Source organism: Geotrypetes seraphini, chromosome 5 (assembly GCF_902459505.1).
Source record: "Geotrypetes seraphini chromosome 5, aGeoSer1.1, whole genome shotgun sequence".
Classification (NCBI taxonomy): Eukaryota; Metazoa; Chordata; class Amphibia; order Gymnophiona; family Dermophiidae; genus Geotrypetes; species Geotrypetes seraphini.
In genome coordinates, this window is record NC_047088.1 from 257,150,657 (window position 1) to 257,294,835 (window position 144,179).

Below are 144,179 nucleotides of genomic sequence, written 5' to 3' on the forward strand. Positions count from 1 at the left end.
AGTAGTAGTAGTGTGTTCGGTCTTTGGGAAGCAGAGCTGAGCTTGTGATGTCATAATGCCTCATTCCACCAATAAGAGCCAACCTCCTCAGTGATGTCACAATGGTTTGATTGTCCTGTACTCCGCCTTTGCCTTCAGCCAGCAGATTAACCGTTTCCCTTAACTGTATCCATGACATCTTGTTTGTTTGTCTTGCCTGTTTAGATTGTAAGCTCTTTGGAGCAGGGACTGTTTTCTTACTCTTTGTGACTCGATGCATCTGGTAGCGCTAAATAAATAATTAATACTAGTAGTTTAACCATCCCGAAATGGCTCCTGTCCAGTTAAATCTCCTGTTTGGGGCTAACTGGTCATTTTCAGCATTTTTATTTGGGATTTATTAAACCGCCTTTATGAAGAGATTCGCCCAAGGCGGTATACAGCGGGTGCAATTCAACATAAAACATACAATTTTGTTAACAGCATAACATTAGTAAAAAGACCAAATATAAACATAATTACAATGAATGGAGACAAAGTCAAAATCAGTAAATTTAAACTTACACCCCCCCCCCCCCGTCATTTATAAAACCGTAGAGCGGTTTTTAGCGCCGGCTGCGGTAGTAACAGCTCTGATGCTCATAGAACTCCTATGAGTATTGAAGCTGTTACCGCCGCGGCTGGTACTATAAACCGCACTACCGTTTTGTAAAAGGGGGAGGTTAATAGGATTACCAGGAAACAGTTTTCAGAAATATACTTATTATGGACACTGAAATTCAAATACATAATATAATATATAATATATATATAATACTAGGTTTATAGCCCGTTACATTAACGGGTGCTAGAATATGTCTGTCTGTCTGTCTTTCTTTCTTTCTGTGTCTCTCCCTGCCCCGTCTCTTTCTTCCTTTCTTGTCTCTCTCCCTCCCACTGTCTGTCTTTCTTTCTGTCTGTCACTCTCGCTGGCCCCCTTTGTCTGTCTGTCTTTCTTTCTTTCTGTCTCTCTCCCTGCCTGCTGTCTTTCTGTGTGTCTGTCTTTCATTCTCGTGCGCTGCATGCCTATTTTTCTGTCTCTCTCCATGGCCCCCTTTTGTCTCCCCCCCCAAAGCAAACCAAAATTGCTCCCTGGCCTCCTTTCCCTTTCCCCCCTCCCCCACTTCTCTGTGCAGCAACAGCAGCATCCCCCCTTTCCCTGTGTAGCAGCAACAGCATTCCCCCTTCCCTGTGCAGCAACATTCCCCCCTTCCCTGTGCAGCAGCAGCAGCAGCATTTCCCCACACTTCCCTGTACAGCAGCAGCATTCCCTCCTTCTCTGTGTAGCAGCAACAGCATTCCCTCCTTCCCTGTGCAGCAGCATTCCCCCCTTCCCTGTGCAGCAGCAGCATTCCCTCCTTCTCTGTGTAACAGCAACAGCATTCCCCCCTTTCCCTGTGTAGCAGCAATAGCATTCCCCCTTCCCTGTACAGCAACATTCCCCCCTTCCCTGTGCAGCACAGCATTCCCCCACACTTCCTTGTACAGCAGCAGCATTCCCCCCCTTCCCTGTGCAGCAGCATTCCCCCCCTTCCCTGTGCAGCAGCAGCATTCCCCCCACTTCCCTGTGCAGCAGCAGCATTCCCCCCCTTCCCTGTGCACCCACCCCTTGCCTGCTCCCCCTGTTCCCTTCCTTTTCCCTACCCCCATCCAGCAGCACCCCTTTCCTGCTTCTCCTGTGCATACGCCCCACAGAAATCTACTTGCCTGAAAGAAAAACGCTGCACCGCGCTGTTGCTGGCTTTGGTGTCTTCTCTCCACTGCGGCCAACCCTAGCAGAAACAGGAAGTTGTGAGAGGGCGGGCCGCAGTGGAGAGAAGATGGTGAGGCCAGTGGCAGCACAGCGCAGCGCTTTTCAGTTAAACGCTGCGAGCGGGTGAGCAGGCGAGAGGGAGGAGGGGGAGAAATAGATGCCAGCAGGGGGGTTTGGAGGTTGGGGCATATGCAGCAAGCCGCCGCTCGCGCCTGAAGATTTTAAAAGCCAGGGTGCGTGCGGCAAGCCACTGCTCGGAGTTGGGACATCAGGGCGCGTGCGGCAAGCCAACTCTCGCGCCAGAAGACTTAGGAAGCCACACTGTGTGGCTGTAGAATACTGCCACGGATCAGAAATCACGGCGGCAGGGATCACTCCGTTTTAAAAGCGCATGCGCGGATAAGGTTTTATTATATAGGATAATACTAGTCTTATAGCCTGTTACATTAATGGGTGCTAGAATATATGTGTGTGTGTCTGTCTTTCTTTCTTTCTCTCTCTCTCTCTCCGTAGCCGCTTTCTGTATTTCTGTCTTTCTTTCTGTCTTTCTTTTTCCTCGGCTGTCCACCCATTCTCCCTTCCTTTTACCTTCCCTGATCCACCATCACCCCTTCACTGCTCCCCTTATCCAGCAGCAGCCCTTCTCCCTTTTTTTAATCTCCCCCCTATCCAGCAGCACTTCTTTCCTGTCCCCCTGTCCAGCAGTAGGCCTCCCTTCCTTTTTCTCCCCCCTCCCTGTCTCTTCCCCTGTTCATCAGCACCTCTTTCCTGCTCCCCCGTCCAGCAGTAGGCCTCCCTTCCTTTTTCTTCCCCCCTAGCACTTCTTTCCTGCTCCCCCGTCCAGCAGTAGGCCTCCCTTCCTTTTTCTCCCCCCCCTGTCTCTTCCCCTGTTCATCAGCACCTCTTTCCTGCTCCCCCATCCAGCAGTAGGCCTCCCTTCCTTTTTCTTCCCCCCTAGCACCTCTTTCCTGCTCCCCTGTCCAGCAGTAGGCCTGCAGCCGCCGACAGACGCCGCGGTAGACAGCCTCCCCGCCACTTGAAGCCAACATCTGCCTTGGAAGAGAGAGATGCATGGAAGCGTGCAAGCGCACTCCTACCTGCAGGGACCTACAGCGCACGGAAAACGGGAGCACGCAGGTCAGAGTGCGCGGCTTAGGCTTTTATTTTATTAGATAACATAATATAATATAATACATACTAAAAGAGAGGCATAATAATATGAAGCATCTAATAAGCACAAATTAGAGCATTCAAATAAGGGCTTGGGATTTTACAGCCACACTCAGGTCCCGCGAGAACTGACGGCAAAGGCCACGCAGGAAGCAGCGCAGGGCCGGGCTGGAGATCGAAAAGATCTATCCTGCCCTGCACCGCTGGCCCCAATTTGAGGAGCAGCGATTCCAGTTCGTCCAACAAGGGAGGTAAGGTGGGGGGGGGGGATGATTTTTAAAAATTGTATAGGCCGCCCCAGTTTTGCAAGCCGCACTCACTGTGCCGACTTGCAAAACCCATATATAAGCTGCGGCCTATATATGGGGAAATACTGTAAGTGACTTGCCCACAGCCTCAGGGTGCACAGGCTGTAACTCTAACCACTGCACCACACTCTCCTCCAATGCAATAGCAGAAGTGAGCCAAGTATACAACAATAAAGCCACTGTGACATCACTGGTGAGGTTGGCTCTTATTGGTGGAATGAGGTATTATGACATCAGGGAAAGGGATTGGGACTTGTAGACCATCTTTTTGGAGTTTTACAACCAGACTTAAAGCGGTTTACAAACAGGTACTTCAAAGATATGGCGCTAATGCTTTTCTATAATACAGCTTATCCTATAGCTGAGGGGTAGTACAGAGTGAGCTGGGCTAAATTCTAGGCAAATCGTATATACAGTTAAACAAGATATAAGGATCTGGATTTAGTTGGTGTGTGTGTGGGAAGCTAGCCCTGGTGTAGACTGAGGCCCGGATTCTCTCTACAGCACCGATATCAGCCGCTTAAAAAGTGGCCGCCGATCGTTTCTCAGTCATGTGATGGGGCCAAATAGTGAATTGCGCTTCCGGAAAAGATAGGTGCCAGAAATGGAGGCACTTTAGGCCACCTAATGCCATTTCTGGCATTAGTCGTGCCCACAGTGGTGTTAGGCGGCCTAAAGGTCCTTTGGAGGCGCAACTCCAGAGCTGATTTTTTTTTTTTTTTTAGGCGCCTTGAAACGCAGGGCTCCTTTTACTAAGCTGCGTTAGGGCTTTAACGCGCGGAATGGCAATGCCGCGCACGCTAGATGCTAACGCTAGTGTTGAGCTGGCGTTAGTTCTATCCACGTAGCGTGGGGTTAGCGCACGCTAATCTGCGTGCGCTAACCCCACGCTACGCACCTTAGTAAAATGAGTCCTCAGTTAAAAATGTGGTGCAATGGTTAAAGCTACAGCCTCAGCAACCTGAGGTTAGGGGTTCAACCCCATCTGCTCCTTGTGACCCTGGCCAAGTCACTTAATTCCTCCATGGCCTTAGGTACATTACATAGATTGTGAGCCCACCAGGACAGGTAGGAAAAAATGCTTGAGAACCTGAAAAAATTCATGTAAACCGTTCTGAGCTCCCCTGGGAGAACAGTATAGAAAATTGAATAAATAAACAGTGTGAAAAGCTTCTGCCTCTGATAACCAGAGCTGGTACTGTGACATCATAATGCCTCATTCCACCAATAAGAGCCAACCTCATCAGTGATGTCACAATGGCTTCATTGTCCTATACTTGGCTCACTTTTAACTGCATTTTGATTTCAAGAGTGGTGCAGTGGTTAAAGCTACAGCCTCAGCACCATGAGGTGGTGGGTTCAAACCCCCGCTGCTCCTTGTGACCCTGTGCAAATCACAAATCCCCCCCTGTTGCCCCAGGTTCATTAGATAGATTGTGAGCCCACTGGGACAGACAGGAAAGAATGCTGGAGTATCTGAATAAATTCATGTAAACTATTCTGAGCTCCCCTGGAAGAATGGTATAGAAAATTGAATAAATAAATACATTTCTATATAAACCACTTTGGTTGTACCACAGAAAAATGATATAATAAGAATCTCATAAATAACAAATGTACTGAAGGTTTTCAACAGAAGGTAGGAGGAGAAAGGACAAAAACTGTTAACTGTTTCAGGACTGGTGGGTGATATAGACAGAAGAGTTTAGGGAACATAATGAAAAAACGAGGGGGCAGAGGAAAGTATTGACTTGAAATGCTATGAAACATGGGGAAATGTAGGGTGTGAATATTGTGGAGGAGGGGGTTAAAGCTGAATCCTCTATATCTGCCAGATCAGGGGTAGGCAATTCCGGTCCTCGAGAGCCAGAGCCAGGACAGGTTTTCAGGATATCCACAATAAATAGGCCTGAGATAGATTTGCATCTCAAGGAGGCAGTGCATGCAAATCCATCTCATACATATTCATGGTGGAGATCCTGAAAACCTGACCTGGCTCCGGCTCTCGAGGACTGGAATTGCCTACCCCTGTGCCAGATAGAGGTTATTCTATCTTGAATAAAACCACCTGCACCATTAGATGCAGATTGTATTCTCTCCCGCAGCAAGGTCCTCTACCTGTAAATGAGGAAAGAGAGGTAGTGGTGAACAGGATCCAATGCGCTCATGTGATGGATCCTCCGAATCTCCTCCAGATCTGGTGGATCTCTTTGTGGAAGATGAAAACTGAAAAGCTGCAGGATGAGAGCATGGATTGCTATTAACGTGATAGAAACATAGTAACATGATGGCAGATAAAGGGCAAATGGCCCATCCGCAGCATCCACTATCTTCTCCTCTCCCTATTGGCTAAAGCTCTTAACATTTGCATCTCCTCTTTCTATAGGCTAAGGCTCTTTACACCTGCATTGTGAGGTCATAGAACTTTATGGTTATAGAAACATGATGGCAGATAAAGGCCAAATGGCCCATCCGTAGCATCCACTATCTCCTCCTCTCCCTATTGGCTAAGGCTCTTAACATTTGCATCTCCTCTTCCTATAGGCTAAGGCTCTTTACACCTGCATCGTGAGGTCATAGAGCTTTATGGTTATAGAAACATGATGGCAGATAAAGGCCAAATGGCCCATCCACAGCATCCACTATCTCCTCCTCTCCCTATAGGCTAAGGCTCTTAACATTTGCATCTCCTCTTCCTATAGGCTAAGGCTCTTTACACCTGCATTGTGAGGTCACAGAACTTTATGGTTATAGAAACATGATGGCAGATAAAGGCCAAATGGCCCATTTACTATCTCCTCCTCTCCCTATTGGCTAAGGCTCTTAACATTTGCCTTTCCTCTTCCTATAGGCTAAAGCTCTTTATACCTGCATTGTGAGGTCATAGAGCTTTATGGTTATAGAAACAGAGAAACATGATGGCAAATAAAGAGCAAATGGCCCATCCGCAGCATCCACTATCTCCTCCTCTCCCTATTGGCTAAGGATCTTAACATTTGCATCTCCTCTTTCTATAGGTTAAGGCTCTTTACACCTGCACTGTGAGGTCATAGAACTTTAGCATTCATTAGTGGTCATGCCGCCATGGAATCTTGAGCAGGACGCTTATCCAATATGAAGCTGTTCATTGCTGAGAATATAGTTCTGGGAACATCTTCCTTTTGAAAAAGCTGAAGGGGAAACACGTATCGTGTCAAGCAATTACCAGAGAACACCTACTGGGTCGAGAAAGTTTTTGAAGTATGATAAGATGAATTGTATGAAATGTTGGATTGTGACTGTGGATTAATTTTTGCATTTTTGTTTTTTGATTTGATTTTTATTTTTATTCATGGTTTTTTTGATGTGAATGGGCAGCACTAAGCACTTTTTGGACTTGAATCATTGTGAGCCCAGGACGTAATTCTACTTTACGGAGAGGATGGTGGATGCCTGGAATGCGCTCCCGAGAGAGGTAGTGGAGAGTAAAACTGTGACTGAGTTCAAAGAAGCGTGGGATGAACACAGAAAATTTAGAATCAGAAAATAATATTAAATATTGAACTAAGGCCAGTACTGGGCAGACTTGCACGGTCTGTGTCTATATATGGCCATTTGGTGGAGGATGGGCTGGGGAGGGCTTCAATGGCTGGGAGGGTTTAGATGGGCTGGAGGAGGTTTTAACGGAGATTTCGGCAGTAGGAACCCAAGCACAGTACGGGTAGAGCTTTGGATTCTTGCCCAGAAATAGCTAAGAAGGAAAAATTTAAAAAAAAAAATTAAATTGAATCAAATTGGGCAGACTGGATGGACCATTCGGGTCTTTATCTGCCGTCATCTACTATGTTACTATGTAAACTATTTATTGATAATATAACATTAGAAATTCTCTTTATGAAAAAGTTTTATAGAAACATAGTAACATGATGGCAATTAATGGCGAAATGGCCCATCCAGTCTGCCCATCCGCAGTAACCATTATCTCTTCCTTTCTCTACGAGATCCCACATGACAGGCTTTCTTGAATTCAGACAGTCTCTGTCTCCACCACCTCTACCGGGAGACTGTTCCACGCATCTACCACCCTTTCTGTAAAAGAGTATTTTGTTAGATTACTCCGGAGCCTATCACCTCTTAACTTCATCCTTTGCCCTACGCAATTTTAATGGACCACATAAAAAGGACAACAATTGAAAACTGACCTTTTACAACAGCTAGGGGGAGGCAAAAGCTTACCCAGCATTGTGCAAACCAGCGTCTGGCTTCTCATCAGTCCACCAACTGCTGGGCAGTTTATAAGAACACATAACCATGCTGTTAGTGTTATTGACAGCTGACAAAGCTCTTGACTGCCACAAGGTAATGAATGGCTTGCATTCATTGATGTGACCTTAGCCTGTTTGTCTAGGATCTATTCCATCTATAATAAAAAATGCAATTCACTGACATTATAGAATAAATATACCAATATCTTGTGCTAAACTTTTATTCTGTCCTCCTCCAGGTGTGTGGACTGAGCGCGTACATTTGGATCAAGATAAATAGTATGATTATTCACTGATTTTTGTTTTTTTAGGTATATTTTTCTTATATCGTGCTGTACATTTTTGCTGCGCAGGTGTTTAAGGGCTGAAATATGACTTTCTAGGCAGGGAGTCAAAATTAACCTGAACATGAACCAAAAAACGGAGCAGGATTTTTATCTGTTCTTTAAGCAGAATTAAAACATGAGTCATTATTTGGCATCTCTGTTGAAACTGAACCAGAAAGACCTGCCCAAAAATGGTCAGAATAATAGACAGAAACAAAGTGATGGGATATATTCACTGGCTCCAAACCAGAATGAACCGCTCCAAACCGCCCCCCCCCCCCCCATTCGAATCAGCACCCCCCGCGAGAACTGGAACCCACCGCCCGGCCATCTTTAACTCACCCCCCCTTTGGCACCGGCACGCAGCCCACAAGTGCCGGTGCCACTTGAAGATCTTCTTCTTCCCAGTCTCTGCCGGCGAGAGGGAGAATTAGAAGGGCTTGAGCATGCGCAGATGCATGCTCAAAGCCGGCAGAGACTGGGAAGAAGAAGATCTTCAAGCGGCACCGGCACTTGTGGGCTGTTTGCCGGTGCCAAAGGGGGGGTGAGTTAAAGTTGGTTGGGCGGGGGGTTCCTGTTCTCGCGGGGGGGTGGTGCCGATTCGAGCGGGAGGGGGCCCATTGTGAACGGGGGGGAGCGATGCCGGTTATCGGGGGGAGCGATGCCGGTTATCGGGGGGTGCTCGCAAATCGAGTCAACACTCGGTTTGCGAGACACGTTTTGCGAGCATGTTTTGCTCGTCTTGCAAAACACTCGCAAACCGGGTTACTCGCAAACCGAGGTTTGACTGTACAAGGAAATATTACTGCTTTACAGTCTATGAAATAAAAGGAGATCCAAGATCAAAATAATTCAGTATCCCTCCGAAACCGTGAGTTCCCGTTGTAGTCTCGAGACCACAACGGGAACTCGCGGCAGCCATTTTGATGACGGCTCTGCATGGGGCAGGAGCGTAGGACGATCAATCCTGCTCCGAGTCGCCGCTAGACCGCCAGGTAAGGTCTGGGGAAGGTCCGGGATGTGGGGGTGGATCAGAGCTGGCCCTGAAAGTTATCCGTGATATTTGAATATTCGCAGGCAAGCTCTGCCCCTCCTAACCTCTGTGAATATTGAGGGGCTGCTGTATAATAAATCCCTGAAGGAAGGGATAATACGAGGGAGAACATAAGAACATAAGAACTGCCGCTGCTGGGTCAAACCGATGGTCCATCGTGCCCAGCAGTCCGCTCATGCGGCAGCCCCCTGGTCAAAGACCAGTGCCCCAACTGAGACCAGCCCTACCTGCGTACGTTCTCATTCAGCCCAACCAAGAAGAGAATGATGTGGATATGGTTCAATCTGTGATCTGAAACAATGTCAATTTTGTAATGGGCTGGCCACCCAGACACGGCAACAGAGCAGTGAGGCACCTTACAGGGCACTGCTGTGAACTTTACATAAAAGGTGCCATATAAACATCTCACCAGAATTCCCTTATAGGTTATGGTGAGCCCCCCAAACCCACTATACCCACTTGTCTACAATCCCAATAGCCCTTTTGGCTACAGGTGGCACCTATTTGGCAGTACAGTAGGGCTTTGGGGATTTTTGGTAGGCACACATGTTCTACCATAAATGGTAGTGGTTAGCGAGGCATATGGGCCTGGGACCTCCTCTCTATGGTTCACTAGCCCAACCCCTAGGCTATATAAGAGACCTGTGTGCAGCTCTACTAGGCTTTCCTATAGCAGGTGCTGATGTTCTGGAGACAGGCACGTACTTTTTTATTCTGATCTTTGTGGGGTTGTGAGAAAGTCAGTGAACATTGGGGGGAGTGAGTGAGGGGGGGTTAAGACCCCCCACACACACTCCCACAATGTTCACTGACTTGTCTCTGCAGTGGTTATCTAGTCACTTTGGATACCTTCTTGGCACTTAGACCCAGTGACATAGGAAAGGGTGTGCGGAGGGAGCGGTCCACCCCAGGCGCAGTCCTCCTCGGGGCACTAGCACCCCTCCTGCTCTCCGCCTTCCCCTTCCCACTCCTCCCCCTGCTGTGCCCAATACTGGTTGGTTAGAACAGCTGTATCACCACACCCTGGTTAACCTGGGAGCTCTTACGACCTAGTAAATAGGTGTTGGTAGGGGTTCCTGCGCTAAGGGCCATGTTCTAATTGGGAAATTATCATGTGGCCATTAATGGATAATATAGGAAATGCAGCTGCACTAACAGTGGCCTCAGCATGTACCGTGAGCCACTTTTTTGCGCAACTAAGTTAAAGGGGCCCCTTGGTTTTTCAACGTTACGTAATTGATCGCAGTGTTCTAGCAGCCAGACAGATTTCTATAGCGCTGAAAGGCGTACGCAGCGCCGTACATTTTAACATACAATAGACAGTCCCTGCTCAGAAGAGCTTACAATCATATTAGATCCCAGAAATGCTGGTTTATTTGGTAGATGGCCACAGGGGGGAAAAAAATTTAGTTTAATTTTGGATTTTGGGCCTTTTTACTTATTTTATAATTGATTTTCCAAAGAATTTGTGGTTCATTTTACACATTTAAGCTGCTATTTTTTTTTTTTTTGCTAATATATTAGAGCTTTTGAATGTGTTCAAATCAAATTCGTGCTGTGTAGTTCATACATTAACACACATTAACCCCCTCTTTTACTAAGGTGCGGTAACCGATTAGCGCGTGCTAAATCAATTGGCGTGCGCTAATCGGTTACTGCACCTTTGCAAAAGAGGGCCTAAATCAATTTTGCATGCACTACCCCCATGTTAGGCTTTTTTATCGCTGGCTGCAGCGGTATTACCGTATTTTCACGCAGATAACGCGCACCCGTGTATAACGCGCACACGGGTATAGCGCGCAGAAACCACGATTTTATGTATAAAAACTTTTGTATACCGCGCTCACGGGTATAACGCGCACGCTGCCCGACTGTCCTTTCGCCCGCCCCGACTCTCCTCTGGCCATCCCGACTCTCCTTTCGCCCTCCCCGACTCTCCGTGCGCTGTCCCGACTCTCCGTTTACCCGCCCTGCCCTGCCCTGCCCCCCCCCCCGGCAGGACCGCTCGCACCCCCACCCCGAACGACCGCTCGCACGCGTTCCCACCCGCACCCGCATCCACAATCGGAGCAAGAGGGAGCCCAAGCCCTCTTGCCCGGCCGACTCCCCGACAATATCGGGCCAGGAGGGAGCCCAAACCCTCCTGGCCACGGCGACCCCCTACCCCCACCCTGCACTACATTACGGGCAGGAGGGATCCCAGGCCCTCCTGCCCTCGACGCAAACCCCCCTCCCTCCAACGACCGCCCCCCCCAAGAACCTCCGACCGCCCCCCCAGCCGACCCGCGACCCCCCTGGCCGACCCCCACGACACCCCCACCCCCTTCCCCGTACCTTTGTGTAGTTGGGACAGACGGGAGCCAAAACCGCCTGTCAGGCAGCCAACGACGGAATGAGGCCGGATTGGCCCATCCGTCCCAAAGCTCCGCCTACTGGTGGGGCCTAAGGCGCGTGGGCCAATCAGAATAGGCCCTGGAGCCTTAGGTCCCACCTGGGGGCGCGGCCTGAGGCACATGGTCGGTTTTGGCTCCCGTCTGTCCCAACTACACAAAGGTACGGGGAAGGGGGGTGGGGGTGTCGTGGGGGTCGGCCAGGGGGGTCGCAGGTCGGCTGGGGGGGCGGTCGGAGGTTCTTGGGGGGGGCGGTCGTTGGAGGGAGGGGGGTTTGCGTCGAGGGCAGGAGGGCCTGGGATCCCTCCTGCCCGTAATGTAGTGCAGGGTGGGGGTAGGGGGTCGCCGTGGCCAGGAGGGTTTGGGCTCCCTCCTGGCCCGATATTGTCGGGGAGTCGGCCGGGCAAGAGGGCTTGGGCTCCCTCTTGCTCCGATCGTGGATGCGGGTGCGGGTGGGAACGCGTGCGAGCGGTCGTTCGGGGTGGGGGTGCGAGCGGTCCTGCTGGGGGGGTGAATCGGGCATCGGGCGGGGTGGGAACTATGTAGAAAAACTTTTGTATACCGCGCTCACGCGTATAACGCGCGAGGGGTATGCGCGGTAGGTAAAAACGCGTATAACGCGCGCGTTATATGCGTGAAAATACGGTAGCTCCGATGCTCATAGGAATTCTGTGCGCATCGGAGCTAATGCCACCGTGGCCGGCAATAATTTTAAAAAAGCCTCGCGCGGCTTCGTAAACGGGAGGGGGGAGGGGTAAGTACTGAAGCAGCAGAAAAATAATCTCGGGGTGGTGTTTTGCACGAACCTTTGAGACAATGGGCTCCTTTTATCAAGGCGCGCTACGGGGCTTAGCGCCTCGGACATTTCATCACACGCTAACTCCCGCGGAAAGCCTAAAAACTAACGCCTCGTCAATGGAGGCATTAGCGACTGGCGCGGGGGGCGGTATTCCGCGCGTTAACCGCCTGCCGCACCTTGATAAAAGGAGCCCTACGAGTCTCCTTTCCTAGAGATCTGAAGAAAATGTCTTTGAAAAGGTAAGAACAGCGAGAGAGCGAATATCAGAAAACAGAGGAGAAACTCCCAACACAGACAAAGGATACGAGGGAAATATCAGAGGACCGAACAGCTTTATGATTAAATAGTGCCAGAACAGGAAGCAGGTGCCATAAAATTTCCAATACTGTTTCCACGGCTATAATTTTACCTTATTGCCACCGAGACGCTGCCCTCCCTTGTAATTTCATCTGGGGGTTCATTGCCTCGGCTGTCCGACCTGACTAACGAGATAAACATTTCGGACGGTCCTGTAGGACTGGATGAGGATGATTTGTGAGTCAGGCCAGGCGTATGATGCTGGCCCTAGAGTCAGAGGCAAAGTGAGAGACAAAAATTAGGTTTTGTGTTAATAAAGACATTCGAAGGCTCTGGAATGCTGAAAGTCGCTTCTGAATTTCCGCTGATGCTTGCTGGAAGTGTCCAAAGAATGAATCTATCACATAGGAACTGCGTAAACTGCACCAAGATTCCATCTGATCGTATTTTATTTTAATTTTCTATTATTGAAGGCTTTCTTGTTCTATCTGCCTGATAGTGTGAATTAACAAATTGTTTAGTATCATCCCTTAATTTCATAATACCATTCATTATAATATAAATAAAAATTTGGAGAGAAGTAATCAAAAAGACTTACCCAGTGACTTTGGAAGTTCCTAAGATTAAGGGGCCCTATTTATCATGTCTATAGTACTGAAAAGTGTAGGCAGTGCAGTACAATCAACACACAATAGATGATCCCTGCTCTGAAGAGCTTACAGTCTAATTGAACAGATAGACAGGACATATAGGAGCTTCTTGCAGAGATAGGATGGACATAGGTAATTTTACTAAAGGGTATTAAGTCCTAATGTGTGTTTAGTGTGTGGTAGAGAATGACATGGGGACAAATTTTTCCCTGTTCCTGTGGGAACTCATTTTCCCGTCCCCGCGAGTTCTTTTCCTGTCCCTGCCTCATTCCTGCAAGCTCTGCCTTCATCTGCACAAGCCTCAAACACTTTAAAATCATAAGTGTTTGAGGCTTGTGCGGTTAAGGCAGAGCTTACAGGAATGGGGCAGGCACAAAAAAAATCAAGGGGACGGGTTGGGGAAATTGAGTTCCTGTGGGGACGGGAACAAATTTGTCCCCATGTCATTCTCTAGTGTGTGGGAAATGGCTTACCACAAAACATGCTAAAGCATCTTTCTGTAATACTGATCATGAGTTATTTATTTTCTAAAAATATTTTGGGAAGCAGTGTGTCATGACTTGACCCCCGATAAAGAACCTTCCTTCAGCCCACACAAGACATAGGAAAAAGACTAAAGAGGTTAGGGCTTTTCAGCTTGAAGAGCCAGCAGATGGAGGGGGAAGGGGGGAAGAGGTATGATTGATGTCTACAAACTCCTGAGTGGTATAGAACAAGTAAAAGTGAATCAATTTTTCACTCTTTCAAAATGTGCAAAGGCTAGGGTACGTTCAATGCAGTTACATGGTAATACTTTCAAAACCAATAGTTAAATTCTAAAACTCGTTGCCAGAGGATGTGGTTACAGTGGTTAGCATATCTGGGTTTAAAAAAAGGTTTGGTTAAGGTCCTAGAGGAAAAGTCCATACACATAAGAACATAAGAATAGCCTTCCTGGGTCAGACCGATGGTCCACGAAGCCCAGTACCCCGTCTTCACGGAGGCCAATCCAAGTCACAAGTACCTTCTGCTGTGATATAAATAGGGGAAGCCACCGCTGTCCCCGGGATTGGTAGCATGAAATATTGTTACGTTTTAGGATTCTGCCGGATCTTGTTGACCTGGATTGGCCATTGCTGGAATTTTACTGCTGGAGCAAGGGAATGGCCCAGTTTAAGTCCCACTGTCACTCCTTGTAATCTTGTCCAAACACAACGATTATATACATGTCATGGCAAGTGATTTCAATTTACCCCAAGATCCATTTATAGACAGAACACTTTACTGTAAGTTACATACATATTTTTGACGTTCAGTCGTGAGCGCTTACATGGCTGTCTCCTGGACAGCTGGGAGATTTCCATAGCAACTTTAGGGTAGATGAGACCAAGAGGGAAATCTGGGCAAGGCCAATTTGTCCTACCTTCCATCATCTGCTGCAGTGGTCTCAAACTCGCGGTCCACCAGGTACTATTTTGAGGCCCTCAGTATGTTTATCATAATCACAAAAGTAAAATAAAACAGTTTCTCGATCATATGTCTCTAGTTATAAATTTTATTATTATTAAGACTTAGGGCTCCCTTTACAAAGGTGCGCTAGGGCCTTAACGCGCGCAATAGCACGCCTTAAATTCCCGAGCGCTCTAGCCACTACCGCCTCCTTTTTAGGAGGTGGTAGATTAGGTAATTTTGTGCATGCGCTAAAAACCCTAGCGCACCTTCGTAAAAGGAGCCCTTAGTCAAAAGGAAAGATTTGTAAAGTACTGTAGAGTGTTACCTCATGCAAAATTGTCATTTCTTTACTAAGACATTAACTATTGTTTCTGAAGACCTCCAAGTACCTACAAATCCAAAATGTGGTCCTGCAAAGGCTTTGAGTTGGAGACCACTGGCCTATTGGAAGAGGAGATGCAAATGTTAAGAGCCTTAACCAATAGGGAGAAGACAGTGGATGCTCTGGATGAGCCATTTGGCTTTTATCTGCCATCATGTTACTATGTTTTTATAATCATAAAGTTCTATGACATCACAATGCAGGTGTAAAGAGCCTTAGCCTATAGGAAGAGGAGATGCAAATGTTAAGAGCCTTAGCCAATAAGGAGAGGAGGAGACAGTGGATGCTGTGGATGGGCCATTTGGCCTTTATCTGCCATCATGTTACTATGTTTCTATAATCATAAAGTTCTATGACATCACAATACAGGTGTAAAGAGCCTTAGCCTATAGCAGTGGTCTCATACATGCGGCCCACCAGGTACTATTTTGAGGCCCTCGGTATGTTTATCATAATCACAAAAGTAAAATAAAACAGTTTCTTCATCATACGTCTCTTTAGCTATAAATGACAATATTATTATTAAGACTTAGCCAAAAGGAAAGATTTATAAACTATAAAGAGTGCAAAATTGTCATTTCTTTAATAAGACATTAACTATTTTTTCTGAGGCCCTCCAAGTACCTAAAAATCCAAAATGTGGCCCTGCAAAGGCTTTGAGTTTGAGACCACTGATCTACTGTGTCTATGTACATGAAACTGCAGTAAATGAAATTGGAACAGGTCCCTTATATGAGGGGCCGCTGAAAAGTTCTCAGCACAACCAGAAGTGAATGATGTGAAGCCATGAAACGTACACGTTATTCCACACTTTTCCTGACACTGTGTTTCATTTCATATCATTCAAACAAAAAATATTAAGAAATATGTGAAATAATTTGTACATTTCATGGCTCTACATCATTCACGTCTTGGTTGTGCTGAAAACTTTCCAGCGGCCCCTCAAATAAGGGGCCTGAAACAATGTCAAAACAGAGAATTTTATTTCTGCAAATTGGCCCTTAATGAAATAAGATAGCACTCTTTTCAGGTACAGTGGCAAAATAATGCTAAGAACATAAGAATAGCCTTACTGGGTCAGACCAATGGTCCATGAAGCCCAGTAGCTCATTCTCATGGTGGCCAATCCAGGTCATAACCCAAAGAGTAGCAACGTTCCATGCTACCGATCAAGGGCTAGAAGTGGCTTCCCCCATGTCTTTCTCAATAACTTACTATGGACTTTTCCTCCAGGAACTTGTCCAAACCTTTCTTAAAACCAGCTACGCTATCCGCTCTTACCACATCCTCTGACAACATGTTCCGGAGCTTAACTATTCTCTGAGTGAAAAAAAATTTCCTCTAGTTGGTTTTAAAAGTATTTCCCTGTAACTTCATCGAGTGTCCCCTAGTCTTTGTCATTTTTGATGGAGTGAAAAATCGATCCAGTTGTACCCATTCTACTTCACTCAGAATTTTGTAGACTTCAATCATATCTCCCCTCACCCGTCTCTTTTCCAAGCTGAAGAGCCCTAATTGTTTTAGTCGTGGACACTTGGAATGCGCTACTGGAGGACGTGATTGGGCAGAGTACGGTACAAGGATTCAAACAGAGACTGGACGGATTCCTGAGGGATAAAGGGATCGTGGGATACTGAGAAAGCTAACCAGAAAATAAGTATAGAAACCCGACCAGGTCGTGCATGTGCAAGACCGGAGGGCTAGGACTTTGATGGGAAGATAGGACTCAATAGGAAACCAAGGTGGCATGGTGGCCCCTTCTGGTGATTTGGACAGGTCGTGACCTGTTTGGGCCGCCGCGGGAGCGGACTGCTGGGCAGGATGGACCTATGGTCTGACCCGGCGGAGGCACTGCTTATGTTCTTATGTTCTTTCCTCATACGAGAGGAGTTCCATCACCTTTACCATCTTGGTCGCTCGTCTTTGAACCTTTTATAGCACCACTATATCTTTCTTGAGATAAGGAGACCAGAATTGAACGCAATACTACAGATGTGGTCGCACCATAGAGCGATACAGAGGCATTATGACATTCTTAGTCTTGTTAACCATTCCTTTTTTAATAATTCCTACATCCTGTATGCTTTTTGGGCCGCTGCCACACATTGGGCAGAAGGTTTCATCATATTGTCTACGATGACACCCAGATCCTTTTCTTGAGTGCTAATCCCCAAGGTGGACCCTAGCATCCAGTAACTGTAATTCAAGTTATTCTTCCCAATGTGCATCACTTTGCATTTGTCCACATTAAATTTCATCTGCCACTTGGACACCCAGGGCCTGATTCTCTAAAGTGCGTCCCGATTTTAGGCAGCTGTAGGCGTCCTACAGCTGTCTAATCAGCCAATCGGGATGCACGTTTTTTAAACAAATGCTCCCCAGGCATGCCGCCTATATTGAAGGCGAGGCCCGCAAGACACCTAAGCTCGCCTAAGGGCCTTAGGCGAACCTAGGTGGCCCTACGCTTCTCCCTAATAGAGGAAGAGACGCTTACAATGTAGGCCAACAAAATGCTGGTCTACATTGTAAGTAGACGCGGCCACTATACTTATTGTGGCAAGGGATCTCTCTGCTGCTATAAGTATAGCGGGCCGCGGCCGCCTGTCCAATTGCTGGCAGGAGGGTGCCCAAACCCTCCTGGCAGAAGATGCCCCCCCCCCCGACACTACCGACCGCCCCCCCCAGACACTACCGATCGCTGGCAGGAGGGTGCCCAATCCCTCCTGCCGGTAGACGCACCCCCCCCCCCCGTGCTAACAGCCCTCAAACCTCCCCCCAACCAAACTAACCTTTCCTTGTTGGCCAGACGGGACTTGACCATCCAGTCGGCAGCCCAGTCTCGTCGAAATGAGGCGGGCCCGCCCCTTCCCGGCCCATCCTTCCGAAGCCTAAGGCCTGATTGGCCCAGGCTATAGGCGCCTGGGCCAATCAGGCCTTAGACTTAGTGGGGATGGGCGGACCCGCTATGCCTAAGGCCTGACTGGTTCAGGCTTCTAGAGCCTGGGCCAATCAGGCCTTAGGCTTCGGAAGGATGGGCCGGAAAGGGGCGGGCCCGCCTCATTTAGACGAGACTGGCCTGCCGGCTGGACGGGCAAGTCCTGTCTGGCCAACAAGGAAATGTTAGTTTGGTTGGGGGGAGGTTTGAGGGCTGTTAGCGTGGGGGGGTGTGGGGGTGCGGAGGGGGTGCATCTTCCGGCAGGAGGGATTGGGCACCCTCCTGCCAGCGATCGGTAGTGTCGGGGGGGCGATCAGTAGTTTCGGGGGGGGCATCTTCTGGCAGGAGGGATTGGGCACCCTCCTGCCAGCGATCGGTAGTGTCGGGGGGGGGGGGCGGTCGGTAGTGTCGGGGGGGCGGTCGGGCCTCGCCTTCAATATAGGCGGCCTGCCTGGGGAGCATTTTTTTTAAAAACGTGCATCCCGATTGGCTGATTAGACAGCTGTAGGATGCCTACAGCTGCCTAAAATTGGGACGCACTTTGGAGAATCAGGGCCCCAGTCTTCCAATTTCCTAAGGTCCGCCTGCAATTTTTCACAATCTGCATGCGTTTTAACAACTTTGAACAGTTTAGTGTCATCTGCAAATTTAATCACCTCACTTGTCATTCCAATTTCCAGTTCATTTATAAATAAGTAACACTAGTCCTAGTACAGACCCCTGCGGCACTCCACTGGTTACTCTCCTGCTCAGAATTTAGGTAGTTTGGTTGGGCTGAGAAGTTTTCAGCACCCCCTCCTACAATTTTTTAAACATTTTTTAAGGTATTTATATAGCGCCTATCAAGGTTATCTAAGTGGCTTACAATCAGGTACTCAAGCATTTTCCCCTCTCTGTCCAAGTGGGCTCATAATCTATCTAATGTACCTCGGGCAATGGAGGATTGAGCGACTTGCCCAGGGTCACAAGGAGCAGTGCTGGGTTTGAACTCACAACCTCAGGGTGCTGATGCTGTAAGCTCTAACCACTACTAGGCCACTCCTTCCTACAGTTCTGGCAGTCTTTCTGAAATTATTCTTTACTAGTCTTTAAGCCCGTTACATTAACGGGTGCTAGAATATATATGTCTGTCTGTCTTTCTTTCTGTCTTTCTGCCTGCCCCTGTCTTTCTTTCTGTCCTTTGTCTATCTGTCTCTCTCCCTGCCCCTATCCCACTTCCCTGTGCAGCAGCATTTCCCTCCCCCCCCCCAACTTTCCTGTGCCGCAACAGCAGCGGTATTTTGCTTTCCCTCCATATCCCTGTGCAACAGCAGCATCATTTCCCCCTACCCCTCTTTCCCTTCCCGCGGTCTGGCCAGCTCCTTGCCGCCGCCCCCCCCCCCCTTCCCTTGCCGCGATATAGCATGCAGGATTAGTTTTAGTTTCTGGCCTCCTTGCTCTCCACCTCGATCGTAGGAAAAACAGCCCTACCGGCCGAAGTTTATTTTTAAGTTTAAATGTGCCATGGCGACCCCTCTCACGATCGCCGCCTGCGTCGGTTGCAGCTCATGAGAGGAGCCGCCGCAGTGGCTTTTAACTTAAAAGTAAACTTCGGCCGGTAGGGCCATTTTGGTGATGGAAGGCTGTGAAAACCACCAGGGCCACCGTTGCTGCTGCTGCCGCCAAGATAAGGGGAATTGGGGGAGCGATACCGCTTACAAAGGCCGAGAAGAGTCCATTGGAGGAAGGCGGGCCTCAGTAGAAAGAAGACGGCGAGGCCAGTGGCAGCACTGCGCAGCGCTTTGCGGGCGGGTGAGCAGGCAAGAGGGAGGAGGGTGAGAAGAAGATGCTGGCAGGTGCGCCTGTTTCCCCCCCCCCCCCCCCCCGTCCGAATCAGCGGCAGCAGTGAGGCGGCACTCTGGCGGTGAGTGACGGCGAGGGGGGAGTTGCTCCGTGTTCTGGCCTGCCTCCATGTTCAAAAATTGAATTTGGCACGGAGGCACACCTCACGGAGCCAGGAATCACAAAACTCTAAGTGCGCATGCGCACGTGAGTTTTATTATATAGGATTCCAGGTTGTTTTATTTTATTGTACTTCACTTTATAATCTGTGATTATAAAAAAAAAAGTGAATGTAAAGCCTGAAATTAATTTAGATGTGAGCAGGCTCCTGCTGAATTCTGGTTTTCATGCACAAACGTCCTGTCCAAAGATATCCGTTCAGATAATTTTGCTGTTATCTGTTTACGCTTTTTTTTTTCCGTGCAGAAAAGGGAGCAGCAGGAAAAGGGAAATTTCCATGTCTGGCCGGCGAAAGAGATCAAATCCCCACAAGGGCAGGGATGAACCTTGAAAACAGTTCACTTTCTGCCCCTCCTCTTCTCCTGCGATCCAGACCAGAGAATGACAAGTGTTTCCCCCCCCCCAACCCACCCCCTTTCCAGAGAGTGAGAAGCAGACAAGGAGTGCCTTTAACAAGAGCAACATTCTTCAGGGTCCTTCCCCCTCCCCAGCTCCAGGTTTCTTACTCCCCCCCCCTCCCAGCCCAGCTGTTCCGCTCAATCTACCGTTCAATTCCACGCACCAGGCAGAGGGGGGATCCGATCCCTAAAGCGTTCAGTTATGACTGCTGAAAACTCCAGCGCTGTGACAACTTCTCCATGTGAGTGCCACTTTCTTTAACAGTGACGCCTGGGGAGGGGAGGGGGGGGGATTAAAACCACTTTCCAGAGGGGCTTCCACTAAAGGTTTACCCCCAAAGGCAGAAAGTATTTTTGATCAGCTTGTGCTCATTTATTTCGCTTTGTACGGAGGGACAACAGAGATCCCAGTGGGGTAGGCTGGGTCTAACTTCTGCTTAAGTGACAGTACAGGCAACAAACAGTATAGCAGAAATGATACTTTTGCGACTTCTGATGTGTTTTCTGAGGCAGCAGCACAGTCAGTGAAAGGTTTTCCGCCATCCTTAAGAAATGGAAATTGATAGCATATAGTCAAGAAAGTGTAGTTACTTACCTGTAACGTAGGTTCTCCGTGGACAGCAGGATGAGTCAGCCACATAACAAGAAGACTCAACTATAGTCTTGCATGGAAGATTAAGGAACCGCTCTTCCTACAAGTTGTCTGGTTAGATCCGTGCAGGGAACTTAGGAGCCATTGGTGTGGTGTAACTTGATACTAAGTCCAGAAAAGCGGCCAGGCAGCCTGTGTTCATGTGTGTTTATTATGAAGTATAGAAAGTAGAAGGCCAAGTTTAGCGCTGTTGAGAATTGGGTTAGTGCAGGGGTAGGCAATTCCAGTCCTCGATAGCCGAAGCCATGTCAGGTTTTCAGGATATCCGCAATAAATATGCATGAGATAGATTTGCATCTCAAGGAGGCAGTGCATGCAAATCCATCTCGTACATATTCATTGTGAATATCTTGAAAACCTGGCCTGGTTCCGGCTCTTGAGGATCGGAATTGCCTAACCCTAGGTTAGTGCAAAGCGATAAGAAAGCACTTAGGTCACAGGGATCTCAAAGTCCCTCCTCGAGGGCCGCAATCCAGTCGGGTTTTCAGGATTTCCCCAATGAATATGCATTGAAAGCAGTGCATGCACATAGATCTCCTGCATATTCATTGGGAAAATCCTGAAAACCCGACTGGATTGCGGCCCTCGAGGAGGGACTTTGAGACCCCTGGCTTAGGATGTTGCTGCAAAAAGCAGAAAGTTTTCAAAGGGCAGGCAGCATTTTTAAAGATAGCCCAATGCTAGCTCAGTTCTGTTGTTCAGTGATAAATTCACAGAATGTCGAAAGCTGAAATACAAAATGCATAAGCAAATGGTGGATCTGTTGAGTTCTTTGTTAATGCAGTATGCAAATTGAATGCCAGAGGGACCACTAGGCATTTTTCTGGCAAGCACAAAATGAGACAAGCCTCTCTGGGCCCTTGAGAGGGACATTTCCAAATGACAGGTCCATGGGCCACGCACTTTGCACTGAATTTCACATTGCAGATTGCTGCAGGTGCAGAGTTTCCCCAGATGTTTTGCACCTGCTTTTAGCATGGACAGAATTTTGATGGAAAATAAAGCCAACGGGTTTAGAAACTTCAGCCTGCAGGTGTTATTTTTGGAACCAACCCAAAACATACCCCCAAGACTGCCATCCCCGGGTGCAGCTAAAGGGGGGCATGTTGTAAAAGCTAACAGCATGTTTTTCACAAGGGAAATAGCTTTAGGAATGGTCCCTCCAAGTGTCAAGGGCAGACAATTTTGTTTAGAACCAAAATTCCAATGTAAGAACATAAGAATAGCCTTACTGGGTCAGACCAATGGTCCATCAAACACAGTAGCCCGTTCTCACGGTGGCCAATCCAGGTCACTAGTACCTGGTCAAAACCCAAGGTGTAGCAACATTTTATACAGAATCTCAAAGAATAGCAAGATTCCGGAATCCCAGAGAGTAACAAGATTCTAGAACCCCAAAGAGTAGCAACATTCCATACAGAATCTCAAAGAATAGCAAGATTCCGGAATCCCAGAGAGTAACAAGATTCTAGAACCCCAAAGAGTAGCAACATTCCATACAGAATCTCAAAGAATAGCAAGATTCCGGAATCCCAGAGAGTAACAAGATTCTAAAATCCCAAAGAGTAGCAACATTTCATACAGAATCTCAAAGAATAGCAAGATTCCGGAATCCCAGAGAGTAACAAGATTCTAGAACCCCAAAGAGTAGCAACATTCCATACAGAATCTCAAAGAATAGGAAGATTCCGGAATCCCAGAGAGTAACAAGATTCTAGAACCCCAAAGAGTAGCAACATTCCATACAGAATCTCAAAGAATAGCAAGATTCCGGAATCCCAGAGAGTAACAAGATTCTAGAACCCCAAAGAGTAGCAACATTCCATACAGAATCTCAAAGAATAGCAAGATTCCGGAATCCCAGAGAGTAACAAGATTCTAGAACCCCAAAGAGTAACAACATTCCATACAGAATCTCAAAGAATAGCAAGATTCCGGAATCCCAGAGAGTAACAAGATTCTAGAACCCCAAAGAGTAGCAACATTCCATACAGAATCTCAAAGAATAGCAAGATTCCGGAATCCCAGAGAGTAACAAGATTCTAGAACCCCAAAGAGTAGCAACATTCCATGCTACCGATCCAGGGCAAGCAGTGGCTTCCCCATGTCTTTCTCAATAACAGACTATGGACTTTTCCTCCAGGAACTTGTCCAAACCTTTCTTAAAACCAGCTACGCTATCTGCTGTTACCACATCCTCTGGCAATGCGTTCCAGAGCTTAACTATTCTCTGAGTGAAAAAAATGTCCTCCTATTGGTTTTAAGAGTATTTCCCTGTAACTTCATCGAGTGTCCCCTAGTCTTTGTCATTTTTGACGGAGTGAAAAATCGACCCACTTGTACCCATTCTACTCTGCTCAGGATTTTGTAGATTTCAATCATATCTCCCCTCAGCCATCTCTTTTCCAAGCTGAAGAGCCCTAATTGTTTTAGTCTTTCCTCATACGAGAGGAGTTCCATCCCTTTACCATCTTGGTTGCTCATCTTTGAACCTTTTCTAGCACCACTATATCTTTTTTTAGATAAGGAGATCAGAATTGAACGCAATACTCCAAATGAGTTCGCACCGTGGAGCGATAAAGGGGCATTATGACATTCTTAGTCTTGTTAATCATCCCTTTTTTAATAATTCCCAGCATCCTGTTTGCTTTTTTGGCTGTCGCCATACATTGGGCAGAAGGTTTCATCGTATTGTCTACAATGACACCCAGATCCTTTTCTTGGGCACTAATCCAGTAACTTTGATTCAGGTTATCCTTCCCAACGTACATTGTTTTGCATTTGTCTACATTAAATTTCATCGGCCACTTGGACGCCAAGTCTTCCAATTTCCTAAGGTCCGCCTGCAATTTTTCACAATCCGCATGCGTTTAACAACTTTGAACAATTTAGTGTCATCTGTTCTGTTCAGTATTCCCTGGATTCCATTTGGGCATTCTCACAATTTGCACACACAAGCCGATCAACATCGGTAACTGGGCATTAACAACCAATTATTTACACTAATTGGTAAGAATTAGAATTTGCACGTGCAACTTTGTAAGTGTATTCTATAAAGGTGCGCGCAAATTCTACTGCGTGGCTCTGAAAAGGGGGCGTGGCCACTGGAGAGTCATGGGCGGGCCATGGGCGTTCCAACAATTTGGACGCACTGTTTCAAGGCACGGGGAATTACAGCAGGCTACGCCTACGGCGGCTTCTGTAAATCCAGCCCATCGTGGTTATAGAACTGTGCTTGATTTTGTTGGTGCTGAATTTTTCAGCGCCTTATATAGAATTTACTGTGAGTGACAATTGCGCAGTCTTTGAATTTATTCTGACCCCTAAATTTAGAACCATTTAAGGGCTTTTTACTAAAATACATTAGCCACATAGGGCTAGATTCACTAAGCAAACCAATTCTGTACCGATAGGTTTGCGACCCCATAGTGACCCCCGGCCCGATTCACTTAACTGTCTTCCGACCATCCTCCGATCCGCACATGCAAATTAGGGCAACGGCATGCAAATGTAGGCAGGGACGTGATTCACTAAACAAAACCCTGCAACACCGACTGGGCTGGCCGACAAAAAAAAATCGATTGCTGAGGACCAGTCGCTGAACCCTTTGCCCTTTGCCCTGCCTTCTGCAGCCCTGCTCTCTGCCCTGTCAGCCCCGATCTCCTGCTACCCCGAATGCCTCTTGCAGCCCCGAACATGCCTGCCTTCCAGCCCCGAACCCGAACACCCTGCCTGCCTGCCCCAACTCTCCCACCGTTCTCCGCACTGCAAGCCCGTGGTTTTAGCCCACAGGCTTAAGCGGGCTAAAACCACGGGCTCCCAAAAGTTCTTCATGGCGTGTCAGTTCAAGGGATCAAGAGGAGTAAAGCTAACCTTCTCATGGGGGGGGAGGGGGGAGAGGGAACAGGGACTTCAGCTGGGTAATTTAAGGCAAGGAAGCATTCAGCTGAAGCAGGTAAGGAAGTGGCTGGCTGTCTTTTTCGAGGGCTTCGGTGAGGTTCCCTGGCTGCGCTAATAGAAGAAAAAACCCAAAAACAAAACAACTCTGTCGGCCCGGGGGTCCCGCGCATGCTCAGACCATCTACAGATGGATTAAATTTTAGTTAGGCACCTAAATCGGTAGATGCCTACCCATTTTGAATAGGTGCCATGCCCAGGGTGGCTACCAGAAAGTGGACATGCTTCAGGGCAGATCACGGGCAGTTCCAGGGGCGTAGCAAGGGTGAGAGGTGCCAGGGTGGTGGCACCCCTCCCCCACCCTCTTCTCTGCTCCCGCCCCTGCATGCTCCTTCCCCACCCCCCACCACAGCCACGCGCCCCTTCCCTTCCCCCATACCTCTGAAATGTTCATGGCGTGAGCAGCAACCCCCCCAAACTGCTGTCGCGCCTGCATTGTCTCTCCCTCTGATGTCACTTCCTAGGCGCGGGTCCAGGAAGTGATGTCAGAAGAAGAGCCGAGGCAGGTTGTGGGTTGCCGCTCGTGGCAGGAATGTTACAGAGGTATGGGGGAAGGGAAGGGGTGTGCACACGTGGCAGAAAGGGGGGGTCGGGGAGGGAGCAGGGGAGTGGAGAGCAGGATGGGCGACGTGCCCACCCCCTTACTACGCCACTGGGCGGTTCTTAGATGTGTTTTCCACGTAGGTGCCTACGATGGACTTAGGGGCTGGTATTTAGGCCGTGAAAGCCCTGGCTTAAATAGGGGGCGCCTACTGGGACCTACTGGGTCCTAAGCCAATTTTAGGCGTTGCTAGGTGTGATTCTATAAGCGGTGCCTAACTGAAGATTGAAAGCCTCTTTGCACCGCGTTCCTCAGTGCCTAATTTATAGGCGCTATTTAAAGAATTGAGGCCTTAGGGCCAGATTCAGGACATGATGTCCAAGGTTAGGCCCCCAAAAAATCTGCTCTGAACTGGTATTCTGCAAAGGGCGCACACCTTTTGTGGAACGCTAGCTTAGCTCGAATCTCACAGCCAATGTTGGATTTAGCCTGATGAAACCTGACGTAAAGCGGAAACATAACATCGAGCTTAACCTCTGACAATGTCCCTTGATTCGCCCACCCGCCTCCCATTGCAACATTAGGTTTGAGTTGCAAATTCTAGACGAAGAAAGTTTACGTGATCCACATCAACACGGATTTACCAGGGGAAGGTCCTGCCAATCTAATCTGATTGACTTCTTTGATTGGGTGACCAGACATCTGGATGCCGGTGAGTCCCTTGACGTGATATATTTGGACTTCAGCAAAGCTTTTGATAGCGTCCCACACCGCAGGCTGTTGAACAAACTAAAATCAATGGGATTAGGGGATACATTCACTACATGGGTAAAGGATTGGCTAGATGGTAGGCTTCAAAGGGTGATGGTAAACGGTACCCCCTCCAAAACGTCAGCAGTGATGAGTGGAGTACCTCAGGGCTCCGTCTTGGGGCCGATTCTATTTAATTTATTCATAGGAGATTTAACCCAAGGACTTAGAGGAAAAGTATCACTGTTTGCCGACGATGCCAAACTATGCAACATAGTTGGCAAAAGCAGTGTGCCTGACTTTATGACGCAGGACCTAAGACAGCTCGAGCAGTGGTCATCAACTTGGCAGCTAGGCTTCAATGCTAAAAAATGTAAAATAATGCATCTAGGCAAAAAAAATCCACACAGAACTTACACACTAAATGGTGAAACCTTGTCCAGGACCACGATGGAACGTGATTTAGGAGTGATCATTAGCGACGATATGAAGGCTGCCAATCAAGTAGAGAAGGCTTCATCCAAGGCAAGACAAATGATGGGCTGTATCCGTAGGGGTTTTGTCAGCAGAAAACCTGAAGTAATAATGCCACTGTACAGATCCATGGTGAGACCTCATCTCGAGTATTGTGTTCAATTTTGGAGACCACACTACCGAAAAGATGTGTTGAGAATTGAGTCGGTTCAGCGAATGGCTACCAGGATGGTTTTGGGGCTCAGGGATCTCACGTATGAAGAAAGGTTAAAAAAACTGCGGATGTACTCATTGGAGGAGCGAAGACAGAGAGGAGACATGATTGAAACCTTCAAGTATATTACTGGGCGTATAGTGGTGGAAGATGATATCTTCAGTCTTACGGGGCCCTCGGTAACCAGAGGACACTCGCTGAAAATCAGAGGAGGGAAATTTCAGGGTGATGCTAGGAAGTACTTCTTCACCGAGAGGGTGGTCGATCATTGGAACGAGCTGCCTCAGCGGGTGATTGAGGCCAGCAGCGTGTTAGATTTCAAGAGGAAATGGGATATTCATGTGGGATCTCTAGGAGAGTAAGAATCAGGGAGTGGGTCACTGGTATGGGCAGACTCGATGGGCTATGGCCCTTTTCTGCCGTCAATTTCTATGTTTCTATGTTTCTATGTTTCTAATGTAGAATTTAGGCGCGGATAGTGTAGAATAGTGGCTTGGGCAGATGCGCACGCTGATTTAATCTCGTAATCTCGGGGTCATCTTTCACTCCTCTCTCTCCTTCACCACCCAGCTACAACATATCGCTAAAACCTGCCACTTCTTCCTCTATAACACTACTAAAATCCGACCCCTATCCACACCCTCATCACCTCGCGATTAGACTACTGCAACTCGCTACTCTCAGGCCCTCCGCTTAGCCATCTCGCTTCCCTCCAATCCATCCAGAATTCGGCTGCACGACTCATATTCCGGGAGAGCCGCTATACGCACGTTACCCCTCTCCTAAAGTCACTTCATTGGCTTCCCATCCGTTTCCGAATACAATTCAAACTCCTCTTACCGACCTACAAATGCACTCACTCAGCTGCCCCTCACTCTCTCTCTTCACTTATCTCCCCATATGATCCCCCCTCCCCCATGAGCTCCGCTCAGCTGGTAAGTTCCTATTTTCTGTGCCCTTCTCTTCAGCTGCCAACTCCAGACTCTGTTCCTTCTGCCTTGCTGCGCCGTATGCTTGGAACAAGCTGCTCAAATCCCTACAGCAGGCTCCGTCTCTGGCAGTGTTCAATATCCAGTTAAAAGCCCACCTCTTTGAAAGTGCTTTTGACTTATAACTCCTCTCATCTTGGGTTCTGCATCCCCAATCGTGTATATCATGTCTGTCTGTCCAAGTTAGATTGTAAGCTCTTCAGAGCAGGGACTGTCTATAAATGTCAACCCACCTCTTTGAGAGTGCTTTCGACTCCAAACTCCTTTCACCTTGGTTCTGCATCCCCAATCCTATATATCATGTCTGTCTGTCCAAGTTAGACTGTAAGCTCTTCAGAGAAGGGACCATCTATAAACATCAGCCTACCTCTTTGAGAGAACATTCGACTTCTAACTCCTCTCACCTTGGGTTCTGCATCCCCCAACCCTCTATGTCATGCTTGTTTGTCCAAGTTAGATTGTAAGCTCTTCAGAGCAGGGACCATCTATAAATGTCAGCCCACCTCTGTCTAGGCTAAGGGCTTCTTTTACTAAGCTGCACTAGTGGTTTTAGCTACAATGCCGCGTGCGCTAGAAGCTAACGCCTCCATAGAGCTGGCGTTAGTTTTTACGCATAGCGCGGGGCTTAGCGCACGCTAATCTTCAGTGCGCGCTAAAAACGCTACCGCAGCAGAGCAAAAAGAGCCCTAAGTTTTAAAACCATATTTCTGTTTTGTTTTGAACTCCTCAGTGCTTCCACTTGCTGTACATTTCAGAGGAGGCGGCCCTGTTGCTTCTGAGCGTTAGCTGAAATCATTTACTTCATAAATGCTAATTCCTGTGAAGCAATCGTTTTGTTTGTTTATACAATTGTTGGAACATTTGGCGCCTTCTATTATCATCTAGCTTTGAGAATTCTGCCAATAGACTGTATTTTGCAGTCTAAGAAATTGGGAAAAATAATTTTCACAGCCCATAACTCAACAACAGTCCTGGACTGGGGACGTTGCTAATATTGCTGTCACTCTCTCTCCCCTCCTCCCTCCCCCAATACAGGGACGACATGAGATAAAAATGAATGCTTTTCATCCACCAGAGAATCATGCTAATTTCCACCTTTCTCTAGACATTTTTAGGGAATAAAGAGAAATAAAACAAAACCAGTAAAGGAAAAGATGATTTTTTAAAAATATTTTTATGGACCAACGATGTTTATTCTGCATTAGCACATGGTTAGAGCAGCATGTTAATACTTGAAGGGTATTAACGTAGAACAAAATCTTTTCCAGAGAAAGGAAAATGGTATAACCAGAGGACATAATTTGAGGTTGAGGGGTGGTAGATTCAAAGGCAATGTTAGGAAATTCTACTTTACAGAGAGGGTGGTGGATGCCTGGAATGTGCTCCCAAGAGGTGGTGGAGAGGAAAATGGTGACGGAGTTCAAAGAAGCATGGGATGAACACAGAGGATCTAGAATCAGAAAATAAGATTAAATATTGAACTAAGGCCAGTACAGGGCAGACTTGCACGGTCTGTGTCTGTGTATGGCCGTTTGGTAGAGGATGGGCTGGGGAGGGCTTCAATGGCTGGGAGGGTGTAGATGGGCTGGAGTAGGTTTTGATGGAGATTTCGGCAGTTGGAACCCAAGCACAGTACTGGGTAAAGCTTTGGAGTATTGCCCAGAAATAGCTAAGAAGAAAAATTTTAAAAAATTTAAATTGAATCTGGTTGGGCAGACTGGATGGTCCATTCGAGTCTTTATCTGCCGTCATCTACTATATGTTACTATGAGAGAGAAAAAGAAAAAGAGAGAGAAAGACAAAAAAAGAGAGAGAGAGAAAGACAAAGAAAGAGAGAGTGAGAGAAAGACAAAGAAAGAGAGAGAGAAAGAGAAAGAAAAAGAGAGAGAGAGAAAGACAAAGAAAGAGAGAGAGAAAGGGAAAGAAAAAGAGAGAGAAAGAGAGAAAAAGAGAGAGAAAGACAAAGAAAGAAAGAGAGAAAAAGAAAGACAAAGACAAAGAGAAAAAGAAAGAGAGAGAAAGACAAAGAAAGAAAGAGAGAGAGAGGTGGTGGAGAGGAAAACTGTGACTGAGTTCAAAGAAGCGAGGGATGAACACAGAGGATCTAGAATCAGAAAATAATATTAAATATTGAACTAGGCCAGTACTGGGCAGACTTGCACGGTCTGTGTCTGTGTATGGCCGTTTGGTGGAGGATGGGCAGGGGAGGGCTTCAATGGCTGGGAGGGTGTAGATGGGCTGGAGTAAGTCTTAACAGAGATTTCGGCAGTTGGAACCCAAGCACAGTACCGGGTAAAGCTTTGGATTCTTGCCCAGAAATAGCTAAGAAGAAAAATTTAAAAAAATTTTAATTGAATCAGGTTGGGCAGACTGGATGGACCATTCGGGTCGTTATCTGCCGTCATCTACTATGTTTCTATGTTAACTGCCAAACGCCGTCAATGCCTATTTTCCATGTATGCCATGCCTCCCAATACAAAAAGCACGTCACATGCGGTTAACCATTAGTTTAGTAAAAGGGTCCCTAAATGAGAGTCGGAGGACCTTCTTCAAGGATATAATGATTAATAGGGGTTTCCTCTTCCATGTTTTGTTCACCATTTTTTGTGTTATTGCAGAAAGAGTATCAGGAAAGGTTTATTTTTTATCTTTTTCAGTTTCTACTCAGCAGTATCCTCTTGGACTTGTTCCCATAATGCTTTGGGGTGAGGGGGGGGTTGAGATCATAGATGATTGTTAAAATGTTTATTTTATTTTTATTTTTCCTCTAACTCTACTTTTCACTTCTCTATTACCCTCCAGGTACTTTAGTTAGATTGTGAGCCTTCGGGACAGTAAGGGAATTTTTCAAGTACCTTTCTTATTTCTAATCTTAATGTATATTTTCTGTAAACCGCTTAGAACCTAACGGATGTAGCGGTATATAAGAAATAAATTACATTACATTACATTACATTTTATAATACTATGAATGCCTCCAGCTCCTTTCTTTCTCTTGAAGGGGCCCGATTCATAGAAACATGATGGCAAATAAAGGCCAAATGGCCCATCCGCAGCATCCACTATCTCCTCCTCTCCCTATTGGCTAAGGCTCTTAACATTTGCATCTCCTCTTCCTATTGGCTAAGGCTCTTTACACCTGCATTATGATGTCATAGAATTTATGGTTATAGAAACATGATGGCAGATAAGGGCCAAATGGCCCATCCAGTCTTCCCATCTGCAGCATCGACTATCTCCTCTCCCTATTGGCTAAAGCTCTTAATATTTGCATCTCCTCTCCCTATTGGCTAAGGCTCTCTACACCTGCATTGTGATGTCATAGAACTTTATGATTATAGAAACATTGTAACACGATGATAGATAAAAGCCAAATGGCCCATCCAGTCTGCCCACCCAGTAGGATACTAATGATAACATTGACTGTGCCATAAGGACAGAGGAAGCTGTGTCCATTTCAGCAGGAGTCATTAAGCAGTTGCCTGAATTACTTAGTGGGAAATCCAGGCCTAACTTCTAGGGTCCCACTGTTAAAAATATCATGTTTGGGGACATAAGAGGAAATTAAAAAAAAAAAAAAACCAATAACAAAAAAAAACCCCTTTAAATCGAGATGGCTTAAAAGCAATGTCCCTGATACTCAACCCACAGCAATCAGCATTTTGAAAGCGCTAACTGCAGCAAGTTGATTTAAGGCCCAATATTCAATGCCAGCCCTCATCCGGATAGCGGGACTTAATATCTGGGTCTTTTGTGGCTGCAGACGTTGCGGGGAGTGTGTGGCACAGGGGTTAGAGCCACAGCCTCAGCACTCTGAGGCTGTGGGTTCAAATCCCTCGCTGCTCCTTGTGACCCTGGGCAAGCCACTTAATCCGCTCATTGCTTCAGGTACACTAGATAAAGTTTGAGCCCACCTGGACAGATAGGGAAATATGATAAAGTAACTGAATGTAAACCATTTAAGATATACGAGTGGTATAAAAAAATAAAAATGTGAGTTCAACCAGCAGTCAGTTCTGGTTTCCAGATAACTGTCTGAGCAAGTGAAGACTGCTACTTATACTGTACAATAAAAGCCCGCTCAAATTGCTGGCCCATTTCCTGCCTGTGTGCTGAGACTGCTAGCTGTGATTTACCCAGCGCAAACAGGACACGTCCATCAGTGTGAGTCAGCTAAAACCAGACTGAAATCAGCCTCGTCCCAAACAAAATGCAGGCATCCGATGCAGGGCCGGATTTAGATGAAAAGAGGCCCTAGGCTATTCCACTTATGAGGCCCTTTCACCTCCCATTTTTAAGTTTGTAAATTACATGAGAGATAATAAAATACAAGATATATTCACCCGAAGTGGTTCAAAACACAATCTACAAAAATGATACCAAATACCACTTCCAGAGAGTAAGTATCTAAAATTAATTCTACAATGATTGTAACTACTCAGGAAAAGGCCTCAGAATGGGAGCTTACGCAAAGCCCTATCATGGACTGAAACTTCAGCGTAATTGTTCCTGCTCCAATCACTGGCCCCAAAAACCTGAGGATGTATTCAATACAGTTTACTTCAAGTTTGAATAAATATAATTTTTAAATTTTTTTAACTTTTTATAAGACCTTTATGTAAACTTTAACTTTTTAATAAACTATAGATACATCTCTCTATTAGTTTGCAATAGAATTTGACAAATGGCCATTTTTGGCAACTTACAGGCAACTTCTGAACTAACAATGACAACGATTAAGATAAGTACTTAGTTGTCAAATTCCATTGCAAACTAATAGAGAGATGTATCTATAGTTTATTAAAAAGTTACAGTTTACATAAAGGTCTTATAAAAAGTTAAAAAAATTTAAAAATTATATTTATTCAAACTTGAAGTAAACTGTATTGAATACATCCTCAGGTTTTTGGGGCCAGTGATTGGAGCAGGAACAATTACGCTGAAGTTTCAGTCCATGATAGGACTTTGCGTAAGCTCCCATTCTGAGGCCTTTTCCTGAGTAGTTACAATCATTGTAGAATTAATTTTAGATACTTACTCTCTGGAAGTGGTATTTGGTATCATTTTTGTAGATAATAAAATACATCATTACTGTGATATATATCAATATGTTAAATGAAACTTGTTATTGGTACTAACCTTTATAAAAAATGTGACACGGATAATAAATAAATAAAAAGTCGAGAACACTTATTTGGACTTTTATTCTCAGCACCATATATAGTACTTGTAACGATAACTAATCAAACATAACACACAACATTGCCCCTTCCTATGTCCATAGTGCCCCCAGTGCGTCCTTCCTCACCTCACCCCCCCCTCCGATGCCCGCCTGCCTCCCATTCCCCTTCCATTAAATACCCCCCCATGCCATCCTGCCTGCCTGCTTTCCATTAAACCCCCCCACCCCCCCTCCGATGCCAGCCTGCCTGCCTCCCATCCCCCTTCCACTGAAACCCCCCACCCCCGATGCCAGTCTGGGCCGCCCTGTCCTGACGGATCCATGTTTTGCCTCTCTCCCCGTGGGGCTGGGCTTTGCCCAGCTGTTTCTGGACGTCTTTCCCTCCCCGATCCTCCTCCCAGGGCGAGAAAAAGAAAGGGAGAAGCTGAGCGGGCGCACCGTTGCGGCCGGAGCCGGTTCCGATCCAGAAGTGTATAATTTCTCCTTATTTTCGGTTCAGTTTTTTAGTGTTCACTGTTTTTAGAATAGTGTAATTTTAATTTTGCTAACAATTTGAATGTAGGCCCCTCTTGATCTTGAGGCCCTAGGCTGAAGCCTAGTTAGTCTATAGGAAAATCCGGCCTTGATCCGATGGCCCTGCAGGGTTCTCAAAAGTGAAATTATTTTGGAAAGCTCTGAAACGGTCAGATCTGTAAGGAGGCATCAGCTCCGTTAATGTCGATAAGCTTTGCAGCCTGGAGCCAAATGCCTCACTCGTAAATCTCCCAGCTATTCCAAACAGGAGATTCCTGTTTCCTGTTTGATTCTCAGCTCTAATGAATTTCATCAGCAAAAGTCCAAGCCAAGCCAAATAAGCGTAAGTTCAAAACACTAGGCCGTGTGACTAGGCCGTGTGCTGCAAGGGATGTGCTCTAGAAACATACTTCTAGTAAATGAGAGCAGCGAAAAACCAGCAGGACCCATCTAGTCTAGGTTAGTGTGTGGCACAGTAGAGTGACAGCCTCAGCGCCCTGAGGTTGTGTGTTCAAATCTCTCAATACTCGTTTTGACCCTGGGCAAGTCACTTAATCCCCCCATTGCTCCAGGTACATAGTTTGAGCCCACCGGGACAGACAGAGAAATTTGATGAAGTACACTTCCCCCTCCATATTCGCGGTTTCCTTATCTACGGATTCAAATATTCCCGGTTTTGTAACAAAAAATGCTTTTTCATTTTTGGGGCTATTTTAAGCCCTGTAAGCCCCCACTTAAGCCTTACCTGGTGGTCTAGCGGGTTTTCAGGGCAGGAGCGATCTTCCCACGCTCCTGCCCCGTTTAGATTGCTCATAGGAAATGGCTCGAGAGACTACGGGAGCTCAAGGCAGCCATTTCCTGTGAGCGATCTGCACGGGGCAGGAGCGTGGGAAGATCGTTCCTGCATGAAAACCCGCTAGCCACCAGGTAAGGCTTAAGGGGGGGGGGGCTTTCATGGCTTAAAATAGCCAGGGGAAGCAGTGGTTAGGGGCAGAACTGGCCCGAATATTATTTGTGTTTTTTTAATATTCGTGGGCTGGTTCTGCCCCTAACCACTGGGAATACGGAGGGAGAAGTGTACCTGAATGTAAAACCACTTAGGATATAAGGGGTATAGAAATAACTTAATTAAATAATAGTCTGCCAGTACAGTGGTTAGAGTTGTAATTGCTTCGGGTTACCATATTTTCATCCGGGAAACCCCTGACACAAGACAGTTTACGTTATAGTTTATTTAAAATTTGATTTAATAAATGCTTATAAAACCTTCTAAGCACTGTACAAAGTAAATAGGGGGTATAGAACATACACAGAATTGTACATTAATGCAAATACAGTAAAACCTTGGATTGCAAGACAAGCAAAACATTTGATTAAATTTTAACTTGATATACAAACAATGTGTTGCAATAGGAGTACATTCCATATACACACGTCACATCATCACAACTGAGCCGATGGTTCTTCTCTCTCTGACGCTGCGGGAGTGTAGTGACTGTTCTAAATGCGTGAGGTCTTGCAATACGAGTACTTATAATATTTTGTATGAAAGTTTTGGGTTGTGGAACGAATCGTCTGAGTTTCCATTATTTTCCTATAGGGAAATTCGCTTTGATATACGAGTGCTTTGGATTACAAGCATGCTTCTGGAACGAATTATGCTCGCAAACCAAGGTTTGACTGTATAATTTTTAATGGGTGCAACAATGCTTACATAACATTCAATGGACAACGACTAAAAGGAATGTGAGGAAAAAAAAAAAAAAGGGGACAAACTAAAATACTGTAAGGAAAGTTCAGATTAAAGGGAAGGACGAGGAGAAGGGGACATGCCTGGATAAGAATAAAATTGTAAGTGAATTGTGAAAAATAGGACGAGGTACCTAATTGGTAAGATTCATCTACTGAGGAAAGTAAATTTAGATTTCAAATGCGTCCTTAAAAAGGAAAGTTTTAAGAGACAGCTTGAATTTACCCAGTGTGGGTTCCTCTTTAAGGTAATTTGGGAGCGAATTCCAAAGCTGGGGCGCGGCGGCTGAAAAAAAATCTCGTTACGCCTGGTATGAATGATTTTTAAAGAGGGAACTGCAAGGAGATTATGAGCATCTGAACGTAGTATTCTAGTGGTAGAGTGAGGAATTAACAGTCTATCAAGAAAGATAAGAGAGTGAGGAAGACGGATCTTAAATGCTAACAGGGCAATTTTGTATGAAATTCGATGAAGAATTGATAACCAGTGGGCATTTCTTAAGAGAGATGTAACAGGGTCATATTTCTAGGAGGTTGTTATGATTTTTATTGCAGTGTTTTGTATAAGTTATAAAAGCCTTATTTGTTTCTGAGTAATACTTTTGAAAAGAGAGTTGCAATAGTCTAGCCTTGAAATGATAAGAGAATGAATAAGAAAATTGAGCGCAGAAGAATCAAGTACCTTTGCCAAAGATCATGCGTAGTTTAAAAAAAACAGTTATTGACTACTTGGCTGATGTGATCCTGATATGATAGTTTCTGATCCCAAATAACTGCTAGGATTTTAATGCTTGTGACTTCTTGGAGGGGCGTACTATTTATTTTTAGGGGGGATTTTAAAGATAGGCCTTCTTTCCAAGGAAAACAGAATAGTTTGAGATTTCATAGTGTTCCATCTCCCGCTCCATCCCGTTCTGCATCAGCCCCACCTAGTTCTGCCTCCACCCCTGCCCAGTTCCGCCTCCAGTCCCGCCCTCTTCTTATGGATGAGCTCCAGCCGTGCCTGGAGGGCCTGGAGCATGCGCGGATATGTGTGCTCAGAGGCCCTCCAGATGCGGCCAGAGCTCATCGAGGCTTTCCAAAACCGGACAAATGCCAGGTTTTGGAAAGTCCATCTGGGAGCCCGGACAGTCCTCTTAAAAAGAGGACATGTCTGGGTTTTTCCAGATGTCTGGTAACCCTATAATTGCTGCTCTAGTCAGGTTACCCCATTCCTTTGTTTGCAGGGTTACCCCCCTCTGTCTCTTTTACTAAAATGAGTCATTTAGGTCCAGGTGAATTATCACTCTTTAACTTGTCGATTTGGCTCAGTATATCTCCCATGTTCGGTCACCCTTGAAAGCCATTTCCGGTTCAGGTAGATAAGAACATAAGAATTGCCGCTGCTGGGTCAGACCAGTGGTCCATCGTGCTCACGCGGCGGCCCTTTGGTCAAAGACCAGTGCTCTAAATGAGTCCAGCCTCACCTGCATACGTTTCGGTTTAGCAGGAACTTGTTCAACTTTGTCTTGAATCCCTGGAGGGTGTTTTCCCCTATAACAGACTCCGGAAGAGAGTTCCAGTTTTTTACCTCTCTCTGGGTGGAGAAGAACTTCCTTACGTTTGTACGGAATCTATCCCCTTTTAACTTTAGCAAGTGCCCTCTCGTTCTCTCTACCTTGGAGAGGGTGAACAACCTGTCTTTATCTACTTTGTCTTGAATCCCTAGAGGATGTTTTCCCCTATAACAGCCTCCTGAAGAACGTTCCAGCTTTCTACCACTCTTTGGGTGAAGAAGAACTTCCTTACATTTGTACGGAATCTATCCCCTTTTAATTTTAGCAAGTGCCCTCTCGTTCTCTCTACCTTGGAGAGGGTGAACAACCTGTCTTTATCTACTTTGTCTTGAATCCCTAGAGGATGCTTTCCCCTATAGCAGCCTCCGGAAGAGCGTTCCAGTTTTCTACCACTCTCTAGGTGAAGAAGAACTTCCTTACGTTTGTACGGAATCTGTCCCCTTTTAACTTTAGAGAGTGCCCTCTCGTTCTCTCTACCTTGGAGAGGGTGAACAACCTGTCTTTCTCTACTAAGTCTATTCCCTTCATTATCTTGAATGTTTCGATCATGTCCCCTCTCAGTCTCCTCTTTTCAAGGAAGAAGAGGCCCAGTTTCTCCAATCTCTCATTGCACGGCAACTCCTCCAGCCCCTTAACCATTTTAGTCGCTCTCCTCTGGACCCTTTCGAGTAGTACTGTGTCCTTCTTCATGTAAGGCGACCAGTGCAGGACGCAGTACTCCAGGTGAGGGCGCAACATGGCCCCGGTAAAGCGGCATGATAACCTTCTCCTCTATACGGGGAGCACGACTCAAACAAATGGTACTGGAGCTACCAGGGGCCAGGCGATTCTGGACCTGATACTCACCAATGGAGATAGCCTCACAGAGGTTTCGGTAGGTGAGGCATTGGCCTCCAGCGACCACAACATGGTGTGGTTTCACCTCAGGAAGGGATCCACGAGGTCGAACACGTCAACAAAGGTCCTTAACTTTAAGGGCACTGACTTCAAGAGCATGGGAGATTTTGTCTATGAGACGCTGCAAAACCAAGACACAACAGATAATGTGGAGGTAAATTGGTCAGCTCTGAAATCTACCCTACAGGAAGCAACCAACCTCTTTATAAAAGCCATGAGTAAACGGCGGAGAAATAACAAACCCCAATGGTTCTCTGCGGAGATCTCGGAACTCATAAAACAGAAGAAAAGAGCATTTGTATCCTATAAACAATCACAACAAACAGAAGCCAAAGAAGCCTATCTAGAGAAATCTAGAACTGTTAAAACAGCGGTCAGAAATGCCAAACTCCGGATGGAAGAAAATTTAGCTAGGAATATTAAAAAAGATGATAAATCCTTATTTTAGTGATAGAAAGAGGAATACAGACAGGATAGTGCGCCTGAGGAAACCCGATGGCAACTTTGCAGAGTCGGACTCTGATAAAGCTGAACTACTGAACAAATACTTCTGCTCAGTCTTTACCTGTGAGGTACCGGGATCCGGTCCACAGCTACAAACAAGGGAGAGCTCAGAAGACCCGTTCAGGAATTTTGAATTTTCCACCAGCAGCATCTACCAAGAATTGTCAAGGCTCAAAGTGAATAAAGCCATGGGACTGGATAAATTGCACCCCAGAGTGCTTTGGGAACTGAGAGATGTCCTGGCAGAGCCGTTAGCCGCGCTCTTCAATCTTTCTCTGAGCAGGGGAAAAGTTCCATTAGACTGGAAAACAGCTAACGTCATTCCGCTCCACAAAAAGGGATGCAGGTTAGAGACTGCAAATTACAGATCGGTATGTCTCACGTCAATAGTGTGTAAACTTATGGAAACATCGATTAAACACAAATTAGATACGGTTCTGGACAATGAGAGACTGAGGGATCCCCACCAGCATGGATTTACAAGAGAGAGATCCTGCCAATCCAACCTAATCTGCTTCTTTGACTGGATAACAAAAAAACTAGATAAGGGAGAGTCCCTAGATGTAGTGTATCTGGACTTCAGTAAGGCTTTTGATAGCGTCCCACACCGTACACTTTTGAACAAGATGAGTTCGTTGGGACTACAGGGGTTTCAAAGTACCTTCTTGAGGGCCGCAATCCAGTCGGGTTTTCAGGATTTCCCCAATGAATTTGCATGAGATCTATGTGCATGCACTGCTTTCAATGCATAGTCATTGGGGAAATCCTGAAAACCCGACTGGATTGCAGCCCATAAGGAGGGACTTTGAGATCCCTGGACTAGGAGAAACATTAACTGCATGGGTTAAAGACTGGCTCAGTGGCAGACATCAAAGGGTGGTGGTAAACGGTACTCCCTCTGAAAAGTCGGAAGTGCACAGTGGAGTACCGCAGGGCTCGGTCCTGGGTCCAATCCTATTTAATATCTTCATATGAGATCTGCCTCAGGGACTTTGGAGTAAAATTGCATTATTTTCCGATGACGCTAAATTATGCAATATAATGGGCGGAGGTACCGAGCCTGACACTATGATACAGGACATACTTTTACTGGAGCAATGGTCTACTATTTGGCAGCTGAATTTTAATGCCAAGAAGTGTAAAGTTATGCACCTTGGTAGCAGAAACCCATGCAGAACCTACACTCTGAATGGTGAGACCTTAACTAGAACTGTTGCAGAACGGGACCTGGGAGTAATCATTAGTGAAGATATGAAGGCAGCCAATCAAGTGGAGAAAGCCTCATCCAAGGCTAGACAAATGCTGGGTTGCATCCGGAGAAGTTTTGTCAGCCGAAAGCCCGAAGTGGTAATGCCGCTATACAGGTCCATGGTGAGACCACATCTGGAATACTGTGTACAATTTTGGAGGCCACATTATGAGAAGGATGTGCTGAGAATAGAATCGGTTCAACGGTTGGCCACCAGGATGGTCTCAGGACTCAAGGATATCCCATATGAAGAATGTCAAGGTAAGTTGCAGCTATACTCTCTCGAGGAACACAGAGAGAGGGGTGACATGATAGAGACGTTCAAATACGTTACTGGCCATATTGAGGAGGAAGAAGACATCTTTTTCCTTACAGGACCTACGGCGACAAGAGGGCATCCACTTAAAATCAGGGGCGGGAGATTTCATGGTGACCCTAGGAAGTACTTTTTCACCGAAAGGGTGGTTGACCGTTGCAATGATGTTCCACTTCAGGTAGTTGAGGCCAATAATGTGACTGACTTTAAGAACAAATGGGATCAACACGTGGGTTCAGTTCAAAGAAGAACCTAGGGGGGAGGGTTATTTGAGTGGGCAGACTTGTTGAGCCGAAGGCCCTTTTCTGCCGTCATATTCTATGTTTCTATGGTTCTATGTTACGTCTTCTTCTGTAAAGACTGAAACAAAGAATTAATTCAGTCCTTGTCCTTCCTGAGTGCCCTTTTTGCTCCTTGATGATTCAGGGGTCCCAGAGATTCGCTCACAAGTTTTCTGCTTCCAGTGTACTTCAGTGAAAGGAATTGAAGGAGTCAAGAATTTCAGTCAATCCTTGGTTTTCAAATTTTCTCAACTATGGAACTATTTTAAGGGGTCCTGATCCTTTTCAACTTTTTCGTAAATCTTTTAAAAACTATTTTATTTGCCAAACACTTCGGAATCCAGTCATATTAATATTTTCAGATTGTTACTTTTTTCAGTATTTTTTAGTTACTGTTAACCGAGTCGAGCTCCTTTCTGGCTGAAGACCCAGGATACAAAGCTAAGGGCTCTTTTTACGAAGGCGTGTTAGCGGTTTACGCGCGCTAAACCGCTGGCCGCACTAGCCGCTACTGCCTCCTCTTGAGCAGGCGGTAATTTTCCGGCTGGCACGGGGGTTAGCGTGCGATTAAAAGCCGCCAACGCGGCTTTTGGAGCGAAAGGAGCCCTAAGGCACGCTAGGGCTTTAACGCGTGGAATAGCGCACGCGACATTGCCACGCGCGCCAGACCTTAACACCAGCATTGAGCTGGCGTTAGTTCTAGAAGCATAGTGTGCGGTAATTTCCTGCGGGCGCTAAACACGCTAGCGCACCTTAGTAAAAGGAGCCCTGAGTTTTAGTTTAGTACTTGAAAAAGTTGTTGTTATTACATGACATTACATTAGGGATTTCTATTCCGCCATTACCTTGCAGTTCAAGGCGGATTACGAAAGAATTATCCAAGATGTATTACAACAAGAACGTAAAAAAAAAAAAAAAAAAAAATTGGTCATTTTCAAAAAGAGTGAGAAATGGGTAAGGTTATTTGTTTGGGGTAGTTGGCTTTAGTGAGAGGTAGAGTTTGAGACTTGCGGTATTATTTCTTTTTTTCAGAGTTTTCTTGAAGAGTAGGGTCTTTATTTCTTTTCTAAAAGTCTTGTAGTCGAGGGATGCCGTCAGTAGATTGGCGATTTGGTTGTCTAGTTTGGCTGCTTGAGTGGCCAGGAGGCCATCAGATAGTTTTTTCCGTCTGACCTCCTTAATTGGGGGGTATGAGAATGGGGTGTGAGTTTTCCTATGTCTGGTTGCGGTGTTGTGGATGAGGCGGTTATTCAGGTCGTTTGGACTGTCTCCGTATAAAGTCTTAAATAGTAGGCAGTAGGATTTAAATTGTATTCTCGCTGGGATTGGAAGCCAGTGCGATTGGAGATAGGCTTTTGTAATGTGGTCATGTTTCTTTAATGAGTAGATGAGTCTTAGTGCTGTGTTTTGGATAGTTTGTAGTTGTTTTGTTATGGTTGTAGGGCATGAGTTTTTTTGCCTCTTTGGCAAGTTTCTCTTCATATTCTCTTTATCAATGTTTTGCATCCAACTTGGCAGTGCTTATGTTACTTCTTGTTTGCTTCATCTGGATCCTTTTTCCAGTCTTTAAAGGATGTTCTTTTGCCTCTTTCACTTCACCTTTTAACCTTGCTGGCCGTTGTTTGCTCTTCTTTCTACCTTTGTTAATACGTGGAAGATATAAACAGGATGGGGTTGATCCAGAGGAAGGCAACCAAAATAATTGAGGATATATGTCATAAGACGTAACCCTATCACTGCTGCTCCAGTCCGGTGACCCCATTCCCAGTGGGCTCACAATATATCTAATCTAGTCTTCAATTTATATACCGGGTCATCTCCCAACGGAACTCAACTCGGTTCAAATGTAATTAAGATGAGAGTACATAAGACAGAGAGCATAAAAGAAAAACAAACAAACCTGGATTATCATCAATTATTTGATACTATAGTTAAGCCATTTAAATGTTGTGTAAACAGCAGCGTTTTCAGGGCAATGGGAGGATTAAGTGACTTGCCCAGGGTCACAAGGAGCAGCAGGGGTTTGAACCCACAACCTCAGGTTGCTGAGGCTATAGCTTTTACCACTGCACCACTCTAGAAATCAAAATGTAGTAAAAGTGAGCCAAGTAGAGGACAATGAAGCCCTTGTGACATCACTGATGAGGTTGGCTCTTATTGGTGGAATAAGGCATTATGATGTCACAATACAAGCTCTGGTTATCAGAGGCTGAAGCTTTTCACACTTTTTTTTAAAAAAAATATTTATTTATATTCTTTTACAAATTGTTAAACAACAATTTAGTGGAAATAAACAATTGAAGTAAGAAACAAAAAAACAAATTATAAAATAATTCCACATTAATAACTAACTTCATAGTCCACAAACTGAGGAGAGAGAATCCATCACCTCCAAGGGAAGTTGGTTTTCAGGAATAGTTCAATTTTCTATACCGTTCTCCCAGGGAAGCTCAGAATGATTTACATGAATTTATTCAGGTACTCAAGCATTTTTCCCTGTCTGTCCTGGTGGGCTCACAATCTATCTAATGTACCTGGGGCATTGGGGGGATTAAGTGACTTGCCCAGGGTCAGAAGGAGCAGCATGGATTAGAACCCGCAACCTCAGGGTGCTGAGGCTGCAGTTATAAGCACTGTGCATTCTCAGACATAGCATGGTAAAAGATAATATGATAAAACATGGTATGGTGAGTAGAGTTTGGCAAAACACAGCACGGCAAACACGGTATTGCAAAGCAGGGTTAATATAGTAAGACAGGACTTTGGGATTCCATAGTAACTCTGAACACTAAACTAAATTAAACTAAACTAAACTAAATCTTGGGTTTACATACCGCACCATCTCCACATTTGTGGAGCTCGGCATGGTTTACAAGAATTGTAATGAGAAAGGAACTCCAAGGGAGGGATGGGTGAAGATCAGAGGGGAAGAATGTTAGCGGGCTGGGATGTCAGAAGAGGAGGGAGTGTTAGGTTTTTGAGAAAAGCCAGGTTTTCAGATGTTTACGGAGGGGTTCGAGGGCACTCAGGTTCCGAAGAGGGGAGGCAAGGCTATTCCAGAGCTCGATGAATCTGAAGAGGAGGGAGGTCCCCAGTTTTCCTGGGTGGGAGATGTCTTTTAGTGAGGGTAAGGATAATTTTAGTTTTTGGGTGGGTCTGATGGTATTGAGATTTGAGGAATTCCAGGAGAGTGGAATTAATGGAGGAAGAATGCCGTGGAGGATCTTGAAAGTTAGGCAGATGCATTTGAAGTGAACTCTGGAAATTATCGGGAGCCAATGAAGCTTGGAAAGAAGCGGTGAGATGTGTTCGAATTTACTTTTTGCAAAGATAAGCTTGGCCGCGGCATTTTGAATCCGTTGGAGTTTGTGAAGGTTTTTCTTAGTTAGGCTTATGAAAATAGAATTGCAGTAGTCCAATCTGGAGAGGATGATGGATTGGACAAGAACAGCGAAATGTTTTTGATGGAAACAGGATTTTACTTTCCTCAGCATGTGTAGGCTGAAGTAGCATTTTTTTACCAGGGAGTTGAGGTGGTCATTGAAAGACAATGTAGAGTCAATGATGACGCCCAGGACCTTGCTGGAGAATTCAAGCTGCAGAGTGGAGCCAGAGGACAGTGGGATTGAAGTGGGTAGGTGAGCTAATTTTGGGCCGAGCCAAAGGAGTTTTGTCTTGGTTTCATTCAATTTCATTTGGACGGTGTGGGCCCAAGATTGGAGGTTCGAGATACAAGAAGATATGCTCTCTGAGAGATTGGTGAGGTTCGAGTCGGCCTCGAGAAGGACAAGGATGTCATCAGCGTAGGTGTAAATTGTTTCAAGGGGGGATAGATGGAGGAGTTTTAGAGAGGTCATATAAATGTTGAAAAGGATAGGAGATAAAGGTGAGCCTTGCGGGACTCCGCAGGTTGGTGTCCAGGGGGGGGGATGAGGTGCCGTTCCTATTGACAATGTAGGAACGGGAACGGAGGAATTTTGAGAACCAATCAAGGACTGTAGAGGTGATGCCGATCTCGGAGAGTTGGTAGATCAGAATATCGTGGTGGACAACGTCGAAGGTGGCGGAAAGATCGAATTGTAGGAGGACAGCGAACTTGTTACGGGAGTGGAGTTGTTGAACCTTGGAGATTAGGGAAGTCAATAGGGATTCGGTGCTGAAATTGGGGCGAAAGCCATATTGGTAAGGTAGGAGAATGGAAAATTTCTCTAGATAGGATGAGAGTTGGGTCGATATGATGGTCTCGAGCATCTTGGTTAAAAGAGGAATATTTGCTATTGGGCGATAGCTGGATGGTGAGGAAGGGTCAAGGTCGGGTTTTTTCAATAGAGGGGTTAAGGCGATATGGCCCTTTTCTGGGGAGAAAAGGCCCGAATGTAGAGCGGAGTTTAGGAGTATGGTAATGGAGGAGATGGCTTGAGTGGGTATTTCCTCATAGAGATAGGAGGGGAAAGGGTCTAAAGAGCAATTGCATGATTTCAGTTTGAGACAGAGTTTGAGGATGAGGGATTTGGAAATGTGTTCGAAGGTTGCCCAGAATCTGTCGGCTGGGATATTATTAGAGGCCGTTGGAGTAGAGTTGGAGTCAGTGCGAACTAGGGAGTTGTAGGAGATCGCAAGTGGGAAGGAGCAGCAAAGGGTGGTGACCTTTTCATTGAAGAATTTTGCACGGACTTAGGACTCCTTTTTCTAAGCTGCGTTAGCGTTTTTAACACGAGCTAAACCCGCGCTACACGGCTAGAACTAACGCCAGCTCAATGCTGGCGTTAAGGTCTAGCGCGTGCAGCAATAGAGTGCGTGCTATTCCACGCATGAAAGCCCTAACGCGGCTTAGTAAAAGGAGCCCTTAAAGTCGCACTTTCTACACAGCTTCTGAATCTTAACAGAATACACAGGACAAGCAAAAACGATTTTTAATTGCGTTCGCCATGGCGTCAGGCTAAATTCATCCGTACTCACGCTGCATCTTCTTTGGTTGCAGTTATCAAAGCCTAGGTCTGTTTTCAGTTGTAAAAGATCAGGGCGAAGGTATGGAGGAGGATTTATTTTGTTAATTTCTTGGGATTTATTAACTGCCTTTGTCATGACGGGAGGTATTTGTTTTCATTTGATTATTTTTGGTTTTATTCCCCAGCCTGCTAACAGGAAATAGCACATCTACCTAAGAATAAATCTAATCTAATCTGAGTCACGCTATGCCTAAACAGGTTCAAGGCGACTTACAATATAAGGAATTACAGAATGTACAGTATATGCTACATTATAGCAGTTTGAGGAGAACAGAGTTATTTATTTATTCTGTTTTCTTTACCATTCTCCCAGGGGAGCTCAGAACGGTTCACATCAATTTATTCAGGTACTCATAAGAACATAAGAATAGCCTTACTGGGTCAGACCAATGGCCCATCAAGCCCGGTAGCCTGTTCTCACGGTGGCCAATCCAGGTCACTAGTACCTGGCCAAAACCCAAGAAGTAGCAACATTCCATACAGATTCTCAAAGAATAGCAAGATTCCGGAATCCCAGAGAGTAACAAGATTCTAGAATACCAAGAGTAGCAACATTCCATACAGAATCTCAAAGAATAGCAAGATTCCGGAATCCCAGAGAGTAACAAGATTCTAGAATCCCAAGAGTAGCAACATTCCATACAGAATCTCAAAGAATAGCAAGATTCCGGAATCCCAGAGACTAACAAAATTCTAGAATCCCAAAGAGTAGCAACATTCCATACAGATTCTCAAAGAATAGCAAGATTCCGGAATCCCAGAGAGTAACAAGATTCTAGAACACCAAAGAGTAGCAACATTCCATACAGATTCTCAAAGAATAGCAAGATTCCGGAATCCCAGAGAGTAACAAGATTCTAGAACACCAAAGAGTAGCAACATTCCATACAGAATCTCAAAGAATAGCAAGATTCCGGAATCCCAGAGAGTAGCAACATTCCATACAGAATCTCAAAGAATAGCAAGATTCCGGAATCCCAGAGACTAACAAAATTCTAGAATCCCAAAGAGTAGCAACATTCCATACAGAATCTCAAAGAATAGCAAGATTCCAGAATCCCAGAGAGTAACAAGATTCTAGAACCCCAAAGAGTAGCAACATTCCCCCATGTCTTTCTCAATAACAGACTATGGACTTTTCCTCCAGGAACGTATCCAACCCCTTCTTAAAACCAGCTACGCTATCCGCTCTTACCACATCCTCTGGCAACGCGTTCCAGAGCGTAACTATTCTCTGAGTGAAAAAAATATTTCCTCCTATTTGGTTTTAAAAGTATTTCCCTGTAACTTCATCCAGTGTCCCCTAGTCTGTCATTATTGATGGAGCATCTTTCCGTTATAATGGGGAAGGGAAGATTGAGGTTCAATGACTGTACCAATATAACACTTGAGCTGAGATGCACTAAACAAGATCCGTAATGCCACGTGGGTCCATTGCGATCCGATTTTTGGCCAATTCCAAAAGAGCGATTGATGCACAAACAAGTTAGCATGCAAATGATTTGTGCAGAGGTTCGTCATAAGCCCCATCTCTCCCGTCCAAGGCATCACTGTGAGAGCGACTCTCGCATGTGTGCTGAGCTGGCAGGGGAAGCCCCAAAGCCAGTGGTTCTTAACCTGGGTTCGACCAAACCCCAGGGGTTCGGTGAGTCAGTCTCGCTGGTTCGGCGGAGGTCAAAACACACCTCCGACTCATATAGCGCTTCGGTCACGTTCAATCATCTATCAGTTATTCAGTGATTTTGATCAAGACTGATCGTGTACTCGGTTTCTTGATCTATCAATCAACAGCAGAAGTCACACTGATTTGCAGTAAATGTCATTATTATGTTATTATTATTCGAAATATAGGAGAACTTTTTTGTTTTCAAAATTTATATTATTTTTTCCCTCACTGTATGTTTTGAATTTGGAAAAATCATATTTTATTTTTCCAATAAAGAAGGGTTCGGTGAACACCCATATGAAACTGGTGGGGTTCAGTACCTCCAACAAGGTTAAGAACCACTGCCCAAAGCAACCTCCAGCCACTCAGCTGTTCAGGGAAGGAAGCCTTTTTTTCTCTTTTTTTGTTTTGTTTAAATTGTTTATTGATTTTATAGAAACATCTTAAAGTAAGTGTAACAGATTATTCATCAATAGCATTCTTGAAAAGCACTTATGTATTATACAGGAATACAAAATGAATAATCCCCTCCCCTCCCCCCTCTCTGGATTTGTGTATATAGAATATGAAATCGTTAACATGGTAGGATCACAGTACCATTAAAGTTGTTTAACAAAAGAATCTAATGGACCCCAGATTCCTGTAAATCTTTGTGATTCATTTATTTTTTCTGTAAGCATTTTTTCATATGGGTAATACAGACATAGGGTCTCCCACCAAAATGGCATATTTAACCTATCCCATGGTTTCTAGTTCCTTGCAATCATTTGCAAAGCCACACCTGTCATAATGAGAAGAAGCTTATCTTTGGAACTATTTTTCATAATTGAAGTACCAAACATTATAATTCCATATGATAACGGAATTGGGACTTCAAGAATATAAATAATTCTGCTCCAAATGGACTTCCAGAATCCGAATATCAAAGGACAGTGACATGCAAGATAATCTAAGATTTCTTTTTTCATGAACACAGATGTTGTGCGTGTTACCCATGCACAATATCTGTCCCCATTTATTAAAAAATGTCGTGCCAGCCCCCCAACCCACCCGACCACAGTCATTGCAAACTCCCCAACGACAACTGTGGATCCCCAATCCCCTCCCCGATGATGATGGCCGTCCCCGCGAGAGACAGGAAGGATGCCCACTCCCTCATGCCAAAGGAGCCCCTCCCCACCAGCCCCCCCCCCCCCGGTGAACCATCCCCTACCCTCCACCTGCCCTCCCTCAGAAAGGCAGTCACTGGTGCTCCCACAACCCCCCCCCCCCCGTACCTTTGTCCAAAGTTGAAAGCAGGAGGGAGACTCAGTCCCTCCAGGTCCAAGGACTGTCAGTCCAAATTGGCGGGCCTTCCCCTCCCCGGTGCACGTTATAACTATATTAATTTGTATCGGTAAACACTTTTTTTTGTTGTTCATTGGGAAGCCATGTTAAAAACATCAATCGCTCTGCTAGTTTGCATGGTATTTCAATATTAATTACCTTATTTGCATAGCCAGATCGGTGAATGAGCAATTGGGCATAAAACCATGCGATGAGCTGTTTTGTGTATCGGGTCGGTAAATCTGATCATCGCTAGTCCAGTCAAAACTGGTTTAGCGACGACTGCTGACTGTAGTGCATCTATCTCTTAGTGATCCTAGGTATTTTGAGCTCATTGCTTATAGGGTGTGATTTCAAAGAGAGTTTTTCATGTTTTTGCAGAATCTGTGGTAGAATGTTTCCATCCTGATGTCACTTGGGAGGTTGTTCCAGGTCTTGATATCAAGATAAGGGAAGAGCGAGTCGAATGTAAGGGAAGAGCGAGTCGAATGTGTGTTGGAACGATTCCAGTTTTCTGGAACAGCTTGCACTAACAGGAAACATGTCATGCGCTGTTGTTTATTTTTTTTAAATTTCTTTTCCATCCCGCCCTCCCCAAACAGCTCAGAATGGGTTACAGGTTAATTAGTGAACGGTGTTCAGGGGGTAATTCTAGGACACTGTGCCTCTGTATAAGTGCTTGGAACAATGGATCTCCCCGCAGTCCTTAAATGAAGGTGGCTTCCTTTCAGAACCAGGCTACGCCCTAGTTCTTTTTGTGTTTGTTTTCTTTCTTTCTGGTCATCTCCACCTTTTTTTCATTTTGTGCAGTTGTGGAATTTGGTTCTTCCCTTTTTTTTTGCAGGCATCTGCCCAGTCCGGCAAGCAGCACGATCTTCAGGCACCGGCACCTCCTGTGGGTTGCTGCTGCGTGCCGGTGCCAGAAGGGGGTAAGGCTTCAGTTTGGGTGGGCGTTCGTGAAGGGGGGCAATGCCGGTTAGCGAGGGGGTGGCGTTCACAGGCGGGGGGGGGGGTCTATGCTGGTTTGCTTACTACAAATCTCTTTTTTCTTCTTTTAGAATGGGGGAAGGACCTCAGTAGGCTACATCCAAGCTAACATCTTTCATTCAAGCTAGGATTATCAGTAGCAAGCTTCCTCATCGGTCCTAACCTCCACACGCCACCGTTATGAAATAAATTTCTAATTTGGGGGATTTTTTTCTTTAATAAATATTTTAAATTCACTTATCTAAACAAAACAAATCAAAACTCCTGTAAGTCAGGCAACTGCCAAAAGGGGGCTGAGAAACCGTCTTTTCAAGTTAGGCCTGTACCATAGGCGCATATTTCATCTGACAAAAGAGATGTCTTTTCAACAATTTTTGTAACTGACATGAGGCTTTCTGCTGCCAAAGAAACACTGGCAGGTTATTCTACTCCGTTGGTCCTGTACAGGATTGGACTCGACACGGAACGTGTTTCGGTGGGCGAGCCTGCATCAGGAGTCCAAGATGTTAGTGAATACTTCTGGAGTTAGTCAGTGTTCATGGATACAATATCATAAATTAGGCCAGAGAAGTGTAGCAAATATCACATGAAAAGTGAAAGTGCCCCCAAAAAACAAAAAAAATACGCTAACGCTGAGAGAAAGCCAGTATAAATGAACACCAGTGTGAAAGGCTTGAAAATTTTAAATTTAATGCTGTATGCAACTTGCAACCAGTGAAGCCCTTGGAGAAGTGGGGGAGGGGGGTGGACGATACTCATATTTAGATGTAAAAAAATATACAGTCAAATCTCGGTTTGCAAGTGTTTTGCAAGATGAGCAAAACATTCTCACAAATCTTGTCTCGCAAACCGAGCGTTGACTCGATTTGTGAGCACCCCCCCCCCCCAAGAATCAGCATTGCTCCCCCCCCTGCTTACGAATGCCCCCCACACGAACCGGCACCCCCCGCCTGAACAGCATACAGTCTTACCCCCATCTGGCACCAGCAAACAGCCCATAGGACATGCCGGTGCCAGTGAAAGAAGTTCCTGCCTCTTGCCTGGGCCTTGAGCATCTGCGCATGCTCAAGGCCTCCTGGTTCTCGCTCTGTCCGAGAATGGTAAAGAATCTCAGAGAGAGCGAGAACCAGAAGGCCTTGAGCATGCGCAGATGCTCAAAGCCCAGGCAAGAGGCAGGAACTTCTTTCACCGACACCGGCACGTCCTGTGGGCTGTGTGCCAGTGCCAGATGAGGAGTAAAACTGTATGCTGTTGGGGCGGGGGGTTTCACGGGGGGGGGGCACTCGTGAGGGGGGGAGCGATGCTGGTTCTCGGGGGGGGGGTGGAGCACTCGCGCTGCTGGCCTCAAGGGGTGGGGGTAGGTGGGAACGTATCAAGCGAGTTTCCATTCCTATGGGGAAACTCGCTTTGATATACGAGTAATTCAGTTTACGAGCATGCTTCTGGAACTTATTATGCTCATAAACCAAGGTTCCAGTGTATATATGTGCTTCTGGGTTATGTGAAGTCTAGATTCAAACAGTTTTTATTGATGCAAATACCATCAAATACAATAAATACAGCATTAAAAGACATCAATTATTAATAAACATAATAAAAGACAAATTCCAATATCAATAAACCCCCAGTTAGCTATATTAGTTTGAACCTTTACCATCCCTCTCCATACCCACCCCTACCCACCCAATAGTACTCTCTACCCAATGATATTCTCATAAATAAAGAAATCTAATTTAAAATCTCATTATAGCCCTTAAGGTACAAAACTTGCAAATGAATACAGCATCAAAAGACATCAATAATGCATCAATTATTATACATTTAAAAAAAACCCCACTTATCTATATGAATTTGAACCTTAACCCTCCCTCTCCACACCCACCCCTTCTCATCCAATAGTACTCTCTACCCAATGTTACTCTCTTCATTTAACTTAATAAAAGCCCAATTAAGAAATCTAACTTAAAATCGCATTACGACCCTTAGAATGCAAATCTTGCAAATATGAGTCCCAAATTTGTATAAATAACATCTTTCATTTTCTTACCTTTCCTGCATCTCTATCTTCCCAAATGGCCAACTGATGTAATTGGTTCCGCCAATGCCAAAACCTCGGAGGATCAGGGATCGTCCAATATTGTAATATATATTTTCCAGCCAAGAGACTCATTTTTCTACACAACGCCCTATTTCCTTTTGGTAAATGGGCAAGAGCTTCTGGCAAATCCAAAATCTAAAGATGTCTAACCCACGAGACAGGAAGACCTGCATAGATCGTATTACAGTAATCAAGTTATCAAATAAAGAATCTGTTCCAACTCAGATGATCCTTTCTTTATAGATTGTCCGTACTTAAAGACACTTTCAATATCGCAACCAACTTCCTTCCTCCAAGTAAAACAAACTTTGCAACCAGCTTTCCCCCTCTTTTACTAAGGGCTCCTTTTGCAAAGGTGCGCTAGCGTTTTTAGCTCACGCAGAAGATTAGCGCACGGTATAGCGCGCCCTGGCCAAAAAATTACCGCCTGCTTAAAAGGAGGTTGGAAGCGGCTAGCGTGCGTGGCATTTTAGCGCGCGCTAAAACCGCTAGCGTGCCTTTGTAAAAGGAGCCCTAAGGCGTGCTAGATGTTTTAGCACACGCTAATTGCTAACGCATCCATAGAATATAAAGGACGCGTTAGTGTTTAGCAGGCGCTGAAATGGCGAGCGCGCCTTAGTAAAAGGACCATGTTCTTCCGGGTCTCAGCGACACCGCTCCACTTGATTTCATAGCAGCGAGCTTTATGCGACAGATCGTCACTGGCCCCTACCTCACTTTTTTAATTATCTTAATTTATCTTAAATTTTATGCTATCGATATCACTTAAAAATTTTGTTACTATCTAATCTAATCTAAGGCTTGGCTTTATATACCAAGTCATCATTCAGGGAAAGCTCGACTCGGTTTACAATACAAAGAAAAATAAGACTGAATTTGAAAAGGTTAATTTTCAAAGTGTGTGGCAAATAAAGTGGTTTTTAAAGATTTGCGGAAAAATTGAAGTGAGCCAGAACTCCTTATAAGAACTGGAAGCTCATTCCAGAGTTGGGATAGTTTAAAAATCAAAGATTGACTAAAAGATTTAACTCCTTTGATCCCTTTTTTAGAAGGAAGAGATAATTTAAATTGTTGATTACCTCTTGCAAAGGAAAATCTGTAAATGTTCCAAGATAGAGGAAGGAGAGGAGTAAAGATACCGTATAGGATTTTTTTTTTTAAATTTAATTCTTTATTCATTTTAAAAACTTACAAGTGTACAGGAATATATCATTAGTAACAACAATAATACTTGTAATTCCTTCTCATATAATCATAAAAACATAAAAATTATACCCTATCCCACCCACCCTCTTTCAAATATCGTAGTCAAACATATCATAAATATAATATAAATATATAATTTAATGAAATTTTCAGAAACTTCCTCCCCCCCCACCCCCCCCTATATGTACGTATATTCCTCTAAGGAAAATGATGTTTACTCATTACAAAATCTTTCCAATGGCCTCATATAGGATTTTGAAAACAACACAGGCACCTTTAAATTGAACTCTAAAACAAACCGGGAGCCAATGGAGACTCTGTAGCAACGTTGTCACGTGATCAAATTTACCTTTCCCAAAAATCAATTTTGCGGCAGTATTTTGAATTAATTGCAATCTATAGAGGCAACAGGCAAGTTTTTGCGATACTGAGGTAGATAACATTGCAATAATCGAGGCGAGATAATATAATTGACTGAACTAAGATGGAAAAGTGATGATGATGAAAGCGATCTCTAACCTTCCTCAGCATACGTAAATTTAAAAAAACATTTCTTGACCACAGAGTTAATTCGATCACAAATCACATATCTTGAATGCTTTGCTTCACTCTCATTTGATTTCAACCCGACATGTTTCGCAAAAGCTTTCTCAAGGGTCCCCCTGGAGCCGCCAATGTCATCCGACTTACTGAATTTTTAGAGCATGATATATATATATATATATGAAAAGTATGAATTGCTGATACAGTACCAAGATTTTAAAATGATATCAATAGCATAAAATATAAGATAAATTAAGATAAATGCAAAGTTAGATAGTGGCCAGTGACGATCTTATTGAGCGGTAAAGTGAGGTCGCTGAGACCCGGAAGAAAATAATAAAGCTGCTTGCAAAGCTTGCTTTACTTGGAGAAAGGAAGTTGGTTGGGAAATAAAGAAGGCAAAATCTAAAAAAAAATTGATAAGGCACGTAGAGAGCGAAATGCTGGAAAACCAGATTTAACCACGTTGGATATTTGCTGGGAAAATGGAAGGCTTTCATGAATGTACAGGTTAAAGATGGTTTAAATCAAGAATATTATCGGCGAGGAGAACCAGGGCTTAAGATACAATTGCAACCTCAGATAAAAAGCTTTTAGACTGGACTTGCCATGTGCTGAAAAGTGTGAGATGGAAAGCTGTGGATGAAGGAGAAGCTCACAGATAAAAGCAACTTCCTTGACGAATGGAGATGAAATGAGGGGTGGAAGAGAGATAAAACTGTATTTCAGAGCAAAAATCCTTCTAGGTGACTAAAAGCTTGAACTGTATATTGAAGTGTGCAGTGAGCTCATGTAGTGACTTTCTAAAACCATTCAGCTGGGCAGAAAGTCCAGAGGCTAGCTAGAGAAATGAGAACCGGATATTAGGCAATTTAAGGGACCCTTCACTGAGCTGCCTTATCTCACCCGTGTGCTAAAGCCATTTTTACTGCAGTAGTAAAAAGGCCAATTTTCTAGTCTTTTGTACTCGAAAGGCTCCAGAGAAGAGCGACTAAAATGGTTAGCGGGCTGGAGGAGCTGCCATACAGTGAGAGATTAGAGAAACTGGGCCTCTTCTCCCTTGAAAAGAGGAGACTGAGAGGGGACTTGATCGAAACATTCAAGATAATGAAGGGAATAGACTTAGTAGATAAGGACAGGTTGTTCACCCTCTCCAAGGTAGAGAGAACGAGAGGAAACATAAGGAAGTTCTTCTTCACCCAGAGAGTGGTGGAAAACTGGAACGCTCTTCCGGAGACTGTTATAGGGGAAAACACCCTCCAGGGATTCAAGACAAAGTAAATAAAGACAGGTTGTTCACCCTTTCCAAAGTAGAGAGAACGAGAGGGCACCCTCTAAAGTTAAAAGGGGATAGATTCCGTACAAATGTAAGGAAATTCTTCTTCACTCAGAGAGTGGTAGAAAACTGGAACGCTCTTCCAGAGGCTGTTATAGGGGAAAACACCCTCCAGGGATTCAAGACAAAGTAGATAAAGACAGGTTGTTCACCCTCTCCAAGGTAGAGAGAACGAGAGGAAACATAAGGAAGTTCTTCTTCACCCAGAGAGTGGTGGAAAACTGGAACGCTCTTCCGGAGACTGTTATAGGGGAAAACACCCTCCAGGGATTCAAGACAAAGTAGATAAAGACAGGTTGTTCACCCTCTCCAAGGTAGGGAGAACGAGAGGGCACTCTCTAAAGTTAAAAGGGGATAGATTCCGTACAAATGTAAGGAAATTCTTCTTCACTCAGAGAGTGGTAGAAAACTGGAACGCTCTTCCAGAGGCTGTTATAGGGGAAAACACCCTCCAGGGATTCAAGACAAAGTAGATAAAGACAGGTTGTTCACCCTCTCCAAGGTAGGGAGAACGAGAGGGCACTCTCTAAAATTGAAAAGGGATAGATTCCGTACAAACGTAAGGAAGTTCTTCTTCATACAGACAGTGGTAGAAAACTGGAACGCTCTTCCAGAGGCTGTTATAGGGGAAAACACCCTCCAGGGATTCAAGACAAAGAGTAAATACAATCAAGTACCCAATGCAAAACACACTCAAGATCCTGGGAATACAACTAGACAGAAACTGCACAATGCAGTCTCAAATCCACAAAATCATCCAAAGAGCATTCTTCACAATACGTAACCTAAGAAAAATAAGAAAATTCTTCAACAAAGATCAATACAAGATATTAGTACAATCCCTAGTACTGAGTATTGTAGATTACTGTAACAGCCTATACCTATCATGCCCAAATTACATGATAAAACAATTACAGACAGTTCAGAACACAGCCCTCAGAATCATCTACTCACTAGGCAAATATGACCACATCACCAAAGCATACTTAGACTCACACTGGCTACCAATAAAAGCAAGATCCCAGTTCAAATTCTACTGTCTACTGTACAAAGTAATACATGGAACAGCACCCAGCTACCTAAACAACAGACTACACCATAACCTCTCACACAGATTAAGGAGAACTCAGAGCCTATTCACTCACCCCCCTCTCAAAGGAACACGACGAAAGAAACTATACGACAGCCTTTTAGCGACACAGGCAGCAAAGATCGATACCACCATCTCCAATCTACTGACCAAATCAATAGACATTAAAGCATTCCGAAAAGAAATCAAAACTCATCTCTTCAAAAAACACTTCCCATCATCATAACCTCACAAAAGTATTAGAAAATGCTCTCATGACTACCCTAACACCACCACTAGCTACACCCGAATCCGGACAGTATTATCTCTATTCGTCTAAACAGCAGAATCCGGACAATATTATCTCTATTCGTCTAAACAACCTATCACTATCTACTATCTGCTATCAATTTCTCCTGGAAAAGTCCAGAATAACAATTGTAACTGGACGCATTCTTGATTACATGTACTGCAATGCTACTGGAAATGTCCAGTCTTCTAACTTGTAATCCGCTTAGAACCGCAAGGCACAAGCGGAATAGAAATCACTAATGTAATGTAATGTAAGATAAAGACAGGTTGTTCACCCTCTCCAAGGTAGGGAGAACGAGAGGACACTCTCTAAAGTTGAAAGGGGATAGATTCCGTACAAATGTAAGGAAGTTCTTCTTCACCCAGAGACTGGTGGAAAACTGGAACGCTCTTCCGGAGTCTGTTTTAGGGGAAAACAACCTCCAGGGATTCAAGACAAAGTTGGACAAGTTCCTGCTGATGTACACTGGTAGGGCTAGTCTCAGTTAGGGCGCTGGTCTTTGACCTAAGGGCCGCCGCGTGAGTGGACTGCTGGGCACGATGGACCACTGGACTGACCCAGCAGCGGCGATTCTTATGTTCCATGCGTTCATGTATAAATATAATTTCATTGAAACAAAATTTACATACTATATCTTCCACCCATAAATAACTATCTAAACTCTTCTATCTCTGTCTTATACTATAGGTGGAGAAATAGCCTCAGAGTAGTGACTGCATTATTATATATTTGCACAGCAGTTCACGCACATTTTCAATCATAGGCTACACCACCTCCCCCATCATTTAATGATATTTTAACTTTTTTAAAAAATATTTTTTAACTTTTTAACTTATCTACTTGTTTCTGCCCTCCTTCTTCTTTTTAAAATTCCTCAATAAATATATATATTTTTATAAAAACTTGTTGATCCATTTTTTGGAGGGCTGATTTCATTAGTCCTTGTAGCTGACTTATAGAGTTCATGTCCAGATACTTTACAAATAGACTCGTGAATCTTCTACATCCTTCTCAATTTTTTATAAGGAAAACTGAAGATATAAATGTAGCCATTAAAAAATATTAGTGTTCCTCCTTACTATTGTGTAGGTGGCAATACCGGCAGAGTGCAGTGCTAAAAATAGCGGCGTTTTTGGCTTAAAATAAGGGCTAAAAATGATGGTGTCCGTATTAAAGGAGGCATAGCCCCTGATGAAACTAGGAGTGAAACGGTTGGGCAGCCGTCGGGAATAAAGATAAGTGCCTTTCCTTTACAGCACTTTATATCACTCTATAATTTACTAGTATTTTAGCCTGTTACATTAACGGGTGCTAGAATATATGTCTGTCTGTCTTTATTTCTGTCTCTCTCTCCTTCCCGCTGTCTTTCTTTCTGTCTGTCTCTGTCCCTGGCCCCCTTTGTCTGTCTGTCTTTCTGTGTATCTCCCTGCCCCTGTGTCTTTCTTCTTTTCTTTCTGTCTCCCTTCCTCCCACTGTCTGTCTGTCTGTCTTTCTATCTATCTGTCTCTCTCCCTGCCTCCTATGCAGCAGCATTTCTCTCCTACCACTTCCTGTGCAGCAGCCAAAGCAGCATTCCCTCCCCCTCCATTTCCCTCCCCCCACACCACTTCCCTGTGCAGCAGCAGTAGCGTTTCCTCTACCCCCTCTTCCCGTCCCGCGGTCCCGACTACGAACCTGGCGATTCCAGCAGAAGTCTTCACACGCTGCTTCGGGTCCTTCTACTGCCCTGATTTACGGTGGCACGTCCCTGATGACATCATCAGAGACGCGGCAGAGCAAATCAGGGCAGTAGAAGGGCCCGAAGCAGCGTGTGAAGACTGCTGCACACGCTGCTGGAATCGCCAGGTTCGTAGTCGAGATCGCGGGAAGGGAAGGGAAGGGGGGCGGCAAAGAACTCGGGTCCCGGGTGGCGGGGTCAGCGTAAGAGCCGTGGCGGAAAGTTGCTGGGCTCCTCGGGTCTGTCGCGGAGGTCGGGCCAGCTCCGTTTCTCGGTTCGTCCCGGGGAGGGGGGGGGCAGGAGGCGCCCCAGCCCTTCGGAGGGTGCGTGTGAGTAGCCGGGAGGCCTAGGCGGTGACAGGGGCTGCGGCGGCCGTCTCCGAGTGACACCAACTCTCGCTTCTCCTTTTCTGTCACTCCCGGACCGCTGCCCCGCGCCCTTTGACGACTATGGTACACTTTTATTTTCCCCCTCTGTGGCTGCCTCTAAATGTCCCACCGCCGAACGGGCCTGTCGCGTCTCTAGTGCACTTTCGGATACGTAGTAAGCATGCATGCGCACTCTTGCCGGCACATCCCGACAGATCAGATCTCAGGGAACAAGCGGTGAGAGTGCGCATGCGCGCTTAGAGTTTTATTATTATAGAAGATGCAGAGCCGGAAGAGAAAATAAATTTATATATAAAAAAAATTTTGTTGCACATGCTACTTGCTAAGACCACCCCTGTAAGGGTACGAATAGAAATATAAAGTAGTACCTTTGGTGTTTGAGGTTTGGCGGAAAAATCCATTTAATATAGTTTTGTTCTCTGGCGAATCACACATAGGCACCATTTACAGAATCACGGCTACCAGCACCTAAGAAAAAACGTAGACTCCAGTAATGTAGGCCAGGGTTTAAAAGGCCTCCATTGCCTTTGACCTGCAATAGCAGTTTCTAGCACGGGGAGCTGCGCTGAATGGCCCGCGCTGCTCCCGACGCTCATAGGAGCTCAATGAGCGTGAGCAGCAGCACGGGCCATTCAGCGCGGCTCCCTGTGTTAGAAACCGCTGTCGTAGTTTCGGAAAAGGAGGCCTAAGTCTAATGGAGAATTGCGCATAGCAGTATCTGAGGTCATCTCCGTCCATAACCACATCTACATTGACCTTTGGTGCCTGCTTAGACGTGATTCTGATGCCTACTTTTTTATAACAAGCTATTACTGCGTTGTAGCCCTTTATTTGGCATGTGGCTTCTTTGGCTCTTATGGGAGATCTTTATCTCCAAATGTCTCTTTACTTGGCCCTGTTGCTCTCATCAAACATCAAGTTACATAAAGCAGCCATTTCACCATCTGCCAATTAAAGAGTTAATGGTGTGGTCAGTTGCCGTGCCAATTAAAACCAATGAAAGCAATTAAGTTAGGCAGTGGTAGGGCAGAATTCATCACTGTTCCCACTCCTGTGGAGAACCACGGGAAACCATTTTCATGTCATACTTAAAGAAGAGAGGGAAGAATCAGAGTGCGAATGGGCCCAGCCACTGACCCTCAAGCCTTACACTGAAGAATGCTAGTGTGAGGCTGAGAGCGACACTAAAGAATGACAGCCTCTGGTATCCAGAGCAGATATTGTGATGTCATAATGTCTCATTCCACCAATAAGAGCCAAGCTTATCAGTGATGTCATAATGGCTTCATTATCTAATACTTGGCTCACATAAGAATCAGAGTGCGAATGGGCCCAGCCCCTGACCCTCAAGCCTTACACTGAAGAATGCTAGTGTGAGGCTGAGAGCGACACTAAAGAATGACAGCCTCTGGTATCCAGAGCAGATATTGTGATGTCATAATGTCTCATTCCACCAATGCCTAAGAGCCAACCTCATCAGTGATGTCACAATGACTTCATTATCTTATACTTGGCTCACATAAGAATCAGAGTATGAATGGGCCCAGCCACTGACCCTCAAGCCTTACACTGAAGAATGCTAGTGTGAGGCTGAGAGCGACACTAAAGAATGACAGCCTCTGGTATCCAGAGCAGATATTGTGATGTCATAATGTCTCATTCCACCAATAAGAGCCAAGCTTATCAGTGAGGTCATAATTGCTTCATTATCTACTACTTGGCTCACATAAGAATCAGAGTGCGAATGGGCCCAGCCACTGACCCTCAAGCCTTACACTGAAGAATGCTAGTGTGAGGCTGAGAGAGACACTAAAGAAAGACAGCCTCTGGTATCCAGAGCAGATATTGTGATGTCATAATGTCTCATTCCACCAATGCCTATGAGCCAACCTCATCAGTGATGTCACAATGGCTTCATTATCCTATACTTGGCTCACATAAAAATCAGAGAATGAATGGGCCCAGCCACTGACCAGAGCAGATATTGTGATGCCATAATGTCTCATTCCACCAATAAGAGCCAAGCTTATCAGTGATGTCATAATGCTGGTGTAGAAGGACTCAGGTTGAGAAAGACACTAAAGAATGACACGGGATGGTTTCTCAGGGTACTGGGACAGGACCGAAAGTCCATCAAGCCCAGCATCCTGTTTCCAACAGTGGCCAATCCAGGTCACAAGTACCTGGCAAAAATCCAAAGAGTAGCAACATTCCAGAGCAGATATTATGATGTCATAATGTCTCATTCCACCAATAAGAGCCAAGCTTATCAATGATGTCATAATTGCTTCATTATCTACTACTTGGCTCACATAAGAATCAGAGTCCAAATGGGCCCAGCCACTGACCCTCAAGCCTTATACTGAAGAATGCTAGTGTGAGGCTGAGAGAGACACTAAAGAAAGACAGCCTCTGGTATCCAGAGCAGATATTGTGATGTCATAATGTCTCATTCCACCAATGCCTATGAGCCAACCTCATCAGTGATGTCACAATGGCTTCATTATCCTATACTTGGCTCACATAAAAATCAGAGAATGAATGGGCCCAGCCACTGACCAGAGCAGATATTGTGATGCCATAATGTCTCATTCCACCAATAAGAGCCAAGCTTATCAGTGATGTCATAATGCTGGTGTAGAAGGACTCAGGTTGAGAAAGACACTAAAGAATGACACGGGATGGTTTCTCAGGGTACTGGGACAGGACCGAAAGTCCATCAAGCCCAGCATCCTGTTTCCAACAGTGGCCAATCCAGGTCACAAGTACCTGGCAAAAATCCAAAGAGTAGCAACATTCCAGAGCAGATATTATGATGTCATAATGTCTCATTCCACCAATAAGAGCCAAGCTTATCAATGATGTCATAATTGCTTCATTATCTACTACTTGGCTCACATAAGAATCAGAGTCCAAATGGGCCCAGCCACTGACCCTCAAGCCTTACACTGAAGAATGCTAGTGTGAGGCTGAGAGAGACACTAAAGAAAGACAGCCTCTGGTATCCAGAGCAGATATTGTGATGTCATAATGTCTCATTCCACCAATGCCTATGAGCCAACCTCATCAGTGATGTCACAATGGCTTCATTATCCTATACTTGGCTCACATAAAAATCAGAGAATGAATGGGCCCAGCCACTGACCAGAGCAGATATTGTGATGCCATAATGTCTCATTCCACCAATAAGAGCCAAGCTTATCAGTGATGTCATAATGCTGGTGTAGAAGGACTCAGGTTGAGAAAGACACTAAAGAATGACACGGGATGGTTTCTCACGGTACTGGGACAGGACCGAAAGTCCATCAAGCCCAGCATCCTGTTTCCAACAGTGGCCAATCCAGGTCCCAAGTACCTGGCAGAAATCCAAAGAGTAGCAACATTCCAGAGCTGAGATTGTGATGTTATAATGCCTCATTCCACCAATGCCGAAGAGCCAATCTCATCAGTGATGTCACAATGGCTTCATTATCCTATACTTGGCTCACATAAGAATCAGAGTATGAATGGGCCCAGCCACTGACCCTCAGGCCTTGCATTGAAGAATGCTGGTGGAGAAGGATACGGGATGGTTTCCCACAGTTATCCACGAGGACGGGGACAAATTATGTCATCTTATCATTCTCTATGCACTACCTAACTTATGCTAGAATCTGGTTCTAAATGAATAGTGCAGAAACGGCCACTCCCTGTCCCAAACAGGACGCCTGAGAACATCCCTCAGTAAGCCTTTTTAAGCTGCGGTGAGCACATACTAGCGACCAGTGTAGGGTAGCATTTGAGAAAGGGGGTTGAACAAGAGCCAAATTTGTGACCTTCTAAGACCTGCTAGGGATGCGCGTTTGTTTGTAAACAGAATGAAACCAAGCAGCGAAAAAAAGGTCTTAGGTGGGGGGTATTAATTTTTTAATAAATATGAAAACGTTGATGTTAATTTTGGCAGCATTATGTTGAATAAATTAATCTTTTAAAATGATTGTGTTCAAGAAAAAAAAAAAAAAGAGGACATGTGGCCCCACCCTCACCCAGACCTCTTATCTTCTCCTTCCCCAAGCCAGGGCCGCAACTGGAGGGTCTCAAAGCATGTTCAGGGCCTTCCCAAACCCAATAAGAACCGCTGGGTTTTGAAAATCTGTCCAGGCACCCAGACAGTCCTGGAACCCTAACCCAGCGGTCTCAAACTCAAACCCTTTGCAGGGCCACATTTTGGATTTGTAGGTACTTGGAGGGCCGTAGAAAAATAGTTCATGTCTTATTAAAGAAATGACAACTTTACATGAGGTAAAACTCGTTATCTATATATATAAAATCGGAGGTATGTATGTGTGTATGTATGTGCCGCGATCACGCAAAAACGGCTTGACCGATTTGAACGAAACTTGGTATGCAGATCCCTCACTACCTGGGGTGATATGTTCTGGGGGTCTCGCGGCCTTCCTGCACACGTGGGCGGAGCTACAAACAGAAAATCAGATTTCATCCATTCATGTCAATGGAAAAAATGTAAAAAGCTGCCCTTCTCACAGTAATTCACAAACGGCTTGACCGATTTGAATGAAACTTGGTATGCAGATCCCTCACTACCTGGGGTGATATGTTCTGGGGGTCTCGCGGCCCTCCTGCACACGTGGGCGGAGCTACAAACAGAAAATCAGATTTCACCCATTCATGTCAATGGAAAAAATGTAAAAAGCTGCCATTCTCACAGTAATTCAAAAACGGCTTGACCGATTTGAATGAAACTTGGTATGCAGATCCCTCACTACCTGGGGTGATATGTTCTGGGGGTCTCGCGGCCCTCCTGCACACGTGGGCGGAGCTACAAACAGAAAATCAGATTTCATCCATTCATGTCAATGGAAAAAATGTAAAAAGCTGCCCTTCTCACAGTAATTCACAAACGGCTTGACCGATTTGAACGAAACTTGGTATGCAGATCCCTCACTACCTGGGGTGATATGTTCTGGGGGGTCTTACGGCCCACAACTCTATTTTGCTTGCTCAAGGGTGGGTTCACCCAAGAATTTATATGTTCTTGCTCCAGGAGGTGAAACTAAAATTGTTGTTTATAATCACGTTTTGCGTCAGTTGTATTGTATTCATTTTGTCAAATATTTCACTTTATAATTTGAATATTGTACTTTTTATTAAGCTGTAAAAAAATACTTTCATTCACCACTATAAAGTATCTTTATTTGAATCCATTTACAGTGTTATTGCTATAATTAAATACCCGTGCAACGCCGGGGCATCAGCTAGTAGTTTATAAATCTTTCCTTAATGGTTTCTGATCATTTCAGCTATACACAGCTGAAAGCATTGCAACATGCAGAAAGTGAAGTTTAGAGAGTTTTTCACTTTCTGTATGTTGCACTGCTTTCAGCTGTTTATAGCTGAAATGATCAGAAGCAATTAAGGAAAGATTTATAAACTATTAAGAGTTTTACCTCATGCAAAATTGTGATTTGGATTCTAAAGTATCGACTGCAAGAGACGATTTTGGTGTAGTCCTTTAGGCTTTTTTGTAGAGGGGAGAATCAATATCTGACTTGTGCCTGGAAAACTTGTGTCTTAAGTGTCCGGTGGTTGCGTCCGCAGCCGACTTCAGCTCTCACCTCCTCCAGCACCGGACACAACCGCCATCTTACATCAAGCAGTCACCGCCAGGAGAGGTGCCGAATTTCACGAGAGTTCACGAGATGACGTACACACGCACAAGCTGCAACGCCTCCAATGGTTACCGTACGTTCTGGAACGTTGCCCGCCTCGCTGCGGTGACCTCACGCGAGCGCTTTCCCGCGTCTCTACGCGATTGTCCTCTTCATTCCACCTCACAATCGCACACAGATGCAGGAAAACGCTTTCTGCGTGAGGTTACAGCAGTGAGGCGGGCAATGTTCCAGAACAATGGTAACATACCGAGGGCCTCAAAATAGTACCTGGCGGGCCGCATGTGGCCCCCGGGCCGTGAGTTTGAGACCACTGCCCTAAGCAGATGCCACCCAGGAGCTGAGGTATACCCGTGGGAATTTCTGGGCCACAGGTGGGAGAGGGGGTTAGCAAATGCTAGATCTCATGGGTGGAGGAGAGAGGGCAAGATGCAACATAGAGGTGGGCGGAAGTAGTTTTGTGAGACCCACCTAACGTAACTATGGGCCCCACCAAAAATAACAGGGCTGTCTGTCTTTCACACTTTTCCTTTATTGGCGTACTCTTCACTGCCTCGTGCTCTGACGCTTCAGAGTGAAATGGATCAGAATCTACTCAGTTATAATTTCAATAGAAAAATGTCAACACTATTTATAACTTGCAAAGAACCTATGCTTTGAAGACGGCAGCAGTCCTTTATTGACTTCTGATAAGCCACAAGGTGGAGCAAAGCACGTTATCAGTAAACTGCAGGGGCTTGAAGAGAGAGGCAGAGCATGTAAGTTACAATATACACACCCTCAAGCTGCTCCATATCATTCTTTAATGAAAGATAAACAGCTGAGTCGCAGAGCTTGAGAAGCTATGTCATAGGTCTCTTTTTACAAATACTCTACTTAACCAAAGCATTCAGTCTAACGAAATGCCTCTTGTACAAGTCGCTGGCCTCTGTCGAAGGGCTTCTTTACTTTTTTGAGTGATTTATTTCCAAGTCTGTACTCTTAGCCAGAACCACGGTCTACCTCTTTGCTTGGGTTTCCACACCCTCGTGGAAGCGCTGGGTAGAAAATGTACAGCCAACACAGATGGGAATCGTTATCCACCGAAAATAACACGCATTCAGCTGTTAAGATGCACAGATACGAATTGCATGAGCTGGAATAGACTCTGTTTCTTGTGGCACGTTCAAATATAATTTTGGAAAGTGTAAAATCATTAGTATTAGGGGTGGGCAATGATTAAACATTTTAATTGAGATTAATTGTGCAATTAGAAATTTTAATTACACAATTAATCCTGCTTAACCACAGCATATGAAGGTGAAATAGGAAGTTGCGTCGGGGAGGACAAAGCAGGGGGAAGGCCTTTGATCCAGGAGCAGACAGCGTATGGGAATTGCTGCCTCTGTTGGTGACCCTATGAAGAGTCAACTTTTTAAGAACATAAGAACATAAGATTGCCGCTGCTGGGTCAGACCAGTGGTCCATCTTGCCCAGCAGTCTGCTCCCGCAGCGGCCGTTAGGTCAAAGACCAGTGCCCTAACTGAGACTAGCCCTACCTGCGTACGTTCTGGTTCAGCAAGAACTTGTCCAACTTTGTCTTGAATCCCTGAAGGGTGTTTTCCCCTATGACAGACTCTGGAAGAGCGTTCCAGTTTTCTACCACTCTCTGGGTGAAGAAGAACTTTCTTACGTTTGTACGGAATCTATCCCCTTTCAACTTTAGAGAGCGCCCTCTCGTTCTCTCTACTTTGGAAAGGGTGAACAACCTGTCTTTATCTACTTTGTCTTGAATCCCTGGAGGGTGTTTTACCCTATAACAGCCTCCGGAAGAGCGTACCAGTTTTCCACCACTCTCTGGGTGAAGAAGAACTTCCTTACGTTTGTACGGAATCTATCCCCTTTCAACTTTAGAGAGTGCCCTCTCGTTCTCCCTACCTTGGAGAGGGTGAACAACCTGTCTTTATCTACTAAGTCAATTCCCTTCAATATCTTGAATGTTTCGATCATGTCCGTTCTTAGTCTCCTCTTTTCAAGAGAGAAGAGGCCCAATTTCTCTAGCCTCTCATTTTACGGCAACTTCTCAAGTCCCTTAACCATTTTTGTCGCTCTTCCCTGGACCCTTTCGAGTAGTACTATGTCCTTTTTCATATATAGCGACCAGTGTTGGATGCAGTATTGCAGGTGGGGGCACACCATGGCCTGGTACAGCGGCATGATAACCTTCTCTGATCTGTTTGTGATCCCCTTCTTAATCATTCCTAGCATTCTGTTCGCCTTTTCCACTGTCGTCGCACATTGCGCGGTTGGCTTCATTGACTTGTCTACAAGTACTCCCAAGTCTCTTTCCTGGGGGGTCTCTCCGAGTATTGCCCCGGACATCCTGTATTCTTGTATAAGATTTTTGCTATCAACATGCATCATCTTGCACTTATCCACATTGAACCTCATTTGCTATTTCGCGGCCCATTCCTTGAGCGTGTTTATGTCTCGTTGTAGGTCTTCGCAATCCTACTGTGTCCTCACTACTCTGAATAACTTTGTATAGTCTGCAAATTTAATCACCTCACTCGTTGTACCAATTTCCCGGTCGTTTATAAATATGTTCTGGAAATCAATCTGAAAAACAAACAAAGCAACTCTCTTTTGCTATAGGGGAAACTGGAGAACGCACCAAAGTCATCAAAAGTGGAGAAAAAGACCTTAAAACATCACAAGGCTGTATCAACGTAAACCCACTTTCATCGTAGGTCAAAACAACCTTCACTAGATAATATAAGCACACCAGAATTGAAATCTAGGTGCAACTGTTTTAAACAAATGAAGTTGAGAAACCTTTGAAGTACAAATTTATGTAATCTAAGTAAACCATGTTTAGCATCTAAATTTTTTGCACATACCGTATTTTCACGTAGATAATGCGCACCCGTGTAAAACGCGCACATGGGTATAGCGCACGGGAAACCGAAATATATTTAAAAAAAATTTTGTATACCGCGCACCCCTGTATACCGCGCATGCTGCCCCGACTCTCCCGTCGCCGCCCGACTCTCCATTCACCCGCCCCGACTCTCCTCTGGCCACCCTGACTCTCCTTTCGCCCGCCCCGACTCTCCTCTCCCCCTTGAAGTCCTGTCCCCACCCTGAAAGCCTGATGCCCCCCCCGACTTCCGATTCACCCCCCCGCAGGACCGCTCGCACCCCCACCCCGAAGGACCGCTTGCACGCACCCGCACCCCCACCCCGAAGGACCACTCGCACGAACTCCCACCCGCACCCGCACCCCCACCCTGAAGGACCGCTCGCACCCCCTGTCAGAGAAAGGGCGGGACCACCGGAAGAGGAAGCAGCGCAAGCGCAGGGCTCACAGAAGGGTCGGGACCGCCAAGAGGAAGCAGCAGGACACCGGTAGGAGCTTCTACATGATGGAGGGGGGGTCGGGAGGCTGTGGGGGTGCGAGCGGTCCTTCAGGGTGGGGGTGCGGGTGCGGGTGGGAGTGCGTGCGAGCGGTCCTTCGGGGTGGGGGTGCGGGTGCGTGCGAGCGGTCCTTCGGGGTGGGGGTGTGAGCGGTCCTGCGGGGTGAATCGGATGTCGGGGGGGGAACGATGTAAAAAATTTATACAACGCGCTCATGCGTATAACGCGCAAGGTTATGCACGGTTTGTAAAAATCGTGTATAACGCGCGCGTTATATGCGTGAAAATACGGTAATCTTTTTTTTTTAAGGAATTTCTAGGAATTAACTTTTTTTATTTTAAAAATCTTTATTCATTTTCAAATCAAACAATAAGTGCATAAAAATGTATCATAAAAATAATTTCAATATAGCACTGTAATTATCTAACATATGAACTATAATAATGTAAAATTCCCCCCCTCCCCCCCTTCATCCCATGCTCAATTAAGGTAGAATATGCAATATTATACAACAATATTATAACATCTCATATTTAATTACATCCCAAATCCCCCCTCCCCCCTTGAGTGTGCTAGATAAAACTAAGAAAGAAAAGAAAAGGAACGATATCTATTCATCACAATATTTTTCCAATGGCCCCCATATCTTTGTAAAGTTATTATATGTCCCTTTTTGTACTGCTATTGCTCTTTCCATCTTAAAAATATGGCACAATGAATTCCACCAGAATGTAAAATTTCCCATTCAAAAAAGAACGCTTGTTATAACATCCCAGTTCTGCAGAAGAGATCTTGTAAATAGCAGTAAAAAGAAGAATAAATTCAACCAGAGCAAATCGGTCTATCCTATGCAATTTTCTGAATCATACTCCCTCCCAAATAACCCCAGGAACAAGTCAAAAAACCCAATGCAGCAAGAAAGGTTTTTTTTTGGGGGGGGTGGGGCCTGTGTAATTTTAAACTGTTATCTGAAGGCGAGATTGTTTTATTGTACTGAATTTTCTCTCTTTTTGTTAACTGTTGTGGACCCTATATTTTGAGGATAAGTACAGTATGTAAAAACTCAGATTAGATTAGATAAGATAAGAACATAAGAATAGCCTTACTGGGTCAGACCAAAGGTGCATCAAGCCCAGTAGCCCATTCTCAAGGTGGCCAATCCAGGTCACCCAGGCCAAATCCCAAAGAGTAGCAACATTCCATACAGAATCTCAAAGAATAGCAAGATTCTGGAATCCCAGGGAGTAACAAGATTCTAGAATCCCAAAGAGTAGCAACATTCCATGCAGAATCTCAAAGAACCGCAAGATTCCGGAATCCCAGAGAGTAACAAGATTCTAGAACCCCAAAGAGTAGCAACATTCCATACAGAATCTCAAAGAATAGCAAGATTTCGGAATCCCAGAGACTGACAAGATTCTAGAACCCCAAAGAGTAGCAACATTCCATACAGAATCTCAAAGAACAGCAAGATTCCGGAATCCGAGAGTGACAAGATTCTAGAACCCCAAAGAGTAGCAACATTCCATACAGAATCTCAAAGAACAGCAAGATTCCGGAATCCCAGAGAGTGACAAAATTCTAGAACCCCAAAGAGTAGCAACATTCCATACAGAATCTCAAAGAACAGCAAGATTCTGGAATCCCAGAGAGTGACAAGATTCTAGAACCCCAAAGAGTAGCAACATTCCATACAGAATCTCAAAGAATAGCAAGATTCCAGAATCCCAGACAGCAACAAGATTCTAGAATCCCAAAGAGTAGCAACATTCCATACAGAATCTCAAAGAACAGCTAGATTCCGGAATCCCAGAGAGTGACAAGATTCTAGAACCCCAAAGAGTAGCAACATTCCATACAGAATCTCAAAGAACAGTAAGATTCCGGAATCCCAGAGAGTGACAAGATTCTAGAACCCCAAAGAGTAGCAACATTCCATGCTACCGATCCAGGGCAAGCAGTGGCTTCCCCCATGTCTTTCTCAATAACAGACTATGGGAAATATAAATGGAACTATAGGTGGTAGGCATCTGAAGGGCCAGTTTTTAGGTCCTGTTGGATTTTCTGCTGTTTTATAGATAGGGAAGAGGGGTTTATTCTACATAAATGCTTTTACAATCTCTCAGAGGACTCTGTATGGCACTGTTGACACATACCAAGGTATCAGTGTTCTTTCTTTTCCCTCTAAAAATCCTGTGTGTAAGCATAGAAAAGATGACTGGAAGCGCCCCTCCCCCCCCCAAGGAAGAAGCCAATCTTGGGGCTCCTTTTACTAAGCTGCGATAGCGGTTTCAGCGCGCGCTTAGCGCACACTAAATTGCCACGTGCGCTAGACACTAACGCTAGCATTGAGCTGGCATTAGTTCTAGCCATGTAGTGTGGGTGTAACGTGCATGGTAATTGTGTGCACGCTAAAAACGTTATCGCAGCTTAGTAAAAGGAGCCCTGGGGCTCCCACCAACAAGCCCTCTTTCTCTGTGCTGGCCCAACCAGCCCCCACAAAGTCTAAAGGCTACCGTAGTTGCTGGCCCACATGCAATATCTCCACCATCTGAACCCCTCCAAGCTCCCCATCTGAACCCCTCCAAGCCCCTACCATACTATAGCCCCCACCCCAAGTCCTAACACAGTGAATCTTTGTTTTCTAGTAGTGCAGACAGAAGCTCCAGCCCTCAACGGTGTTCCCTATGAGCTGAGTAGGAGTCCTCCGTCTACAGTCCTGCCAGTGGGAGGTGCTGTTTCACTATCATATTTTCAATAGTGAAGGACAGGCAAGCTCTGCAGAATTCTAGGGATCCTACATGTTCCTAGTGATTGAAAACACAATATCAAAGCACACACACACCCCCCCCAACTGGCAGCAATACCTGTTAGAGGGCTCCTGCTCAGTTGAACAGTGCCAGTGCTTTCTTCCAAAGTGGTTCTGGGAATCCCTAGTGGTAGTCTTGTAGTATTACTGCTAGGGGGGTCCTGTTTCCATATAAGGGCAGTGGATGCTACTCCTGAGAAAGCTTGATGCCAGGTTCGCATTATGTAATTTCTTTTGATGAAGGTATAGATGGAAGCTAATTGGGTTTATATAACTGGTTTATTTGTTCTAATCATGATTTTAGTCATCAAATTACTAGAAATATATATGTGTTTATTCTATTCTGTCCAGTAAGCCTATGATGAACAAACAGGTTATAAAACTGAAAACAGTGTACAAGAAAGCACAGTAAGTGACACCCCCCCCCCCCCCCCGAAGAATGAGAGTATTGGAGAACAGAATAGGGTTGATGAGGTCAACCCTGAATCTAGTCCAGTGCCAGAAGAGATGTGTTTGTGATGGGGAGAGGGATGAGACAAGGAGCTCATCAGCATAGAGAGATGAGCGTGCTGGCTAGGATAGCAGACCGGTACCTCTGAGGATGCAACGACTAGTGTCCAGACAAGGGAGACCAACTGATGGGAAGCAGTCCTACTGCCAATGACAGAGAAAAGAATTCCCAGAATCCCACGTGTTCGTTAAAACAGGATGATCACCATATAAGAATCATTTCAAAATCTTCATTTTCCATCTCCTTGTAAATATCGGGTCACAGCTGGGTTAAATTCTTAGAACAACAGATTATGATTGAACTCTGAAAAGATTTGGCAGGACATTCTACATCTGCAATTTATCAAAAACAAAAAACAGCCAAATCACAGCTGGATTGCTAGTAAGCCTTTCTAAGTACAGGATTCTCTGCTTAAATGGTAAAGTTGGATATGCACTCTTAATGCTCATGGTCCCAGTGGCTAAAACGATGATACTATTGAAACTATGGCTTCTCTCTGAAGTCATCAACATGGATTACATTACATTACATTGGAGATTTCTATTCCGCCATTACCTTGCGGTTCAAGGCGGATTACAAAACAGTTATAAATGGTGGGTTACAGTAGAAGATCATTGGTGAATTCAAGAGAAGTTGAGGAGAAGAACAGGTAGTATCTGTGGGGCGGGAAGAAGGTGGGAGGAGGGAAGGTATTTGTGATGTTAAGAGTGTTTCAGTGATTTCTTGAAGAGTATCGTTTTTATTTCTTTTCTGAATATCTTGTATTCGGGGGTGGTTATCAGTAGGTTCGAGATTTGGTTATCTAGTTTTGCTGCTTGCCGTCATACAGTTTTTTCCATTTGACTTCTTTGATTGGAGGGTTTGTGAAAGGGGGGTGTGTTTTTCTATGTCTGGTTGACGTAGTTTGGTTGAGGCGGTTGTTCAGGTAGATTGGGCTGTCTCCGTTTAACGATTTAAGTAGCATGCAGTAGAATTTAAATAGTATTCTTTCTTGAATTGGTAGCCAGTGTGAGTCGATGTATGCCTCTGTAATATGGCCGTGTTTCTTCAGTGAGTAGATGAGTCTCAGAGCTGTATTTTGGATTGTTTGTAGTTGTTTAGTCATTGTTGCAGTAATCCAGTAGACCTAGTATTAGGGATTGAACTATGAGCTGGAATTGTGGTCTTTCAAAGAATTTTCGTACTTGTCTTAAATTTCTCATAACTGTGAATGATTTCTGCATTGTTTTGTTTATTTGTGGCTGCATAGTGCAGCATCTGTTATTATCAAGGCTACCTGCGGCAAAAGCACAACAAAGTGGCACAAGGAGGAGGTGCACAACTTCATAACTCATTTAGATTAAAACCAATGCTCCTGCCTGTGGATTTTCACTCTGTTGTTCAAGCGTTATTGCTGTCTCGAATTGATTACTGCAATCTTTTGTATCTTGGATTGTCAAAGAAAACATGCAAACCTGCTAGGGCCAATGCTGTTCAATATGTTTATGAGTGGCATTACTGAAGGGTTAGAAGGAAAAGTTTGCCTTTTTGTGGATGATACCAAGATTCGTAACAGAGTAGACACCGAGGAGGGAGTGGAAAACATGAAAAAGGATCTACAAAAGTTAGAGTAATGGTCTAAAATCTGGCAACTAAAATTCAATGCAGAGTAATGCATTTGGGGATTAATAATCGGAAGGAGCCATATATGCTGGGAGGGGAGAGGCTGATATGCACGGATGGGGAGAGGGACCTTTTGGTGATAGTGTCCGAAGATCTAAAGGTGAAAGAACAGTGCGATAAGGCGATGGCTGCTGCCAGAAGGATGCTGGGCTATATAAAGAGAGGCGTAGCCAGTAGAAGGAAGAAGGTGTTGATGCCCCTGTACAGGTTGTTGTGAGGCCCCACTTGGAGTATTGTGTTCAGTTTTGCAGACTGTATCTGGCGAAGGACACAAAAAGGCTTGAAGTGGTCCAGAGGAAGGCAACGAAAATGATAGGAGGTATGCGCCATAAGACGTATGAGAAGAGACGAAGCCCTGAATATGTATACCTTAGAGGAAAGGAGGGACAGGGGAGATATGATTCAGACGTTCAAATACTTGAAAGGTATTAGCGTAGAACAAAATCTTTTCCAGAGAAAGGAAAATGGTAAAACCAGAGGACATAATTTGAGGTTGAGGGGTGGGAGATACAAGAGCAATGTAAGGAAATTCTTCTTTACGGAGAGGGAGGTGGATGCCTGGAATGCGCTCCCGAGAGAGGTGGTGGGGAGGAAAATGGTGACGGAGTTCAAAAAAGCATGAGATGAACACAGAGGATCTAGAATCAGAAAATAATAGTAAATATTGAAGAACTAAGGCCAGTACTGGGCAGACTTGCACAGTCTATGTCTGTATATGGCCGTTTGGGGGAGGATGGGCTGGAGAGGGCTTCAATGGCTGGGAGGGTGTAGATGGGCTGGAGTGAGCTTTGACAGAGACTTCAATAGTTGGAACCTAAGAACAGTACTGGGCAGAACTTTGGATTTAAATTGAATCAGGTTGGGCAGACTAGATGGACCATTCGGGTCTTTATCTGCCGTCATCTACTATGTTACTATGTTACTGTGCAACCTCTATTGAATTCAGCGGCTAGATTGATCATGGGCATTCCTAGGGTTGCCCATTTTACTCCGATCTTAAAAGCTCCCCACTGGTTACCTGTTCAACAGAGAATTTGCTATAAAGCTCTGTCAGTTGTTCATCAAATATTGTACCCCTCTTCTCCTACTTGCTTCCAAAGCTTGTGGGAAATCTATAAACCCGCAAGATGTTTGAGATCTGAGGGAGGGATGTTGCTCATCAGTTTAAAAGAAAATGGGATTCGTTATGTTAAATCTAAGAATATCGATTTTCTCACTTGCCAGTAAGAATCTCTGGAATTCAATTCCAGATATAATGAGATTACGCAAAGATCGTGTGTCTTTCAAGAAATTGTTAAAAACACAATTGTTTGTGGATGCCTTTCTCTATCTCTGTGGTTAATATTTGTTTTAGATTTTTAAAAACTCTGTATTACGGAAATTTTGTGAGGAAGATTCGTTTACTGTATTTTATACTGTTTGTTTATGTTTGAAATTGTAGATGTAAATCTTTTGTACATTGTTTAGATTTAAACAATTCATACATTTTTTAAATAAATAAATAGTGAATTAGAGAGAAGTACAAACAATTTGTATAGTTTGTTATAATACTTGTCATTTTTAAGCTAGATGTATGCAAAATTGTACAGTGGTGATAATTCTTCAGGTACAAGATGCATCCCTCTTTTACCGGGTCAGACCAATGGTCCATCTAGCCCAGAATCCCGTCTTCACGGAGGCCAAACCAAGTCACAAGTACCTGGCAAAACCCCAAATAGTAGCAGCATTCCATGTCACCGATCCAGGGCATGCAGTGGCTTCTCCCATGTCTGTCTCAACAGCAGTTTATGGACTTTTCCTCCAGGAACATGTCCAAACCTTTTTTAAACACCAGCTACATTAACCGCTCTTACCAAATCCTCTGGCAATGCGTTCCAGAGCTTAACTATTCTCTGAGTGAAAAAATATTTCCTCCTATTGGTTTAAAAGCATTATTCTGTAAACTTCATCGAGTGTCACTGAAAGAAGCTGGAAATGAACCCTGGCTTCCCTAGTTCACCCACAGCACACTGCTCTAACTAGTGGACCACAACAAACTCTTCAGCCAGATCTACAGGAACATTCCATCCTAGCTCCCTCCCCCTTTAAATCAGATCTGAGTGAATTCAAAAGAAATCTTAAAAATCCTATGGAAGCTGAAAACATTCCCCTTCAGATTTGTTGTGGTAAGAGCGGATAGCATAGCTAGTTTTAAAAAAAGGTTTGGACAAGTTCCTGGAGGAAAAGTCCATAGTCTGTTATTGAGAAAGACATGGGGGAAGCTACTGCTTGGCCTGAATTGGTAGCATGGAATGTTGCTACTCCTTGGGATTCTAGAATCTTGTTACTCTGGGATTCCAGAATCTTGCTATTCTTTGAGATTCTATATAGAATGTTGCTACTCTTTGGGGTTCTAGAATCTTGTTACTATCTGGGATTCCGGAATCTTGCTATTCTTTGAGATTCTGTATGGAATGTTGCTACTCTTTGGGGTTCTAGAATCTTGTTACTCTGGGATTCCAGAATCTTGCTATTCTTTGAGATTCTATATAGAATGTTGCTACTCTTTGGGGTTCTAGAATCTTGTTACTATCTGGGATTCCGGAATCTTGCTATTCTTTGAGATTCTGTATGGAATGTTGCTACTCTTTGGGGTTCTAGAATCTTGTTACTCTCTGGGATTCCGGAATCTTGCTATTCTTTAAGATTCTATATAGAATGTTGCTACTCCTTGGGTTTTGGCCAGATACTAGTGACCTGGATTGGCCACCGTGAGAACGGGCTACTGGGCTTGATGGACCATTGGTCTGACCCACTAAGGCTATTCTTATGTTCTTATGAGTGTTAGGAAAGGAATGGAAAATAAAAATGAGAATATTATATACCCCTTTTTACAAACCATGAAAGTGGGTTTTAGCACCAGTTGGCACGCTGAATGCTTTGCGCTGCTCCTGACACTCAGAGTTTACTGATGCTTTTTTATAGGGTCTAATTTGCCTTGAATGAGGATTAACTGTGAACTTAAATGTTGACGATTTGTCTCTTTATTGTATTGTTTGTAGGCGTTATGCATGTGGATATATTGCAAGCTGCCTAGGAACTAGATGGTATAGAAATGTGAAAAATAAAATAAATAGTTTTCTTGTTAAATTTGATTAAACATAGCACCTATGTACTGAAATGCCTTTGGAAATTGTACTCCCCATCTCAAAATCTATATCAACATTTCTATTCATTATATTCAGAACGTGCAAAGTTTATTGGTATATACAGTGTTCCCTCGCGAATTCGCGGTGCACAGTTCGCGATCCCAGTCATTCGTGGTATTTTCCAACCGCGAAGGGGAAGCAGGAGAGGGCAGCTGGAGCGCCGGCGTGCCAAAGCAGCTCCTGATTGGTGAGGCCCAACTTTACTACAGGAAGAGGCGGACGGAGCCTACAGCGAGTGATTTCCTTCACTCGCCGACACTCCAGCTGCCCTCTCCTGCCTCCCCAGATAAAAAACCGTATTCGCAGTTTTTCAATATTTGTGGGGGTTCCTGGAACAGAACCCCCGTGAATATCGGGGGAGAACTGTACAGTACGTCTTTTTGCAGTATAATACCATATATGAGGAATTTAGGCCTGTTTTTTAGGCCAGGTATTTAGGCCTGGTTTTCTGTATGTCCTAAACGGAGGCGCTTAATACGACTGCTGCTGTTTTATACATATTTGGGGGAGTGTGCTGCTATTTTGGGGAGTGTGTCATGCAGTGGTTAGAGCTACAGCCCCAGCACCCTGGGGTTGTGGGTTCAAATCCCACGCTGCTTCCTGTGACCCTAATCCTACTGCAATTAAATAGTTCCTAAAAGAAGATAAACTAATCTAGTCCAACAATACGAGTATACCTCTTCCAATTCACACTATTCCCTCAACAGGGGAAAAGCCTCAGAAACCCCGCACTCCGCCAGAATCTTGTGGCGGCCCTAGAAAGGGGCGTTACTTCGTAGGCTGAAAAACCCCAGTGTATTAATCTTAATACACTTAATACACTTAATACACTTAATACACTGTAGAAGCTACAGCCTCAGCACCCTGGGGTTGTAGGTTCAAACCCCACGCTGCTCCTTGTGACCCTGGGCAAGTCACTTAATTCTCCAGAGCTCCAGGTACGTTAGAGAGATTGTGAGCCTGCCGGGACAGATAGGGAAAATGCTTGAGTACCTGATTGTAAAACCGCTTAGAAAACCTTGATAGGCGGTATATAAAATCCTAATAAACTTAAACTTAATCTTAACCATTTTAATGCATTAAAGAAAACTTGACAGACAAATTGAAAAGAACCAAATCACCAGATAAGTGATACCAGACGTCTGGTAACCCTAAGCCTGCCCCTCTTCCACCCCTCCCTCCCAAAATAAATAAATAAATAAGCAACCTGATACTAAGGGCTCCTTTTACTAAGCTGCGGTAGCGTTTTTAGCGCACGCTGAAGATTAGCGCGCTCTAACCCCCCCCCCCCCCGCGCTATGCGGAAAAACGAACGCCAGCTCTGCGGAGGCGTTAGCGTCTAGCACGCAGTTAGCGTCTAGCAAGCGCAGCTTAGTAAAAGGAGCCCTAAATTGCTCCAACACTGTCACATTTGAGTCATGGTCAGTCGTGAACAAAATCTCTTTACTTTATTCATTTTTTTTAAACAGTCACCAGAATTTGACATTGCGATAAGCAGGAACGTGGCGCACTTTGCAATTGCACCGAGAATAACAGGGGAATTTGCCATCAAACACTCTCACAAATTAACGTTTCTTTGAGTATTAAGTCTGTGTAATTAGAAGACTGGTGTATGTGTACTCATCTCTCCTAATTGCATTGTTGATGCTCGGATGCACCCAGATATCAATAGACATCATAGCTCCCACCCTTCTTTGTTTTAAAACTGTTCAAGAAGAAGCATCTGTTGGAGAAATCTCTTTCCTCATGGGTTCATATAAACCAGTGGTTCCCAAACCTGTCCTGGGGGACCCCCAGCCAGTCAGGTTTTCAAGATATCCCTAATGAATATGCATGAGAGAGATTTACATATAATGGAAGTGACAGGTATGCAGATCTCTCTCATGCATTTTCATTAGGGATATCTTGAAAACCTGACTGGCTGGGGGGTCCCCCAGGACAGGTTTGGGAACCACTGATATAAACCATGCATAAGAAGATAAACGAATCATTCCATACAGCTAGAATGAGATATTCAGAGTGACTTGTGTAGTGAAAAATTAAAATAAAAAGGCCTCAAATGCAGACTGGCATGAGAACTAAATATATAGCTCTGCAATGATTAATATCATACTTTCATGAGCATCTATCCCAATCACATGTTATGTAGGGAGAGAAAACAAGAATGGGGTGTGGGCTTCAGTTCTCAAGGCCGCCAGCAGGTGGAGCTCTCAGGATCTCGCTAAAGAATAGGCATTAGAGAGGTGATAGGCATACAATGCAATGCATTTCCATTAGGGCTATCCTGAAGACTATTGATAGCTCTCCTGTCTTTTTTTTTTGGGGGGGAGGGGATAGTTCAGGGGGTGGCACCTGAAGAGTGGGCATCCCTCCTGCTGATTTTCACTGGCATGGTGCTCCCCACCGGGTCAGTCCCCGGTGTCAGTTCTTCAGGGAGATGTTGGGGAGAGCCACCATCTGCGGGGTGTGTGTTCATTTTTATTATTTTTTTGGGGGGGAGGGTTAATGGGGCAGATATTGTGCATGTCTAACACATGCACAGCATCTGTGCCCTTTATAAAAAGTGCTGGTAAGACAGGTAAGCGACTGGTCTTGACCAGTCACTTTTGTTTAGTGCATCAATCGCTTGGGTAGTTTGCATGGGCGATCGAGGCCTAGGGAACTAAGGAGTTCCATTCAGTGTCCATGGGAACAGAGCTTAGTGAATCAGATGCATGGAGAGAGAATGGCACTTTCTGTCCCTGAGAAATGACGGCCTGGAGACCGAGGCTTCTTGCACCTAGCATTTTCACACTTTTCCTCATGCTCTGGAGAAATGCCAATTGCGCATGTGAATCTTTTCACCCTTAATTAGTTTACGTGTTGACGGCATCAATCAATGGCTGTTATCGTGCAGACAGACATTTGCAAGGCTTGCATAATTAATCTCACCCATTTTCTCTCCTGTCGTGACTGGTGCGTACGTGTTTCCTGTGTAGCTTCCTACGCTTCCACAGTCACTCTATTGAGAACATTTGTCTCATTTGCAGTGAATGGCATCCCCATATCAAATCTGAGCGTGTTTTGTCAGAGCCTGCTTGGTAGGCAGCTGGAGAGAACTTCTCTCACATGCCTTTGCTGTGCGCCGTGTACTTCTGCTACTATGAGATGTTGGCTCTGAAGGAGAATTTGAGACCCACCAAAGCAGGAATCTCAAAGTCCCTCCTTGAGGGCCGCAATCCAGTCGGGTTTTCAGGATTTCCCCAATGAATATGCATTGAAAGCAGTGCATGCACCTAGATCTCATGCACATTCATTGGGGAAATCCTGAAAACTCGACTGGATTGCAGCCCTCAAGGAGGGACTTTGAGATCCCTGCACCAAAGCCAGTAGGTTGGAGCTTGGGTTCATCGGGGACTTTTTCTTTAAAATGGCAAGGATAGCATTTAGAGGATCAATGAAAGGAATGCTACACATTAGACCTTTGTCAAAAATCCAAGGAGCCCTCACGTTTTTGTCAGGATGAAGACAAGAAAGCTAATCATGGTTGAGAATAATATGGAATAGATCAGCGGTGTCAAAGTCCCTCCTTGAGAGCCATAATCCAGTCGGGTTTTCAGGATTTCCCCAATGAATATGCATGAGATCTATGTGCATGCACTGCTTTCAGTGCATATTCATTGGGGAAATCCTGAAAACCCATCTGGATTGCGGCCCTCGAGGAGGGACTTTGAGAGCCCTCTAATAGATCAAGCAATTTCTTTGAGATGGTGCATGAGTTAATGGGGAAATATTAAGAGAAAACTGTCTAAATATATGGCCTTGTCCTGCTAATTCTTCTGCTTTTCTCTCCAATGAGATTGTGTGTATCCTTTAGCAGAGCCGTCAAGTTTCCCAGATCCAGGCTGGAGAGTTTGGAGACAGCCCTGGAATTTGGACCACCCCATCGTGGTGCACTGTGGGACTTCCAGCACTGATTTCAATGGGCATGATCAGGCACTACAAATCCCACAGTGCTTTGGGATGCAAGTTCAAAACCAGAACTGGTCGAAAGTCTCCAGTCTGGAACAGGGTAATGTGGAAGTGCATTATCGATGTGTTTTTCCCATGGCCAACCCCCTCTTTGGAACTGCTAGTAAAATTTATGCGCGGATTCCGGTGCCTAAAAATACACATTTAAATATTAGTTGAGGCCAATTAATGCCAATAATTGATTATTAGCCCCTGATTGGCTTGTGGTTCAATTAAATTGCACATGGAAATTGGGTATGTGCCCAAATTTTGACACTTGGGGCCAGATTCTGTAATGGGCACCTATAAAAGATAGCCACCTAAAGTTAGGTGCCTTTAGCATGCCACTCACAATTAGATGCCCATTACAGAATTGTGTTTAGCGGCACCTATCTTAAAATTTAGGTGCCTGTGATATAGGCCAGGGTTTTAAAGGCCTACAGAGAATAGTTAAGCTCTGGAATGCGTTGCCAGAGGATGTGGTAGGAACGGATAGCGTAGCTGGTTTTAAGAAAGGTTTGGACAAGTTCCTGGAGGAAAAGTCCATAGTCTGTTATTAAGACAGACATGGAGGAAGCCACTGCTTGCCCTGGATCGGTAGCATGAAATGTTGCTACTCTTTGGGATTCTAGAATCTTGTTATTCTCTGGGATTCCGGAATCTTGCTATTCTTTGAGATTCTGTATGGAATGTTGCTACTCCTTGGGTTTTGGCCAGTTACTAGGGACCTGGATTTACCACTGTGAGAACATGGGATAGGCACGTGGGATATTTTAGAGAGAGGAAGAGATAATGGTTACTGCGGATGGGCAGACTGGATGGGCCATTTGGCCTTTATCATGATACTATGTTTCTATAACCATAAAGTTCTATGACATCACATTGCAGGTGTAAAGAGCCTTAGCCAATAGGGAGAGGAGGAGATAGTGGATGCTGCAGATGGGAAGATTGGATGGGCCTTTATCTGCTCTCATGTTTTTATGTTTCTATGAGGCGAGTCTCATTTGAAAGGAAGCTCTGGAATGAGAGGGCATAGGATGAAGTTAAGAAATACTTTATTACAGAAAGGGTAGTAGATGCATGGAACAATCTCCCGGTAGAGGTGATGGAGACAGAGACTGTGTCTGAATTTAATAAAGCTTGGGATAGTCACATGGGATCACTCAGAATGAGAAAGAGATAATGGTTGGATGGGCCATTTGGCCTTTACCTATCATCATGTTACTATGGTTCTATAACCATAAAATTATATGACATCGCAAAGCAGGTGTAAAAAGCCTTAGCCAATAGGGAGAGGAGGAGATAGTGGATGCTGCGGATGGGCCTTTATCTGCCATCATGTTACTATGTTTCTATAATCATAAAGTTCTATGACATCACGATGCAGGTGTAAAGAGCCTTAGCCTATAGGAAGAGGAGATGCAAATGTTAAGAGCCTTAGCCAATAGGGAGAGGAGGAGATAGTGGATGCTGTGGATGGGCCATTTGGCCTTTATCTGCCATCATGTTTCTGTGTTTCTATATGCACATAATGGGATCTACTCATACAATATACCTCTAATTTTCTAAAAAGAGCATAAAATTTCATGCACAGATTTGGACATTACCCAATTAGAGTGTGCAGTTTAATTAAATAATAAGCATCAAAAATTAGCGTTTTAACAAGCAATTATTGGTGCTAATTGGAATCAATTTCAAGTTATGAAGTAAATTCCGTGCCTAAATTGTACATTTGAGTCAAAAAAGGGGACGCAAAAAATGGGCAGGTCATGTGTGGATCAGGAACATTTAAATTACACATATAATTGTAGAACAAGGACATTCACACTTAACTTTAAACATGGTTTATTGAATGCTGCTTTTTTTCCTCATCACTTTGAAGATACGCCTAAAAGGATATTCTGCTTTGGGATGTTCATATAGCATAGCGTTGAATGCTGAATTCCACCCTCAAGCGTGAGGATTTTTTCCAGCTGAAACCTGGTGTAAACCCTGGAGCCCAAGTCGGGTATGGATCGTCACTATTTTTTAACACTGTTCACATCTTTTGTGAATGCCCCTGACCTGTCTAAACCCATCCTATGGCTACGCCCCTTTTGAGTTGTGCGGTCAGATTGGCACCCAGGCCACAATCAGTGGCAATTACCATATTTTTCACTCCATAAGACGCACTCTAGGTTTAGAGGAGGAAAATGAGAAAAATAACATTCTGAACCAAATTCTCCGTGCCAGGCTCTGCAGCACCCAACCCCACACTCCTTGCCAAGCTCTGCATCCTATCCCCCTCCCTGCCAGGTTCTGTACCCTGTCCCCCTTCTCTGCCAGGCTCTTTATCCTGTCCCCCTATGGTGGTCTAGTAGTAGGCCGGAACAGGGCAGGCAAGGACAGTGCAGGCAGGCCTAGTGACTGTCAGGCAGGTAGGAACAGGGCACACAGGCAGGCAGGCCTCCTTCCTCCCAGGCAGGCAGGCCTCCCCTCTCCCAGGCAGCCCCCTCCTCCCTGGCCGCCCCCCTCCTCCCAGGCCTCCCGGTAGGCAGGCCCAGCCTCTCCCTTCTCCCTCCCTATTTTTAATTTGGCATGGCATGCAGGCCCCTGCCCCTGCCTCTCACCCCGTACCTATTTTTAATTTGGAACGGAACGGCAGGGCAGGCCTCGGCCTCCCTCTCCTCCCCCCCACCCCGGCTACCTTTTTAATCATTCTGGCGCCCTCCCTCGCCGGACGTGGCTGCCTGGTCCCCATGAGCAGTGACTGTTATCACGGCTGCCGCTCAGTCCTCTTCTTTTTCCTTGTGGCAGAGTGGTGCACAAGGCTGCCTGCCCGGTCCTGCGCCACTTCCTGCGAGAACTGAGTTCTCGCGGGAAGCGGTGCATGACCAGGCAGGCAGCCTTATCCGCTGTTCTACCGCAAGCAAAAAGAATAGGACTCAGTGGCAGCCACTGCTGCTGCGGCAGCAGTCACTGCTCGCAGAGATCAGGCAGGCAGCCGCGTCCAGCAAGGGAGGGCGCCAGAATGAAAAAAAGGTAACAGGGGGTGGGGGGAGGTATTTGCTCCATAAGACGTACCCTTATTTCCTCCCCCTTTTTGGGGGTGGAAAAAGTGCGTCTAATGGAGCGAAAAATACGGTAAGTGCTTGTTAACTCTAATAATTAAATTATTGGTGCTCATTAATTAATTATTTTGGGTGCTGATCTGGAATCCATGCCCAATTTTGAGCAACATTTAGAGCAGTGTTTCGCAAACCTCTCCAAGCCATGGCACACTAAACTCAGGGCCGTGGCTGGAGGGTCTCCGCCTATGCGCGGATGTTGATGCAATGACATCACGCGCATATGTGATGTCATCAGTTTGACATCCCCGCATGCGTGGAGCCTTGTTAACCCTGAATTTACTACATCGGCAGGGAGGGGCGGAGAGTAGGAGCGGCGCCAGCGCCGGCTGACTCGCCTACATGATGTGCCTCTCGCAGCACAACCAGAATTTTGCCGCGACACACAGTTTGCAATACACTGCTTTCTAGAATCTGAGTCAAGGTCAAATGCTTAAACTGGCTCACATAGAAAATGGGCAGCTATTGATGCTGGAAGAGGTGGGGAAAATGTGGTCAGATTGTGAGGCATCCATTTGCTTTGAAAATGAGCACCATTGTAGCAATGTTAGGATTGCAGCACTAACGTTAATTGGGTTAAACGTTTTTCGATGATACATGGCTTCATCGTTCTTGCTCTGTTTCTTTTTTCACTTAAGGAAGTCTGATGTCCTTCTAAATACACGTTAAGTTTAGAAAGGATATCATTTAGAGTCTGGATTGCAATATTCCTGACAAATGTTTGGCAGAAGGGTCGTTGTCTCAGAAACACTTATATCATCAGGTGTTTGAAACCCACTAATAAAAGAAAACAAAGAGAAAACAGATTGATACATCCAAAGCAGTTAACTTTGGAGTTTGCTTCTTTCCTTTTTTTTTTTTATAAGTTTTGTTGTTCTTTTAAAAAGAAGTAGCCACCATGTCAAGTACTGTCAACAAAATTAATAATATTATAGAGCACTAGTTTTTTAGCCCGTTACATTAACGGGTGCTAGAATAGATGTGTAGACTTAGGCATTTCTTCCTTTCTTTTTCTTTCTTTCTTTCTGTCTCTCTCCCTGCCCCCTTTCTTTCTGTCTGTCTTTCTTTCTTTCTCTTTCCCTGGCCCTCTGTCTGTCTCTCTTTTTGTCGCTCTCCCTTCCCCCTGTCTGTTTGTCTTTCTTTCTGTCTCTCTTCCCCTGTCTGTCTTTCTTTCTGTCTCTCTCCCTGGCCCCCAGTCTGTCTGTCTTTCTTTCTGTCTTACTCCCTGCTGGTCTCAATGGGCCTTTGCTCTGTCCTAGTATTGGCAGATCTAATGTTCTTATGTGAGCTAAGCATAGGACAATTAAGCCATTGTGACATCACTGCTGAGGTTGGCTCTTAGGCATTGGTGGAATGAGGCATTATGATGTCACAATACCAGCTCTGGAATGTTACTAATTTTTGGATTTCTGTCAGGTACTTGGCTTAATGGACCTTCAATAAACTAAACTAAACCTTAAACTTATATGCCATATCTTCTCTATAAGAATAGAGCTCGACATGGTTTACAGTAAATTAAAAAATATATATATATAGGATAGGGATAATATAGAAGGAAACGAAGATCATAATTTTGAAAAAAGTGAAGTTTTCAGATGTTTACGGAATAATTGGAAAGAGCCCAGATCATGCAATTGGACAGGAAAATTATTCCAGAGCCCAATAATTTTGAAAAGAAGAGACTTCCCTAGTTTTCCGGTATAGATGACGCCTTTCAGCGTAGGAAAGGATAATTTAAGTTTTTGAGTAGATCTGGTAATCTCAGATCTTGTCCAATTCCAAACTAGAGGAAGGAAGGAAAGATGCCATGCCAGATCTTAAATGTAAAGCAATGGCAATTCTTATGTTCTTAACCTTAGGTCTGATCATAGAGGGTGCCTTGACACTCTGCATGATGGTCAAGCTCTGTTACCAAACAGCCAGGTGACAGCAGTCTGCCCCTTCTATCATAACTGACATTTGGGAAGTCTTCATTTGGAGTTGTTAAAACTACAGTGCAAAAGCCTATTAACATATCCACATCAAACCAAGAGCCAAATGCACCATGGGCACCATTGTTGCAGTTGTCTGAGCCTTACCGCATCTGGGTAGGTAGAACCAATGTTTCGGCCTTCATGCTGTGGCTTTCTTCAGGGGTGTGCTGAGAGGTCTGCGGTTTGTCTTTATATATAATGGGTCCTCAGACCTGATTGGCTGGGGCTTGAGGTGATTGAGACAAGAAAGTCCATTGGTCACAAATTTTAATTTTAATGATGTTCTCCCCTTAAAGCTGGGTTATGTGTTCTCTTAGGGTTCCACGGCTATCGCCATGACGCCAGTCGTGGAAGCCTAAGAGAACATATTCTATGGGGACAATTCTATAAGCTGGTGTCTCCTTTTAAGTATCCCAATGCCATGTGGTGGGAGCCAGGTCTATAACAGCCCAAAATCCATTACAGAATACTGGCCTAACCTGGTATTGGTACTCCTACCATTTAGGTACCAATAGTTTCAAAAGACATAGAGCTATTCCAGATACCTAAATGCATCAGGGGTGGGGGCAACTCAGTGCTCTGGAGGTTGTAACTATAAGTGGCAGGCAGCCCCCTTCCAATGTCTGTCCACATATATTCACGTATATTTGCTTGCACGTGTGCCCTTATAGAATAGCATTTCAGTGTTTTCCTACCACTTATACATGTAAGTAACAGTTTTTCATGTAAATGATGCATTATTTATTCATTAAGATTTATTTACCATCTGTTTGAAGGAATTCAGTTCACTCGAGGCATTAACTCCAAGCACCATGTTTCAGAATTACCCTTCACATATTTTTACTATAGACCCAACACAAGAAAAGTCCTTTATTGCACCTAGATCAAAAACAGAACATGTTGTGGGTATGAGAAAAAGGAAAAGCGCCCCACCGTCTAGGAGGGCTAGCGGCGACAAAAGGGCCGAGGACGTTGCCCAGGGAGGGAATAAGGAAGGAGTGGTTGGGGCATGTGGAGGGGGTGGAACGAAACAGGCAAATGGCCAATTAGGGATAGGGAGGTAGGCACAAGGGGCAGGGAGAGTGAGGGTAAGGCAACCAAGACAGGGACGGAGGCTGTAATTCGGTCTTTTACCAAAAACAGAACATGTTGTGGGTATGAGGAAAAAAAAGGACAGGACTGAGAAAATAACAAATTTCACAGCACATTCAGGCTGGAATTTTCATTATGCTTTATGGGAGAAAGATGCATTGTTAGTACCCTGAGAAGGAAAGTCATCGTTTGTCCTCAATCTTCTATGCATTAGGTAGATATATTGGTACTCTTTTGTATGCTTATGGCTGTGAATTACAGTAGTCTAAATACTGTATCATACAGTTATTTAATTGCTGTGACCCTATCCTTTCACATCTAACACTCTCTGGGTTATGATCTATTTATAGCTGACAATCGTTCTACAAGTGGAAGTGATGCTGCAGTCATTGGAGGTAAGGCAAACTTTTTCAGTGTTTTCTATAAGTCATATCACATTTCATTATATATTCTTATATGATCATTGCCACCCCTCTTCAACATCCCCACTCCCTTCATATTTCCCTAACACCTTTATCCAGAAAGCTCAGTTTTCTATAATATGTCTAGGTCAGCATAAAAAAAGAGGGAGATACCAAGTTACTAATAGCCCCAAAACTGATAAAGATTATCTAATATAATAAAACCCTAAGCCGCGCATGCGCACTCCCACCTGCGTGCTCCCGTTTTCTGTGCGGATGTAGGGCACCACAGGTAGGAGTGCGCATGCGTGCGAATTTCTCTCTCTGGCCGGCAGAGAATCTGTACGCAGGACTCCCTGGTCTTCAGCTCCTCCAGGCAGTGGCAGACCAAACAGGACCCGATCGCGGAACCCAAGGTAATATACTGACCGAAGTTAGTTTTAAGTTCTAAGCCGCCGCCGCAGCTCCTCTCACGAGCCGCACCTGCGTCGGAGAAGGCTTCCGACGCAGGCAGGGATTTTGAGAGAAGCCGTTTCCGCGGCTTACAACTTAAAACTAACTTCGGTCAGAACTAAGGGAGTCAAGGCCCCAATTGTAAAGGTCGTCGGCGTCATCTTCACCCCTCTCCCCGGCACACCCGAACACCCGTTCAGCCTCCCATCCGACCCTCCCTTCGGCTCCCTTAATCCCTTGCCGCCGCTCCTCTTCTCTTCCTGCGGTCCCGACAAACGTTCTGATTCCAGCAGCGACCGCAGCACTCTAAACACGCTGCTTCGCGGCCTGCTACTGCCCTGATTTGCTCTGCCCGACACGGATTCAGGACATTTGTCAGGACCGCGGGAAGGGGGCGGCAAGGGACTAAGGGAGCCGGCCACACCGCGGGAAGGGAGAGAAAGGGGGCTGATTTGGGGGAGGGTTGTGCTGGGAGACAGACAGCTTTGCTTGGGGGGGAAGACAGAAGGGGGCCACCGAGAGACAGTCAGGGAGGAACTGGAGGGGGAGAGGGAAAGGGGGCTTCTTTGGGGGAGGGGTGTGCTGGGAGGCAGACAGCTTTGCTTGGGGAGAGACAGAAGGGGGGCCACGGAGAGACAGTCAGGGAGGAACTGGAGGGGGAGAGGGAAAAGCGGCTGCTTTCTAGCATCCGTTAATGTAACGGGCTTAAACACTAGTAAAAACATATTAAAATAAGATAGAGCACAGCAGCTCAATAGGAGTACAGTGGTCCAGTTTAAATAGTAGGTCCTGCAGATTTCAAGGTATCTCATTTGATTGATTTTGTTATTCTATTGTATTTCTATTTTATCATTTTATTAATTTTTATTTTATTTATCCCTAAAACCTTCACCTAGAAAACTCCGTTTTCTATAGGTCAGCAAAGGTAGCACAAAATAAAAGAGACTTAAGAATCAGCCACAAGGCTGTGTGTCAGTTACCAACAGGTGTTGCATCCAGAATTGTGGCTCCCAAGGGCCCCTAGGCACCGGAAATGTAGGCCAGGGTATTACAGGCCTGCGTTTCCGGCGCCCAGGGTCCTTCCTGAATTGCGTCTAGTGGGATCTCTCAGAGAAAGAAAGAGATAATAGTTCCTGCAGATGGACAGACTAGATGGCCCATTTGGCCTTCATCTGCCATCATGTTTTTATGTTTCACCTAGTGATGCCAAAGCCCGGTGCAGCCCCTAAACACGTCCATTTCTTGACTTCGACGTCACTAGGTGACGCTAGGTACCAGTCCGGGAGGCTGCCTAGTGTCACCTAATTTTTTGTTTTGATTAGGTTTTAATTGTTTTCTTTAATGGTGCAACCAATTATCACGCCATTTAGAACCAATTAAAATCCTTAAGTTAGTCGCCGTTAGGCTGGGATAGGGAGTTACGTTCTTTATCTGGCAAGTCCTGTTCTTATATACATTACAGAAAGTTACTGAAACCAGTCTTGTTTGTAAAGTTTTTAGAGAATTGAATTGATTGATATCTACTTTGTAGTTCACCGGGAATGTCCAGTTTTCTATTTTTGTGAACTGCATCGATCCGTGAGGTTTTGCGGTCTAGAAATGTAATGTAATGATTAACCTTCAGCAGCGTTTTAAGAATCCGGGTCTCTGTTCCAGCCCTTTCTAAACTCCACCTTCGTCAAAACCTTTACATGGACTGCATAAACGGTGACCTTGTCGGCGTGCCTTCTTCTATGCACGGTTCTTAGTATTTTTATAACTGCCATTTTCCTTGTGTTAAATATACTATACTTACAGAAATTGCCTTATAAATTAGTCCCTTTGCTGTTAAAGTTAGCACAGGAAAATGTTATTGTTGCTTGCCAAAATTCAGTAGCTAGTTTGGCGGCCAAATAAAGCCACTCTAAAGGGTGGTCTATCTTTGGCCACTAAGACTTAGCCGGCTAACCACATAGCTGACTACAGTGGTGTACTAAGGGGGGTGGCATACTGCCCCAGGTGCCGTCTTGGTGGGGGTGCCGGCACCTCTCTGCCTCCCCACACCATGCTTGCACTCTCCCTTCCCCCCTCCCTCTTTATATTTTCGTCAGCACAAGCAACCACTCTGGCCTGCTGCTTGCGCCAGCCTGACTTCCTCTGAAGTCATTTCCAGGTCACGGGGCCAGGAAGTGATGTCAGAAGGAAAGCCAATGCTGGTGCAAGCAGCAGGCCAGAGAAGCTGCTCGTGCTGGCAAAGATTATAAGAAGTACAGGGGTGGGAAGGGAGGGCGTGAGTGTGATATGGGGAGTGCGGAAGGAGCAGGGGGGGTGGCACGGAAGGAGGAGGCGGTGCGCCACCTCACCGGGGGCCTCCTACCTTCGCAATGCCACTGGGTGACTATATCTCCGGTGGCCCAAAATAGAACAGAAACATTGAATTTCCGCCATCGCCAGTGGAGTCCCATGGTCTGAATATCAGGGGGGGGGGGCATGTGCACAAGTCAGCAAACAATTTGCATCATGCTAAAATCCAACTATCTGAATGTAATTTCTCATTGCAGGGGTGATAGCTGCTGTGGTGGTGGTTCTCATCTGCCTCCTAGTGGTGATGTTATGCTATTTGTACCGACACAAAGGTACCTACAACACCAATGAAGCCAAGGGAACCGAATTTGCCGAAAACGCCGATGCAGCCCTGAGAAATGATCCAGCGCTTCAGGAGGCCGTTGATGATAGCAAAAAGGAATATTTTATCTAATATATACTGTATTTATATATATATAAAGCAAAGAAGATGCTTTCTCTCTATTTACATATATTCATATTGTTTGTTGTTGCTACGGAGGCCAAATTCAAACGCTAAATCAAAGATGCTGGATGCGGCGTTAATAGGGTTGCCTACCAACTTGCTGGATCTCATAACGGGCAGGTTTGAGTTGGTCCTGGACTCATTCCATTGCAACTATGGATCCGTAGTTCTTGGAGTAAACCCGGGCTGGCTTTGCCTATTGTGTGTGAAATGGGGGGAGGGGGAGAGGGGAGTGGGGGGGGGGAGTCAGCATTTTGGAACAGAGGAGAAAGAATTCACTACTGTCCTGTTTCAAATCCCACCTTTTTCCGGAAAGACTTGATACAGACTCGCGCGAGAAGATGGGGACTGAACTGCGGGTGAGACTTTTACCGAAACCACATGAAACAGCAGTTGTCAATAAATGCCAGATGATGAGGGGGAGAAGCTTGCAGAGTTAAGAGAATATTTTTTGTTAAGCAAGATCTACTTGAAAACTAATAATTCAAATAAACGAATTTCTTATATTTTGCTGCTCCAGTTGCAACCGAATATTTTTTGACTATTGTTGGGGGAAGGGGCTTTGGTTCCTATTATTTACTGTTAAAACTTTTCAAGTAAATATACTTTGATACAGGGGTCTCCAAAGTCCCTCCTTGAGGGCCGCAATCCATTCGGGTTTTCAGGATTTTCCCCTATGAATATGCATGAGATCTATGTGCATGCACTGCTTTCAATGCATATTCATTGGGGAAATCCTGAAAACCCGACTGGATTGAGGCCCTCAAAGAGGGACTTTGGAGACCCCTGCTTTGATATAACGTGCCATATTCCAGTCGGGTTTTCAGGATTTCCCCAATTAATATTCATTTTTTTTTTTTTTTTTAACAATATCAGCCTCTTTTACAAAGCCACGCTAATGGCACCGAAGCTCATAGAGATTTTAAGGGCTTTAGGGCTGTTGCCGCGCAGCTTTGTAAAAGAGGCCATATATGTATGCTTTCATTTCCACAGGGGTAGGCAATTCCCGGTCCTCGAGAGCCGGAGCCAGGTCAGGTTTTCAGGATCTCCACCATGAATATGTATGAGATGGATTTGCATGCACCGCCTCCTTGAGATGCAAATCTATCTCATGCATATTTATTGCAGATATCCTGAAAACCTGACCTGGCTTCGCCTCTCGAGGACCGAAATTGCCTATCCCTGCACTAGCACATCAGTGAAAACGTATAACAGAGATTTTTTTTAAAAAAAACCCTGAGTTTTGTTTGCTCTTTTCTTTCTTGACCATTGATTGATGATGACCACCCCAGAAAGAGCCATCCTAAAACCCAATTCATTATTTTTTCAGGTGCTTCTGTGTAATAATTGTGACTTTAACCAGTAAGTTGAGCAGATATGACTGATAACGTTGACCTGCAGGTCTTGTTCTTATAAAGTGACTTTTCCTACTGGAGTCTTACTCAAAGCACTCCATAGGTGACATCCATTAGTCTAGAAATTATGATCCTGGCTGGCCATGGAAATGTTGTAGCCTGCCTGACAGTAAGTTTCAGTACTTGGAAAGGGGATTTGGGATTTAGCTCCCTTCTTTTCTCGGTAGTGGTTCAAGGTGAGTTACAATCAGGTGCAGAAGGCTTATAATCCAGGTCTGCATCTGAGGAAAGGTTAAGTGACTTGCCCAGGGTCAGAAGGAGAAGCAGCAGGATGTGAGCCCTATGTTCCTTGGTTCTGAAACTGCTGCTGTGTCTTATGTACCTGTGTTAGAGTAAAAAGCTTTAAAAGCACAATGAAGTCATATCTGTAGATGACAGATCACTTGGCAACTAATGTATACTGTAATTATTATCTTTATGTGGAAACACATCTCCTAAAAGCAATCCTGAGTTCTCCATCCTTTGTCTAAAAATAGCTCAACCAGACTGTACATACGGGTAAAAATATAAAGATTTTATTATTATTATACAAAAATAGAACTACATAACTATAACAAAAGCAAGTGACACATGAGAATTATTCAGAAATAGGGAGTCTTTGAAAAGAAAACTCACACTTAACCTGAAATTAGTTAGTACGAAAAATAAATTGATGTGACTTTTATAACTTGAAAAACTTAGATCAAAAGTGATAAACTACCAAAATACAATGGCTAATCACACCTGTTAAGCTATATATAAGGAGGAAAAGACCTCTAGGATATTGGGTTCTGAAATACTTCTTGCCCAATTCCCCACTTGGAGCAAAATATTGAAATCATCTTTCAGAATCAGTCATTCATATCTAATATGGCCTGTATAGCGGTTAATCTAATCTAAACTAGTCTTCAATTTATATACCGGGTCATCTCCCAACGGAGCTCGACTTGGTTCACATGTAATTAAGACCAGAGTACATAAGAAAGAGAGCAAAGAGGAAAAAAAAAGCTGGATTATCGTCGGTTCTTTGATACTATAGTTAAGCCATTTAGGTTTTGTGTAAACAGCAAAATTTTCAGGGCTTTACGAAATTGTGGTAGCTGGCCTATCAGTCTAATGGAGTCAGGAAGTCCATTCCACGTCTCTATCCTTTTTACTTAGCCGAAACAAGTTGTGCTGTAGGCAAACCCTGCTGTACATCGTCTTGCAGGCAAACCTCATCGTAGATAAAAGTTCCAGCAAAACCGGCAATAATGGGAAAAAATGCTCAAAATAAAGACGGGCACCAATGTGATATATGGAGCTTCTACGTTTCACAGAAAGTAGCTTTTTCAGAAGCCGAAGGGTCAGTGTGTCTGTTGCTTTAACCTGACGATAGTTCTACAAACACAGGAGCGAAAGATGAAGGCCCAGGAGCACTCTTAAGAACCAACAGAAATGGACACGGGGGAAGCCACTGCTTGCCCTGGATCGGTAACATGGAATGTTGTTACTCTCTGGGATTCCGGAATCTTGCTATTCTTTGAGATTCTGTATGAATTTTGCTACTCCTTGGGTTTTGGCCAGGTACTAGGGACCTGGATTGGCCACCATGAGAACGGGCTACTGGGCTTGATGAACCATTGATCTGACCCAGTAAGGCTATTCTTATGTTCTTATGAAAATAATATTGGTGTGCTATACAGACCTGCTTCATAGATGGATAAACAGAGATTTAATAGTAAAAGGTGAAGCATTTCTAATAGGAGATTTTAACATACCAGATGTTGATTGAGGTATCTCCATTGCAAGTTCTCCTAGAAGTAGGAAGATCTTGGATTGTCTGCAAGAACTGATCCAGCAATTCTAAAATTGGCGCCCACAGCCAGGTGCCCTGCTAGTGGCTGTTAATTGAAAAAAAATGCCGTTAAAAATGGCAAGGTTTTAGCGCCTACTGAAGCCTAAATAAAAGGCGCCAGAATTGTGACTAAGTAGCTCCTTTAGGCAGCAGAATACCAAAGTAGGCATGGCCAGCTTCAGAAGTCACACAAGACCACAAGCACTTCAATCACTAAGTCAGCAATTCATTACTTAGAGGTCCAGAGGGTTATCAGATTGCCCCCCAAGCAACATAGTTTAAGAGGGTTGCCTCCTCATATCACCCGAAGGCACCTCTGCAAATATTGTAGTTGCGTGTTTATGTTTATTTTTATAAAAACGCAACTACAATATTTGCAGAGGTGCCTTCGGGTGATATGAGGAGGCAACCCTCTTAAACTATGCTGCTTGGGGGGGGGCAATCTGATAACCCTCTGGACCTCTAAGTAATGAATTGCTGACTTAGTGATTGAAGTGCTGGTGGTCTTGTGTGACTTTACAAATAAAAAGTAGTAATTACAAGACAGCTTCAGAAGCGGCATTAGTTGAGCTAAAGCAGCCACCTTGTCGCGATTTACACCAAGGTAGGTGGCTTAAAAATTTGGCCTAGAAAACCCTGGCCTACATTTCAGCCACCTGTCTATGCCGCTGCGGGATCCTAAAGCCAGCTCGCAGCTGCCATAAGCTGATCATGACAGGGGAATTGATCTCCGATCAGCCAAGTTGTGGGCTGCTCTATAAGGCATGTTGTCTAACTCTACTAGCGCGTAATTCAAAAGGGGGTGTGGCCATAGATGTCCCAACATGTTGCGTGCGGAACTACAGAATACTGCCTAACTTGGGCATCAGCAGACGTAAATCTGGCGTCCAAAGATATGTGCGGGAATTGGCACTAAGCTTAATTCTATAAGGGGTGGTTGCCTTTTATACAAAGCGCTGATTTTTTCTAGTGCCACATTTTGAACGCCATTTATTGAATTCCCCCCCTCCCCCCACCATATATACACACACACACATATCGTAGACTAGAGTCTAATACACAGTGGTAGCTGGGCACCAAATAATATATTCTTAAATTAGGGCTCCTTTTTCTATACAATAGTAGTGAGGTTCTACCGCGGGCCGGTGCAGTAAATTCTATGAACACTTACCTCACTGGCCCACACTAAAGACCTTTAGCTCAGCTTGATAAAAGAGAGGGTAATTTAGGCACCTTATTCCAATATTAAAGATACCTTAAAACACTTTTCTGAATATATATTGTTATTTATTTATTTATTTAATTAATTCGATTTCTATCCCATCCTCCCGGGTGCTCAGAACGGGTTACAAGCCAACATTCACAGTATGTTACATTGGACAGTACGTTTGGCAATACAATACCATACAATACAGTAGCATATAGAGACCAGATTAATTTTGGGCACCTTAAATTAAAGAACCATGGGGGTGGAAGGAGACGTACATAAATGGATCAGAAACTGGTTGGCGGGTAGGAAACAGAGGGTAGGAGTGAAGGGCCACTACTCGGACTGGAGGAGGGTCACGAGTGGGGTCCCGCAGGGCTTGGTGCTCGGGCCACTGCTATTTAGTATATTCATAAATGATCTAGAAACAGGGACGAAGTGTGAGATAATAAAATTTGCGGATGACACCGAACTATTTAGTGGAGCTCGGACTAAGGAGGACTGCAAAGAATTGCAAAGGGACTTGAACAAACTAGGGGAATGGGCGACAAGATGGCAGATGAATTCAACGTTGAGAAATGTAAAGTGTTACATGTGGGAAGCAGAAACCCGAGGTACAACTATACGATGGGAGGGATGTTATTTGAGAGTACCCAAGAAAGGGACTTGGGGGTAATGGTGGACATGACAATGAAGCCGACGGCACAGTGCGCAGCGGCTGCTAAGGGAGCGAATAGAATGCTAGGTATAATCAAGAAGGGTATTACAACCAGGACGAAAGAAGTTATCCTGCCGCTGTATCGGGCGATGGTGCGCCCGCATCTGGAATACTGCGTCCAATATTGGTTGCCGTACCTTAAGAAGGACACGGCGTTACTCGAGAGGGTTCAGAGGAGAGCGACGCATCTGATAAAGGGGTTGGAAAACCTTTCATACGCTGAGAGATTGGAGAAACTGGGTCTCTTTTCCCTGGAGAAGAGGAGACTTAGAGGGGATATGATAGAGACTTACAAGATCATGAAGGGCATAGAGAGAGTAGAGAGGGACAGAAAGAGAGAGAGAAAGGGAGACAGAGAGAGAGAAAGGGAGAGAGACAGAAATAGAGATAGATAGATAGAGAAAGATTGGAGAAACTGGGACTCTTTTCCCTGGAGAAGAGAAGACTTAGAGGGGATATGATAGAGACTTACAAGATCATGAAGGGCATAGAGAGAGTAGAGAGGGACAGAAAGAGAGAGAGAAAGGGAGACAGAGAGAAATATATATAGAGAGAGATAGAAAGAAAGAGAGAGAGACAGAAATAGAGATAGATAGATAGAGAAAGATTGGAGAAACTGGGACTCTTTTCCCTGGAGAAGAGGAGACTTAGAGGGGATATGATAGAGACTTACAAGATCATGAAGGGCATAGAGAGAATAGAGAGGGACAGAAAGAGAGAAAGGGAGACAGAGAGAAACAGAGAGAGGGAGAGAGAGTAAGAGAGAGAGATAGATAGAGAAAGATTGGAGAAACTGGGACTCTTTTCCCTGGAGAAGAGGAGACTTAGAGGGGATATGATAGAGACTTACAAGATCATGAAGGGCATAGAGAAATTGGAGAGGGACAGATTCTTCAAACTTTCAAAGAATAAAAGAACAAGAGGGCACTCGGAAAAGTTGAAAGGGGACAGATTCAAAACGAATGCTAGGAAGTTCTTCTTTACCCAACGTGTGGTGGACACCTGGAATGCGCTTCCAGAGGACGTAATAGGGCAGAGTACGGTACTGGGGTTCAAGAAAGGATTGGACAATTTCCTGCTGGAAAAGGGGATAGAAGGGTATAAATAGAGGATTACTGCACAGGTTCTGGACATATTGGGCCGCCGCGTGAGCGGACTGCTGGGCCCGATGGACCTCAGGTCTGACCCAGCGGAGGCATTGCTTATGTTCTTCTTATGTTCTTATGAATCTCCTAATTTCTTTCCCCATCCTGGCTTCACCTTTGTCCTGCCTCCTTTTTAGATACCTACATTTATACGTCTTGTCATTTAGGGCACCTTGATTTTTGGCTGATTGCAGGGGATCATCAGTATTTGCAACTGTTGGGAAAAGTTGATTTCCACATTGATGTATTCTTATTTCCCCTGTCCTTCTCTGAACTGTGCCATGAGTTACATGTCCCCTAACGCCCCTTCCCCACCCGCTTGCATCATGGCCACCACAGGGAAGACAACGGATAGGGACCACTTTTGCGCTCCCTTCTCCTTCACACTCGCACTGCCCTTGAAACGGTCTTGATCTTTCTGCAACAAATTTAGTCAGAAAATTTTCAGAATGAAACAGCTATGTGAACATATTTTTTTAAATTGTCTGTTAAATCATTGGGTGGTGGTTGTTTTTTTTGTCAAGCACCAGCCATGGTTAGAACGAGATGCATTGACACTTCTACAAGAAGATTCATATGTTGGGTGAAAATGGAAAACTTAGCACAGGTCCATCAATGAGAAAGGGTGTATTTCACTATATCTATTGTGACTTCCCTGTTCAAACTGTCTCACAGCTCAATCAAAATACAGAGCGGGTAAATAAAGACAGCTTACAGAACAAGCAAGGTCAATAATAAATAACGGAGATAATAAAAAAACGGAATATTGAGAATGAATGTCTACGAAGACACAAATGGAAGGAAAAAACGCAAAGACTGTACATTAAGACAACAAATTTATGTCTGTTAGTGAAAGAAGAAAAGACAGGAATGAATTTATAAGACAGTGCAGTGTGGAGAGGATGGTACACTGTCAAAAGTGCGCTGGACACTGGCACGCCGACAATCCCGCAATGACATTTGTGTGCAGGACAAATGCATGCCACCGTTTCCTCTGCTTGCAGGCCTTCCCGTTTGCGCTGTGAGTGGGGGTATGGGTGGGGAAACCCCCCTCCAGTAAACTTATAAGTCTTCGCGCTCCCGTTGGAGGCGGGAGGGTTGGGGAGGAATCCCCCCAGTCCCCTGAAAACTTCTGTTTTTTCGCTCTTCTGGAGTTTTCAGTGTAGGGGTGGTTCCCCACACCCCACCCCCACCCAACAGGAGCGTGAGAACTTGAAAGTTTAATGGGAGGGTTCCCAGACACACACACCCTCACGGTGCAAACAGGAAACTCACGGCGCAAATGGGAAGGGCTGAAAGGCGGTGCACATCTGTCCTGCGTGCAAATGTCACCACGGGATTGTCGGCGCGCCAATGTCTGGTGTGCTATTGACGGGTTACCGGAGAGGATGGTATGGAGGGCAACCAGGGAAGTGCAGAGAAGTCTGGACGCTCTAAATGGCACCCACATTGGTGACCGCCTAAAAAGCAGCCGCTGATGGCATGTCAGTCACTTCAAGGTGCAGTTTAGAGAATTGCACCTCTGGGGAAAGATAGGCACCGGAAATGTAAGCCAGGGTTTTCCAGGCCTACATTTCCGGTGCCTATCTATGCATGAATCGCATCTATGTAGGCGCTTCAGGCCGCCTTATGCGGCATTGGCCACACCAACAGTGGCATTCAGCTCAGAATTGACGTCGGAGGTGAAGCCTTGTGGGTCCGGCGCTTGTACGCGCGTGGCCTGGCTTGGGGAGGCAGGAAGAAAAAGATTACAAAGGCAACGCGATCGACTTGCGTTGCCTTTACGATCTACTGGTCGATCGCAATCGACCATTGGGCACCCCTGCTATAGACAGTATCATGTGGAACTGCCTTTATAGAATTTGCACTCCGGCTCTGATTCTATAAACATTGCCTAACCTAGAAGTCGCTGAGGATCACGGTGCTTACCGCATGCTAGTCTTAAGCTCAGTTAATAGCATTTTGCCTAGCGGCAGCTAAAATACACTTAACCACCCCCTATTTATGCCAGGGTTTACTTGGCCTAAATATCAGCACCTATGTTAGACACCTACCACTGCCTAAGTCCGCTTTGCGTGCTTACACGCCCATGATCCAACCCTAACCAAGCCTACTTCCTGGAATTTGTTGCCGGAGAATGGGGTGAAATCAGTTAGCTTAGCGGGGTTTTAAAACGTTGTGGATCATTTCCTAAAAGAGAAGTCCACAGGCCATTATTGAGATGGCTTGGGGAAATCCACTGCTTCTTCCTAGGAGAAGCAGCATAAAATCTGTTTTACTACTTGGGATCTAGCCAGATTCTTGGAACTTGGGTTGGCAACTGCATGTTGGGCTCGATGGACCTTCGGTCTGTCCCAGTGCAACAATTCTGTCCCAGTATTGGCAGATCTAATGTTCTTATGTGAGCCAAGTATAGGACAATCCAGCCATTGTGCCATCACTGGTGAGTTTGGCTCTTAGGCATTGGTGGAATGAGGCATTATGACATCACAATCTCAGCTCTGGAATGTTGCTACTCCTTGAGATCTTGCCAGTCACTTGTGACCTGGGTTGGCCACTGTTGGAAACAGGATACTGGGCTTGATGGATCTTTGGTCTGTCCCAGTATTGGCAGATCTAATGTTCTTATGTGAGCCAAGTATAGGACAATCCAGCCATTGTGACATCACTGGTGAGTTTGGCTCTTAGGCATTGGTGGAATGAGGCATTATGACATCACAATCTCAGCTATAGAATGTTGCTACTCCTTGAGATCTTGCCGGTCTCTCCCAGTATGGTAATTCTTATGTTCTTAGGCATCTCGGACTAGGAGCTAACCTGATAGTGGTAGGCATCTAGCAAGTTAGGCACCTATCATCCAATTCATTATAATTTTTGCCAATTACGAGTTGCTAATTGCTTGTTACCGGCACCGATTATACTTTTAAAGTTATTTTTAAGTTAGGTGCCTAGATCGGCTAGGTGCGTTGATCTAGATGTCTAACTTCAGATGCTAAGAATAGAATATAGACCTCATCATACGCATCATCCCTGCACCTAAATGTGAGCGCTGCATACCGAATCGAGCCCATGCTATCAACCTGCAGGAGAGTTGTAGACTGCTCTCAGTAACTCATCCACTACTACTACTACTATTTATTATTTCTATAGCGCTGAAAACGCAGCGCTGCACAAAGCAGAATGGGCTTTTCTGCTCTCCGAAGTCCTCAGTACGCCAATGATTGATCAACTGTGCTTTAGTAATTAACCTATTCTTGTTTCTTACATTTATTTTCCCAATCCCCTTTTGTGTTTATCTTAAATGTTTCTCACATTTTCTATATCGATTGTATTTCTCCCTCTCTTCCTATTCGTGTCCAGGGGCTTTTCGGTCCTTTTTTAACTAGTACGTATTTGTTGTCAGTCTTGTAGTTTTTTTTTATTGTTTAATTAATAATAGATGTTTCATTATAGAAATGTATGTTTTATTTGTTAAATTTTTGTTTAAATGTTAATTTTAAATTTTGTTCAACGCTTTGTAGTTTCGAAAAAGCGTTCAATCAAAAACCTGAATAAACAAACAATAAACAATGAACAATGGAGCGGATTTTGGGGGTAGCTGGAGGAACTAAGGCTATAAGAACTGTGATCTTAATCCATGCTGACAGTTTTATAACAGAACATTCAAATTTATGAATCCCAAACAATAAGAAACGTTACGTTACCCTGGGGATCTTGTCCTCATCTCCAAACAGATGCATTATAGGGAACCCGTACAGTAGAGTGCTGGAAGCATATGCAAAGAAGGCAATTAGCAAATGGGACTAAGCGTCCCTTGTGGACCTTCAGTACTTTTGTTTAAATATTTTATTAGCTGGATGTAATGCCAAGTTCCATATTAAAAGCGTGTATCAAACTCCTGGACTACTAAAACACTGATAATTTAATGTTCCAGTTTACCTGTCAAGTCCAATTAGAATCAGCAGGTGATGGGTCTGGACCTTTAGGAAGAAAATCTCACTCTGTAATGCACCGAGTGATCCCAAAGTCCAGGAGATGCGAGCGCTAAGGCCAACAAATGCGTCTTATTTCGACAAATCATCATTTCAAAGTAAAACCAAAAAGGGAAAGCTTGCATAGAATACGGTATAATTCATGGAATTCTTTCCAATCTCATGGGGAGAGGGAGGTTCTGTGCATTTTATGTATCTGTGATCATAAGGTTACTGGGCATCTGGATGTTGTCCGACGTTGTTTGTTGCTTGTGTAGGTCGAGGGGGCGGGACTGGGGTGGAACGGGGCATGGCCAGACAGAACAGGGCGGGCCTGGGGCTGGCGCCATTAGCCCGGATTTTCCATTTTGAAAATCTGATAACCCTATGTGATCAGAAGAGGTGAGAGAAAAAGGGTTCTTGAAAGGGAAAGTAAATAGTTGCTTTAAGGGCTCCTTTTACGAAGCCGCGTTAGCGGCTTTTATCGTACGCACCTTTTTAGGGCGCACTAACCCCTGCGCTAGCCGAAAAACTACCCCTGCTCAAGAGGAGGCGGTAGTGGCTAGCACGGCCGGCAAATTCGCGCACGCTATTACACGCGTTAAACCGCTAACGCGGCTTCGTAAAAGGAGCCCTAAATCATCTGCAAGCAAGTTAATAAACCGTTCACTTTGTTCCAGTTTACCTCTTGGTTCCTGCCTGTTCTTCCTCCCAAGGGACAAGGGAGACAGAGTGGGTGATTGGAGCACCGGGATCTGCGTTTCATCCGGCCTAGCGGACTTGTCCGGCCCCAGCCTACACCCAAGCTCTGGAGGAATTGCGAATGACCGTGAAAGTGACTAAGACTAGGTTTAGATTGATTTTAACTTTTTTTTTTTATGGACCCTGGTGCAGGGCGGGTGAACCCCCTGACCCCGAAGAGCTGACCAGAGTCTGTCATGTGGAGGCGCAGGCGAGCACATATAATTCCAGTTTCATTATTTTGGCGCATGATTTTGATCTTCTGGCACTTAATTCCTGGAATGAATTCAGTGTATATATTACAGAGGTGTTAGGAAGACAGTGTTCCAAAGTGCGCCACTGTTCTTTTACTACTGGCATAGGTGTTTCTCCCAGTCAAAGAATTGTAACTGGCTCCATTACATTCCACACTACCCTCCCCCTAGACCTGCCCCACTTCAGCCTCCCCACACAGCCGAGGCCCCTAATCTCTTCCCCCTAGACAGAAGAGTTGCCCATACCAAAGGTCCATCAAGCCCAGTATCCTGCTTATCCTAGAAATAAACAGTGGATTTTCCCACATCTATCTTAATAATGGCTTTTGTACTTTTCCTCCAGGAACTTGTCCAAACCTTTCTTATAACCAGCTACGCTATCTGCTCTTACCACAACCTCTGGCAACACATTCCAGAGCTTAACTATTCTCTGAGTGAATAAAAAATTTTCTCCTCTTGATTTTAAAACTATTTCCCTGTAACTTAATCGAGTGTCCCCTAATCTGTAATTTTTGACTAAGTCCATGTTGTTTTTGTCTCATTAATCCATGCTTATATATATAGGCTCTGCAATTTTTATTTTTATAATAGGCTCTGCCATTTTGCCTGGCACCACCATAAGGCTCACCAGGCTATAATTCCCTAGATCACCTCTGGAACCCTTTTTAATTTCATACTTTGCTTCATTCCGCAAGTTCATTTTTCAATTCTTTGTTTTCTGAGTGTGTGTGTGTGTAACCCCATTTTGTTCAACAGCTAGGCCGCTGTCTAGTGTAAGCCTGGATTGACGGGAACAGGAGCAAGGCGAGAGCCAGGACTAGGATTTAACCTAGGAGGCTGAGCAAGTGGCATCTGAGGTTAAATCCACACTCCTCGTAATAATCCAGACCAAGGAAAGTCTCTTTATTCTCACCTGATCATTTCTCCTTTCCTCTCTCTCCTTTTTTTTTCTCTTTCTTTTTCTTCTTTTGGACCCCCTACCCTATCATACTTTCCATATATGTTTCTCCTTTGAACTTTAACAAACTAAATTGTAGTTCCACCCCCTCGACCCTTCTGTATTCATTGGTCTGTATGTCGATTTGTTTACCCTATTTTATATTTAGCTCTTAAATTGTAATAGTATGTGTTCTTTTGTCTTTTTTGTGTATGTTTAATGACTTTTAAAAATTTTTTATTTCACTTAGTAAAACAAAATAAGCGATTATATCAAATTTTAATAAAAACTTGAAACTTGAACCAAACTTTTACTGTTCCTGTACTTAATAAGGTAACAGAGAAATGTATTTGCCAAACGTGTTAGTTTTTGAGAGGCGTGATACTGTCCTGCATTTTTTAAGCCCTGTGTATCTAAGGCAGGGGTGTCAAAGTCCCTCCTCAAGGGCCGCAATCCAGTCGGGTTTTCAGGATTTCCCCAATGAATATGAATGAGATCTATTTGCATGCACTGCTTTCATTGTATGCAAATAGATCTCGTGCATATTCATTAGGGAAATCCTGAAAACCCGACTGGATTGCGGCCCTCGAGGACCGGAGTTGCCCATCCCTGAACTAGATGCACTAAATCAGGGGTGTCACAGTCCCTCCTCGAGGGCCGTAATCCAGTCGGGTTTTCAGGATTTCCCCAATGAATATGAATGAGATCTATTTGCATGCACTGCTTTCATTGTATGCAAATAGATCTCATGCATATTCATTAGGGAAATCCTGAAAACGTGTCTGGATTCCGGCCCTCGAGGACCGGAGTTGCCCATCCCTGAGCTAGATCCCCTAATCAGGGGTGTCACAGTCCCTCCTCAAGGGCCGCAATCCAGTCAGGTTTTCAGGATTTCCCCAATGAATAGGCATGAGATCTATTTGCATGCACTGCTTTCATTGTATGCTAATAGATCTCATGCATATTCATTAGGGGAATCCTGAAAACCCGACTGGATTGCGGCCCTTGAGGAGGGACTGTGACACCCCTGGCCTAAGGTATACTCAGAAGAGGGTTTAAGTCAGAATGGGAAAAACTAACCACTCAGACATTAATTTAAAAAAATGCTGAAAAATATGACTAACTGAGGAAGAGGCGTTTCTTCATTTTTTTTCCCCTTGTATAATAATGCTGCTAACCACGGGGGATCTTGATATGCGTGTGGCTTTCTGCAGGTGTTATCCTGTACTGTGAAGACAGTCCATGAACCGTGTGATATGCCAGTTGCCATGGTTAGCATGTTGGTAAAAATTTCCTGCACGACTCCTCGCATACCGTGTGGAATTTAGACCACCGAGGCTCAGGTGTTCAGTACATGGCTCATCTTAATAACAGCCTTTTGTGCGTCTCTGTCCTGCTGTTTCATTTTCAGTATGGCATGTACATCGCATGGAGGACGAGGGCTGAGGGAACCGGTGTTTCTCTTAACACTGCTTTCTTTTCCTCCCTAAATGTATTTGTTCACTGCCTTGTTTTTGTAACCCTGATCTCGCTCTCAAAGTCTCAGAGCACCAGCTAGCTCTTCGGGTCAGGCAACCGTAACCAAGGCTTACAAAAACAAAGTCTTAGATCGAGCTGGGTGTAGGCTGGGGTCGGGCTGAATTCAAGCAGGCCGAATCACTGTTTCCCTAGGGTTCATTCACTCCGTATGGTCTTACACTCGTTTGGAAGAAATCAAGCTGAGACTGATGAATAATTGATAACTCGATAGCAGATCCAAATGTTCAGCTATTTACATCTGGGCCTTTCAAAGTACAGAACATAAAAACATAAGAAATGCCATTCACCAGATCAGATCCTAGGTCCATCCTGTCCGGCGACCCGCACACGCGGAGGCCAATCCCGGTGTTCCCTGCCAAAGACCCTGTTTACCCGTACCCCTCAATATGTTTTGCAAGAAGGTGTCAATATGTTTTACAGTCATCGGTTATAACATCCATCTTGGTTGTAACATCCACTACAGTGTTTCCCAATCTCATCCCACAATTCCTTCAGTGCTCGTAGTGAGCCACTCGGGGTCTCACCCTCTTCCCTCAGCCTGGGACCATGCTATCTCCCTGCCAAATTGAAACACTCCACAGGGGCCTAGTCTCTGTCCTTTCCTGGTGACAAGCCCTGGGGCAGGGTCCCTCCGCATTAGCTCTCAGTGAGCCATTCCAGGTCTCACCCTCTTCCCTCAGCCCAGGGTCACTTCTCCTCCCACCCAAGCTGAAACAATCCACTTCTTGCTCTGCTAGCAAACCCACTCAGACTCTTACCCCAGAGGATGACAGCACTTCCAGGAGTCTCTCTCGGTACTTGGACTCTTGCAGGAGATCAGGAATACCCAAAGCCCCACTTCTGTTCTTCTCCTCCCTTTCGTTGGTTACTCCCGCCTCCCACTTGGGTTGGGCACACACGCACACTTAGTGAATCCCCAAAGAATTTCCTATCACCTGCTCTGTAGCCGAGGCATTCTTCAAGGGGGGGGGGTCACATTATCTTCCAAAGAAAGGGGGCATATTAAATAAAAAATAAAAATAAAATATAAACCATAACTTGGTGAAAGTGCATGTTCATTTGAACTGGAAATAGAAGTCATAGTTCATGTTTTTAAAGTAGTCCATAAGGTTATGAAGAAAGTTTTAATTTAGTTTTATTTTTAATGTCTTATTCACTCATTAAAACACTGGGCATCTGTTTAACTTCCTCGTTGAAAGCCTGTTGACAAAGACCTGAAATTTGGCTGCTCTAGGAAAATCAGCTCAGCCAACCATACATAATGTGGTTGTTAAGTGCCATTGACTCGTGTTCGAATCCCAGCGACTTGATGACATTCTAGATGACATAAATGAACAAGTAGGCGAAGGACATGTTCCTTCATCAAATAAGTGTGTCTTAGCTGGTAATTTTCTTTTCTTAAATTCTGCTAGTGCAGCCCAGAGTGACTACTGGTTATGTCCCCATATTTAGGGACACCAGGCGTCCGGATTTCCCTGGACGGCTTTTCAAAACCAGGTACTTGTGTCTTGGATTATCCGCTGTGGAAACAGGATACTAGGCTAGATCAGGGGTAGGCCATTCCGGTCCTCAAGAGCCACAACTCAGTTGGGATTTCAAGATTTCCACCATGAATAGGCATGAGATTAATTTGCATGGACTGCTTCCATTGAATGCAAATCAATCTCATGCATATTCATGGTGGAAATCTTGAAAACCCGACTGGGTTGTGGCTCTCGAGGATCGGAATTGCCTATCCCTGATCTAAATAGTTTCCTTTCTTCTGTTTTGGAATTCTTTCCCCCCCCCTTTTTTTTTTTTTTTTTGCAAAACCACAGAGGCAGCATTCACAAACGCTGGATAAAAGCACTCTACCAGATACTGGAAGGAGCTGTGAACTCTGGCTCTCATCTGAGGGACTGTGTCTGCTGATTTGGGGAGAAGGAGGTGGGTAAGGAGATATAAAAATAGGAGAAGAATCCTCCCGGTAGTTGTGGAAGAAGGCTCGGCACCCACAGCCTATTGTAGGCTGGATCTTACTGAACTGAAAGCCCAAAGGAGCAGGTGGCAATTGCCAAGCCAGAAAATGCATTTCTGCTAGCTAGAGGTCTGCACGGGAACGGGGATCACGGGAATCCCGTGGGTCCCGCAGGGGTCCCGCGGGAATCCCCCTAACCAGCGGGACTCCCACGGGGACCCCCCTCTGGCCCACGGGACTCCCACGAGGATGGAAGGCTTTGGAAGCAGGGTTCATCCATATAATATAATGGACACATCAGCCTTAGAAAAAGAAGGGGTTTATAAGTTAATTACCTGAACAGAGAACAGAAAACAAAAAAGGGTTCCACCAAAGAGATTCCACAAGGAAACCAGCAGCGCAAACACAAAAGAAACTGTGGAATTGATGATCCTGTCAGAAGTAATTGCTGCTTTTTATGGGGACAGGCGGGGACGGAGGTAATTCCTTGCGGGGACGGGTGGGGACGGAGAGGATCCTGACGGAGACGGGTGGGGACGGAGAGGATCCTGGCAGGGATGGGTGGGGACGGAGAGGATCCTGGCGGAGATGGGTGGGATTTCTGTCCCCGCGCAACTCTACTGCTAGCACGCCGAGAGCTCACTGACGGATATAGACCCACAGACCCGAACCTGCCAGGAATGTGACGCTGAAACCGTGGATTGAAGACAAAGTTTTATTTTATTTTTCTTTCCAGCTTATGATTTATCTTTAATCTTATCTATTGTTTTGCCTTTTGTCTTTGTTTTGTTCTATTTCTATCATTTAAATTTCTCCAGAATTCTACTGTTCAACGGCTCCCCCTTCTGCTTCTATTCCTTTCTCTCCTCTCTTCTACCTTCCAAAGTATTTAGATCAATGCTGTCTTATTAAAATGTTTATTTTATTTTTATTTTTCCTCTAACTCTACTTTTCACTTCTCTATTACCCTCCAGGTACTTTAGTTAGATTGTGAGCCTTCGGGACAGTAAGGGAATTTTTCAAGTACCTTTCTTATTTCTAATCTTAATGTATATTTTCTGTAAACCGCTTAGAACCTAACGGATGTAGCGGTATATAAGAAATAAATTACATTACATTACATTACATTACATATAGTCTTGTCTCTTTTCCATCTAAGCATTGCAGTGGACTCTTAGCTCCCAGCAGCTGATCTCCCTGTTTGGCAGCGTAGTCACACAACTCGAGTGGCCTTTGCCTCTGAAAATCAGTGCCCGGCCTAAATGCAATCCGTTGGAAAATGATATTTTTGCTGGCTGCAGTGAACTGAGGGGCTTATCTTTTGTATGACAACACCAGCAGCAGCAGCAGCGAAAGGTATGCGTTTCCAACATCTGGGATTAATTCACAGCTGTGCACAGCGGGAGCTGGCATGCTGCGAGCTGAGAAGCATATTTTAGTTCATGGGAGTAGCTCATAAAATTGAATCATTTGTGCAATTAAGACTCACAGTCATTTTTGCGCAGGCTCTGGAAATGGTGCAGCTAAATCAGAGGTAAGCTCTCTTCTCTCCACGGATGGCTTAAGCCCCAGCTATCCACAGCACTGAGACAATCAAGAAAACCGTTGCCTCCAGCAAACCTTGTGCAAACTTGAGCACGGGCAGAAAAGGTTTATTCAAAAGTTATCATAGATATGCAGAGGCAATACACCGCTGATATTGTGTCTTTGCCACTTGCTCTTCTAGCAGATGCGACAGCGAGAGAGAATTCCTGATTCCCACCAACCCAGCCAGCAGATTGACAATTCCCCTTAACTGTATCTATGGCATCCTGTTTGTTTTGTCTGTTTAGATTGTAAGCTCTTTGGAGCAAGGACTGTCTTCTTTGGGACTCTGTACAGCGCTGCGTGCGTCTGATAGCGCTATAGAAATAATTAATAGTAGTAGTGTGAAGCGTTTCAGTCTTTGGGAAGCAGAGCTGAGCTTGTGATGTCATAATACCTCATTCCACCAATAAGAGCCAACCTCATCAGTGATGTCACAATGGCTTGATTGTCCTGTGCTCCCCTTTGCCCTCCAACCCAGCCAGCAGATTAACCCTTCCCCTTAACTGTATCCATGACATCCTGTTTGTCTTGGCTGTTTAGCTTGTAAGCTCTTTGGAGCAGGGATTGTCTTCTTCTTGGTGAAGGTACAGCGCTGCGTGGGTCTGGTAGCGGTATAGAAATAATTCACAGTAGGAGTAATAGTGTGAAGTGTTTCAGTCTTTGCGAAACAGAGCTGAGCTTATGATGTCATAATGCCTCATTCCACCAATAAGAGCCAACCTCATCAGTGATATCACAATGGCTTGATTGTCCTGTACGCCCCTCTGCCCTCCAACCCAGCCAGGAGATTAACCATTCCCCTGGATCCATGACATCCTGTTTTGTCTTTCTTGCTTGTTTAGATTGTAAGCTCTTTCAAGCAGGGACTGTCTTCTTTGTGACTCTGCACAGCGCTATAGAAATAATTAATAGGAGTAGTATTAAAATATTGTTTTCTGCAGGCTAGCTAAATGTCTCTTGCTGGGTCCCAAGAGATTGCTTTGGAATTTGTCTGTCTGACAGAGCTGGCAGAGCTTGGGATCTCACTGGTGGTGATGTGCTTAATTCATGGGTTGGTTTGCCACCTCAGCTGGAACAGCCCACAGAGGCTGATTCAGCCTGGTTTTACTCCAATGAATTCATGGAGACGTAGATCTGATTCCCTTAAGAAAAGGAGGATAGTTTTTCCCTGCATGCAGTGGGGAAAACCCAGGGCTAGATCCAAGTTTTTTAAAATTTTGTTACCACGCCTTATCAAAGCGGCTTTACATAGTAAAAAAAAGATGCAAAATACAGGGAACTAATAAACACCAAAGACTTTGCATCAAACATCAAAAGACAAACTCAGTCTGTTTTGGTTAACCGGAGTTAGAAGCGAAATGAATTTCAGTTTCAGCACCAAAACTGGCCTTAATTCCAGGTTAGGTATCTGCCGAAATGTCAGTGCCTTTTCACTTGAAACTGAAACTCCCCCTCCCCACTTGAAAGCACTCTCCACCCTTTCCCTGCAGTCACGCTGTACCCCATCCTACCCGACCATCCGTAAGCACTCCCCAGGCCTAGCTTAAGAAGCTGTGGTGATCTAGTGGCCTATTCAGGGGCACAAATAAACCTCACTTGTTTCTGCCCGGTGGAAATGCTCAGTCAAAATGGCTGCTGAGACTTCCTGAGGCAGCCTTGCAAGACTCCTATGGGAGGTCCTGGCAGCCATTTTGAGAATGGACTCAATGGCGGTTGGAACCTTCCATGAAAGTAACATAGTAACATAGTAGATGACGGCAGATAAAGACCCGAATGGTCCATCCAGTCTGCCCAACCTGATTCAATTTAAATTTTTTTTTGTTTTTCTTCTTAGCTATTTCTGGGCAAGAATCCAAAGCTTTACCCGGTACTGTGCTTGGGTTCCAACTGCCAAAATCTCTGTTAAGACTTACTCCAGCCCATCTACACCCTCCCAGCCATTGAAGCCCTCCCCTGCCCATCCTCCACCAAACGGCCATACACAGACACAGACCGTGCAAGTCTGCCCAGTAACTGGCCTTAGTTCAATATTTAATATTATTTTCTGATTCTAAATCTTCTGTGTTCATCCCACGCTTCTTTGAACTCAGTCACAGTTTTACTCTCCACCACCTCTCTCGGGAGCGCATTCCAGGCATCCACCACCCTCTCCATAAAGTAGAATTTCCTAACATTGCCCCTGAATCTACCACCCCTCAACCTCAAATTATGTCCTCTGGTTTTACCATTTTCCTTTCTCTGGAAAAGATTTTGTTCTACGTTAATACCCTTTAAGTATTTGAACGTCTGAATCATATCTCCCCTGTCTCTCCTTTCCTCTAGGGTATACATATTCAGGGCTTCCAGTCTCTCCTCATACGTCTTCTGGCACAAGCCTCCTATCATTTTCGTCGCCCTCCTCTGGACCGCCTCAAGTCTTCTTACGTCTTTCGCCAGATACGGTCTCCAAAACTGAACACAATACTCCAAGTGGGGCCTCACCAATGACCTGTACAGGGGCATCAACACCTTCTTCCTTCTACTGACTACGCCTCTCTTTATACAGCCCAGAATCCTTCTGGCAGCAGCCACTGCCTTGTCACACTGTTTTTTCGCCTTTAGATCTTCGGACACTATCACCCCAAGGTCCCTCTCCCCGTCCGTGCATATCAGCTTCTCTCCTCCCAGCATATACGGTTCCTTCCTATTATTAATCCCCAAATGCATTACTCTGCATTTCTTTGCATTGAATTTTAGTTGCCAGGCATTAGACCATTCCTCTAACTTTTGCAGATCCTTTTTCATATTCTCCACTCCCTCTTCGGTGTCTACTCTGTTACAAATCTTGGTATCATCTGCAAAAAGGCACACTTTTCCTTCTAACCCTTCAGCAATGTCACTTACATACATATTGAACAGGATTGGCCCCAGCACCGAACCCTGAGGGACTCCACTAGTCACCTTTCCTTCCTTCGAGCGACTTCCATTAACCACCACCCTCTGGCGTCTGTCCGACAGCCAGTTTCTGACCCAGTTCACCACTTTGGGTCCTAACTTCAGCCCTTCAAGTTTGTTCAACAGCCTCCTATGAGGAACTGTATCAAAGGCTTTGCTGAAATCCAAGTAAATTACATCTAGCATATGTCCTCGATCCAGCTCTCTGGTTACCCAATCAAAAAATTCAATCAGGTTCGTTTGGCACGATTTACCTTTTGTAAAGCCATGTTGCCTCGGATCCTGTAACCCATTAGATTCAAGGAAGTACACTATCCTTTCTTTCAGCAACACTTCCATTATTTTTCCAACAACTGAAGTGAGGCTCACCGGCCTGTAGTTTCCTGCTTCATCCCTGTGACCACTTTTATGAATAGGGACCACATCCGCTCTCCTCCAATCCCCAGGAATCACTCCCGTCTCCAGAGATTTGTTGAACAAGTCTTTAATAGGACTCGCCAGAACCTCTCTGAGCTCCCTTAATATCCTGGGATGGATCCCGTCTAGTTCCATCGCTTTGTACACCTTCAGTTTTTCAATTTGCTCATAAACACCCTCCTCCGTGAACGGCGCAGAATCTACTCCATTTTCTCGGTCCTTCTCCAGGATTTTCTTCTGTGAACACAGAACAGAAGTATTTGTTTAGCACAATTGCTTTCTCCTCATCACTCTCCACATATTTGTTCCCAGCATCTTTTAGCCTAGCAATTCCATTTTTTATCTTCCTCCTTTCACTAATATATCTGAAAAATTTTTTATCTCCCTTTTTTACATTTTTAGCCATTTGTTCTTCTGCCTGTGCCTTCGCCAAAAGTATCTAATCTAATCTAATCTAATCTAAATCTTGGGTTTATATACCGCATCATCTCCAACTGGTGGAGCTCGACACGGTTTACATGGTTAGGAAGCAGCGGAACTCCAGTGGGTTTATAAAAGTAAGTAAGAGAGAGGTTAAGTGTGATAATAATGGGGAGGGGACGGGTTACGTTTTGGCTTCTTTCAGTTTCACCCTGTAGTCCTTTCTGCTCTCCTCTTCTTGAGTTTTTTTTATATTTCATGAACACCAACTCTTTCGCCTTTATTTTCTCAGCCACTAGGTTGGAGAACCATATCGGCTTCCTTTTTCTCTTGTTTTTATTGATTTTCTTCACATAAAGGTCCGTAGCCATTTTTATCGCTCCTTTCAGCTTAGACCACTGTCTTTCCACTTCTCTTATGTCCTCCCATCCTAACAGCTCTTTCCTCAGGTACTTTCCCATTGCATTAAAGTCCGTACGTTTGAAATCTAGGACTTTAAGTATCGTGCGGCCGCTCTCCACTTTAGCCGTTATATCAAACCAAACCATTTGATGATCGCTACTACCCAGGTGAGCACCCACTCGAACATTAGAGATACTCTCTCCATTTGTGAGGACCAGATCCAATATCGCTTTTTCCCTTGTGGGTTCCGTCACCATTTGTCTGAGCAGAGCCTCTTGAAAGGCATCCACAATCTCCCTACTTCTTTCCGATTCCCAGACGGAACATTCCAGTCCGCATCCGGCAGGTTGAAATCTCCCAACAGCAGAACCTCCTCTTTCCTTCCAAACTTTTGGATATCCACAATCAGATTCTTATCAATTTGCTGCGATTGAGTCGGAGGTCTGTAGACTACACCCACGTAGATAGAAATTCAATCTTCTCTTTTCAGAGCATTCCATATCGCTTCTTCCTCTCCCCAGGTCCCTTGCATTTCGGTCGCTTGGATATTGATCTTTACATAGAGAGCTACTCCTCCACCTTTATGACCATCTCTGTCCTTCCTAAAAATATTATATCCCGGTATGTTTGCATCCCATCCATGTGATTCACTGAACCATGTCTCTGTGATAGCAACAATATCTAGATCTGCCTCTAATATCAGGGCTTGCAGATCATGAACTTTGTTGCTTAGACTGCGAGCATTTGTGGTCATCGCTTTCCAGCTATTTTTCAGCGATAATCTCCTTTTTTGTATGGATTTTTGTGTCGTTTCACTTTCCGTTGCAATACTAAGAAATGAGTTGCTGATATTGCTTATGTTGCAGCCTTTACTACTATCACATCTTTTCTTTTGCCGGGGGTGGTCTCTATAATTGTCCTTCGTACATACACCACCCCCACCTTCTAGTTTAAATGCCTAGAAAAATATTGTCTAAATTTCTCTGCAAGGTTTCTTTTTCCTGCTGTAGTAATATGTAGCCCATCAGTGCAATATAGCTTCTTGTCCTTCCATGTATTTCCCCATCCTCCTATGTACCTGAAGCCTTCTTGATGACACCAGGCTCTGAGCCATCTATTAAAGTCCTCTGTGTTTTTCACTCTTTGCTCTCCTTTTCCATATGCAGGCAGTATTTCAGAAAAAGCTAAAGTCTTTACAAAAGGTTTCACGCCCTCACCAAGCTCCCGAAAAGCTTTCTGTGCTGCAAGTGTGGAGTTGTTGGCCAGATCATTTGTTCCCAGATGGATAACAACATCAGTGTTAAAATCCTTAGTTTCTTCCTTAATTATAGTCAGTATTTGCCTGGAACTCCTGGTAGCTGAGGATCCTGGAAGACATTTCACTATTTTGGTCTCCTCGCCCTGTGTTCCAAGGTTAATGCCTCTGATGATGGAATCCCCCAACAGTAATAGTTTTCTGTTTTTGGCTTTTTTATTTATACTTAGGGTGCGCTTGTTCTCTTGAGTTACCTTCATTGGTTCCAGTCCCACCTCCCTTCTGTTTTCCTGAGTATCGCAGTGCACTAGTGGAGCGAAGGAATTCTGTAGAGGTAATATTAGTGAAGGTGGATGTTTCTGTGTTATATGTCGCAGTCTTCCTGAGCCTACAGTGACCCATTTATTCCTGGGCTGTTTTATTCTTTGAGGTAGAGGTGGTAAGTTGGTATGATTTTGTGGAGTGATGGAAGCTGCTTTAATTGTACTCAATTCCTGTTTAAGTTTGCAGAGCTCCTCCTTAATACTGGCAAGTTGAAGACAGATGGGGCAAGCCTTAAGCCTCCAAATAGTATGTCTTGGAATTAAAGCACCACAGTGATTGCATAGAATAAAGGTCATCTTGATTGGTTGTGAAGTGACTTGATTTGAGTAGTCCTGATTATATGGGTCTCTATATATGAATTGTGGTCCCTGGGGCTGGTGGGACTATAAGTAAGACTACTAGTAAGGCAGAAATATAGGCTCTATACCACCTAAAACACAGTATTTTAAACAAAACTGCAGGTTCTATCAGTGCTACCCTAAAACACAGGATTTATAACAGGATTTTCCCTACTTTAGTCACCCTGAGCCACAGGCACCAGAAATATAGGCTCTATACCACCTAAAACACAGTATTTTAAACAAAAATGCAGGAAGAGGAAATAAAATTTAACAGAGGAAAGAGAAGGATTTATTTTTTTGTGTTTTTTTATATTTTTTTAGTAAGAAACAGGGAGGAGAAGAGAAATTAAGCAGATATAATGCTGAAAACCAGTCAAAAGAGCAGAATATGAAATGCTGAGTAACTTAGCTTTTAGATGTTTACAGGGCAGCCTTGTTCACAGCAATGTCCCAAAGATAATGCAATTAACCTTAGAAGTAAAACAGAGCCCCTCCCTTCTCCACCTAATCAGACACAATGGCTAAAAGTAGTGAGTCAGAAATATAGGCTCTATACCACCTAAAACACAGTATTTTAAACAAAACTGCAGGTTCTATCAGTGCTACCCTAAAACACAGGATTTATAACAGGATTTTCCCTACTTTAGTCACCCTGAGCCACAGGCACCAGAAATATAGGCTCTATACCACCTAAAACACAGTATTTTAAACAAAACTGCAGGTTCTATCAGTGCTACCCTAAAACACAGGATTTATAACAGGATTTTCCCTACTTTAGTCACCCTGTGTCACGAGACTGCTGCTGGACGGGTCTGGAAGCCATTTTGATTGGAACTGGCTGTGCACAGGAGCAAATTGAGATGCTCTTGCAATAGTGTGACCATATGGCTCCAGAAAAAAGGGGACGGATTGAGACATCCGGGTTTTACTTCCATTGAAAGCAATGGAAGTAAGGAGAACAGATTGAGACATCTTGGTTGCTTTCAATGGAAGTAAAACCCGGATGTCTCAATCCGTCCCCTTTTTTCTGGAGCCATATGGTCACACTATCTTGCAACCATTACCCACCAAAAACAAGGTAGTTCCAGGAGGGGGCTGCTGTCAGGGGATGGGCTTGGGAGGGAGGCTTTTTAGCTTGTGGGCGGAAGGAGTGGGAGCTGCTGAGGAGGCTTTTGTTTTGTATTCAGTTTCTGCCAAAAACCAGGGAATAAACCAAATATACTGATTTTGGTTGGGCTTTAACCAGGATGAGATGGTAATCTAGCTTTGGGTCAAAAAGATGCAAGCTAGGGATTGGTTGGGCTTTAACCAGGATGAGATGGTAATCTAGCTTTGGGTCAAAAAGATGGAAGCTAGGGATTGGTTGGGCTTTAACCAGGATGAGATGGTAATCTAGCTTTGGGTCAAAAAGATGGAAGCTAGGGATGAGCTGTCACTTGCAATGACATAGCAAATGTCAGTGACATATCCCATGTCATTGATCAAAAAAATTAGCAGAAAAAAACACCGTATTTTGTGCTTTTACATCAATAATAGTCTGCACTTTGCAGAGTCCACACTATTTACTGAGAGACACACTCTTTTCTGATGGATTCAGCAAATAAATTCTGAAAAAAAAAATACATTTTTAAGCTTCATTTTGAAACTCATAAGGGAACTTTCATTACGAATAAACAGAGGAAGTTGACTCCGTAATTTGGGGACACAACGGGAAAGATTGTTGATTGGATGCCAATGGAACCTGACGCATTGACGGAACAACAAGTAGGTCTAATTGTAAAGATCGATGAGATCGAGTTGGATTACAGGGCAGTAAACATTGATATAAAAAATGATGGTGTTTTAGTAAGACAGATCTTAAAAACCAGTAATAGTATCTTATAGGAGATTATTATCTCTCCGATTATGAAAGAAAGTAGCAAGTGTGTTGAAACAAGTCTGCATATTGTAACATGTCTCAAGGTTATTCATGCAAGTTGTGGCTCAGCGCAAGTCTGACATTCCAAGAGACAGGATGTCAGGACAGTCCTCATGCAAATCAAGTAAGAAACTGCTAGATTTGGAGCACCATTCATTGATGAGATTTCTCACAAAAGAAGGGGAAAAGCATAGGAGATCTATGAACACATAACTGAAGTTTATGGTGAGTCTGCCCCTTCATCCTACAAAGTAAACTTTTGGAGCAAGCAGTTTAAGTGGGGGTAGAGAATCCATTGAAGATGACCCTCACGCAGAACAGCAACTTCCACAGAAATGTGCAAAAAAAAATTTGAGGATTTAATTTTGTCAGACAAATGAATTAAGGTTTCCTGAGTAGCTGAAGAAACGCAAATCTCGGTAGGTATAGTTTGGAAAATAATTCATGAAATGTTGGGCATATCCAAGGTTAGTGCAAGATGGGTTCCAAGAATGTTGATGACATGTTAGAAAGCCACGGGGCTCCAGTGTTGTTAGGAGAATTTTTACAGTCATAGCATTACAATGTATCATTACGTAAGACTACTCTTAGAACATTGCATGGAGTTACAGCTTATTTTGCATGGGGATACGACTTTACAAAATTGCAAAGTTATAAAGATACTGTTTAAGCGATGAATAGGGTACAGATTATACTGTTTGGGGATGACTTTAGAATCGAATGGATGAAGTGTGAAGTAAGGGAAGTCTGTCTAATAATACAAGTTCTGTCGAAGATACTTGAGCATAGCATATTTACCCCCAAGAGGGTTATAGGACATTACCACAGTTTGCTGTATTATCATATTCAAGTGTTGAGAGAGGTAAAGAACATAAGAATAGCCTTACTGGGTCAGACCAATGGTCCAAGCCCAGTAGCCCATTCTCACGGTGGCCAATCTAGGTCCCTAGTACCTGGCCAAAACCCAATGAGTAGCAACATTCCATGCTACTGATCCAGGGCAAGCAGTGGCTTCCCCCATGTCTTTCTCAATAACAGTCTATGGACTTTTCCTCCAGGAAATTGTCAGATCCCGTAATAACAGAAGTATGCCCTCAGGGATACAAAATAACTGTGACCTGCAGAGAGAAAAAAAGAGGAGGAGGACTAGCAATCTTAGTCAAAGACTCCTTAACCCTAAAGATACTTGAAAAAACCTCCACCCCACACATGGACCTCCTTGCGTGTCATCTCTCAAGCACCACACTAAAAAACTCACTAAACTGCATGCTCTGCTACATAACACCAGGAAATTGGACCGCAGTAAGACCTGAATTCGAAAACTTCATATACCAAAACTCATTAACATCTGAATACAACCTTATCCTTGGAGATCTAAACCTACATCTTGAAGACCAAGCATCCAAACCAGTAGATAACTGTCTATCGTTCCTCAATGCCTTATCCTTCCAAATTTTAAACCCACAAACCACTCATGAGAAAGGACACCAACTCGACATCGCAGCCTTCATGACCCATCAACTATCCACTCCAGAAATTCGAACATCAAATGGAATTTTGTCCCCATCACTCTGGGCAGACCACTACACATACACCTTCAACATCAACTGGACCAAAAACAAAACCACACCAAATTCCATAAAAATAATTTACAACTCACGCCAACACATCGAACCCACCAAATTCTGGACAAAAACAGATGAAACAATACAGGACTGCGACCCCAAGGACTTCATCTCACACTGGAGCAACTTGAGCACAAAAAATCCTTGATGAACTAGCCCCACTACAAAGAAAAACTAGAACCAGTAGACGATCAGAGCAATGGTTTAACAGCGAACTACTCCTACTCAAAAGACGACTAGAAAGAAAATGGAGAAAAAATAATCTAGATCAAACGAAAACCGCTTGGAAAAAAATTAACAAACAATACAAGCTACAACTAAAGGACAAGAGAAAAAAAACACTACACCAACCTAATAGGCACTGAAACCCAAGATTCCAAAAAACTATTCCAAATATTAAAAGATCTAACAAACACCAAACCCTACATGACCACAAACAATACCCCCCCCCCTCAGCCACCCTCTTAGCAGAACATTTCAAGAACAAAATAACAAATGCAAGAGCTACCCTCAATTGTACCCCCATCCCACCTAATTGAACACACAACTCAACCCACAGAAAAAGAATCAACTGCAGCAGACAGAACATGGTCCCATTTCCCCAGTATATATTGATCCGAACTCAATAAACTCTACAAAAAGTATAGCCACACATCTTGTGACCTCAACCACTGCCCACCATACCTCCTAGCAACCTCCAGTGCAAAATTCCGCACTCTACTTCTACATTGGATACAAACCATGCTTGCAGATGGCCTTTTCCCAACTGACCTCAGCAAAATCATCATCACCTCGATCCAAAAAGACCCAAAAGGGCCAATTGACCAACCATCCAACTACAGACCCATTGCTTCAATACCTCTATATGTCAAACTAACAAAAGGACTAGTAGCCAAACTCCTTACCAACTATCTAGAAGACCACAACATACTTCACCCCACATAGTCTGGCTTCAGAACCAACTTCAGCACAGAGACATTACTGGGATCCCTTATGGACACAGCCAAACAACATCTTAGCACAGGGGAAAAAATGCTGCTCATATAACTGGACCTGACCGCAGCATTTGACCTAGTAGACCATAACATCTTACTGCAAATTCTGGACACAATAGGTATCTCTGAAAACGTATACTCATGGTTTGAAGGCTTCCTAAAATCCAGAACATACAGAGTAAAATTGGATAAAGTAAAATCTGAACCTTGGTCCAACCCCTGCGGCATACCACAAGGATCCCCACTATTCCCTACTCTCTTCAACCTATATACTGCCTCCCTCGGAACATACCTGGACAATCTAGGCATAACCTCCTATAGTTATGCAGACGACATTACCATCCTCATACCTTTTGATCAACCAAAGACCGTCATGACAGACACATTACATCGAACACTAGAAGAAGTAGTGGCCTGGATGAAAGATCACAAATTGAAACTCAACCCAGACAAAACAAAATTCATCTTCCTTGAAAATATCAAAGTCCCAACCATAACCAATATAGAATTCAACTCAATCAACTACCCCATTCAAACCACCCTAAAACTACTAGGAATGACTATAGACAGATGTTGCACCATGCAGCCACAAATAAACAAAACAATACAGAAATCTTTTGCAGTTATGAGAAATTTAAGACAAGTACGAAAATTCTTCGAAAGAACTCAATTCCAGCTCATAGTTCAATCCCTAATACTAGGTCTACTAGATTACTACAACATCCTGTACCTCCCCTGCCCTGCAACAATGACTAAACAACTACAAACAATCCAAAATACAGCTCTTAGACTTATTTACTCACTGAAGAAACATGACCATATTACAGAGGCATACATCGACTCACACTGGCTACCAATTCAAGAAAGAATACTATTTAAATTCTACTACATGCTATTTAAATCTTTAAATGGAGACAGCCCAATCTACCTGAACAACCGCCTCAACCAAACTACGTCAACCAGACATAGAAAAACACACCCCCCTTTCACACACCCTCCAATCAAAGAAGTCAAACGGATAAAACTGTATGACGGCAAGCAGCAAAACTAGATAACCAAATCTCCAACCTACTGATAACCACCCCTGACTATAAGATATTCAGAAAAGAAATAAAAATGATACTCTTTAAGAAATCACTGAAACACTCTTAACATCACAAATACCTTCCCTCCTCCCACCTTCTTCCCGTCCCCCAGATACTACCTGTTCTACTCCTCAACTTCTCTTGAATTCACCAATGATCTTCTACTGTAACCCACCATTTATAACTATTTTGTAATCCGCCTTGAACCGCAAGGTAATGGCGGAATAGAAATCTCTAATGTAATGTAATTTTAAGCTGCATGGCCACTCCTGTCATGATGAGGAGCAATTTATTCTGGTTTGCATTGATTGGTCTCTTGGGGAATAATATCGTTCCAAACAATATTATATCATATGACAACGATAATGGAACTTCCAATATCGTAATAATTTGACCCCCAAATGGATCTCCAGAATTTAAGTATCAAGAGACAATAGTACAGTAGATGATCCAGTGTCCCTACATAGAGATGACAATGCCAACATCTGTTAGACTTAGAACTATCCAATTCCTGTTCTTTGATGATAAAGATCTTAGTGCTGAGTCCCTAGCCCAGAGTAGAGAGTTGCGCGGGGACAAAAATCCCACCCATCCCCGCCCATCCCTGCCAGGATCCTCTCCGTCCCCACCAGGATCCTTTCCGTCCCCACCCATCCCCGCAAGGAATTACCTCCATCCCCACCCGTCCCCATAAAAAGCAGCAATTACTTCTGACAGGATCATCAATCCCACAGTTTCTTTTGCTGTTTTCCTTGTGGAATCTCTTTGGTGGAACCCTTTTTTTGTTTTCTGTTCAGGTAATTAACTTATAAACTCCCTCTTTTACTAAGGCTGATGTGTCCATTATATTATATGGACAAACCCTGCTTCCAAAGTCTTCCATCCCCGTGGGAGTCCCGTTGGCTAGAGGGAGGTCCCCGTGGGAGTCCCGTGGGCCAGAGGGGGGTCCCCGTGGGAATCCCGTGGGTTAGGGGGGATTCCCACAGGACCCCCACTGGACCCACAGGATTCCCGTGATCCCCGTTCCCGTGCAGACCTCTAGCCCAGAGCTAACCAGAAGAGATTCTTTTTTCATAATGCTTAGACGTCTCAAATTATACAGCGACCACTCAGTGGGTTTTTTTGTTTGTTTGTTTTTTTGTAAATACAGATATAAGGGTAGAAACTAATAAATGTGCACTATGCAAAAAAAAAATAAAAAAATCAGAAATCATATTTCTTTTTAACTTTCTTTTCCAGAAGAAGTGCCTTTGTGCCACCAAGGCATCAGCTGTAATTTCATTTCTGGTTTCTTCTCTGCTTTTTATTAACATTCTTTCTTCGCCGTCCCCGGCCTGCGTGCTAGCACAGCGCCATATTTGCTCACACAAATATAGCTTTAGCTTTATAACCTAATTTTAGGCTGTTTAACAAAAGATTTGCTCATCGTCTCCTTCCCTAGAGTAAGAGCTTTCATGACGGTTTGGGCTTTTTTTTGTTTTATTGCTTTAGATGCTCCGTTTTATAAAGCATTGCAGCATTTCAAACACGCTGCAGACGAAAACAGAGCTCCATTTCGGGGCTAGAATTACCCAGTTTGTTCAAAATATAAACGTGCTTGTTCTCTCTCTGGTTCTTTATTCCTGAGGCTTATTTACTCACGTCCTTTCTTTCTCTCTCTATTCATTGTTTGTTTGTTTTAGTCTTGAACATAATGGGGATCATTCTAGAAGGAGCTGCCCGGTTCTATGTGGCAAGAATTGTATATCTTTACTGTTTACAGCTTACTCAGGGGTCATAAGAACATAAGAACATAAGCAGTGCCTCCGCCGGGTCAGACCACAGGTCCATCCTGCCCGGCAGTCCGCTCCCGCGGCGGCCCAAACAGGTCACAACCTGTCTGAATCACCAGAAGGGGCTCTCTTGCCACCTTGGTTTCCCATTGAGTCCTATCTTCCCATCGAAGTCCTAACCCTCCGGTCTTGCACATGCACGACCTGTTGGGTTTCTATACTTATTACCTGGTTGGCTTTCTATACTTATTACCTGGTTGGCTTTCTATACTTATTACCTGGTTAGCTTTCTATACTTATTACCTGGTTGGCTTTCTATACTTATTACCTGGTTAGCTTTCTATACTTATTACCTGGTTGGGTTTCTATACTTATTACCTGGTTAGCTTTCTATACTTATTACCTGGTTGGGTTTCTATACTTATTACCTGGTTGGGTTTCTATACTTATTACCTGGTTGGGTTTCTATACTTATTACCTGGTTAGCTTTCTATACTTATTACCTGGTTGGGTTTCTATACTTATTACCTGGTTAGCTTTCTATACTTGTGTTACATCCCAGCTCCTCCCTCAGTATCCCACGATCCCTTTATCCCTCAGGAATTCGTCCAATCCCTGTTTGAATCCCTGTACCGTACTCTGCCTGATCACTTCCTCCATTTAGCAAGCATTAGGGCATGCTTACCACAGTTTAAAAAGGCTTACAACGGGGGCACACTCAGGTGGTAACTTCCAAGTTAACGCACATGCAAAAAGATAATTGTTATTTTTACTGTGGAAGAGGCATGTTTGAGGCTGGGAAGTGAGTGTAATCCGTGCAGCGCCATTGTCATGCGATAGCTGATCAGCGCAAAAGAGCTTCTATTCAGATTGCATAAACGGCACCAGAATTTAGGTGCCCAGATTGTCATGCTAGCTGATCCAGGGCAAGCAGCGGCTCCCCCCTATGTCTGTCTCAATAACAGACTATGGACTTTACGCCAGGAACTTGTACAAACCTTTCTTAAAACCAGCTAGGCTATCTGCTCTTACCACATCCTGCACCCCCCCCGATCTCGATTGGGAACCCCTCCCTGCCGCGATTGGGCCTCTTCTGCTGGGCCTTGAGCATGTGCAGAAGAGGAGGCCGATCTTCGGGCACCGGCACCAAGCACAGCACATGCCCGTGCCGGTGCCCAGATGACTGTAAGAAGCGGCAGGGGGGGTGTCTGATTGTGGCGGGGGGTGCCCATTCGAGTCGGGGGGGGGGTGCAGGATCACGTCGGGGGGGGGGGGGTGCCGGATCGCGGGGGGGAGAGGGGGCGCTCGTAAATCGAGCCACGCTCGGTTTCCGAGGCGCTGATTTTGCAAATGTTTTACAAAACACTCGCAAACTGAGGTACCACTGTATATCTCATGCATATTCATTGGGGAAATCCTGAAAATCCGACTGGATTGCGGTCCTCAAGGAGGGACGTTGACACCCCTGCCCTAGGTGATTGCCTAGGTGTCCTGGCTGTTAAGCTGGCATTATGCTGTAGTCCTATTTTCCCAGTGTTTTTTCTTTGGTTAGAGGCATGTGCATTTCAGTAAAGAAAAAAAAAAAGACTCATGTTTTATTTCACAGGGTTCCTCTAGAGAGAGGGTTTTGAATAAGTAGAAGGTGCTGAATCTTAAGTGCTGTAGTTATCTGACCTAAACACTGTTGAGCAGGAATCCAGCTGCTGATTAATGATAAGTTAACTGTGATCCTCCTGGCCTGAGGAGCTGAAGGGGGCCAAAAGTTGAGCTTCAGTGGCAAGCAAAAGCACTTTTCTTTTTAATAATATATTATGTGAAAGACGCTCTTGTTGCTTAGCTATTCTGAACATTTAAGAAGCAAGACACAAGTGGGTATTATATAACCTGTGCTTGCATTTTATTCAAACCCAAACAGTACTGACTTCTCTTTGCCCCTCTCCGAAGACTGACCTCACAGCCTCACTCTGTGGATTAGAGGCGGCAGCTAGAATCCACTTGTGTGGCTTGCACAAGATGAGCAGTGTGTGGTGCAGTGGTTAAAGCTACAGCCTACGCACCCTGAGGTTGTGGGTTCAAACCCGCACTGCTCCTTGTGACCCTGGGCAAGTCACTTAATCCCCCCTTTGCCCCAGGTACATTAGATAGATTGTGAGCCCACTGGAACAGACAGGGAAATATGCTTGAGTACTTGAATAAATTCATGTAAACCATTCTGAGCTCCCCTGGGAGAACAGTATAGATGAAATTGAATAAATAAATAGCATGAAAAGCTTCAGCCTCTGATAACCAGAGCTGCTATTGTGACATCATACCGCCTCATTCCATCAGTGATGTCACAATAGCTTGATTGTCCTATACTTGGTTCACTTTTGCTACGGTTTGATATCTAGAGTGGTGCAGTGGTTAAAGCTACAGCCTCATCACCCTGGGGTTGTGGGTTCAAACCCACACTGCTCCTTGTGACCCTGGGCAAGTCACTTAACCCCTCCATTGCCCCAGGTACATTAGATAGATTGTGACAGGACAGACAGGGAAAAATGCTTTAATACCTGAATAAATTCATGTAAACCATTCTGAGCTCCCCTGGGAGAACAGTATAGAAAATTGAATGAATAAATAGTGTGATAAGCTTCGGCCTCTGATAACCAGAGCTGGCATTGTGACATCGTAATGCCTCATTCCACCAATAAGAGCCAACCTCATCAGTGATGTCACAATGGCTTCATTGTCCTTACTTGACTCACTTTTACTACATTTTGATTTCTAGAGTGGTGCAGTGGTTAAAGCTCCAGCCTCAGCACCCTGAGGTTGTGGGTTGAAACCCATGCTGCTCTTTGTGACCCTGGGCAAGTCACTTAATCCCCCCATTGCCCCAGCTACATTAGATAGATTGTGAGCCCACCAGGACAGACAGAGAAAAATGCTTGAGTACCTGGCAAAAAACATTAAAAAGGGGGACAAGTCCTTCTTCAGGTATATTAGTGACAGAAAAAGGAACACAGGCGGGATAGTACGCCTTAGAAGACCGGACGGAAGTTACGTGGAAGCAGATTCTGATAAAGCCGAACTACTGAATGAATACTTCTGCTCAGTCTTCACCTGTGAGGCACCGGGACACGGTCCCCAGTTGAAGGCAACACAAAGCACAGAAGACCCGTTTCAGAATTTTGAGTTCACACCAGGTGAAGTTTACAGTGAACTGGCAAGACTCAAGGGGAACAAAGCCATGGGACCAGACAATTTGCACCCAAGAGTGCTCAGAGAATTGAGCGATGTCCTGGCGAAACCGTTGGCTGAGCTATTCAATCTCTCCCTAAGTAAGGGGAAAGTTCCCCTGGACTGGAAATTAGCTAATGTCGTTCCTCTGCATAAAAAGGGTTGCAGGGCAGAGGCTGCGAATTATAGACCGGTGAGTCTCACATCAATAGTGTGCAAACTCATGGAAACCCTAATTAAAAGCAAATTGGACACGATCTTGAATGAAGGGAATCTTCGGGATCCCAGTCAGCATGGATTCACCAAGGGTAGGTCCTGCCAATCCAATCTCATCAGCTTCTTTGACTGAGTAACAAGAAAGTTGGACTTGGGAGAGTCTTTGGACGTCGTGTACCTGGACTTCAGGAAAGCTTTTGACAGTGTCCCACACCGCAGGCTGCTAAGCAAGATGGAATCGATGGGGCTAGGCGAGACACTAACTGCATGGGTCAATGATTGGCTGAGTGGCAGACTTCAGAGGGTGGTGGTTAATGGTACCCTCTCTAAAACATCGGAGGTGACCAGTGGAGTGCCGCAGGGCTCGGTCCTGGGTCCACTCCTTTTCAACATATTCATAGGGGATCTGACTCAAGAGCTTCAAGGTAAAATAACACTATTCGCCGATGACGCCAAACTATGTAATATAGTAAGTGAATGCAGTTTACAGAATTATATGGCGCAGAACCTGCTTACATTGGAAAGTTGGTCCTCAACCTGGCAGCTAGGCTTCAATGCTAAGAAATGTAAGGTCATGCACCTCGGAAGCGGAAATCCATGCAGGACGTACTTCTTGAACGGAGAAACTTTAACTAGGACTTCAGCAGAACGAGATTTAGGAGTAATCATCAGTGCAGACATGAAAACTGCCAATCAAGTGGAGAAGGCTTCATCTAAGGCAAGGCAGATATTGGGTTGTATCAATAGAAGTTTCGTCAGCCGAAAGCCTGAAGTCATAATGTACAGGGCCATGGTGAGACCTCATCTGGAGTACTGTGTGCAATTCTGGAGGCCACATTACAGTAAAGATGTGCGCAGAATTGAATCGGTTCAACGGACGGCCACCAGGATGATCTCGGGGCTCAAGGGTCTCTCGTACGAAGAGAGACTGAACAAATTGCAGCTCTACACTCTCGAGGAACGTAGGGAGAGGGGAGACATGATCGAAACATTTAAGTACCTCACGGGACGTGTCGAAGTGGAAGATGATATTTTCTTTCTCAAGGGACCCTCGGCCACAAGAGGGCACCCGCTCAAACTCAGGGGCGGAAAATTTCATGGCGACACCAGAAAGTATTTCTTCACAGAGAGAGTGGTTGATCATTGGAACAAGCTTCCAGTGCAGGTGATGGAGGCAGACAGCGTGCCAGACTTTAAGAATAAATGGGATACCCATGTGGGATCCCTACGAGGGTCAAGATAAGGAAATTGGGTCATTAGGGCATAGACAGGGGGTGGGTAAGCAGAGTGGGCAGACTTGATGGGCTGTAGCCCTTTTCTGCCGTCATCTTCTATGTTTCTAGGTTTCTAGGTTATGTTTCTATGTTTCTACCTGAATAAATTCATGTAAACCGTTCTGAGCTCCCTTGGGAGAATGGTATAGAAAATTGAATAAAAAATGAGATTAAAGGGTGGCGCAGTCTAAGGGGAAAGAAGGAACAGAGCCGTTTTTTGGAAAGAGACTCCCCACTGCCTGACTTCTCTCTTCACAACTTGAACTCGTGTGTAACCCTGGTCTCACACAGTGAATTGGGCATGGGCACCAACCAGTGGCTTAGGAAAGAAGGGGTGCGAGGAGGGAGCGGCCTGCCCCGGGGCACAGTCTTCTACAGGGCGCTAGAGCCGTGAACTAGCTGCTCTCGCTGGCTTCGGCGCTCTCTCTGATGTCACTTCCGGGAACCCGCGCCTAGGATGTCGGAGAGGGCGCCGAAGCCGACGCGAGCTGCAAGTTTGTGGCTACTCGCGCTGAAGTCAGAAATATATGAGGAGGAAGGGAAGGGACTTGCACGCCGTAGTGGGAGGAATGGGAAGGGGGCGGAGAGCAGGCCACCCCCCCCCCCCCCCCCCGTTACTATGCCACTGCAAAGAGGGTATTTTTCTTAATCCAGTTGTACAGTTCCTGTACAAAAGTCACTTTAGCAAATGTCTCGCCGTGTTCTCAGATCTCGTTACACAATTCTTCCTTTATTACTCAGGGTGAGCTGGTCCAGGTTCTACTCTCTTCCCTCAGCCGGTACCCCACTATTTTCCCACCAAGTTGAAACCTTCTTCAGAGGCATTGCAGAGACACTCTTAAACCCACAGAGATTGGTATCCACACCATCTGTCCCTGTTCTCTCTTGGGAACACTGAATTGGGAGCCAAGGACAGGCCTCGACGACGAGTCTTTGAGCCATTGTGGCATATCTACTAATAAAGTGACTTTTTGAACCATACAGACTTGGCCGTCTACTTGACATCTTATCTTCACGACTCCTTCTCTGTGTGCCCTCTTGGGAACAGAGTATAAAGTCCCCCCTAACCCACGGGACCCCCACGGGGACCTCCCTCTGGCCCATGGGACTCCCACAGGGACCCCCCTCTGGCCCACGGGACTCCCACGGGGACCCCCTTCTAGCCAACGGGACTCCCACGGGGATGGAAGGCTTTGGAAGCAGGGTTCGTCCATATAATATAATGGACACGTGAGCCTTAGTAAAAGAGGGGGGTTTATAAGTTAATTACCTGAACAGAAAACAAAAAAAGGGTTCCACCAAAGAGATTCCACAAGGAAAACAGCAGCACAAACACAGAAGAAACTGTGGAATTGATGATCCTGTCGGAAGTAATTGCTGCTTTTTATGGGGACGGGCGGGGATGGAGGTAATTCCTTGCGGGGATGGGTGGGGACGGAGAGGATCCTGGTGGGGATGGGTGGAGATGGAGAGGATCCTGGCGGGGATGGGTGGGGACAGAAAGGATCCTGACGGGGATGGGTGGGGACGGAGAGGATCCTGGCGGGGACGGGCGGGGATGGGTGGGATTTCTGTCCCCGTGCAACTTTCTAGTCCACACGCAAAATTAATTTGTTCTCCTTTCCATCCTTAAAGGACTGCTGCTACAAAAGATTCCTGGACAGAACTCTTGCCTCTCAGGTAGGTAAATGGAACGACTGGCTGGCTAACAACATCAACCAGTCCTCATCTTAACTGAATTTTAGAAAATCAATAAAAATGAATTTGTTTAACCGATTGTAACCTATGAATCTAGTGTATCACTCCTCCCAACCTGTACCTTATTTTCGATGACTTTGCATTGTAACTTCTTCGACTTTGTATTGTAGCTACTTCGTTGATTGTCCAGCGCCTCTTGCTGTAAAAACCGCCTCAAATAAAATTATTATTATTATTTAGCATATGCTAATCTTTTGCACGCGCTGCCACTGTATAGGGGGCTAGATGGATTTGCCTAAGTCTTGTTTTTAAAACTACTTTTTGTATTTGATCCATATCTTTACTATGTGATGTCACATTGTAAAAAAAAGTATTGCAATAATTAAATAAAAATCTTTAGCATGCGCTAAATCGGTTAGTAAAAGGACATCTCAGTATCTTAAACTAGATAAGAGGAATTTGCCATCGGTCCCACAGATCACTGCACAGAAGTCCCAGAAGATCCGCTGGCATCACAAAGAGCGTTCTGTGTCAGACCAGACTTCTTTTCTAGTCCTCTCTGGCTTAAGGAAACTAAGGCCTAGATTCACTAAGCAAACCAATCGTGTACATTTTAAAATAGGGTAAAAACAAATAATACAATTATACATAACTTTAACATAATAAACATACACGATTAGACAAACGGGTACGAGTGGAAAAAAGGGGAGAACCACGATGATTAAAGAAAAGGGCAGGATTAAAAACAAGTAAGCCCAATACAAGTGGACTTATAAAAGACTAGTCTTTAAGCCCGTTACATTAACAGGTGCTAGAATATGTGTGTGTGTGTGTATTTCTTTCTTTCTCTCTCTCTCTCTCTCTCTCTCCTTAGCCTGTTTCTGTATTTCTTTCTTTCTGTCTCTTTTTCCTCGACTGTCCACCACCACCCCTTGCCTGCTCCCCCTGTCCATTCTCCCTTCCTTTTTCTTCCCCTGTGTCCACCACCACCCCTTCACTGGTCCCCTTATCCAGCAGCAGCCCTTCTCCCTTTGTTTTAACTCCCCCCCTGTCCAGCAGTACCTCTTTCCTGCTCCCCCTGTCCAGCAGTAGGCTTCCCTTCCTTTTTTTGTCCCCCCCATCCATCAGCACCTCTTTTCTGTTCCCCCTGTCCAGCAGTAGGCCTCCCTTCCTTTTTTGCCCCCCCCCCCCGTCCATCAGCACCTCTTCCCATGTCCAGCAGCAACCCTTACCTCCACCGACATCTGCCTAAAGCCGCCGTGGCCTGCAGGCACTGACAGCCTCTGTGGTCTGCTCCCACTCCCTCCTCGCCATCGCTTGCCGTGCTGTCCCCCCCCCCCCCTCCCGGGGAAGCTTCATTTCCGGCTTCGGCAGCTTCCTGTCTGCGGGCCGCCTGCCCGCCCGTGTTTCACTTGAAAGCCGACGCCGCAGCTCCTCTCTCGATCCCCGCCTGGTGCGGTTTGAGAGAGGAGCCGCGGCGGGTGGGTGAGGAGGGTGAGAAGATCCTGGCAGGTGCGCCTGTGCCCCCCTCCCCCTCTGAATCAGCGGCAGACTCTGGCAGTGAGTGACGGTGAGGGGGGAGTGTCTCCGTGTTCTGGCCTGCCTCCGTGTTCGAAAATTGAATTCGGCACAGAGGCACACCTTACGCCACCAGGAATCACGCTCTTTGAAAAGCGCATGCTCGCTTAGCCTTTTATTATTATTGATAAAAAAATTTTAGAATCCTTAAAAGGACATTTACACTTGAAAGGCATCAGTGAAAAGGAATGTTTTTAGAAAAGATATACATTTCTCGAGATTGGTGATCTCTCTTAGAGCATTTGGTGCTGAATTCCGGAGGGCTGGGGCAACCACTGAAAAGATAGTGTTTCGTCAAGTGTTAATATGGTTCAAGGTTGGGATTGCTAATAAATTTTGTTCTTATACAGTGGCGTCAATACCTCCTTTTTCTTACTGGTCATTCCTCTCCCTTTGCACCCTAGTATCCTTGTAGCTGTCACCGTCAACTTTCCAACCTGTTTTGCCACCTTAATATTATCACATAGTATCACACCTAAGTCCCGCTCTTTTTTTTATGTACTAAAATTCACCTACTAAACTGTACTGTTTCCTAGGATTTTTGCAGCCCAAATGCATGACTAAACTAAACTAAAACTTGATTTTATAGACCGGGCCACCAACCAAAAGGAGCTCGACTCGGTTAACAGTAAGGTAATACATAAACTTGGCAAAGAAAAGTAGACCGGAGTAGTTAGTTTCCAAAGTGTTTAGCAAACAAGATTTTCAGAGCTTTCCGGAATATAAAGCATTCTAGAATTCGCTTAATTTAAACGCAAAAGAATGACTAAATCTGAAGGTTCTGCTTTTACCATTAAGAGAGGGAAATGTATGTTTTAATTTTTGAGAACTTCTGGCGAGATGAGACCTTTGCACATTACAGTCTAAAGCAGTGGTCTCAAACACGCGGCCCGCCAGGTACGATTTCGAGGCCCTCGGTATGTTTATCATAATCACAAAAGTAAAATAAAGCAGGTTCTTGATCATACGTCTCTTTAGCTATAAATTACAATATTATTATTAAGACTTAGCCAAAAGGAAAGATTTATAAACTATAAAGAGTTTTATGTCATGTAAAATTGTCATTTCTTTAATAAGACATTAACTATTTTTTCTGAGGCCCTCCAAGTACCTAGAAACCCAAAATGTCGCCCTGCAAAGGCTTTGAGTTGGAGACCACTGGCTTAACTGTAACCATGACATCCTGTTTGTCTTTGGGAAGCAGAGTTGAGATTGTGATGTCATAATGCCTTTTTCCACCAATAAGAGCCAACCTCATCAGTGATGTCACAATGGCTTGATTGTCCTGTTCTCCCCTCTGCCCTCCAACCCAGCCAGCAGATTAACTGTTCCCCTTAACTCAGTGATCTCAAAATCGTGGCCTGGGAGCCACATGCGGCCCGTCAGGTACTATTTTGAGGCTCTCGGTCTGTTTATCATAATCACAAAAGTTTCTTGATCATATGTCTCTTTAGCTATAAATGACAATATTATGATTAAGACTTAGCCAAAAGGAAAGATTTATAAACTTTAAAGAGTTGCCGGACTTGATGGACCTAAGGTCTGATTCGGTGAAGGCATTTCTTATGTTCTTATGGAAAATTGTTAATTTATGTCTTTAATAAGACATTAACTATTTTTTCTGAGGCCCTCCAAGTACCTAGAAACCCAAAATGTGGCCCTGCAAAGGGTTTGAGTTGGAGACCACTGGTCTAAAGGAACTAGAGTCATGAAGATGCCAAATAGGATCTTAAATGCAATACACTTCTCCCTCCATATTTGCGGTTTCAATTATTCGCGGTTTTTAGCTTGCTGGCTCTTCCCCTCAAATGACATCAGCTTGCATAGAGAAATCGCTGATTCCAAGTGTTTACACGGTGTATCGTGGTATACAAATAAAATTTTATGCTATGCTAAGTTATATCGTTTCCTAGCTCATCCAGTCATTACAACAACAATCTTTGGCCAAGCTAATAATCTATTGCAGGGCTGCCCAAGTCCGGTCCTCGAGATCTACTGGCAGGCCAAGTTTTCAAGATATCCACAATGAATATGCATGAGAAAGATTTGCTTGCACTGCCTTCTTGGTATGCAAATCTCTCTCTCATGCATATTCATTGTGGATATCCTGAAAACTTCGCCTGCCAGTAGATCTCGAGGACTGGACTTGGGCAGCCCTGATCGATTGGTTCTTTCTGGAACCCAGAGTACGACCGCTAGGTGCACTATTGATTAATGATGAAGATTCTCTCTGCCCTACCTCCGGGGGCTATGGATTCTGCCTTTCCAGTATCATTAACCACAACTAGTTCAAGGAACAGTAGCCTACCTTGAGAACTGAATCCTTTTGCTTGGCAGTGACCAACTCTTTTCAGCAACCCTACAAACTTGTATGGTTATTTTAATAATAATAATAATAAATTTATTCTTTTATACCGCCATTACCAAAAGTTCTAGGCGGTTTACACCATAAGAAACTAAACAGTCATACCATAAAAATAAAATCATACAAAAAAGTTAAAAATGTGATTACAATCTTAAAAATACCCAAGTAATGAATTTGTCAAACAGAGAAGACTTGACTAATTTTCGAAAAGAACAATAGGACATGGCTTGATGAAAATATTCACCAAGCCAGATCTTGTTGTGTCATTAATATCCTCCTGCCATCACCCTTGACACAGCTCCGTGACCATGGCCTATTGTTCATATACCAGAACCACCTACAATGTGATGTATTAGCTGCTAGAATAGGGAATTTGGGTAGACAAAGGTGCGACGGCAGAATTTACTATAGCAATGGTTTTAACTTGACTTTGGTTAGCTCATGCATGGCTGGAAGCCCTTCAGAAGCCATTAAACCGAACTTGTGATGTTCTGGGCACCCAGCCAGTGCAACTTACAGTATCTACTGGTAATGGCCCCGTATGACAAGGACAGCAAAACACTAAACAAAAATGCTTTTCAGATGAAAAATAGAACAGGTTTCCCTGAAGACTGCTCTCACTTTGACCGTAACCAGCAGCCGGAATATGATTCCTCTATCTATTCCACAATAATGCTTCTCTTGCAATTCAGCATAATTTATTGACACCCTCACTATCCCAATATCCTTGAAATAGTTAAAGCTGTGAAAACTACATTGTCCAAAATTCTGTAGAGGTCAAGGGAATTCACCTTTCGAGGTAGCTGAAAAAGGCACCCTTGGTAGTGCCTGGGAACAGGATCTTGGGATGGAAGCGGCACTAGCTGAGAGGATTGGCCTTAGATGATTGTACATTTTCTCTTCCTTCCCCCCTCTGTTATATTTTAATTTTAATTGTTGTGAACTCTTTAGATGTCATTGTTGTTACCTTGGCAGTACATCGCACAAATTGAACACTGGATGTGATCCCTGCGCTCCATTCAAAAGGAGTCCTCAGTTCAGGTGTAACCAAAATAAGACAGAGACTGTGTCCGAATTCAAGAAGGCATGGGATGGGCACGTGGGATCTCTTAGAGAGAGGAAGAGATAATGGTTACTGCGGATGGGCAGACTGGATGGGCCATTTGGCCTTTATCTGCCATCATGTTTCTATGTTTCTTTAACCATAAAGTCCTATGACATCACAATGCAGGTGTAAAGAGCCTTAGCCAATAGGGAGAGGAGATGCAAATATTAAGAGCCTTAACCAATAGGGAGAGGAGGAGATAGTGGATGCTGCGGATGGGAAGATTGGATGGGCCATTTGGCCTTTATCTGCCATCATGTTTCTATGTTTCTATAACCATAAAGTTCTATGACATCACAATGCAGGTGTAAGAGCCTTAGCCAATAGTGAAAGGAGATGCAAATATTAAGAGCCTTAGCCAATAGGGAGAGGAGGAGATAGTAAATGGGCCATTTGGCCTTTATCTGCCATCATGTTTCTATGTTTCTGTGTTTTATTCATAAAGATCAAAAATTGTACAATGGCACAGTATACCGAATAAAAGAAAATAGTACAGCAACAAATACGCTCCGTTAAGTCCACAGCTTTGACTCTGCCCACCAAGTACCCACAGTGCATATGCATCTTTTGTTAACTCAATGTGTTAGGTGCCATCGATTCGAGTTCGAGTCTTAGCAACTTGATAAGTTTAAAGATCCAGAAAGAGGTTGGTCTAGTGCTAGTCCAGGGGTAGGCAATTCCAGTCCTTGAGAGCCGGAGCCAGGTTAGGCTTTCAGGATCTCCACAATGAATTTGTATGAGATGGATTTGCATGCACTGCCTCCTTGCACATCGATCTCATGCATATTTATTGTGGCGATCCTGAAAACCTGACCTGGCTCCGGCTCTTGAGGGCCAGAATTGCCTACCCCTGTGCTAGTCTGTCAAGGTCCTCCAGCATCATTCCCATGGATGCTGTCAATGTGTTGAGCTACCTAGTTGCAGGTTACCCTCTATGTCAGTGGTCTCAAACTTGCGGCCCGGGGGCCACATGTTGCCTGCCAGGTACTATTTTGTGGCCCGTGGCCTGTACTAGTGCTGTCCGTTCTTTTCAATGTCCTTTGGCTTCCCCCCTGGCCTCCCCCTCTTACCTTCAGATAATTACCACAGCCTGCAGAGAGGATTGCCAATTCTGTAGCGATCCTTGCAGGTTGCCGTTGTCCTCAGCAGCATGTTCCCTCTGCCGCGATCCTGTCCCTGATGTCAGAGGAGGGGGCAAGACCGCGGCAGAAGGAACGTGCTGTGGAGGCCGATGACAGCCTGCAAGAAATGCTACAGCATCGGCGATCCTCTCTGCAGGCTGCGGTAATTAGCTGAAACTAAGACCAGGAGGCCAGAGGGGAAGCTGGAGGATGCAGCTAAGAAGGGGGAGAGCATGCAGGCCCTTTGGGGGGGGGGGGAGATTTATAAACTATAAAGAGTTTTACCTCATGCAAAATTGTCATTTATTTAATAAGACATTAACTATTTTTTCTGCGGCTCTCCAAGTACCTACAAATCCAAAATGTGGCCCTGCAAAGGGTTTGAGTTTGAGACCACTGCTCTATGTCTAGTTCTTTTGATCTTCCAGAAAATAATATGCTTTTCCATTGATCTCTCTCTTCTAACGATGTAACCAAAATAAGACAGTCGTAACTTCATCATGTGGGCTTTGAGTAACAAAGAAGGTCCAATCTCGTCCAAAATTGATTTGTTAAACTTTGGATCCAAAATGGCGACTGAGAGCAGGACGCGCTGAGTTGCTCGTCTCAGAACAGCGATTTTTGGGAGGAATTTCCTAGCGGTAGTTTTACTTACCGCGATGCCTAAGAGACGGGGCCGGAGCGCTGCTTCTGCCTTGCGGCGCTCTGGAGCTCCGGGTCTCAGCAATATCCAGGAACTTCTGAGGCGTATGCAGGAAGTCTCAGCAACATCGGATGGCGGCCTGCTGAGGACACAGGGAGGCGAACCTGTAGTGGACACTCTTGGGGCCGATACTACTTAAGGCCCAATGTTAGGGCGCCGCCCCCGCAGCCTCAGATTACCAGCTCTCCTATGGGCAGGAAAACCCCGGATTCTGAGATATTCTCTTCTCCAGAGGCAAGCAAGGATCTTCAGGAGAGCTTGGAGGCTGGGGCTCGTATTACAAGGGTCCCCATGGAGATATCTGGGGCAGTACCATCTCAGCATGAGGGGGAAGGACAGAAGACATGCCCCGAAGGAAATCTTCAGAACGGTGAGCACTTTACACTCACACAAGCTCCAATTGTATTGATTAAGCCGGCTGAAATTCTACTTTATGGAGAGGGTGGTGGATGCCTGGAATGCGCTCCCGAGAGAGGGGTGGAGAGTAAAACTGTGACTGAGTTCAAAGAAGCGTGGGATGAACACAGAAGATTTAGAATCAGAAAATAATATTAAAGATTGAACTAGGCCAGTTACTGGGCAGACTTGTACGGTCTGCGTCTATGTATGGCCGTTTGGAGGAGGATGGGCAGGGGAGGGCTTCAATGGCTGGGAGGGTGTAGATGGGCTGGAGTAGGTTTTGATGGACATTTTGGGCAGTTGGAACCCAAGCACAGAACCGGGTAGAGCTTTGGATTCTTGCCCAGAAATAGCTAAGAAGAAAAGATTTTAAAATCTAAAATTGAATCAGGTTGGGCAGACTAGATGGACCATTCGGGTCTTTATCTGCCGTCATCTACTATATGTTACTATGTTACTGAAGTGACTCTAGATTCCATTTGGGACTTAATGGCTGATTTTGTTAAGACCATTACTCCTACTTTTCAACAAATTGAAGGGAAAATTAAGGAACTTAATAAAGAATTGAAGGACATAAGAAAAGAAATGAATACTTCTAATTCATCTATTCAGAAAATTGAAAAGGAAATTATAACATCGAAACAACTGCAAGAGACTTTAGTTAAAGATAATATTAACCTAAGGAAGAAAATTGAAATGCTTGAGAACAATTCACGTAGTAACAATTTAAGGTTAATTAACTTTCCAAGATATCTAGTGGAAATTTTGGAGATATCTGAAGAATCGTTACCACCACTCTAATGGGTTTATTATTTGCCTGTTAAAGGGCAAAACCAACAACAAAAAAAGAAAAATCTTCAGACCAAGAACCCTTAAATATTTCACAAATCCTAGAGACATCTGAAAAGGACTTAGCATCATCAGCCACTATGATTATTACCTTAGCCTTACCAATTGATAAAACATGGTTGTTTTACTTTAAAAATAGACAAAAAAGTTTCCTTAGAAACATAGAAAGTGACGGCAGATAAGGGCCAAGGCGATCCCTTTGTGAAGAGATCCCACCTTACGATCCCATTTAGCTTTAAAATCAGGCACACTACTGGCCTCAATTACCTGTATCGGAAGACTATTCCATCGATCTACCTACCCTCTCGGTAAAGAAGTACTTCCTGGTGTCGCCATGCAATGTCCCTCCCCTGATTTTCCACGGATGCCCTCGTGTTGACGTGGGTTTCTTGAAGAAGAAGATATCCTCCCCTACCTCGATACGGCACGTGAGGTATTTGAATGTTTCGATCATGTCCCCTCTCTCCCTTGGTCACAAAATACAAATGTTTCCAGACTTGGCACGGGAGACGCAAAGGCGCGGCCGTGAATTTCTTCTTTTGAAACCTGGGGTTATATCTTTGAGGGCAACTTTCTATTTGAGACATCCGTGTATCGTGTGTTACTGTACTCTTAAGTATGTGTTCTTTGAACCATCTCAACTGACAAACTTTGTGGCAATGTCTCGTCTGAATGGATGTAATCTTTGAGCCCTATAATTTGATTATTGATGACCTCATTTCAGTGCTATAGCTTTCAGTTTCTTGTGTAATTATTAGTATTTTTCATTGTTTCGTCATTTTTTCTTTGATTCTTGGATCCTAAGTTGAGGACTTGAGCATAAATAGTAAATTTATTCACTTATGAGTTATATTTACATTGTATTTAATATCTATGCTATTATTGCTTTCTGTTCAAGTGGAATACTTTAAATTTAAATTGAAAATAAATAAAGATTTAAGTAATAAAATTGATTTGTTATTTCTTCTGGCAGTCCACGGCACACATAAAATCCTTCTCCAGTCCCTGCTTGAAAGAGCTTACAATCTAAACAGACAAGACAGTAAATAGGATGCCATGGATAAAGTTAGGGGGAATGGTTAATCTGCAGACTGGGTTGGTGGGCAGTGGGGAGTAGAGTTATTGATTGAAGGTTACATCAAAAAGGTAGGTTTTCAGTCTGCTTTTAAACAAGGGAAGGGAAGGAAACGTGACGGACAAACTCAGCTAGTTTATTCCAGGCATAGGGAGAAGCTAGATGAAAGGAACGAAGCCTGGAATTGGCAGTGGAGGAGAAGGGTAAAGCTAAGAGCGGCTTATCTGAGGAACGGAGTTTTCTGGGAGGTGTATAAGGAAAGAGAAGCGAGGAGCTTAAACTGTACGCGAAGGCGGATAGGGAGCCAGTGAAGTGATTTAAGGAGAGGGGTGACATGAGTGTAGTGATGAGTCGTGCAGCAGAGTTTTTCACAGATTGTAGGGGGGAGAGTCGGCACTGCAGGAAACTTACTGTTACTGTATTAGACCCTCTTTTTTTCCAGTACTACAAAATGGGTGAATAAGCCAATGGGAATAGACTTTAAAAGCATCACTTACAACCTGTCTGCCCCTAACAGTGACCCTTCTAAATCTCTAACATATCTCCATAAATATGAAGACAAGGTATGCGCGAAGAGCCATCATTTTAACGGCTGCAGTCTTCATGCTGCAAAATTTAGCAATCGAAGACTTGAATGAAACCTGAAGATCTCTAGCATTAGTACATAAGAATAGCCTTACTGGGTCAGACCAATGGACCATCAAGCCCAGTAGCCCATTCTCACTGTGGCCAATCCAGGTTACTAATACCTGGCCAAAACCCAAGGAGTAGCAACATTCTATATAGAAACTCAAAGAATAGCAAGATTCCGGAATCCCAGAGAGTAACAAGATTCTAGAATCCCAAGGAGTAGCAACATTCCATATAGAATCTCAAAGAATAGCAAGATTCCGGAATCCCAGAGAGTAACAAGATTCTAGAATCCCAAGGAGTAGCAACATTCCATACAGAATCTCAAAGAATAGCAAGATTCCGGAATCCCAGAGAGTAACAAGATTCTAGAATCCCAAGGAGTAGCAACATTCCATACAGAATCTCAAAGAATAGCAAGATTCCGGAATCCAAGAGAGTAACAAGATTCTAGAATCCCAAGGAGTAGCAACATTCCATATAGAATCTCAAAGAATAGCAAGATTCCGGAATCCCAGAGAGTAACAAGATTCTAGAATCCCAAAGAGAAGCAACATTCCAGGCTACCAATCCAGGGCAAGCAGTGGCTTCCCCCATGTCTTTCTCAATAACAGATTATGGACTTTTCCTCCAGGAACTCGTCCAAACCCTTCTAAATACCAGCTATACTATCCGCTCTTACCACAACCTCTGGCTCTGAAAGTACTCCAGCTTGCATGAGGACATTTATTCAAGGACTTAAGATGGTCCTGCCAGGTGACTGTGTTTTGGGCTCGGTTGCAAATGCCTTTTTTTCTCCTGCTAGCGTCACTTTAGTTAACTAAAACAAATGTGAAAGCCATTGGATTTAAGCAAAGCTATTTGCATCCGTGCAACAAAGCTAAAATTAAGCCATAATTGGTTTAGTATTAATTTGAATAAATCAATTAAAGGACGGGGAAGGTTAAAATTAATTAAAGCAAGGTAAATAACACATAAATGTCGTACCTTTCAGATGCAGCCCTGAAAATTAGTTGCTGATGTATTGATGAGGAGATGCTAACGTGCTCCTTTCTTTGAAGGGCTTTTATTTCCGCTACGCTTATTTTTCACCTCAGCTCACCTTGCGTGGGCTATTGTGATTTAGGGCTAGATTCACTAAAGCCCTCTTGCCTGATCCTGTTCCGCTCCGTTTCCGAGTCTTGCTGGGCAACCCATTCACTAAAGGCTCCCCATGCAAATCAACTAATCGTAAACACGCCCACAAGCAATCCCACGGATTGCCGAAGACCGATCGCGACACATGCGCACACCGTCATTGATGGCTGTACGTGCGATCCCGCATGCGCCGCTCTCCTGCACCAGCGGAAGAAGGGGGAAGGGTTGGGGAAGTAATGGCAGGCAAGCGAAGCAAAGGCGGACTCGCTGCAGCCTCCAGAAGCAGGGGGGGAAGGGGGGGAAGGGGGGAAAGGGGAGGGGGGGAAGGGAGGAAGGGGAGGGGTGGGAAGGGGGGGGAGTGGGGGGAAGGGGTGAAAGGGGGGGAAGGGGGTGAAAGGGGGGAAGGGGGGAAGGGGGAAAAGGGGAGGGGGAAGGGGGAGGGGGGGAAGGGGGGAAGGGGGGAAGGGGAAGGGGGGAAAGGGGGGAAGGGGGGAAAGGGGGGAAGGGGAGGGGGGAAGGGGAGGGGGGAAGGGGGGGGAACTGCCAGACTACGGAACTGAACACGAAACCCGCCCTGACTCTCCTGCTCTCTGCTCCCCTTCCCCGCAGTGCCAGTCCGTGGTTTTAAAGCGGGGGCTGCACTGCGAGGAAGGGCGGCAGAGAGCAGGAGAGTCGGGGCAGCATTTTTCCCCACAGACTCAGCAGGCTCACAAGTACGAGACTGAGCTTGTAACAACGGAAAGGCAGAGAGTACAGTTTTTGAAGTGCATCTTATGGCTCCTCCAGGTAGCACACACGGCTGCCCCACACTACACAAAAAAAGTGGAGTTTCTCGTATCCTCCGGTCAGCTGCAAGCAGGGAGTTTCAAGGCTGCAAGGCTGCTATTTCAGCGCGGGAGAGAGCAGGAAAGGAGTGAGCGACTGATCCTCACCAGTCGCTTGGTCTCTGCTCGGCCAGCCCAGTCGGTGTGCCTCAGAAATGTTGGTGAATCGCTGCCTTGCTAGATTTGCATGCCACCTTCAAAAAATATATAAGTTCAGTGTAAATGATATTCTCCTAGGACAAGCAGGATGAGTCGGCCACATATGGGTGTTGTCCCAACTGCTCCCAATTTGCGGAAACTAAAGACATATGTGGCTGACTATCCTGCTGTCCACAGAGAACCTACGTTACAGGTAAGTAACTACACTTTTCTGAGGAGCCTGACCAGTGCTGAGGATGATCTCAGATGTAGCCAAGTTGGTCTTTTAAATTTAAAACTGGAATTTGGACCACATTAGAGCTGGAGCATTTACAGTTCCCACGCTTTCTAAGGCAGATTAACATGAAGAATTAATTACATTACATTACATTAGTGATTTCTATTCCGCTTGTACCTTGCGGTTCTAAGCGGATTACAAATTAGTAGTCTGGACATTTCCAGGAGAAGTACAAAGCAGGAGTAAATATACAAATTAGAAGTCTGGACTTTTCTAGGAGGGTTATCAATACAATACTAAGAGTCATGTGTATAGCAAGTTACATTGAAAGTCTGGACATTTCCTGGAGAATTACAAAGCAAAGAGTAGGTAAATAATAGGTTATTGTGATGAATAATAATAATAATAATACTCCATAGTCAATGTGGCCATTGACTATGGAGCCGAATGCTCTGCTTACATGCATTTCATCCATCAACTCTCCCTTTATCATCACGATTTCTGCTGGTTAATTAGCAGTCTTCTTATATGGTAGACTTAAAGACCACAGAAACGGCACAGAAACAAGATGCTCACAATTTACAAGATGAGTCTCTGGTAATCAGATCCCAGAGCGTGCTTTGTAACACACATATCTCAGGGTGGAACATGGGCCTGTGACAGGATTTCAAGCCTTTCTTTCTTGGACCTGCCTGTCACGCCACTTTTCATCCGTTACTCTCCAGGGCCGAGCAGCTAAACGGTACCTTCATCCATTACGCATCACACCGTGGTGCGCTGAATTCTCGGTGAATACTGAGGTCAGACCTTGGTGGAAATATTGAGGACTTGAAGGTCGTTTATAGAAGGCCTATTAAAACGATACAAAGAGAGGCTTAAGACACTCACAAAGTGTTCACTGAGGGAAACAGGGCAGAGATCAATAAAACTGAACCAAAAGTCAAGAAGACGGGACCATTCTCATGGGAACAACTTTGGTTTCCCACAGTTGGTAGGATTACTACTATTTATTATTTCTAAAGCGATGAAAGGCATACGCTGCACATTTTAACATACAATAGACGGTCCCTGCTCAGAAGAGCTTACAATCTAATTTAGACAAGACATTTCGGGGTTGGGAAGATTATGCTAGCGGAAACGATACAGCGGGTATAGGGATCTGACAGCCATGAGTGGGAGCTAGGAGTCGAAAACAGATTTTAAAAAAGGGGGCTTTTAGCTTGGATTTCAACGCTGCCAGGGAGGGAGCAGGACGTATTGATTCAGGCAGCCTGTTCCAGGCATACGGTGCTGCAAAAATGAAGGGACAGAGTCTGGAGTTGGCAGTGGAAGAGAAGGGTACAGACAAGAGGGGCTTGCCCGACGAACGGAGATCACAGGGAGGAGCATAGGGAGAGATAAGTGAAGAGAGATATGGGGGGGGGGGCTTCAGAGCGAACGTAATTATAAGTCAGCAAGAGGAGTTTAAACTGTGTTTGGAGATGAAGTGACTTGAGGAGAGGAGTAACGTGAGAATAGCGGCTCTCACGGAATATGAGGATTAGATTTAAATAGCTGATGTTGATTGATCACCCTTATAATTTAGTTCTGATTCCTTATCTGCCTCAAAGATCCGGTGTTCCTCACAAACACTCCATGAATGTTCCTGGGGGGGGGGTGTTACCCTAAACTACCTGGAACAACTTACCTGTACTTATTTGCAATGACAAAAAATCTCGATCGATTTAAGGGCCTCCTCAAAAGGTACCTATCTAAGGAAGCATTTATCCCTTAAGCTTAGGTTTCTCTTACAAAACTTAAGAACATAAGAATTGCCGCTGATGGGTCAGACCAGTGGTCCATCGTGCAAAGCAGTCCACTCACACGGCGGTCCTTAGGTCAAAGACAAGTGCCCTAACTGAGACTAGCCTTACCTATGTACGTTCTGGTTCATCAGGAACTTGTCTAACTTTGTCTTGAATCCCTGGAGGGTGTTTCCCCTATAACAGACTCCAGAAGAGTGTTCCAGATTTCTACCACTCTCCGGGTGAAGAAGAACTTCCTTACGTTTGTATGGAATCTATCCCCTTTCAACTTTAGAGAGTGCCCTCTCGTTCTCTCTACTTTGGAGAGGGTGAACAACCTGTCCTTATCTACTTTGTCTTGAATCCTTGGAGGGTGTTTTCCCCCTATAACAGCCTCCGGAAGAGCGTTCCAGTTTTTCTACCACTCTCTGGGTGAAGAAGAATTTCCTTACGTTTGTACGGAATCTATCCCCTTTCAACTTTAGAGAGTGCCCTCTCATTCTCTCTACTTTGGAGAGGGTGAACAACCTGTCTTTATCTACTTTGTCTTGAATCCCTAGAGGGTGTTTTCCCCTATAACAGCCTCCGGAAGAGCGTTCCAGTTTTCTACCACTCTCTGGGTGAAGAAGAACTTCCTTACGTTTGTACGGAATCTATCCCCTTTCAACTTTAGAGAGTGCCCTCTCGTTCTCTCTACCTTGGAGAGGATGAACAACCTGTCTTTATCTACTAAGTCTGTTCCCTTCAGTATCTTGAATGTTTCGATCATGTCCCCTCTCAGTCTCCTCTTTTCAAGGGAGAAGAGGCCCAGTTTCTCTAATCTCTCATTCAACAGCAACTTCTCCAGCCCCTTAACCATTGTAATCGCTCTTCTCTGGACCCTTTCAAGTACTGTGTCCTTCTTCATGTACTGCGACCAGTATTGGATGCAGTATTCCAAGTGGCCCAGTACAGTGGCATGATAACCTTCTCCGATCTGTTTGTGATCCTCTTCTTAATCATTCTTAGCATTCTGTTCGCCCCTTTCACTGCCGCCACGCATTGCGCGGATGGCTTCATTGACTTGTCTACCAGTACTCCCAAGTCTCTTTCCTGGGGGGTCTCTCCAAGTACTGCACGGATATCCTGTATTCGTGTATAAGATTTTTGTTACCGACATGCATCACCTTACAATTATTCACGTTAAACCTCATTTGCCATGTCGCAGCCCATTTCTCGAGCTGCAGGTTGCAGGTCTTCACAATCCTCCTTGTCTTCACTACTCTGAATAACTTCGAATCGTCTGCAAATTTAATCACCTCACTCATAGTAGCAATTTCCAGGTTATTTATAAATATGTTGAAGAGCACGAGTTCAAACACCGAACCCTGCGGCACTCCACTCATCACGCTTTTCCAGTCCGAGTATTGTCCATTTACCCCCCACTCATTTTCCTATCCACCAGCCAGTTTTTAATCTACGTGAGTATTTCACCCTCAATTCCATGTCTCGCAATTTTTCGAAGAACTCAAAAATCCAGATATACAATGTTGACCGGGTCACCCTTGTCTATCTGCCTGTTTACTCCCTCGAAGAAGTGCAGCAAGTTCATCAAGCAAGATCTTCCCTTGCTGAAGCTGTGCTGGCTGGTCCTTGTCAGATTGTGTCTGTCAAGGTGATCAATTATGCGGTCTTTTATCAGCGCCTCTACCATCTTTCATAGTACCGAGGTCAGACTCACCGGTCTGTAGTTTCTTGGATCACCCAGTATTGTACTTTGTCCTATCACCTCACTTGGAAGCGCGTTCCAGGTGTCCACCACCCTCTGAGTGAAGAAGAACTTCCTTGCATTCGTTTTGAATCTGTCTCCTCTCAGTTTTTCTGAATGACCTCTTGTTTTTGTTGTCCCCGCTAGTCTAAAGAATCTGTCCCTCTCCACCTTCTCTATGCCTTTCATGATTTTGTAAGTCTCTATCATGTCCCCTCTCAGTCTCCGCTTTTCCAAGGTAAAGAGCCCCAGCTTGTCCAATCTTTCGGCATATGATAAAGGGAATGGAGAACCTTTCATATGCCAAAAGGTTGGACAAGCTGGGGCTCTTTACCCTGGAAAAGCAGAGACTGAGAAGGGACATGATAGAGAAGTGTTTCTAGTTGCAGTATTCTGCCCTCCAGGAGTCTGACTTGCGTTTTCAGGCCCTCCAGTTCCTGGCATCGAGTGCATACATAAGACCGCCTCCCAGACGGAAGGTAGTCATACATATGGCAAACGGTGCAGAAAACTGGGTAGCTCAACATCCTGCTTCTGTCTGCTGCATCCATTGCTGTCCACTTGCCAGTTTGTCACCTGAAGTGGCTTCTCCTTGTGTAGGAATCTGTGTAGCGTCCTCGGTGTTATTGTGAAGTCCTTTTCTTGATTTTAAACCTGCTACCCCTGTTGCTTGTGTGTGTCCTCTGTGTCTTCTGTGATTGCCCTCTGCTACTACTTGTTTGCTTATCTTCTGCTTGTCTGTCCTGTTGCCCTTCTGGTACTTATCTGTGTAGGTGTCCTTCCTTAGTGTTTCTTCTTTGCTTGTCCCTTCTTAAGGCCCTTCGCAAAGGCGCTCTCACTAAGGCGAGTGCCTATAACGCTCGCCTTCAACACTTGCCGAACAGCTGAGCTCCATTGCCCCCTCTCCTTTTAAGGAGGAGGTCCGGTGGATGACGTAGGGTGGGTGGGCAGAGTTATCTCTCGCCGATGCCCCTTGCTCTCTCCTGCCTTCTCTTGCTCCTTCTTCCCCTCTCCTGTTCTCAGCTCTTCTTTTCTCTTCTTCTGCTTTCCTGCCTCCTGCTTGCCTGCCCAAGCCTGTTTAACTGAGCTCTGTTGGCCCCTCCCCTTTTAAGGCGGAGCTCCCTTATGCGTAGGTTCTATCTCCTGTCACTCAGAATTTGCCTTCTTTTTAATTCCCACATCCCAATTCCTTCCATTTTCTCCTTTAATTGTCTCTCCTATCCAAAATTGTATTTCTACCCAAGTAGCCATTCTTGTCATATTTGTCCGTTTGTTTATAGTTTTGTCTTTATTTTTTAATTAAAAATGGAAAAGTCTTTTATGTTTGTCTGTCCTCTCCCCCTTTTTTAATTATAACTCGCTTAGTAGTTTTGATAAGCGAATGTATCAAATTTTTAATAAAAACTTGAAATAAACCCCTCTTTTCTAAGATGCGCTAACTGATTAGCATGCGCTAATCAAATTAGTGCACGCTAAACGCTAATGCGTCCATAGACTAACATGCACGCATTAGCGTTTAGCGCACGCTAGTCAGTTAGCACATTTTAGTAAAAGAGGGTCTAAATGAGACTCTAAGGCCCTCTTTTACAAAAGTGCGCTAAGCATTTTAGCACATGTTAAGTGCACCCTACATCAATGCATACACTGCTAATGCATCCATAAGATAACATGCACGCTGGTCGGTTAGCGCACCTTAGTAAAAGAGGGCCTAAATGAGACTCTAAGGCTCTCTTTTACAAAGGTGCGCTAAACGTTTTAGCGCATGTTAAGCGCACCCTACATCAACGCATACACTAACTACTAACGCATCCATAGGATAACATGCACGCTAGTCGGTTAGCGCACCTATGCAAAAGAGAGCCTTAGAGTCTCATTTAGACCCTCTTTTACTAAGGTGCGCTAACTGACTAGCGTGCGCTAAACGCTAAGGGCCTTAGAGTCTCATTTAGACCCTCTTTTACTAAGGTGCGCTAACTGACTAGCGTGCGCTAAACGCTAAGGGCCTTAGAGTCTCATTTAGGCCCTCTTTTACTAAGGTGCGCTAAGCGTTTTAGCGCATGTTAAGCGCGCGCTACATCAACGCATGCGCTAACTGCTAACACATCCATAGGATAACATGCACGCATTAGCGTTTAGCGTATGCTAGTCAGTTAGTGCACCTTAGTAAAAGAGGGCCTAAATGAGACCCTAAGGCCCTCTTTTACAAAGGTGCACTAAGCGTTTTAGCGCACATTAAGCGCGCGCTACATCGACACATGCGCTAACTGCTAATGCAGCCACAGGATAACATGCATGCCTTAGCGCGTATTTAGCGCACGCTAATATTTAGCGTGCGCTAAAAAGCATAGCGCGCCTTTGTAAAAGAGGGGGTAAAGCTCAATGTATACATTTCCAGCTTGCTAAAGAAATGTTTCTTCGTTCTTAACAGTTCCATTCAATCCGCTCCTTTTGTAGAGTTTCATTCCCTTCATATGCTGATCCTTGCACTGATTATTTCTAGACTAGATTAACATAATTCCCTGTACCTGGGGATTATTACCTCTCAATTGTGGAAACTGCATTTTTGGTTCAGAAAAAATGTATTAAGGTGATCTTATTAGTATAGTCTTGCAAACTAAACCTTGGCTAC

General features: G+C 44.7%; 1 protein-coding gene across 1 annotated transcript; it reads left to right on the forward strand.

Annotated features, from left to right (window-relative positions):
- Positions 1-20,151: 20,151 nt before the first annotated feature.
- Positions 20,152-89,199, forward strand: GYPC (glycophorin C (Gerbich blood group)). The gene is made up of 3 exons (XM_033946074.1): positions 20,152-20,398; positions 85,387-85,431; positions 88,431-89,199. The coding sequence occupies exons 1-3, from the start codon at positions 20,359-20,361 to the stop codon at positions 88,625-88,627; spliced, it is 282 nt and encodes a 93-aa protein (XP_033801965.1). The 5' UTR covers positions 20,152-20,358; the 3' UTR covers positions 88,628-89,199.
- The last annotated feature ends 54,980 nt before the right edge of the window (positions 89,200-144,179 follow it).

Coding starts and splice junctions, on each gene's coding strand:
- GYPC (XM_033946074.1), top strand. CDS start 20,359: ATGACTGCTGAAAACTCCAGCGCTGTGACAACTTCTCCAT. Junction 20,399..85,386: donor CGCTGTGACAACTTCTCCAT/GTGAGTGCCACT, acceptor ATCTATTTATAG/CTGACAATCGTTCTACAAGT. Junction 85,432..88,430: donor TGATGCTGCAGTCATTGGAG/GTAAGGCAAACT, acceptor TTCTCATTGCAG/GGGTGATAGCTGCTGTGGTG.